General features: G+C 50.0%; 2 protein-coding genes across 3 annotated transcripts in view; both read left to right on the forward strand.

The window, feature by feature from the left end:
• Nucleotides 1–18,657: 18,657 nt before the first annotated feature.
• MYH9 (myosin heavy chain 9) lies at nt 18,658–109,099 on the forward strand. Its single transcript, XM_046646246.1, has 41 exons — nt 18,658–18,835; nt 48,372–48,723; nt 53,738–53,894; nt 67,459–67,486; nt 68,276–68,369; nt 72,470–72,562; nt 73,100–73,163; nt 73,711–73,809; nt 74,234–74,377; nt 75,250–75,345; nt 76,236–76,354; nt 77,780–77,932; nt 78,914–79,087; nt 80,436–80,609; nt 82,168–82,282; nt 84,431–84,624; nt 84,988–85,109; nt 85,896–85,965; nt 87,832–87,992; nt 88,929–89,037; nt 89,758–89,889; nt 90,568–90,774; nt 91,261–91,398; nt 92,393–92,516; nt 94,483–94,654; nt 95,459–95,671; nt 96,042–96,186; nt 97,485–97,691; nt 97,900–98,004; nt 98,253–98,405; nt 99,619–99,867; nt 101,013–101,225; nt 101,366–101,578; nt 101,916–102,077; nt 103,130–103,258; nt 104,233–104,321; nt 104,421–104,544; nt 104,874–105,082; nt 105,674–105,782; nt 105,871–106,043; nt 107,547–109,099. The coding sequence occupies exons 2-41, from the start codon at nt 48,391–48,393 to the stop codon at nt 107,662–107,664; spliced, it is 5,883 nt and encodes a 1,960-aa protein (XP_046502202.1). The 5' UTR covers nt 18,658–18,835; nt 48,372–48,390; the 3' UTR covers nt 107,665–109,099.
• Nucleotides 109,100–140,889: 31,790 nt separating this feature from the next.
• LOC124230596 (apolipoprotein L3-like) overlaps nt 140,890–140,907 on the forward strand; it is a 21,088-nt gene continuing 21,070 nt past the window's right edge. The window contains exon 1 of one of the 2 annotated variants that reach the window (XM_046646779.1): nt 140,890–140,907. This exon is cut by the window's right edge and continues 121 nt beyond it. The gene's annotated coding sequence lies outside the window, so the exon portion shown is untranslated. The other variant, XM_046646783.1, reaches the window with a different exon arrangement.

Here is a 140,907-nt window from a genome sequence, read left to right on the forward strand (position 1 = left end):
TGGAGCGTTCCAGGCTGAGAGAGAGGGGCTAGCCGTGTGTCCAGTCAGGGCCAAGCAAATGGACACTGAATTAAACTGGACAATGGAGATGGGGAGAGAAGATGGTCACCGGTCCAGGAGAGAGTGGGGGCAGCTTCTCACATTCTCCAGGAGCGGCGAACCTGGTCTCTATGCAGGTGACTGAGCTGGCACCAGTAGTAAAACCTTTGGAAGCCACACCCAGCAGGTTAGGCTTCTGTGGAAGAACACGGAATTGCGGGAAAGAGAACCTGATTCTGGGTTCAGTCCTGGTTTTGGCCCTTGTGTGGGTGACCTTAGGAGCCGCTTCATCTCCTCGAGCCTCAGTTTCTACCCTATCAGTAGGGTAATGCTCCCCTTGCTGGCATATTGTAGGGACCATAATATTAAGCCACTGTTTCTTATCTCGAACTGTGAACAAGATCCTGTGTTAAACTTTTCACATACTTTATCTTACTCACTACACGAAACAACATGTTGAGGTACCCCTGATGGTTTCTAGAGGTTCAGTAACTTGCTAAAAGCTGTAGAGACAATAGAATTCCATCAATGTGCCATGAAGTCAATATCATGACCAGTTTTTAAAAAAATGAAATACATTAGAAGATATCAGGGGCTGGCCTGGTGGCCAAGTGGTTAAGTTCGTGTGCTCTGCTTTAGCGGCCCGGGGTTCGCTAGTTCAGATCCTGGGCGCAGACCCAGCACTGCTCATCAAGCCATGCTGTGGGAGCGTTCCACTTGGAAGAACTAGAAGGACTTACAACTAGAATATACAACTATATCCTGGGGCTTTGGGAAGGGAAAAAAAAAAGAGAGAGAAAGAGTGGCAACAAATGTCAGCTCAAGGCCAATCTTCCTCACCAAAAAAAAATAGCTTAAAAAAAAAGATTATGTCAGAGTATTTGGGGGAAATCTGTTTCATTTAGGTGAGAGTGTTTGTATTATAAAATACATTTCTTACAGTGGGTTGGAGGTAAGAAACAAAAACTCTAAAAACACCGCTTTGGACACTGCCGTGGCTAAAGCACGTCTGGCATGCAGCAGTTTGCGTTGAAGGTTGCTTTTGGAAGGTAATTAATCAGGGAACACCTCTGGAATTGCTCAGCGACCCTGGGCCCTCAGACCTCCATGCTGGATGGATGCTATCAGCAAGGACTGCTGGATTGGTGGTTCTTATTACTGTGATGTTGATGATGATGATTTAAGACCACGTGGGGCCCTGGTCCCTCTGCTACGTGGCTCTCAGGCCACCCTCCAACCAACCATCTCCATCTCCCATAGAAGTGAAAATTTATGTCTGTACAAAAACCTACACACAAATGTTTACAGCAGCTTTGTTCATGATTGCCAAAACATGGAAGCAACCAAGATATCCTTCAGCAGGTGAATGGATAGATTGTGGTATATCCAGACAACGGAATATTATTCAGCGCTAAAAAGTATTGAGCCATCAAGCCATGACAAGATGTAGAGGAAGCTTAAATGCTTATTAGTACGTGAAAGAAGCCCGTCTGAAAAGGCTGCATTCTGTTTATTTCCAACAGTATGACATTCTGGAAAAGGCAAAACTATGGAGACAGTAAAAAGTTCAGTGGTTGGCAGGGGTTGGGGTCAGGAGAGGGATGAACAGATGGAGCACAGAGGATTTTTAGGGCAATGAAACTACTCTCTATGATACTATAGTGATGGATACACGTCATTATACATTTGCCCAAACCCATAGAATGAATGCACGCCACCAACAGTGAAGCCCGAATCACGCAGTCACTTTGGGTGACTATGGTGTGTCAAGTAGATCCCTCAATTGTAACATACGTACCGCTCAGGTGAGGATGTTGATAATGGCGGTGTGGGGGCAAGGGGTATATGAGAAATCTCTGTACTTTCTCCTCACTTTTTCTGTGAACCCAAAACTGCTCTAAAAAATTAAAGTCGTAATGGAAGAAAAAAAAACCCAAAGCAGTAGAGAGTTGCTAAGAAAGGGGCCCTGGAGTAAGATGTCCTGGGCTTGAAGCCTGGCTCTGCCACTTGTTAGCTCTGTGATACTGAGCAAGTCACCCAAGCCCTCTGTGCTTCAGTGGCCTCGTTTGTAATAGGGGAGATTAAAGAGACCCGCCTCATAGGGCTGCCGTGAGCAATACAGGAGGGAACAGATGGCCATGTCCTCAGAAAATGCCTGGCACGTCCTAAGAGCTACGGAAACCTCCGCTGCCACTTTCCTCCTGAAGGCCGTGGGAAGCCGCGATGGAGGGCCGGTAAGCAGAGGACACATTTCCAGCCCCGTCAACACCGCCTTAAATCCAGACATGGGCGTTTCCAGGAGGGCCACCTGTGTGCCCTGCATTCCTGCTTCCAGCATCTCCATACCTTCGCCCTCTGCTTCCGAGGAGGTGCCCAGCTGTCGCCCTCCGCCTCGCGTTTGCTGTCACCTCCCTTTCTTGCCCAATGGCGCTTGTGGTTTTGTCTCCACTCCGAGGTGGTCAGGCTTCTCTTGGGCAAGAGCAGAGCTTCCTCAGTCGCTCTTCTCTGCTTGCCGGGGGCTCTGCCCCTCCGTCGGATGCCTCAGCCTATGACGAACCTTCTCTTATCTCCAGAATCTCACAAGTCACTCTTTCTCCACACTGGCTGAGATAACCACGTACACACAGGCACCTCTGAGTTTGGAAAGCGCTTCCCCACACACTTTATCAGATGAGCCTCATCAAAACAATCTTGTTAGACGGACGGGGCATGGAAACACCGAGGCCCAGCATGGGCAAGTGACTAACTTAAACTAACTTAAACACAGGGACTGGCCCGGTGGCGCAGTGGTTAAGCTCGAACGTTCTGCTTCTCCGCTGCCCGGGGTTCGCCGGTTCAGATCCCGGGTGCGGATGTGGCACCGCTTGGCAAAAGCCATGCTGTGGCAGGCGTCCCGCTTGTAAAGCAGAGGAAGATGGGCATGGATGTTAGCTCAGGGCCAGTCTTCCTCAAAAAAAAAAAAGTTAAGCTCACACAACGAGGAAGTGGCAGAGTTAGGACCCCAGAGCAGCCCTCTTTCTATTTAATAATAAAACACCCTAACATCCATGTGTGTGGTACCTATTGTGTGCCAGGTTTTCACCTACATAATCTCAGTTAATTCTCACCAGTGCTTCCCAAACTTTACTGTGTACGTGAATCCCCGGGCCATGACGTTCAAATGCAGATTCTGATTTGGCAGGCCGGGGTGGGGCCTGAGATTGGGCATTTCTGACAAGCTTCCAGGGGATGCTGAAGCTGCTGAGTTCCATGGACTACAGTTGGAGTAGCCAGGATTCTCTCAGTGTCCTCCAAGGAAGGAACCATCCCCCTCATTTTTGCAGGTGAGCAAATGGAGGCTCCAGGGGGTTAAGACACTGCTTGAAGCAGCCATCTAGTAGGTGCTAGAGCTGAGATTCCAACCAGGGTGTCTGGGAGCCAGATCTGGGGTGCTTGCCTTTATAACTCAGCTGCTTTGCGCTGGGGGGTCAAGTTGCATTTGCTCCAAATCGCTGAAATCCTGTGATGTCACCCTGACTCCATCACCACCCAGCTGGGCAGGGCTGGGCTGCTAAGACGGCTTCCCCACGTTGGAATGGACTTCAAACCATGTGGCCTGACCTCCCGGCAAAGGATACCTTGTGACCATAACGTCCTTTGCCACACAGAAGTAATAGGAGGCCAAACGTTAAAAATGCGCCCATGAAGGAGGAGAGGCGGAGGGCCACCCTCAGACCAAGTCGACCACGCCAGGCGCGGCTGCGGGTACCATGCTGGGCACACTGGGAGGGGGCCGTGCTCTTTCGCACAGCATGGGCGGGGGATGAATGCCCTGGCCAGTGGTTCTTACCTTCAAACACCTGCTTCCATGGAGCTGGAAAAGGCAAAGTTCAAGCCATTTTTATTCTTTTTATAACAGCTTTATGGATATACAATTCAAACACTATAAAATTTAGCCTTTTAAAGGGTACAACTCAGTGGTTTTTCTCACAGTCACAGAGTTGTGCAACTGTCACCACTAATTCCAGAACATTTTCGTCATCCCCGAAAGAAACCCCATGCCCATTAGCAGTCACTCCCCATCCCTTCTCCTCTCAGCCCCTGGCAACCACTCATCTGCTTTCTGTCTCCAGAGATTTGCCTATTCTGGACATTTCATATAAATGGAATCATACAGCATGTAGCCTTTTGTCGCTGGCCTCTTTCACTTAGCATGATGTTTTCAAGGTTCATGGTGTTGTAACAGCCATCAGAACTCCCTTCCCTTTTATTGTCACATAACGTCCCATCGTATGGATATGCCACATTTTGTTCACCCACTTGTTGGGTCACGGACATGGGAGTTGTTCTCCTTTTTTGGCCATTGTCAACAGTGCTGCATGAACATGCATCTACATGCATGTATAAGTTTTCATGCGGACATATGTTTTCCTTTCCCTTGCATATACACCCAGGAGTGGAATTTCTGGGTCAGATGGTAACTCTATGTTTAGTACCTTGAGGAACTGCCACATTGTTTTCCAAAGTGGCTGCACCTTTTTACAATCCCATGAGCAGTGTAGGAGGGCTCCAATTTCTCCACTATTTGCACTTATTCATTTCCTTTTAAGGAAACTTCTCAGTGGAAACCGAGACTTCCACTCGAGCTAGGCAAGGTGGAACAAATACACAGCGACCATGATGTACTGAAGCCAGTCTGCCCTTGCAAACGAGCAGGCCTGCCCTTGAGCTGGTCCTCCCACTGAGCTGTGCCTTTTTGGTAGTCACTTAACCTCTCTGAGCTAGTTTTCTCTCTTGAGACCTGAAATGCGATCTAATAACAGAGATCCTAGGCGAGTAGAGTTTGAGAAGCTTTGGTCAACCTTGTTTTTTTTTTTTAAAGGCTCTGTGGCTATAGTAAATGCTTTTTTTTTTTTTGATGGGAAAGAGTCACCCTGAGCTAACATCTCTTGCCAATCTTCCTCTCTTTTTTTTCCCCTCCCCAAAGCCCCAGTACACAGTTGTACATCCCAGTTGTAAGTCCTTCTAATTCTTCTGTGTGAGCCACCACCAAGCATAGCTATTGACAGAGGAGCGTTGTAGGCCTGTGGCTGGGAACGGCCACCGAAGCAGAGAGCACCAAGCTTTAACCCCTAGGCCATCAGAGACGGCTCTTGCCTTTTTGCTTTATTTGAGTCATCCACTTTCAAATGTTTGATTCTAAATTCACACTTCCCCTAAGAGGGGCCCACTGGTGGTAAAGAGCATCATATTGGGAGACGATTTGGGCTAGATTCAAGTCCCGGCTCTGTCTCTTACTGTCTATGAGGACTTGGCTTGCAAACTTTACTTTTCTGAGCCTCCAGCTCTTCTTCTGTAAAAAGGGGATGAAACCCCACATCACAGGGTTGTTGTCAGGATACAATGTCCTGTGGTAAGTATGCAATCGGTGGTAGGCACTACTATTAGAACGCGAGATGATCCATTCCTCCCACCAATACTAGCTGAGTTCCTATTAAGTGTCAGGTCCTATGATACAAAGACAATTAAGACCCTTCACATGCATGGCTCTCAGGTTTGCTGGAGCAGACATGTAGAGAAATAATTGTGTCCCTGTGTGACAAGTGTGACAAGAAGTGTGTTTAAAGCTCTCTGTGGTTGGAGAGGAAGGGGTGTGGTAAGCAGAAGGAAGTGGGCACAGGAAGGTCTGGGTGGCCCTGGGGCAGGTGGCAGAGGCCCCTTTTCTGCAGGGTCGATAGCAAGGTGAAGGACCCCTTGAGCACCGTCTCCTTTCAGCGACACCCTCACCCACTCACATCCGGGATGCAGAAATGGCCTGTCTACACTGAGGCTGGACGGAGGGGAGAACTTTGGCTTATAAATCCAGATCCGTTAAAGGCTTAACACCGTCCCTGAGCATACACCCAAAGCTCTGCGTATGCAAGGCCGGCCTCACGGGGGATGCCACGGGGAGTGAGTTTACGAGGGGAAAAGAGTCACATGACATGAACTGGATTGGGGAGGGAGGCAGAATGGCTCAGAGGAAAGGGCTTCGAGCTAAGACTCTGCCGTTTAATAGCCTGTGATCTCTAGCAAGTCACAACTGCTCCTTCTAGCCTCAGTTTACTCATCTGCCACGTAGGGATAAACACAGCACTCCTCAAACGGTGAACATCAAGATGAAGTGAGGTGGCATGAAAAATGCCGTGACAAAAGCTAAATGCTATGCACCTGCTTGAAGGTTGGTTATTGTCATCCGATGAACGGGTGAACAAAATGTGGCATATCCATACAATGAAATATTACTCAGCAACAGAAAGGAATGACGTATGATACAGGCTACAACATAGATGAATGTTGAAAACTCATGCTAAGTGGAACAAGCCAGATACGAAAGGCCACATATTGTATGATTCCTTTTATATGATAATCCAGAATAGGCAAATCTGTGGAGACAGACAATCGGTTAGTGGTTACCTGGGGCTGGAGGAGGAGGCTGGGGGCAATGGCGAGTGATTGCTGATAGATACGGGGTTTCCTTGGAGTGATGAAAATGGTCTGGAATTAAATAGCGGTGATGGTTGCACAACTCTGTGAATATACTAGAAACCACTGAATTGTACAATTTAAATGAGCGAACTGTGAATTATATCTCAATAAAGCTTTTAAAAAAAACAGAAGAAAGTTATTTATTCCCCAGCCATCTGTGGTTAGACACCATGAGGCAGACACAAATAAATATTGTATTATCTAGCATTGGTGCAGTGCTTTCACATATATTCTTACTGTGATTTTTATTTACTTATTTATTTGTTCACTCACTCTATAAACAGTGAACCATGCCAGGTCCTGGGGTTTTCGAGTGCTAACAAGGCACCCATCTGCCCTTAGGAAGCTCCTGGCTCCTCATCTGCAGCCAGACGAGCTGAGGGCATGAGGGTGCTGTGGGAGTGGAGGAGGGCATCCGGACCAGGTGGGAGGATCTGACAGCCTCCTGAAGGAGCTACCACACTCAAAGGCTCGAGAAGCGATGGCACAGAGAGCAGGGTGGGCCCTAGACAGAAAATGTTGTAAGTTGGGCATGGGAGCCATTGCACTAGATGCATGGAGCAATGTTGGAGTGCGTGCTGATGGGAGAGGGGCCCTGAGTGCCATTCCAGGGAAGGAGAAGCCATGGTCATGGGCTCAGTAATCCTTTGCTGAATGAATAACAAATTTATAAAATCTGGGTGCTCGGGACCCACGGCCTGAGATACTGATGCAGCTCTCCCTAGGGATTCTAATGTCCAGTGGAGTGGAAACTCCTCAGCGGGAGGACGGGACACCTCCTGATCAAGCCCAGTGTTTGTCACACTTTAAGATGATGTGAACCGCCTAGGTGGGGGGGCTTGTTAACATGCAGACTTGGCCCCAGTGGTCTGGGCTGGGTCCTGAGACCCTGCAGTTCTAACGAGCTCCCAGGTGAGGCTGCTGGTCCCAGGACCCCCTTGCCCCTTCCAACCCCTCCTTGACACTCCCCCACACCCACACTGAGCTGCTCAGAGTCCTGCACCGTCTGCGTCTTCTCCCCGCTGGCCTTGCGCCCAGTTTTTCCTGCCTGGAATGAGCTTCTCCTCCCCCTTCACCTAGACGCGCCCCTCCTGCGCCTACAGCATGCTGTGTTGCTTACGACTTTGCAGCACTTACCAGGCTCTCCTGTTCATACCTGTGTGAACGTCGTCAGAGCAGAAACTGCAGATTGTCAATCACGGAATCCCAGCACCTGGCAAAGTCCTCAGGAAATATTGGGAGAATGAAGACGGAACCTTCTAGAGGAGGTAAGATAGGAGGATGCATAATCACCATGATAATAGCAAACACTTCTGGCACTCACTCTGTGCTGATTGTTGTCGATGCTTGGTGGATATTAAGTCACTTCATTCTTACAACAACCCAATTTTGCAAGGACTATCATCATCCCCATTTTACAAATGAGGACACTCAGGCACAGACAGGGTCAGTAGGCGGCAGACTCTGGATTGTGACCCAGGCAGCACATGATAGACTCACACCGGAAGGAGGGATGTGCTGTCAGAGAGATGCACACATGTCACAGTCAACCACAGGGACAAGTCACTTTTGAGTGGGCATCTGGGTTTTGAAGGATGGGTAGGAGTCCAGGGTGCAGGATGGTCAGAAAAGGTATGAAAGCAATGGTGTGACAGTGGCAAATTGGTAGAATGGGCAGGTTCAGAGCACTGTGAGCTGCTGCTGCTTGGGGAAAGGGCCCTGCAGAGGACCAGGGAGAGACAGGGCTTACCACGAGGTTGGAGGCCATTGCGTGGGGCCCAGGATGCCAGGCTAGGAGTTGGGCTTTACACAGAAAGCACTGGAAGGGTTCTTGGGCCAGAGAAAGGCAAGATGTACTCCAGGCTCTTTGAGGGCTGGGGCCAAGTCTACTGAGAGAGTGCGGCGGTTTGGGATTTTTGAATCCAACGTATCTGGGTTCAAATGCCCACCTCACCTCCTGTTAGCCCAATGACCGGGATCAAGTTACTTAACGATCTGTGCTTCAGTTTGCTCCTCTGTAAGTGAGGAGAAAAGAGTCATGATAAAAATTGGGTTGTCGAGAGTCATGAAGCAATCATAATCCTAATGTTGTTAGAACCTGAGAGCTCTAGTACAGTCTCGGGCAAACTACTTAACTCCTCTGAGCCTCTGTTTCCTCTTCTGTGAAATGGGGGAGAATAATCGTACCCACATCAAAGGACTGAGATGAGCAGGTCATAAGGCAAAGTGTGTGCAAAGTGTGTGCTTAGGACCATGCCCGGCACGTGACAAGAGCTCAGTAAGTCTGTGCTGAGCTGATTGATGCTGATAGCTGGGCTTCAGAAAGATCCATCTTGGGATGTGGAAAATAGGGTTGGAAGTGGGAAGAGGCAGTTGGGGAGGGCTCTGTGGGAGGCCAAGGTCGTGGACTGGAGGGGAGGAGGGGAGGGTAGGTGCGAGAGTGTGAGGAGGGCCAGAAAAAGGAAAGGAAGACTGGCTGAGATGGTGGTAAGAGGAGAGAAGGCTCCCAGAGCCAGGGAAGAGGGCGGACAAGGGAGGCCTCTGGGTTTGAGCCTGGTTGGCCTGGAGAGGCTGGAAATGTGAGCAGAGCTGCAAGTCAGGCGTGCAGACAGGTTTGGCAAGAACCAGGACGGTGGGAGTTCATCATTAGACACTGAACAATAGGCAACTCACAGAGAATCCTAGGTAATAAAACTCTCGGTGATTTAGATTTTTGTTTATGCTTTTTAAATATTTTATAACAAAAAAATGAGTGTGTATTATTTTATATCTATATTTTAATTGGTAGCATGTTTTCATATTTAAATTTGATTTATTTAAATACCTAAGACATTCACATGAATCTAAATTTAAGAGGCATAGAAGGTTTTTTCAGTGAAAATTCTCCTGCACCTGTTTCTCAGCCACCCCGTTCTTCTAAGAACGCCCGGTGTTACTCACTCGGTGTACATCCTTCCAAAGATATTCCACGTCTAGTCTGGAATGTGTTGTTTTAGAATTTAAAAAATTATGTGGATTAAAAAAAGACTGAAAGGCACATGCAGTAAAAGAAAAAATAGGCAAATTGGACTTCATGAAAATTTAAAGCTCTGTGCATCAGAATACGCTATACACAGAGTAGAAAGGCAACCCACAGGATGGGAGAAAATACTTGTAAGTCATTCATCTGATAAGATTAACATCCAGAAAGTATAGAGAATTCCTAAAACTCAACAACAAAAAAACCCAAACAAACCAATTCAAAAATGGACAAAGGACTTGAATAGACATTTCTCCAAAGAAGAAATACAAATGGCCAATAAGCACATGAAAAGATATTTTGTTTTGTTTTGTTTTAAAGACTGGCGCCTGAGCTAATATCTGTTGCCAATCTTTTTTCTTCTTTTTCTTCTCCCCAAAGCCCCCCAGTACATGGTTGTATATTCTAGTTGTGAGTGCCTCTGGTTGTGCTGTGTGGGACGCTACCTCAGCATGGCCTGGCAAGCAAATTCCATGTCCGCACCCAGGATCTGAACCAGCGAAACCCTGGGCAGCCGAAGTGGAGCGCGCAAACTTAACCACTCGGCTATGGGGCTGGCCCCATGAGGAGATGCTTAACACTACTAATTATTAGGGAAATGCAAATCAAAACCACAATAAGATATTACCTCATGCCCATTAGGATGGCTACTATCAAAAAAACAGAAAATTTTCACCTATTTTCTTGTTGTACATATCTCCTTTGTTGACAATAGTTTTTTTTAAGAAAAAAAAGAAAGTAAGTGTCAGTGAAGGAGAAATTGGAACCCTTGTGTACTGTCGATGGGAATATAAAATGGTATAGCTGCTGGGAAAACAGTATGGAAATTCCCCCAAAAATTAAAAATAGAATTAACACGTGACCCAACAATTCCACTTCTGAACTATACCCAAAAGAATCAAAAACAGAAGAGATATTTGTACACCCATGTTCCTAGCAATATTAGTCACAATAGCTAAAATGTGAAAAAAAAAACAGTGTCCCTCAGCAGATGAATGGATAAGCAAAATGTGGTACATACACACCACAGAATATCAATCAGCCTGGAAAAGAAGGAAATTCTGACACATGCTACAACATGGATGAAACTTGAGGACATCATGCTAAGCGAAATCAACCAGTCACAAAAAGACAAATACTGTGTGATTCTCCTTATACAAGTGAGGGACCTGGAGTTGTCAAACTCACAGAGACAGAAAGTGGAACGGTGGTTTTCCACCAGCTGGGGTTAGGTGAGAGAAGAGGATGAAGAGTTATTACTTAATGGGTATAGAGTTTCAGTTTTGCAAGATGAAAAGAATTTTGGAGATCGATGGTGCTAATGGTTGCACAACAATAGGAGTGTTATTAATACCACGAAACTGTACACTTAAAAATAGTTAAGGTGGTAAATTTTGTGTTACGTATGTGTTTTATCACAAGAAAAACAAACTGAAAAAAAAGAGACGATGTCAGGATGAGGCTGGGGTTGGAGATAGGAATTTTGAATTCACTCACAGGGATACATAGTTGAAAGTGGGGGAGTGGTTTAGAAGCCCAAGAAAGAGGGTACAGACCCAGAAGGGAGAAGCAGAGAAGAGAGATGAAAATAGTGGGCTCCGTCCGAGATGCAGTATTGGCCACACGCCCTGAAGTTCCACAGACATGGGCCTTGCTCTGCCTTCACCACTTAGCAGAAGCGCAAACTTGTCGAGTTGTTTAACTTCTCTGAACCTCAGCTTCCACCTCTGTAAAATGGGGATAATATTCATGTCTAACCTTGCGGTGTCCTTGTGAGGGTGAAATGAGATAAAGCTTACACAAAGCCCGGAGCACAGTGCCCGCCACATGGTCAATCACTCAATAAATGTGAGCCTCTGGTAGACATGCTATTAAAAATCTTTAACAACGGATGTAACACAAGCACCAACCAATTAGAAGAAACACCACCTTTAACAAACAGATGCAGCCCAAACCTGTGCGTTCCAGCTCCATGTTCACGCTGGGTGTGGGGCTAGGGAGCAATCATCAAAGGGAGGTGACCAGTCTCTCTGGGAAATTTCTAGAAAGCCTGTGTTGGGCGGAGGGGATGTTGAGCCATTTTAAATGCTGTCTAGGAAGGCAAGACCTGAGTGAGGCATTCAGCTTGCTGACTCCTGAGGAACAGTTTCAGAGAGAGGTAAGGGCCAAAGGTGAGGGTGTGATGCAGACCCGTGACCCTGGAGAAATGTGGTGATGAGAGGGAGGGGAGAATGTGCGCCATCATGGTATCCTACGGAGTAGTTCCACTGCCCTAAAAATCCTCTAGATTTGCCTTCTCAGCGTTCCCTTCCCCACAACCCCTGGCAACCACTGATCTTTTTATTGTCTCCATAGTGTTACCTTTTCCAGAATGTCATATAGCTGGAATCACAATATGCAGCCTTTTCAGATTGGCATCTATCACTTAGTAATATGCACTTAAGCTTCCACCACGTTTTTCCATGGCTTGATAGCTCATTTCTTTTGTGAAAGATGCCATGAGTGGACCCATATTAAAACAGAGCCGGAGTAGCCAGTTCAGAGGAATTGCCCTTGCACGTCTTGTTTTCTTTATCTTCCAAATTGGAGTAAACCACCAACATTCCAAGAAGTCAGTAAGCACAAGAATAGCCTGTTTGTAAGGACTGATGAAACTGGACTTTGCTGATGACCGAATCGCTAACCAATCAATGAAGCACGATGACTGGATCTCAAGGCAGTGTAACAAAGTACAAGCCTAGCCTTACCTCATCTTGCATGAGTGAATTCTTCTTTAGTACAACTCACCCCTTCCTCCCCTTTTCCCATAAAAACCCTAAGCCCCTGTCCTGTAATGGGAAAATGATTTAGGTTTCTACCTGAATTGGGCCTCCCAAATTGCAATTCTAACTGCCCAAATAAATACCTGCTATATAAATTGTAGTGATTTTTTCCTCAGTTGATGCTGTTTAGTGCTAATATTTCATTGTCTGGCTAGGATAGTTTACTTATCCATTCACTCACTGAAGGACATGTTGGTGGCTTCCAAGTTTGGGCAGCTATGAATAAAGCTGCTATAAACATCCGTGTGGAGGTTTTTGTGTAGACATAAGTTTTCAACTCGTTTGGGCAAATACCAAGGAGCGCCATTGCTGGGTCCTATGGTAAAAGTATGTTTAGTCTTGTAAGAAGCGGCCAAGCTGTCTTCTAAAGTGGCTTTGCATTCCTACCAGCAATCGGCAAGAGTTCCTGTTGCTCCCACATCCTCCTCAGCATTTGGTGTTGTCAGTGTTCTGGATTTTGGCCATTCTAATAGGTGTGTAGTGGTGTCTCATTGTTGTTTTAATTTGCATTTCTCTAATAACATATGATGTGTAGCATCTTTTCATGTGCTTATTTGCCCTCTGTATATCTTCTTTGGTGAGGTGTCTTTTAAGGTCTTTGGCCCGTTTTTGAACCATGTTGTTTGTTTTCTTATTGTAGAGTTTTAAAAGTCCTTTGTATATTTTGGATAACCGTCCTTTTTCTGGTTTGTTTTTCTTCTCTTTTCTTTTTTTAAAGATTGGCCCCTGAGCTAACATCTGTTGCCAATCTTTTTTTTTCTTCTTCTTCTTCTCCCCAAAGCTCCCCAGTCCATAGTTGTCTATTCCAGTCGTAGGTCCCTCTGGTTGTGCTGTGTGGGATGCTGCCTCATCATGGCCTGATGAGCGGTACCATGTCTGCACCCAGGATCCAAACCAGTGAAACCCTGGGCTGCCGAAGCGGAGTGTGCAAACTTAACCACTCGGCCACAGGGCCGGCCTCCCTGGTTTGTTTTTAAGACAAGGAAATCTAAAGTATATGTTTATAGGCAGATGAGCTGCCAAGATGTTGAAGAGAAAAATAATAAGCAGGCATAACAAAACCGTATATCCAGTATGATTTGAATTTTCCTTCTTTCCTTGTAACTTTTAATTTTACGTAATGACAAACTAATAGAAAATTGCAAGAATGGTAGAAAGGACTCTCATACCCTTCATCCATCTTCACCAATTGTTTACATTTTGCACGAATTTTATTATTTTCCTTTTCTATTCAAGTATAATTTACAGCACACAGCCCAGTACAGCACACAAATCTCAAGTGGACAAGTCACTGAATTTTACATGTATAGACCCAGTGTAACCACCAACCAGATCAACATATAGCATATTCCAGTACTCCAGAACATTCGCTTGGGCCCCCTCCCATTCACTGACTCTCCTCAAAGGGAACCTCCACTCTGGCTCTGTCAGTAGAGATTGATTTTGCCTGTTTTAGAACTTCATATAAAAGGAATCATACAGTACCTACTTTTTTTTTTGTATCTAAACTCTTTCACTCAACAATATGTCTGTGAGATCCATTCATTAAAAACAAAAAATAACAGCTTAATTGAAATATAAGTCACAGGCAATAAAGTTCATCCTTTTAAAGTATATGACTGAGTGTTTCTTTTGGTATATTCACAGAGTCGTGCAACCATCCGCAGTAGGTAATTTCAGAACATTTTCGTTGCCTCAAAAAAACCCCTTATACCCATTACCAGTAACTTCTTAGTCTTTCCCCTCACCAGCCCCTGGCAACCACTAGTCTATTCTCTGTCTCTATTGATTTGCCTATTGTGGACATTTCACATACACAAAATTATACGATACGTGACCTTTTGTGACTGGCTCCTTTTCGTTAGCATAATGTTTTTAAGGGTCATCCATGTTGTAGTGTGTATTATGTAGCACGTATGTTGCAGCATTCCTTTTTGTTGCTGAATAATATGCCATGGTAGAAATATGCCACATTTCATTTATCCGTTAATCAGTTCACAGACATTTGAGTCATCGTGTTTTTCGCATGTAACACTTATTTGTTCCTTTTTATTTCTGTATAGTAGTCCATTATGTGAACACACTCAATTAATCTATGTTACCATTGCTAAACTTTTCTCCTCTCAGTTTTTGGCTATGTTAAGCTGCTATGAACATTTCTGTACATGCCTTTCTTGGGCCTAAGCACTCATTTCTGTTGGGTACATCCTTAAGAGTGGAATTGCTGGATCGTAGGGTCTACACATGTATTCAACTTTAGTAGATACAGCCAAACGCTTTCCCAAAGTGGTTGTAGAAACTTACACTCCCACAAGCAATTTATGAGAGGTGCAGTCGCTCCCCACCCTTGCCAACACTTGGTGTCTTAATTTCAGTCATTCTGGTTGGGGATAGTGCTGTCTCGTGGTTTTAATTTGCATTCTGCAATAACTAATGATGTTTAGCACTTTGTCATTTTCTTACTGGCTAATTAGATACCCTCTTTTATGTAGGGCCCATTCAAATCTTTGCCTGTTAAAAAAATTGGGTTGTCAGTTTTTTCTTGACACAGATATTCTCTCTTTTTTTTTTAAGATTTTATTTTTTCCTTTTTCTCCCCAAAGCCCCCCAGTACATAGTTGTACATTCTTTGTTGTGGGTCCTTCTAGTTGTGTCATGTGGGACGCTGCCTCAGCGTGGTTTGATGAGCAGTGCCATGTCCGCGCCCAGGATTCGAACCAACGAAACACTGGGACGCCTGCAGTGGAGCGCGCAAACTTAACCACTCAGCCACGGGGCCAGCCCCAACACAGATATTCTTGATAAATTCTGGCTACACGTCCTTTGTTATATACATGCATTGTAAATATTTTTTCCCAGTCTGTGGTTTGATTTTTCACTCTCTTAAACACGTCTTTTGATGAACAGAAGTTCTCAATTTTAATGAAGTTCAATTTAACAATCTTTTCCTACGGTTTATACTTTTTGTGTCTTTAAGAAATTTTGCCTGCTTCAAGGTCATGAAGATATTCTCCTATGCTTCCTTCGAGAAGTTTTACTGTTTACTTTTCACATTTAGGTCTCTGATCCATCCCAAACTATTTCTGCCAATGCTGTGAGGGTAGAAGTCAAGATTCACGTTTCCACGTGTGGATATGCAATTGACCTAGCACCATTTATTAAAATGGCCATCTTTTCCCACTTATCTGTAGTGGTACCTTTGTAATAAATCAGGTGACCATATAATGTGGACCTCTCAATTTTATTTTAAATATGTGTGTGTGTATATAGAGATTTGAAGGAAGTAACAAGGTTTGTTAATAGTTGCTATATTGTGGTAGCAAGGTTGTGAGTGATTTTTATTTTCTTTCTTTTTAGTATTTTCTACACCAACCATGATACTATTTCAATACTCAAACAAAAGAGATGAAACTCTTTCTAAACTATTACAAGAGTCGACACTGTCAATGGTGTAGGTCCTTGGGACCTAGAGGAGGGGTTAGGTTGGACAGCAAGTGGGAGGGCTTCCTTAGTTGGGGAAGCATCTAGGCTGGTGGGTCCGGAGGAGAGAATTCAGAGTCTGGTGGAATGAGGCCTTCCAATTTCTTAGTGACCTCCATTTCCTGGAGAGGGTGGTGCTAGGAATCCACGGGTGTGAGGAAAATGGAAACGATCATTATCAATAGTGCTCTTCTGTAAGTGCACACTGCTTTGTAGTTTTCAGGTCCACATCTCAAGTGTTCTTCTCAACAGTCCTGTGGGTTGGGCAAGGCCCAGTGATTATAAACATTTTACAGATAAGGAAATAGATGCTCTCAGAGTCCTGCTCAAGCATTCACTCAGGACCATTTTAAGCCAAGCCTTGTGTTAATTCTGGGTCCACAAAGACAAAGAAGGCACAGCTGCTATCTGCTCCTAGGCAGCTTCTAGCCTCAGCAGAAGAAATAGCAAGTAAATGGACAATTAAAATCTAAGGTGTAAGTGCTATGAGAGAGACAAACATAAGACGATGTGGGAGCACAGAGGAGGGCCACCTAACTGGCCTGGAGTGTCAGGGAAGATTTTGGAAGAGGTGACCTTGAAGTGAGTCTTTTTCTTCTATTTTTGAAAAAATTATGCAAGTGATATATGTGTTAGAAATACAGATCAGCAAAAGAAAAAATCAATCACAATGCTTCTACCAAGCTATAACCTCTATTTACACTTTGATATGATGCCTTTTAAACCTCATTTTCTCTCTCTCTGAAACACACATGTACACACACACCCACACACACATCAGGCACCCCCACACACAAACATTGCACAAAAAGAAATGAAATCCTGCCGTAACAGCATTCAATAATTTGCTCTTCCTCCGTATGTTTTAAATCAGTAAATACAAATTTACATAAAAATTTCAGTGACTTTCTGGGTATTTTTCAGCATATGGATGTATCAAAATTTATTCAATCAATCTCTTTCATTGTACATTTATTTCTAATATTTAATGACTATAAACAATGTTGCAAAGAAGTTTTTAACCCATATCTGTGCACGTTTCCAATTTTTTTTTATGATGAATTCTTAGGGAGGATTGATCAATTTACTTTTCTATCTGTATGTTTAAACCTAGCCAACAGTGGGCATTTTTATTCTTTTTTTCTTGAGGAAGATTGGCCCTGAGCAAACACTTGTTGCCAATCTTCCTCTTTTTGCTTGAGGAAGATTGTCCCTGAGCTAATATCTTTGCCAATCTTCCTCTACTTTGTATGTGGGACACGGCCACAGCCTGGCTTGGTGAGCTGTGCATAGGTCCACAGCTGGGTCCAAACCCTCGAACCCCAGGTGCCCCACACATGAACTTGACTTCTAGGCCATGAGGTAGGCCCCTCTTTTTTTAATCTGATAGGTGAAAAATGGTGTCCTATGTTGTTTTGTTTGCATTTCTGATTGCTTCTTTCATAATTATTGGCCATTTATATTTCTTTTTTAATTGCCTGTTTCTTTTTTTGGTCATTTTTATTTTGGAGTATTTGGGGTTTTTCTTATGGGCCGAAAAGAGCCTTTTATATACTGTTGATAGTAATTCTTTGTCACAGAGTTGAAAAATCTTTTTTCCAGTGTTCTTTTGATCATAAACTTTTTCTGAAGTTCATTTGGAAGAATAGTCATGATAGGAAGCACATTCCAAAAGGAAAGAGTAATGAGAAATTTGCCCTCTTGGATAGAAAATGTATTATAAAGCTATCAGCATGAAAGTATTGTGGAACTGGCACAGGAACACACAGAAAGATCAACGGATACAGCTCAGAAACAGATCTAAGCACATATACGAGTTCAAAAGGTGATGACGGTGGTACCTGAAATCAGTGGAGAAAATGGTGTGTGGACACACCTGGCTACTACAAAAATTATATTAGATTTCTTCCTCACTCCAAAATAAAAATAAATTCCAGATGGATTAAAAGATAAGTGTAAAAAATCTTTAAAAAAATGTTTTATCCTCTTGTAGCGGCCAGCAATCAAACAACAAAAAAAAACCAAGAAAACATTTTGTAACAAATCTCTGAAAGGAAGCGTGCGAGTCAACCACGTGGAGGTAGCGGCTCGGAAGGGCGCTCCAGGCAGAGGGAACCCATCCGAGCAAAGGTCCGGAGGCCGAAGGACGGCAGCATGCCCACTCTGAGAACAGCGTCAGAAATCGAACTCAGGGCGCGCACAACGGCTCCGGGGCTGAGTTCATGTCCGCCCCCACAGGCCATCATAATTATGTAAAATAGCACTTTTCCCATATATGGTACTTAATATCTGTTCTTCTGGGATGACTTGGGTGGGACAGGAAAACAGCTCCCGGGGCGGGGTGTCGATCCCGGACCTTCCCAGTCTGCTCCCGCCCGGCCTCGCCCCGGCCCAGGCGGTGCACCAAAAGCCCGGCCCGGAGCCCTTCGCGAGAACCTCCTCCTCCTGATTGGACTCTCTCCATGTCAATCCTCCTCCTGAAACCTGGCTGTTCGTTGGGCCCGCCCTGGGGGGCGGGGCTCCCGCCTAGGAAGCGCGGGGGAAGGTGGAGAGGGCGGAGGTGGGGGCGGATGGGGAGGGTAAATCCCCACCCCTCTGGCCCCCAGAGGCTCCGCCCACCCACTTCCCACAGGCCAAGGGATCTGTCCATCAAGACGAGGCGCGGGCCGGAGTGGATGAGACAGCTGGGGGCGGGGTCATCTCTCCTGGCTCCTCCCCGGAGCCGGCGCCGGGCTGGGAATGGGCGCGCGGCTTCGAGGGCGGGGCGGGAAGGCGGCGAGGAGCGGAGCTGGGTGCGGTGAGGCGCACAGATCACCGCGGTTCCTGGGCAGGACACGGAAGCCTGAGCGAGGCTGACCTGCTGCAGCTCCTGCCTCGCGCGCTCGCCCCACTCCGCCGTCGCTCGAGCGCTCGAGCAAGCCCTCTCGGGAGAAGCAGCGCCTGTTCGCCGGGGCAGATCCAGGTTCAGGTGAGCTAGCCCCACCGGCCGGTCCCGCCCCGAGCAGGCGGGCGCGCGGGCGGGCGTGGCGGCGGCGGCGACGGGACGCGCGGCGTCTGGGGCGAGAAGGCCAGCGTGTGGTTCTTGGCCTCCGCACGGCCGGCGAGCAGCGTGGGCGGGCGCGAACGCGGCGGGCCCGGGCCGGGGCACCGCATCTTTCCCTCGGCGCCCCGGGACCCCCGCGCGGACGCTCGGGGACGGCGCCGCGGGAAGCAGGGCCTCGGGGAGCGGAGGAAGGCTTCGGGGCCGGGCGCTCCCCGGAAACCCTCCATCCCCCCGCCCTCGGCCGGCGCGCTCCCCGCGGGGCACCCGGAGCCTCGACCTCCCCCTGCTGCCGGGCGCGCGCCCCGCCCTCGCCTCGCCCAGTGCCCAAGTTGGGCAAACTTTTTAACCCCTTCCGGGGAGCCTCTGTCCCGTGGACGCCGCCGAACGGGTGAGGGTAAGGTGGGGGGCTCGGTGCAGCGGCTCCTTTGGAAGTTTCCGGGCGTCTCTGAAACGGAGGTAACGGGCAGGCGGGGACCGTTTGGCAGCTGTCAGGGCGTCCTGACTCAGAGTCGGACGGTCCTGCAGCAGACATTGCGCTCGGCTCGGTTTCCGCCCTGCGCTCCCGACTTCCTCATTCACCCGGCTGCGAGCGGTGGGCGGCGGAGGGGACGCGGAGAGGCGCGGCCGGTGCACGGGGAAGGGGGACCCGGCGGGGCCCGGGCCGCGAGGCCGGCAAGACGACCCCCTCCCCCGCAGCCCCTCAACCTTTGTCTTTTGACTTCTGCTTCCCGGGAGAGCGAGGCCCGGGAATGTCCGCGGACGTCTGCGCGGCCCGCGCGCGCACCTGATTCCGCCGCACCTGCGGGCCACCCAGCGGGCCGGGGCCGGGGAGCTGGGCTCCGCTCCTTTAGGACCGGGACTGGGCTGTTGCATCGTTCCTGTCTGGGCCACATCCCCGGTTTTCTATCCCCCCCACCCCCACTTCCTGTGCAGGGGTCCTCTCCCCATGCTGTCCTGGGGCCACGCCCAGGGCAAGACTGCACCCCGCTGCCGTCCCTCCAGAGACCCCTGTTGTCTCCAACAGAAACGGAGTACCCTCCAGGACTAGGTTCAGAAATGGAGTATCCTCCAGGACTAGGTTCCTGGCTGTCTTGAGGTGGGGGCAGGGTGGCTGCTGTCTGCGGCTCCACCCAGCCGGTGTGGGGAAAAGGTTCCTGGGAAGTCCCAGGTCCTGGAGACAAGCTGCCCTCTCGGCTGGACAGTTGAGAGGCCCAGCCACTTCTTGGTTCACTGCATCCTTTCCTGCGTTTAACAGGATTCCAAAGTAACTGTTGAGTAACGTTGAAGGGGGAAGAGAGGCTTAGCTCCTTTCTGCAACACTGTGGCCATTTGTGACTCCACCGTCGGAGCCTGGCCTGATAAACTCGCTGGGTGGTTTATTCCCTTTTTGGTAAGGAGGAAGGCTGCTTTAAGGCCTGTTTAGACAAACACTCGATTAATATTAGTCAATTTATGTACAAGGCTGCTAGGGGTGGGGGGAGGGGACACAGATGTGTAATCGAGCAAATATTTAACTGGCTTCTCTTTGCCAGGGACTCTGCCAGGTGGTGGTGGAGTGGGGGGGGGGGGGGGTGTCAGGTTGAGTAAGTCCTGGCCCTGCCCTCTGGCACCTAGGGCAGAGCTGAGACAAATCTGTAGATGACTCTAATGTGAGGCAAAGATGACAGAGACCCCAGAAAGGTACTGTGAGTCATGGGGATTGGGAGCAGGGAGCCAGCCCATTTTTGGGAGATCCCAGAGGCCTCGTCCAGGAGGGGAGTTCACAGTCCTCAAGGGGAAATTAGTGGCCGAATGACTGAAATACAATGGCAGCCTGTGATGAGTGTCCCAAGCATGCCACAGACAAAGGACTCGAGGAATTCCGAGAGGGGCCCCTTGTGTCTGGGGCGAGGAGGGAAGCTGCCTCCAGGAAGGAGCACAGTGCAGGTTTGGCAAACTGAGGCAAGCATTCAGTGTCGGAAAGTGAGGACTCATTTAGTGGTTAACTGAAGGGTAATTAAAAGCATCAAGAGATTGCTCAGTGTAATTTGAGAGCCACTGTGCCCCCCAGGTGGCTGCGGAGTGACGCCGGAAAGCTCTTCGCCACATTCAGCAAGTCCTGGCAGTGCCTGTGGGCAGGTCCAGGTGCCCGGATTGGCAGGCTCTGTTTGGGGAAGGGCAGCCGGAGAGGTGCATTCTGGGGGGCTGCTTGTCCAAAGTGCACATAAGGGGAGAGGAAAGAGAGGGTCAGGGCCCTGGTTTTCTGTTTTTTATTTTTAAACTTTTTAACCTAAGGGTTGAAGATGGGACAACTTCCGTCTGGCAGGCTGAAGGACGCATGTTAATCACAGCCTGCCTTTTGCCTGTTCTTGCTCCAGAGAAAAACAAAACAAGGATCTGTCAGCTTTTAAAAGGAGAAAAGCACACTAAAAAAATGCAGCATTGTTACGTAGCCTGGTAGGTTATTGCTAGAAGCCCTGCGAGCTGGGCTTTCTTCACTTCCTCTTCTAGCTAATCCTTCAATAAAGTACTTAAGACAGCCCTTACCAGCTTGACATCTTTATTTCAAAAGGAGAGGAGGAGTTGGCTGTTGTTTTCCTCTGAGCCTGGCCTTACCCTTCTCTTGGAGGGGGAGAAAGAGATACCCGAAGCAAAGGAAAGATAAAATCCATGCCTTGACAGCTTCCTCCCAAGCATCATGTTCCAAAAATATTTAGAATAACAAAAATCTGTGTGTCGTCTTAATTAAACAAACGTCCTAATTTGCTGAGCATAAAACAGCATCTCTGCCCGCAGGGGCAGGAAGTGCATTTTCCCTTTGTGCAGCCCGAGAGAGTCCCTGCCTCTCGGCCTTAACCCTTGGTGTGCTGAGCCCCTGAGCTCGAGTCCTGTGGTGACAACAGAGTGGAGCCCTGGCTGCTCCCTGGGAAGCGGTGCTCTGTGATCTACAGAATCTCATTCTTAGAGATGGGAATAATGGGGTGTGAGCTTAGGAGCTAGGCAGAGTTCAAAGCCTGACTATGCCACTTACTAAGCTTTATGACCTTAGGAAAGTCACGTAACCTCCCAGCCTCAGTGTGCTCATCTGTAATATGGGAATCAGGGTACCTACCCTGCAAGGTTAGATGTGAGAACTAAAAGAAAGGAGGTCTGGGAAGGGCCTGCTGGATGGTGGCTATGTAAGTTTTAAGAAGATTATATAGGGCCTGGTGGTGCAGCGATTAAGTGCACGCGTTCTGCTTTGGCGGCTCGAGGTTCGCCGCTTCAGATCCCGGGTGTGGACATGGCACCGCTTGGCAAGCCATGCTGTGGCAGGCGTCCCACATATAAAGTAGAGGAAGATGGGCACGGATGTTAGCTCAGGGCCAGGCTTCTTCAGCAAAAAGAGGAGGATTGGCAGCAGATGTTAGCTCAGCGCTAATCTTCCTCAAAAAAAAAAAATTATATAAACTATCAGCGTTAACTCCCTGAGTTGTCAGGTGGGGAAGCAGTGGGGGGGTAGACGGTTTTCCCAGCTCCTGGCTCAGTGCTCTTTCTACTTCTAAAAAGGGGTGTTTGTGGGTGTGCAGTGCTCGTGGGCTGTGAAGCCCAAGTGGTAACAACACAGTAGTTCTGGGGCCCGTCTGCTGATGCTTTGGATGCTCTTAGCGGTGAGCTTGTGCTGAGAAGGCTCGTTTGAGGGCCCTGGCCCGGGCAGAAGGTGCACAAACTAACTGCAATTTTAGTTCCAAAACGTGGTTTCCTGTGATCTAGGAGATGGCCAAGGGGTGACGTGGAAGGAACGCTGGACTTGAGTGGCTGGAGCCATGGCTTCCAGCTCTGGCTCTGGCTGGGGAATGTTTGATTTTGGTAGATGCCCCAGTTTCTTAGGCACTCTCAGATCCTACTGATGGGAGTATCAGTTGTAACAAGTCTCTTTTTAGAAGGCAGTTTGGTGGTGCCTGTCAAAGCAGAGTCCTTCTGACTGATTTCTAGGAATTCACCCCGCAGATAAACTCAGATGTGCAGAAGGAAATGTCCGAGGATATTCTTGGCAGCATTGTCATGGAGAAAGACAGGAAACAAGATAACCATCCATCAAAGGGGTCAGATCAATCATGGCACAGTGGTACATTGGGAATCTTTGTAGCCCTTACAAAAATGAGGCTGATCTATATGTCCTGATAGGGCATGCTCTCCAAGATATATTGTAAGGGAAAAAACCAGCTGCCAAGTAGTATATGTGGTGCTCCCTTTTGTATGAATGCTGGTATGTCAGCTTGGCTCTGTGTGTGGAAAGATGCTGAGACCCTGGGAATGGGGGTTGCCTCTAGAAAGAGCCCAGGAAGCAGGAGTGGGGGCTGAGCGTTACTTTTCGCTAAATGCTTTTTTGCCCTTAAATAATAAAAAAATTTTAAATTTTCTTAGTTTTATTATCTATAAAAATAAGTCATCTGGCCAGTCTTGTAGGTCTCAATTGTAGAATGCATTGCTCCAGGTTCCAGATTTCGTATTGAGTGCTTACTGTGTGCAAGGAAGGAGGCAGGAGCGTAAAATGGACTGACTTGCTCTTGTGGTTGGAACATTTTGGGTTGGTTTCTTCTCCATGACATCATATTATCACCAGAGTAACCCCTTAAACAAATGTCTGCTCTGGTCTACTCCCTTGTATTCTGGAAAATGGTAGATGATTGCTTTTTCTTTGCTGTATGAGAAAAGGAAGCCGCAGGATGTGTCTGGAAAGTATTTTGGGATTCCCTTTTGCCAGGTTTCCCACAATCCCCCTGGCTCCAAATCATACGATGGCGTTTCCTGGGGAGCCCCTCCTGACCAGAAGGCTAAACCAGGCCTTTCTTCTCTTGGGTCCTCTTTTTTAAACTTGGGGTCATTGAACCACTAGTGTGCCCCCCTTCCTGCTCCATCCCCAGCTGTCCCTCAGGCATCTGGCCTGTGGTTTTTATGTATTAATATTAGTGGAAAAGCCGAAATTCTTGAGAAAATGTAATCAGAAGGGTGTTTTGAATTGGAGGGCCCTGATCCCCTCCCCAGGGAGGACCATCATAGCCTTGCACAATCTGGTGCTGGAGAAGCCGCCAGCTCTGCTCCCCGCTGAGGTGGCTCTTCTCTGTGGTTAAGCTGGTGGGAGACCCCTTCACTTCAGGCTCTCAGGCAGGCCCGAGTCCCTGCCAGGCAGCCTCCGGGCCTCCTGAAGGAATGGCATGAGTCACACCAGAGCACACAAAATGAGCCTGGGTCTAAAATGGGCCTGCTACCACATGGGGATGGTTTGAGGGCTGGATGCCAGCCTGTGTCTGCCCCCTCTACCCCACCTACCCCTTGTGCTTTGATGGCACCGAATATTTGGGAAGCAGGAGGGAGCTGTCCTCTTGCATCTGATGTGTGTCTCTTTAAAAAGTAACTTAGGCAGGCTCCTGGTGGAATTTCTCAGGCCCCCATTGTGCTGACTCGCTCCTCAAGCCTGAGGTGATTCAGCACCCAGGATGGGACACAGCACAGCTGGGCCTGGGCAGGTGGGCCCAGAAAAGGCTCGTAGCTGGCCTTTGGCTGAGGGCGAGGCCATCTTGGGAGTTTCCCCCCAGCCTGTGCCTTCAGCACCTCTCTTCATCTCCAGCCCTTCTGGCTCCTCACCAGGAGCCCTCCCACTGGGTCTGGGGGGAGCTTTGTGGGGCCTTCTGGAAGTTGCCAGTGAAGGGTGTGGCTTCCTGCCAGCGCAGGTGGGGCAGGTTGGGTTGCGGCCTGTAGGGAAGTTGAAGGTGTGGCTGCCCCTCCCCCACCTTAAGGTGGCTTCCCTGGTGCCTCTCAGACAGAGGTGTCTGGTCTCTGTGGCCCTTGTACCACCCAGAGGAACAAGGGACCCCTGGGGGAGGTTCCTCTCTCTCCTCCATGACATTTACATTTTGGGAACCTTCATCTTAGGTTTTCTTTTCCTTTCATTTTAACTCTAAATGATGCCCTGCTTAAAAGAAAAATCAGCAACAGTACAATCGTGTCTACTGAATTCGCTTAGTAGTATAGAATGCCTGCGCTGCAAAGCCTCTCAGGGACAATTTGATTGCTCCCCCCTAGTTAGAAAAGGGGTGATTTGCCCAAGCTCATTCTGTGGGTTGATGGCAGAAGGCTTTGCCCCCGGTCTCACTCAACCCCAGTGCCTCTCTCAAAGTCACATGGCCTCATTTAAGTGTTTGTGAACTGATATCGGCCCCTTCCTCGCTTTCTGCACTGTTGAGCCAAGCAACACGTACTCAGCTCCTTTCATCTTTCCTCAAGAGCCTATTCTCCCACACCCTGAATCTTGCTCTTTTTTGGTGGGGGAGGAGCACCAGGGTTAAGAAATGGGGTGGGAAGTGTTTGGGGTTTCTCTGAACTTCTTCCAGTTGGACAGGGCCGCTTGGGCCGAAAGTTCCCACAGCTCAAAAATCAATATTTCACATGGGGTGGTGCCAGGCAGCAGGGGCCCCGTTCAGAGAGCCACACTGGCTTTCCTCTGTCCTGTGGCCAGTCCTGATTTCTAGTAATTTTAAGTCCTTTAATGTCTTGGGTGATTGATTTGTTGTATTTTCAATGTGAAACTGACGGTGGAGGGAACAAAACAAGGGCTTTGGGGTCAGGCGAAGCTGGGACCAGATCCTCGCTTTCGCTCCTACTGACCGGAGCCTCGGTTTCCCCATCTGCAATCTGGACTTGCCTGCTTCTTAGGCTTGTTGTGAGGATCATAAATATTCGTAGAGTGGTCCAGTCCTCCTCTGCTTCCTCTTTGTCCTTTTTTCACGTTAGCATCAACATCCTCTGTCCTCAGGTGGTGGGAAGTACATGTTCAGGATTTTAAATTTGTCCCACAAACCTGCTCCTTGATAACAAGGGGTGGTGGCTGCGATGAGTGAGGAACCTGCCAGATTTCCTGGGCTTGGATGCTGAGGTTGTCAAGGCCTGGAACCTTTGCATCCTTCCCACCACACAGTACAGTTCGGCTTGTTGTGCTGTTCTGAGCTGGTGTAAGTGTTTAAGCAAAGGCTGTTCCAGAGCAGTAGGGGCACCTCTGTTTAGAGTGGTATGTGTTCAGAGCCGCCGTGTTTCCTGTGTTTGCGTTAAGTCAGTGGGCTGGAGAAGGCAGCTTCCTGTCTGATAAACAGAAAGATGAGGCGTTTGGAACCTTTTGGGTGCCTTACTCTAACTGGGCTGGAATGACGGGGGATGATTTTCGACCCCACTGCACTGTGAGGACCCGGAGGTCAGAGGCAGGAGTCCCTCTCTCGATCCCAGCTTCTTACCCGGTGCCTGGTGCAGAATCCGCTCCTCGTCCTTGTTGCCCCAGTGGCTTTAGGTGTCACTGTAAGCCTGGGGACGTGGAGGCCCAGGCAGCCAGGGCTTCAGAATGCCCCTTAGTGATCTCTCCATTTTACAAAACACAGATCCTAGGTACTTGTCTGGAACTCTCTGGGGTGAGAAAGGTGGGGCAGGAAGCCACGTTAAGGTTTTTGTCTATTTTTTAATATTTAAGAGCCAACTATTGGGCGTAAGGGTATTGACGAGTCAATCATCGAAGACTCCTTGGGCTCCTGCTGCATGGCCTGCACGGTGCAGGGCTTGCTGGGGCTTCAGTGGGGATGGAGGACAGAGAGCCCGTCCCTGTCCTCGGGAGCCCTACCCTTGAATAGCGAGCTGGGACACTGAGAGAGAGACTTGCCACATAGGCAGGCCCATGCCACCCTGAGCACCTGGGGATTCTGAGCATCTTGAGCCAGCTTCCTGCAGGCTAGAGTCACCTGGGAGGAGGAAGGAAGATGGGGAAGGTGGGCAAGGAAGGAAGAGGCTTGGGGCCAGGCCATTGGCCTCGAATCAGGGTGTCTGGGTTGAAGTCCCAGCTCTGCTAATAATAGTAAGATTTTGTTGAGCACTTGCCATGAGCCAGGCACTGTGCCTTTCCATGAATTGTCTCATTTGAGTCTTACTCATTCCTGTGAGCTAGAAAATCAGCTTCGTTTTACAGATGAGACTGAGCAGGGACTCAAACTTGGGCGCTGTGACACTAGCCCCCTGTGTGACCTTGTCAGTGCCCTTCACTCCTCGGCTTGCCTTTCCTCAGTTGACGGTGAGGGCTTGGACTGGTCCCCGAGGCCTCCTCCCTCACCAGCGGCCGAGAGTTACCAACAGGAGCCGAGCTCTGGGCTGGCCAGAGTGGGGCCTCCGTTCCATGGTGCGGCTGGCTGCTCAGAGTGAGGTTGCCAGTTCGATGGTGTTGGCTTGGCTACTGACTTCACCTTTAAACCTCAACTGGCCATTTTTCAGATGTGTGTGGTTGGTCCTGAGGGAGGGCAGGTGAAAAGCCTGTGGCGGGGCAGCGTAAATCTGAGCTGCTGTTTCTAACTGCTGTTGGCTGGGCCCTGGCTGGGCGTCACTGGGGAGCCAGCCACAGGACCCACTGCCATCTTGACCAGTGTGCTCTTCTTGAGGTCAGCCCACCTGCAAACTTGCTTTCCTTCCTTCCTTTGTTTGTCCATCTGTCCATCGTCATTCAGTAACCACTCCTGAGAGCTTACTCTATGTGCTGGGCACTGGGCTGGGTGCTGGGAATATGGAGGTGAAGGAAGCGGGGCCCCTGTTTCTAGAACTGATGGTTTCTTGCCAGATACAGAGTGCTGGGGATACAGGGGGCTCTGAGAAGGCTTCCTGGAGGGGGCGGCGTCCGAGCTGACTGCAAGGCAGGGATATGGCATGGCATGTCCAGGGAGCAGGGCTGGGACCTTGTTCAGTTGCTCAGGCTTGGGTGGAGCTCTGTTCATGGGTAATTCAGGGAGCCAAGGCCCTGTGAGTCAGCCCAAGCTGGTAAAAGGTTGCCTCTCCTTCTTCGTAGCTGCAGCCCCTCTCGAAGCCCCTTACATAGCCCAAGTGGTCCATTAAGGTCCACTTCCCTGGGCCATTTCCTGGGAAATGTGGGAGTGCAGGATTCCACCCAGGTCCTTAACCCCTGGCTGGCTGCTGGGAATTCTGCCTGGGCCGCTGGTTCTGTGCTCAGCATGCCGTTCCCAGCTGAAGGCCTGGGGATGAGACTTTTCATGGAGTGTTGAGAGAGACATAATTGTCTAGAATAGATTCCATTTTTAAAGTGGAAAAAAAAAGAGAGAGGGGTTGTTTATATCACAAGCAATGTAATAACAAAGCTCACAAGAAGCAGATTTGCCCCTCCCCCTTCCCCGTTTGCATCTTTCTGGGTTTTGTGTTCATATTCACACGTTATTTTACAAAATTGTATGCAGAGCAGACACTGTTGTGTGTTCTGCCTTACTCAGTCCTATAATATAAAATTTCCTCTGTTGCAACAGTCTTCACATTTATTATTTTAATGGCTGTGTTATGGTCCATGGAGAGGAAGAACTATTATTTCTATTGCCAGAAAGTTCCATGGGTTTTATTGACTCCTTTGGAAATTTGTTCATTCAGCAAGAATATGCTGTGTATCTGCTCTAGGGCAGAAACTGCTAGGTGCTTAGGGTGTAGATGAGTGAGATGTCACAGGCCCTGCCCTCCAGGGGCTCGCAGTCCAGACCCAGAGAAAAATCCCTTCACGTTGGAGTTGTGAGAGAGGTCAGCCCAGGAGAAAGTGGCAGCTCAGACACCCAATTTGAGTAGATGGAAAACAGGTAAAAACCACTTTGTCATCAGTGGTGAGAAAGCTTAGGAACATGGACCTGGGAGATCTTTCTGGGTTCATTGGAGGAAGACCTCCCTTACCTCCCCACCCCAGTGGTTTTTGCAGTTTTGAGGCCTGGGCCAGAAAATATGCTGGAAGTGAGGGGTCAAGGCTCCGAGGGACCTTGTCCACAGGGAGGCTGGGGAAATAGCCCCCGGCCCTACTGAGAGAGACCCCTCTGTGAGCGAGCATGGAGGCAGCTAGCGGGGGGTGGGCAGCAGGGGTGGGGTAGTCTCTGAAACGTCCCAAGTCCTTGGCAAAGGCTTGTTCTGCTGTGGCTCCTGCCTCTGGGGCAAGGTACTAAATTGTAGCAACAAGTTGCAACAGTTTAGTTTGGTTGTAAAGAGGAAGTTTCAGAATCCTAGGGGCTGAGTCCTTTTGAGCAGATGGACGTTTACAACATTAGTAAGGGAGTTATTTGGGGGTGAGCTGGGCTGGGCATGAGGGGAGAAGAGGGGCGATCAAGGATCCAGCAACTGGAATGCAATATCTTTGTTCTGGAGTTTTCTTTCATTCCGGATCCATGGCTCCCTTGCTCGTGTTCTTTCCTCTTTCCAGCCCGCCACTGTCCCTGTCCCCCCAGCCTCAGCTCCGGCCTTAAGGGAGCCTGACCTGAATCCCACTGTCTTCCTAGAGAGCAGGAGAGAAGTCGCTTGTTCTCACCCACCGAGGGAATGAGAGGGCTGGGGGGTGGGCCCTAGACCTGGTCACTGGGACGCTTCCACGGAAGGTCCTGCCCGGGTTTCAGGTTTATTGACCTCCTCGAGTCCCCTCTCCAGCCTGCAGTGGGGATTGGGGTGAGTACCAGGCTGCTCAGGGCTGAGGTGTGGCTAGGAGAGCTCTGTCGTGCTCCTCAGTGCCCCATTGAACACATGCTCAAAAAACCAAAAGCCAACTCTAAACCTTAACCTAGCTGTGTTCTTTCCAAATTGACTTAAAATTGGTAATAAGGCTAAACACGGGGATTTCAGCGCTTAGTAGATTTTAATAGAATGTTCCTTGTGGTTGAGGCAGGGACCTATGTGTTTGTTTTCTGTGTATCTCCTGTCACCTTGTTTACACTACTGTTTGGTGGTGATTATAGGCTGGGGATTATCTTTGAATTTATTTTGAATTATGTACCATTTCTTACACTGGAGGAGGGAGAGGTGGGTGCAGAAGAGGGAATTAGATAAAGCAGAAGGAGGCCGTGGCGTGGGTGCCTCTGGAAGCAGCCGCTGGGTTTCCATCCCATTTTCACTGAGTTTGTGTGTTCATGAAATAGGTATCAACTGTTGGCTCTGCGCTGGGGACCCGGAGGTGCTGGGGTTACGTGATTGCATAAAGCAGACACAGTCCTTGCAGTGCACGTTCTGGTGGGAGACCCAGACGGCAGGCGGGCAGACAAGCTCACGGGTGGGGCTGGTGGTCCGTGCTGTGGACAGCGACGGCCAGGTGAGGCCTGTATCGGGTCCTGCAGCCTGGGGGGCCTAAACCACAGAAATTTACTTCTCACGGTTCTGGAGGCTGCAAGTCCAAGATCAAGGTGCGGGCAGGGTCTCTCTCCTGGGCTTGCAGATGGCCGCCCTCCTGCTCCCTCTGCGCTGCGCTGGTTCGTCCTCTGTACATGGGCATCCCTGCCATCTAATCTTCCTCCCCCATGAGGACACCAGTCTTACTGGATTGGGGCCCACCCTAATGTGTCGTTTTAAGTTATTTACCTCTTTAAAGGCCCTGTCTCCAAATATAGTGACATCTGAGGTCCTGAGGGTTAAGGCTTCAATGTGTGAATTTTGGGGACACAGTTCGGCCCATAACAGGGGAGAAGGGAGCAGAGTGTGTGCGTCAGCAGAGGCCCGTCCACTCCAGGGACTGGCTACGGGTTCCTCCAGGTGTGAGGGACAAGCCCTCCCGGGCTTTTCTCTACTTTCTCGGTTTTCCTTTAACAGCTTTGAGCCCATTTCCTTGTCTGTAAAATAACGGCTAATAGAACCCATCTCCTGGTGTCCTTTGGGTAGCTGAAGCTTGGAAGGCACTCAGCACAGTGTCTGGTTCATGGTGGATCCCCACGAAATGTCCGTTCCATGCCCTCTCCTGCCCCCCGCCTGCTCTTGCTTCATCGGAGCGCCTTTCCCTTCCGTCCCGCCTTCATCCTCTCTGCTCCCCAGGTCCCCTTCTGATCCAGGCACTTTAGTCACTTTAGTTTCGAGTCCCTCTGTCTTCCTCACAGGGGCGATCGCACCCCCCGCCCAGTCCTGTGGACCGAGTGTTCTTGGAGGTGGCTTTTCCCCTCTGATGAGCCGTAAACACTGTTTTTACACAAGCAAGCAGTAACACTTGTAGAAGACTGGTGCTGGGCTGTCAACTTAAACTCCCATTGCGGGGGGATGTCTCGGCGCTTCTCTGCACTGGCCTGCTTGCTGGCCCCACCGTCCCTGTTGGAGGTGCTGCCTCTGGAACCTTGCCCATGGTAGGCACTTAGTGAAGCTTCGGAAACGGGTCATAGTGTCGCTCCTGAGTGTCGGTCAGGCAGACCCTGGTTCAGCAGGCACCGTCCCATAGCTCTGTGTGACCTGGGTAGGATGCTTTATTTCTTTGGGTTCTGAGGCTTAACCACTGTGCTGTGTGTGTCTGGTTCTTATGTAAATGGCAGGGGCTCTGGAGGCAGCCCTGTCCTAATCCTGGTTCTGCCACGGGCTGGCTCTTTGACCTTGGGTGAGTTACGCAACCTTTCTGTGCCTGTTTTCCTTGTTTGTGGAATGAGGAAAATGAGAACTACCCCAGAGGATTTGGGTGCTCCATCAAGTTTAGCTTTATGGTTTATCGGTTTTATTTATACACAGTTTGTTCAGCACAGTGCCGGGCTCCCTATTCCAGTCCTGTGTCGTTTTACGACGAGGGCAGGTTCTGAAAAATGCATCGTTAGGCGATGGTGTTGCTGGGGGAGCATCACCGAGTGCACTCACACACACCCAGATGGAATGGCCTACTCTGCATCCAGGCTGCGTGGTGCTGATCTTATGACACCACCGTTGTCTGTGCGGTCCGTCGTTGACCAAAATGTCGTTATGTGGCACATGACTGTATAAATACGTCTATTTTAATAATCTATTTTATAGTAGATTATCTATTTTTAAAAACCTATTTTAATCTATTTTTTCTATTACTGTAAAATTTGAAGTCACACTCAGGTTTTTGCAGTCAAAGTGTCTCAATCCCAGGAGGGTGGCAGTGCTGATGTCCCCATCTTATAGCTGGGAAGATCGAGACTCAGAACCTGCGTGACCAGCCCCAGGTAGTGAGCGAGAGATCTCAGCTCCTCTCTCCGCTTCTCTAATTTTCAGGCCGATTATTTTTCGTATCTGCTTCCGTTGCCTCTCTGTCTCATCCCGCTTAACCCATCCTGGGGATAATGTCTGAGAAGTTGGGGGTGTGTAGACTTGCGTGCTTTTGCATGCAGCCTTAAAGCAGTGATGGTTGAGGTCCAGTGCCCTGCTGGCTTATGGGGCCAGGCGTAAGATGCAGCCCTCCCGTTCCATCCCTGGACTGTGGGTGGGGGTGGGTGACCGGGACTGTGAGTTCTGGGCTGCCTGGTTCCTGCAGGAATCGTTCACTCTTCTCCCTCAGCCTTCCAGAGCCGCCTCCTCCTGGCCACCTCCTCGCCCACCGGCGTGCTGTTCTCAGCCTGCCTTCTGCCCAGCTCCGCCCACCAACTGTTCCTGCCTTTGCCAGGGTGAGGAGGAGGTGGCTGTGTCTCGCCAAGTGCTCATGAAAAATGCCTTATTATGGGATTAATTACTCGCCACTGAGCACTGTGGAGTTCACAAGTCCCCATCAGTACTGTGACTTCTCGTCTCCGACTGTCTGCACGCCTTCTTCCAAGCCTACCTGCAGTTAGCGCTGCTGACTCTCTGACTAGCACTTTAAACCTCGGGTCTGACAGGAAGGAACAGACAGTGGCCTCTGAGGCAGAGGCTGAAGATCTGGCAGCGGCCGTCCCTGCCAATTACTAGCTTTAGTCCTTGGAGTCTTGGTGTCTTCAAAGTGGGGACATTGGGCCAGGGCTGTTGCGGTTGTAAAAGCCTTTGTGTGTTCAGAGCTCCCCAGTATCACACACCTGGGGCAGACCAGCGTATTAAAGAGAGCCTGCAAAAGGATGGCTCTCTTCCCCTTTAAAACAAGTCCCAGGCTTTAATGATCCTTAGGTTGAAATAGTGGACTCTCGCCCTCCCCGCTTCTGGCTTTCAGACAAGAATCTGAGGAATGTGATACTCCATTGTGGACCTGAGCTAAGATCAGGGGCTGGGGCAGGACTCAAGGCTCTTCTGGGGCTTTGTGCCCTGGACCTGGGACATTCCAAATTGGTTGTGGTCAAGAGTCACCACGACTACAGGCGCATTAATTCCTGCCTCATCGGCGGGATTGCTGGGGACAGCTGGGAGGGGTGGGGAGATAAATGCCCCCACCCTTCCCAATGCTCTTATCTAAGAGAACTCGGGTTAGAAGGAGTTTGGAAGAGAAATCCCGAGTCAGCTGGTTCTGGGTAATAGGGAAGACCATGGGTCAGTCTCATCTTTCTTCTTCCTGACCATCTCTCCCTGCTGTTGACCAGGTCCTCCTACGAACCTTGCTGGATGCTCTGTGCATTTGCTGCCTCACGGCATGCTCAGAGGCCGCAGCTGGTTAGAGTGAGACGTCTAGAGTACAAGACACCAACGGCTGCTGCCCGTGTGCTCTTGGGCAAGTGGCGTAAGCATTCTGCACTTCAGTTTCCTCATCTGCAGAACAGGCCACCAATGGAGCCTCCCCACAGGGTTGAGTGGGCTAGCGAGGCCTCCTGTGAAAAGCACCCAGAACTAAGTGTTAGTGGTTATCATCTAATTGTCTGCACTGTTCTCTGAGGTGGGCTTTGCGATTCCTGTTATGCTCATGAGGAGGGAGGTTCAGAAAGCTTAGGGATGTTCCCAGGTTCCCTCACGCAGGGAGTGGAGACTCCAGCGCTCATAGCCAGGGTGGCCTGACTCTGGAGTATCCTCTGGGGAGTGTGTGTGCCCATGTCTGTTCATGTGCCCATCCATGTGTGCATGTGTTCATGTGTGTACAAGCCTGTGTGTGCACGTCTGTGTATACATGTCCATGCCTGCACGGCTGTATATACGTGTCTGTGTATGCACATACCTGTATGTGCACGTCTGTATACATGCCAGTGTGCACATGTCCGTCTACATGCCAGTGTGTGCACGTGTCCATGCGTGTGCACACATGTCTCTGGGGTTGGAGCGGGGCTCGGCCCCAGGTAGGGTGGTGTGGCCGGAACCTGGCAGCTCTCTGGGGCCGGGCCGCTCCCTTCTCTCATGTGCAGCTTCAGCCTTGGCCTCCGTGGAACCAGACCAGCTCTGGCAAAGGAGCGATGCCTGGCGGGGGGTAAAATAAGCCGCAGCCAGGTTTCTGGTGAAAGACGTGGTGAGGTCATCCCTGTGGCCAGGCTCCCTGCTCAAGGACAGTGGGCTGGCCAGCCTTGCAGACGAGGGTGCTGCCACAACCTGCTCTAGGAAAAATTTAATTTTTCTATAAAGCGTGGAATAAGTGGGTTTTATCCTCACTCTGTGCCTCGTATTTGGGTCATTTTCTCCAGGGAGGCCAAAGGTGCTGGGATGCTGCTTGTCCACGCTGGCTTCTCTGGAGAGCTCGGTTCTGCCCTGCTGCAGCCCATGTGCCCAGGGCTGGCTCAGTGGAGAACAGGCCTGAGAGGTGAAAAGGTAGGAGAGGCAGTTGGCTGTTCAGTTTTGGATTTCTCGTTCCCACAGTCCAGGGTGATCCAGAGCAGCGGCCTCCTGCCCTCGCCATCCCGAATCCTCCCCTTCCCGCGCAGCCTCTTGCTGCTGGGCCTGCTGCCTGCAGCCGTGCTCCTAGACCTCTGCAGGGTGAGGGAGGAAGAGCATCCTCTCACGTTGCCCCCGTGGGGAAGGAGCCGCTCCAGGCCCCCTTTGCCTTTGAGCTTGTGAAAGTCCATGGGCTGCACTTGAGGGTCTCTGTGAGCCCCCTGAGATGGTGTGCCAGGGCTCACAGTCTTCAGCCGATTCTCGCAGGGTCCTTAATGGCTGGAAGTGTTAACCACTGGTCAGAGAGATGGGAACTTCGGGTTTCCTGTTTATAGAGCGTGTGTGTGCACACGTGCTTGTGTACGTGTGTGTATGTGCAGTCAGGCTATTACCAGGCAGGAGGGTCTGTTCATTGTAGGGTTGGGTTATGCCGCCCCGGGATACACATATGTGTGTGGAGCGCCGCTTCCCTGATCTCATCTCGCAGGACAGTGGCCTTCCTCTCTCATGCGGTCTTTCTTATAGGAAGCCTTTGGTATCACATCGCTTCCGGGCGTCTCTTCAGTGTGGGGCTGGGCTGCAGCTTTGTGTGGTGATGTTTGGTTTTAGCGGGTTCGATCTGTTATTCTGGATCCTGCAGAAACTGGGCTCTTCCGTCTGTCCTTTGGTCTTCTACTTGGACACTGGCCCTCAAAGGATCCTTCTGAAGCCCCCGTATCCAGACAGGTTGCCTCACCTCCCAGAGCCTCTGGGTCTCTCTTTTATGGGGGAGGGTGGGGAGCAGGGGAGTAGGTGACTGGCTTGCTACCCAGGTCTTACCTACCTGGGGTTTGATCCCCCATAGAGCCTTGCTTTGGTTTTGGACTTGAGCTTCTGCTTGGCCTAACTCGCTGTGTGATCTTGGGCAAGTTGCTGGAGTGCTCTGAGCCTTGCTTACCCAGTGACGGTTGAGTCAAATGGGTGTTTCTCATACTGTCAGTTCAGACTTATTGGTGGGTTGTGAAATGACTGTAGTAGGTGGCAACCAGAATTTTTAGAAATGAAATAAAATGGATTCAAATGGAAAATATCAGAGTGCATAGCATGCATGTATATGTCATTTCATGAAGATTTTGTTTGATGTTTGAGTGTATTTGTGTTAAAAGTTTTTAATTTTCTTTTTTCTTTTACTGTGGCTTGAGATAAAAAAGAATGTTGGCACCCTCGGAATGGGCTGCTCTGGGGGGCCTCTTTCAGCCTGATTGTGTGGTTCCCCCTACGCATCTGAGCTGAGCTGGGTCTCCCCCACCACTCCCGCTGAGCCTGTAAACGGAGCCCCTTGCAAGATCAAACTCTTTAAAGTTCTTTACAAAATTCTGGGAAATGAGCTGCATTCCTGGGGTGGAATAAATCATGTTAAGTTAGGCTGGGCAGGATGTGACTTCAAACCCCTGAAGTGGGTTGTGTGAGGGCAGCGCTTGTGACTGACTCATTATGAGCTCAGTGGCGACACAGACTTCTTGAGAGAAGAGGCAAAGATGGTGGGGGAGGGGAGCTGACTGGCCCGGGGTACCACCAAGCACGGTTCTGCCCCTGTTAGCTCATTTTGATCCTCACAATAGTTCTGTGAGTTGAGCAGTGCTCTGACTACATTGTAGACACGGGCCATCAGCTAGACTGCTGGGGGCTGCGCTGCTCGCCCAGCTGTCCTGGGGGTTAGCTGGTGGTACCTCCATTTTACAAATGGAGAAACTGAGGCCCAGGGGCCAAGTCAGCCTGGCACAGTTTGTTCTGTTCATTAGTGATGGGTCTGGAATTCCACGGCCAGTCTGGCTGCCTCCTGAGTCTGGGTCTTTCTAATCTGCCTTCTGTAAAGGTCATGAATAAGTTATCACCATTTGGAAGGTCTCTCTCCTTTCAGGGATGAAGCTTATTATCAGAGTTGACTCAAATGACCTTTTGATCAATCCAGGAAGATTGTTGTTGACCGCTGGCCGGTCACGTGTCTCTTCGAAACACTAATGAAGATTAGTGGACGTCAGACTTGGCTGGAAGGGTGGGTGAGAGGATCCTGGATGGCCACAGAGAAGCCTTGGCCCATTCGGAGGCCTTTGCTGCCTTGCCTCCGAAAGGGGAAATGAGCCACATGAGAGTCGCTTATGTTTGGAAAATAAAATGGAAGATTATTGGGCTTAACGTTTGGCGCTTTAAGAATGAGTGGTCAAGAGTCCATTGGACTCGATCCCTGGAGTTTGGACCCTTTGGGAGACTGGAACCTTCGCCATTACTTGAGTTCATCAGGTTTTATTCAGCACCTGCATATGCTGGGTGACGGGGACCCAGCAGTGACTGGGACCCATCAAGGCCTGAACAAGCTCTCAGCTCAGCCAGAATGGGGTCAGGATGGCTGTCCGTGGAAGTGGTTCCGCTATTGAGGCTTTTGTTTTTTGTTTTATTTAAACATCACTCAGGGAACAACAAGCTGCTGAAGACCTGGTGGCTTCTGGGCTGAGTGGTCTTCAAAAATCGTCTTTCGTTTCTGATCCCGAGTTGGGTTTCTCAGCTGTCGTGATGTGGACTCAGGAAACCAGCATGCTGTACTCAGTGTACCCATCGATACAGTGGCTGTATAATTAGATCTCTTCAGTACGGTTGTTTTTCTGTGTTGGATTTCAGCAAACTGCGCTTGCATGCTTGGGGAGAGGAAACCCCTCCTATCAAGAGAACTGAAGGGAAGGAACGGCTTCGCTGCAGGAATCCGAGGGTTCAGGTTGCCCCTGGTGCGTGGGAAGCTGGGGAGATGCTGTCTGCGAGAGGGCAGGGTCGGCGTGTTCAGTGCACAGTTCCCATCGGGAGGGCAGCCAAATAGTTCTGTCACCCTCGTCAGACCTGGGGGCGCTTCTGCGGGGATAATCAGCGCCTCGCAGTTTGGGAGGGGGTGACGCCCCCAGATCTGAGAAGACTTGCTCCTCTTTGCAGTTTCTCCCGGGCGGCCGAGTGCAAGCTTATTACCAAGTAGGTGAGGCACATGTGTGATCTCACTGTGCAAATATTGAAGCAATTAAAGCAAAGTCGAGGGTCCAGTGTGCATGACTGAGTGCAGATCCAGCGGTGGCCTCTTACCATTGAGTGGCAGCTGCTTAACCTATTGCTCATGTGCCTCCGTCACTCCTCCTCTGGACATTAGACCTGGGTGGCGAGGAGGGTTACCTTTGGAAGGCTATTCTCTTGGACAGCCAGGTTCCCAGGAGGCACGATGTGAGTGGTAAACCTGAGCATTTGAACACTTCACTTCAACAAGCGTTGGTTGAGGACCCTCTCTAGGCAGACCCTGGGCTTGGGCAGCACCTGAGTAAGGAATGAGGGGACAGTCCCTGGCTTCAAGGAGTTCTAGGCACCACGGTGAGACAGGCAGAGAAGCAGTGGTTCTGGTTTCTGTCCCCTGTGTCTCAGAGGACAAGAGAGATGGGGCTGGAAGGAGAGTTGGGAGACGGTGGTGGAAGGAGTTGGTTGGGGTCTGAAGGCCATGGGGATCTTGCTCTCCAGGTGCCATGGGCTGTCATTCTGCATGGCGGAGTTCTTGAATCGCAGGATTGTCTTCAAGTTCTAACTGCTTTCTGCCCTGATTGACCAGTTGATTGATTCATTCATCAAGAAGTAGTTTCTATGCCCAAAGCCATGTATCTGTGGCCCTGAGGACAAGGGTGGTACTTCGTGGAGGAGACCCAGTTGGGCACTTGGGTCTGCGTGACACATGGTACATGAGATCTATGCCCAAGACCCTTTGGACACTGACCAGAGAGTTCCTGAGATGTTGGCTGGCTTCTCACTTAGGAGGAAACGACCGCGGTGGGGCATTGGTTCCCAGGATTCTCCCTGAGCCTGGCTGTTTGGGGTAGTAGATCAGAGGATGAAATCTTGCCTCATTTGTCCCTCTCTTGTGGCAGTTAATCACTTTCTCCCTAGTCTCCTCATGGAACTCTTTTCCCCTCTCTCTGATTGGAAGCCCCTCCTGGCTAGTCCATGGTACTTTCTAACTGCTGACCTCACCACCTTAAACTGAGGTCAGGGAGGATGATCTCTTTAAAATACAAATCCGATGATGTCACCCTCCCCCCCACCTCCTACCTCTTGTGGTGGCCTCCTCTTGTCCCTAGAATAAAGTCCACATAGCTCACTATGGCTGATAAGATCCTGGCTGAGCTGCTGGGCGAGTTACTGGGCTTATTTATTCCTCCAGCCTCATCTCCAGCTTCTGCGTCTCATATGCCATACACACATAGAAAGAGGGGATCTATGCACAAAATTCTGGTGTCGTTTTTGATGGTCTGGGTTTCCTGGGTGCAAGGGAAAGTCAAAATTACCCCAGGCCCCGCCTCCTGCAGTCAGGCAAACGTGAGCATTTCTCAGTGTTCCCTGGGACTCTCAGGAGTCCTGGGAAGTCCCTCCATGGCCTCTGAGGAGGGATGGGCAAAGGGGGTGGGTTCTGGCTCTCTGGTGCTAAATTCCTCACTGGCCTGTCTCTGGTCTGGTTTTCTTATCTGCTTAAGCATCAGCAGAGGCTTGGGTTGGAATTCTGCTAATGGAAACAAGCCCCAGCTTCTTCTGTAAGCAAACAGCATTCCTGAGGTGGGGAGGCAAGGGGCCCCTCCTCCCAGTCCTCAGCAGCTTCTGGTCTCTGGGCCTGGGGAGAGTGAGCACCTTAGGGTGGGGGGCTGCTGTGAGGTGGGCCCTGGTGGCAGAGTGGCTGACTGCTCCCTGTAGATCAGTGCTCTAATAGTCCTGGTGTTTATACAGGGAGGCTCCTGGAGGCCATTATCTTGTTTGAGCCTGATAGCAGCGTCAACTGAGCAGGTGACATCCATCTGCAGGGTCATTCAGCTGGTCACGATAAGCCAGACTCCAATCTGGCTCTTCTGCCACAGGCCCTGTGCACATCCCACCAGACAAGCATTTCCCAGGCCAGCATCCAGAGATGCTTTTCCTGTAGGGTGTTCCCGGGCCCTAAGCCTGATTGGACGAAGTGAAACAGGTTTCCTTACTTATGGCTTCTCAGAACCTTCCGTGTGTGTCCTGACTGCGGGTTTCTAGCCTTCCTCGGCCACGAAACCGCTTCCCTCCTGCAAATTCCTGTGGTTGGGAGTCTCCTGCTGTGCCGCATCCTCTGTGGACTGGTGTAACCTGCAGAGAGAGTCACCAGTCTTCTGGAAGCTTTTCACAGCCCCAGGTATCATTCTAGGAGGGATTAGGATTAATTAGGTCAGAAGGACAAGATAGAGGGATTGGGAGGGGAGTTCCTATTAAGCGGCGGATTCTTTGCTGGGAACTTGAGTTGCAACTGCTCCCATAGTGTTTTTTTTCTTATTCTAAAGTTAAGTTAGGAAATTGAGGTGTTAGCCTCAAGATCACAGGAATCTGGGGAGTGGGGGATTCAAAGCTGGGTCTCTCTGACTCCAAATTTGCACTCGTTCCACTCCATCCCATCACAATGTTTGCATTACAAACATTTATCTTGGGATTTGCAGAATCGGTGGTGCTCCACATGGTGGAGGGGGGGTTGGGGGGTGGGGGTGGAGGGGAACGGGGGTGGGGGGGTTTGTCCAAGTTCATCTCTGTTCTGTGCTGGTTCCAAAGATGGGTGTCGGCAGCACTTGCTTAGCACATACAGACCGAGTGCTCCAGGAGAGGCAGGCAGGGCCGCCTTTTTCTGGATCTCAGTGAGCAGAGCCCACGCCAGCCAAGGTCATTTCTGGTGTGTCTGGTGGTAAATGTTAGCTGCCTCCACCTTGGTTAATCAAGGGGTGCTAGAAGGTTCCAGAAAACTGAGATGGTTTCAGAAAACTGAGATGGTTTATTCAACCTTGTGCAGAGCTTCCTGGGGACCAATAAATTATCTTTACTTCTATCCCTCTTTGTAGTTTGAAAGCCCCAATATGCCTTCTTTCCCTTCTTGTTTTGGGGATATAAAAATTAGTCCATAAATGGTCTGGATTGTGTAGCACATTAGGTGGTGTGACCCTTGTGTGTGCTTTCAGCTTGGGTCTCCTTGTTCATTGCGGCTCTTTAACTCTGTCCCTCTGTGCGCAGCTCACGGGGGTTTCCAGGCTCTTAGGAATCTTCCCCTTACTCCTCCTTCCTCAGCCTTGCCCTGTGCCTCCTTCCTTCATTCAGGACACTTCAGCTGAGCACTTGCTCTGGGTCAGGCTTTGGGCTAGACATTTGAAGTCGAGATGAATGAGACCCAGTCCCTGTCCTCACATAAAACTGCAAATCGTGACCGTTCAGCTGTTTGTCACTGAGACACCACAGAGCACAGAGGGGAGGGAGGCATGGGGAGTCTTTTTGCAGCAATCAGGGAGAACCTTACAGAGGAGGGAGTGTTTGCGCTGAGATTTGAGAGAGGGTTTCCTGGTGCAGAGGACACTCACTGGCTTCTTCGAAGGCCTGGAGCGTGAGCAGAGTGGGACATGCACAGGAATTGATTATGAGGAGTTGGGGGTGACTGTCACTGGGGCAGCGAGGAAGGACGGGGGAGAGGAAGGCCAGGAGCACTAGGGGAGGTTCATGGGTGGGGTCACAAAGGGCCTCCTCACCTGCAGAGATGATTTGATTTTCTTCTGGAGGTGGCGTGGCGCATTGAGCTGTTTTGAGCTGGCGAGTGATTTCAATAAAATAGGAAGTAGCATGAATAGAAATGGAGCTGCTGAGTCATCCTGAAGGCAGCTAGGGTGATGGGTTTGAAGGTGGTAGGAGGCTTAGGAGAAGGTTAGTAAGGAGGCAGCTGTGCAGCCTGGAAAGGAGGAGACGCAGGCCTGGACTGAAGTGGGGCGCCGGCGGTGGGGTTGGCACAGCGCTTGCTAATGGCCCAGGGAGGAGTTTCCGGTGATCATCTTGGGTGACCAGGTGGATTGTGTCTTTCTCAGAGATGGAGACCCAGTAGAGAGTGCAGATTTGGGGAGAGGAGCGCGGAGGGAGCTCAAGAGTGGTGGTGCTTGTGGGTCCCTCAGGTGGAGACATCCATCTGGTGGGCACTCGGGCATATATGAAGGGGCATGGGGGAGGGCTCTGGGTGGAAAATTCATCTGGGTATCATCCTTGGGTCTAATCGTGGTTTGCCAAAACTGTTCAATAAATAGCATTTGCTGGAATTTCCTGCGCGGTGGGTGAGCTGAGACAGCCACGGGAGCGCTCCCTTCCCTCCCCTCCCCCAGCATGGCTGCTGCTTGTTCTCCATTAACCACCTGGAACTCTCCATGCTGGTGGACTTGGCTTATGAATCTCTGGCTGAGCTGTGTGTTGGAGGCTCAGGAGGTTCATGCCCTGCCTGCAGAGGCAAGGCAGCCTCCTTTGCCTGATTTTTCTTTTTTATTGGGCATTTAGGAATCTTTACAGTCCAGTCCAGTAAGTGAGTTCTGGTAAGATCCCTTAAAATACGGTGTATTATAAGGGACAGTCACTCCTTGGTGACAGCATCATCCATGATGATCCTTGTTTGGGCCCTGGGAATCGTTTTGCTCTGAGGACTTCTGTTTTAAGGAGACCGGGCTTCTGCACTTCAGAGTTGAGAGAGTTCTTGCCAAGAAGGGGTCTGGCATCTGTGCCACATCTGCTCCTACTAACCCTTTAAATCAGTGGTTCTCACCTGGGAGCGAGTTTGCCCCCCAACCCCCACCTTTGGCAGTGTCCGGAGACATTTTTGGCTGTCACAACTGGGGACCGAGTGCAACTGTCATCTAATGAGTGGGTGGAGGTCAGAGATGCTAAATATCCTGCAATGCACAGGACAGCCGCCCACAACATAGACTTCTCTGGTCCCAGTGTTCCTGGAGCTCAGGTTGAGAAACCCTGTCTCAACTGATCGTGGTATTTTATGGTTCACGAGAGACTGTACCCTCTGCTCCCTTGGCTTGGGATCCTTTTCTACCATCTCTTCTCTCCCCCATTAATATTCTACCCAGCTTACTGTCATCTCCATGAAACTCTGCCCTGAGCTTCCAAGTTTTCCATTGAATTACCCCTTTCTCTCTGTGGCTACAGCAAGTCGCTTGTTCCTCTGTCTTCCTTCACTGAGCCTTGTGTTAGAGCTGGTTGTTGACACGGTCTTCCCCTCTGCAGTGAAGGTTCCACAGCGACAGCTGTCCTGTCTCCTTGTTACGTACATTTAATGAGTCTATGTTGAATTAAACAGCCTTGCGAGATAGAGAAGGTGGCATGAAATATTATCTGCATTTACACTTGAGCTAGAGAGGTGGCGCGTGCCCAAGGTCACACGGCAAGTGCTCCTTCTTCACCCATGTGGCAAATCTATCTGTTGGGCAGCTGCCGTGTTTGGTGTTGGGTGCAGTCGTGAACGGGACAGAAGAAAACCAAGGAGCTTGCTTTTTGACCACTCTATGCTCTGTACAATCCCAGACTGGCCCTTGAACTAGGGTATCATGTCATCCCACACATTATAAACTCCTTGGGTCCTTTACACCTTTGTCATGATATTTTTGCACATAGATCCTCAGTACGTATTAGTTGACTGAATAAGTAAATCTAATGGGTTTGAAAGTTTCTGTATCATTTCAGCAACTGCTTTCACAGAACCTTCCTTGACAGTGGAATTCAGGCACCTTGATAGTGTCATTTAACTCAAGAGCAGTGGCTGTAAGGACAAAGAGAAGGGACATGTTCATCTGTGTTCCCTGGGATAGAATTGGGGATGAAAACGCAGTCAGAGGAGGTTGCCTGTGTACATCAATGATTAAGCTGGAACGGGGCTCTGGTGTCTGGGTCGAGGCCACCTAGGTCTCTGAACCGGAACCTCGGCTCAGAGAATTTAAAAGCTTTGCCCGAGGTCACACCTCTCTCCTTCTGATCTTTAGCTAGTGACTTGCGTTGGGAGTGTGGAGTCCCTTGTACAAACCAGCACAAGGAGATGGGGTTTGCGGCTTCGAGTTGGCATTATTTGTGTCTGTCTTACTGGTTTGCTTAACCGGGGTCGGGGGAGGTTCTCAGTTATTTTCTCCGCACGGCTCCCGGCTCCCGAGAGCTCAGGGTACGGCAGTTCAAGTGGACCCTGAGCAGGGCGCTGAGGCCGAGTGGGTCTGAGTTTGAACCTGGGTTTTGTGACCCGTCTGAGCCTCATTTCCCTCACCTGTAAAATGATGATATATATACCTTATGAAATTGAGTGAGAAAATGGAGCGTATTAGCAGGCCCTCGGTACGTGGGAGCTTTAAGATGAGTTGGGATGACTTCAAAGTTCCAAGCCTAGGACTTGGCCCAGGGAAGACTTTATATAAATCCTAGTTGTCTAGGAATGGAAAAGCTCAGTGTTTGCACTGGTGATTTTTCCTAGTAGAATAAGTTCTGTCTTTAAGGGGCTAGCAGTTTCTTTTCCAAACAAGTACATAAGTAAGTAAAAAGAGAACCAACTGGAGGGAGGGAAGGAGAGAGGGAGGGAGAGGATTCCTTGGGAAGACAGGAAGGAGTAAAAAGTCCAAATGGATGTTCGAGGGAAAGGGGAGAAGGTAGATAATCGAGGAATTACATTTTGGGTTGAAAGCAGAGGTTTTTGGTCAAGCTCTTTACTTTCAGTTTCATCATTTCCTGAGAGTCCTAATTTAGCCTCTGGTTGCATCCTCTCGATTATGGCCTAAAAAGGCAACTACTTGGGTTTCTTGGAGTTGGACTGGCAGCCGCAGGAAGCCGGCATGGGAAGGGCTGGCCTCGGGATATGATCTCCAATGGGGGGAGAGCTGCCTTCTTCCTCTTTAACTCCTTGCTGGCCTGCTGACTCCTGCAGATTCCCAGGGCCTCCTGAGGTTCCCTAATCTGAGCCACCGAGCTCCTTTCTGCAGACAGTGTTCTCAGTGCTGGCATGGGTACCCTGCTCAAGGGCCGTGCACACCGGCCAGCCCTTTGGGAAAACATTTTCCTAATACATCTCAGGGCCATAAAAATTTCTGGATGACCCTTTGCTCCAGTAACTCCACTTCTGGGAATTGATCTCAAGGTGGTCCACTAAATAAGAGGAAAAAACCTAGTAAGTGGCCATTTTAAAAAAAGAAAATCCCACAACTCTTTGGAATATTATGCAGCCATTAAAAGCGACCAACAACGAGACCTTGGAGTGAGGAGTCCTGGGTTCGTTCGAGTCCTCACTCGCCCAGCTTTGCGACTGAGTGGAGTTACGTCCCTCTCAGAGCCTCTGCATCATTACCTGTAAAGTGAAGCATTTGGATAAAAATGATCAACAAGCAAGCTATGGTCCTGTGGGGAAATGGTCATAATAAGTAGGGAAAATGCAAAATGTGAAACTCCATGATCTCCCTGTAATAGTTAAAAATCAAGTGTTTCTATGAATCAGAAGTAGAAGGGACCATTAAAAAAAAGAGGAAACTGATTTCTGCGGGGAGAGTGTCAAGAATTTAGGGGGGTGTTTTTGTTTCATTTTGAAAACCTTTATATTACGTACAGTTTAACAAGAAGTTTCAAAGAGGCTGTTTCAAAAAAGATGTGGTCCCAGGACAGGGCTGGGAGAAGTGGCTGCCGTGTTTAGTAGACTGCCCCCTTAGTGTCTGTTCTCTAGAGCCTCTCATTTCATTCCTAACAGCCCTTGACAGCGGCGGCTCACTCCGCCTGCGTCCCCAGAGGTGAGCGGTCACCTGTTAACCTGTCTGCGTAGCCGCCTTCCCTACCGGGCATACATGAGTCAGCAGCTGCCTTGCATGAGTCAGCAGCCGCTGGGCGCAGGAGCCGCCTCCTGACGCAGGTGGAGACGGGAGCTCAGCTGCAGCCCTGTGGCCCCCCAGTCGTGGAACGGATGTTCCTGTCGTGGCCAGGTGGGAGGCCTTCATAGAAAGCCCATTGTTCATGGTGACCTCGGCGGCCCTCCCCACCAGCTTAGCCCCTGTATTGATCTTGGCACTGCTGCTCACCCACAGCGTTCCAGCAGAGCTGCTGAAACCAAATAGCTCTGTCCTTGGCCTGGCCCAGCAGGGCCCAGCTGTGTCTAATGAAAAAGTCTGCTTGGAGCGAGACTCTTAAGCCCACCGTTCATGGGGGCCTAGGCATGCCTGGAGGCAGCGGGTGCAGCCCTCTGTGTCAGTCCAGCTCTGAGGGGACGCACTGTGCCCCTCTGTCTTACAGAAGTATGGCTTGGCCTCCAGGCCTCTGCCAGCCATCAGGGGTAGACAGCGCTGGCCTGTAACTGCCTCCCCCCGCAAACCCCAAGTGAGGAGCCGAGGGTGGTGGGTCTGGTGGAGTTTTCCCCCTCCAGCGCAGACCCACTGAGGAAAGGGCTGAGCGGTGTATGGGGTTCCCAGGGTAGGCTGAGTGCCGAGGGCCTGAGCCTGCAGGGAGCCCATGTGTTGCCATGAGGCCAGGCTGCCATGTCCTTTGCGGCTGGTCCCACCAGGGTTGGAGTTGCTGGGATGAAGTGGAGTTTGTTGAGGGCCAGGTCTTCTGCCATCACTCATGGGCTACTTGGTGTTGACAGCAGCCAAGGGAGTGAGAATGTAGACTTTTACCGTGCTCTGCTTTATGACGGGCTACGTGGTCCACCCCAGGAAGGCTCACTCTCAGCCTCCCCACCTGCCTGCTAACGCTCAGTAAATGTTTGTTGAATGCCATGGAATGCACTCCCCCGTACTCCCCACGTCAACTCAGCCCAGCTCTGGTGCTAGCCTGACTCCTGCCAGACCCCAGGCACAAGTGTGCTGGGAAGAGCCCAGGCCCGGGGGCCAGGAGGATCTGGGTTAGAACCTAGTGCCATGACTGGGCTGGGCGACCCTGGGCAAGTGACCTGCCCTCTCTGAGCCTGTTTCCTCATTTATACATGGGAATGATAAAAGCTCTTTTTTAGGGTGATTGCTGGTTAAGTGAGGTTATAAATAAACTGAGTGTGATGATGGCAGTAGTACTTAATGAGTGCCCCCTTCCCTCCTCCTCTGGGGCTGACCTTGTGAAGGTCATGCAACATCTTCGAGTGTCTTCCCTGGGCTGGGCCACTGGAACTCCTAATCAGCAGCAGACTTAGGATTTTGGGGGACAGGGTTCAAGGGAACTCCTTTTTGTGTATTGATGGGTTTGGAGTCTGCAGAAAGACAGAACCAGCAGCCCGTGAGGCCCCGTGCCCTGTGATCACTGCACATTCTTGAGCAGGGCAGTGCCACGATGGGGAGACTGGTTTCTGGAACCTGGGTGGCGGGACTCGGGGGAGGCCCACTGGCCAGTGGTCAGATGTATGGCAGAGCGACAGAGGACAGCTGGTACTTACGCTGGCAGAGGGAAGCCTTTGATTTGCTTGAATGGACTGGCCAGTGCAGAAGTGAGGACAGCCGGAAGTAAGCTGGCGGTGCCCAGGGCCCTGCCACCTGCCTGGCCCCCAGACCCACACGGAAGACGAGGGCCAGCCAGGTGCTCTGCCACCGTCCCATTCCTGCCCTGTCTGCTGCTGCCTGACTCTTGGGCCCTGCCTTCTCTCAAGGGGTGGACCTTGCAGGTGGATGGTGGCCCTGTCCCCCGAGAGGGTCTGCCAGGGTTTGCTTGTGCTGGGAATGTAAACAAAGCCACCGGCTGAGGGAGATGGGGAGGCTGCCAGGCTCTGCTCCTTGGACTTGCCTTTGCCCTGTTGTGGGGGCAGGGAGCAGATTTCCTGGAAAACAGCCTCTCCTGGAGTGAGTCCAGGGGAGCCCCTCAGCCTTGATCTGGAAACCATTTAACGAGCCCAGATAAGAAGGCCTGGGCAGCCCAGACTTTGCCTTTTGTTGCTCCTACCCAAGCCTCCAGCCTCCTTGGCATCCAAGTCGTTGTTGGAATCTGGAAGCATGAAGGCCCTTGTGACTCCGGATTTGGGGTCCTCTTGGCTTCCCTGAGGAGGGGCCCTTGCTCTCACAAAGGAAAAGCCTTCCTGTATCGTGAGCTAGGCAGTGAGCTTCTGGGTTGTTCCGCTGGTGGCCGTGGGCTGGCTATGTTTGGGTTTCTAAGCCCTGATTCCTGTTCACTCAAGGCAGCTGTCGTCTCAGCTGACCCCAGCCTGAGCCTTGGAGCAGGATTAAGCACTGTGGTGATGCTGCAGGAAGGCCAGGGGACCAGGAGTTTGGAGTCCTTCCCTGGCGACTCTGGACTTACCTCCAGGGAGCTTCTGTTTCCTCATCTGTGAAACGGGATAATAACACGTGCCATTACCCACCTTACAGAGTTGTGATGAAGATCTTTCGAGATAGCGAAACCTGTGTGAAAGCCTTTCATAAACTATAAAACCACACAGATGTAAGGGATTATTATTTCATCATCTTTGTTTCGCAGATGAGTTTTAAAAAAAGCAAACATTCATATACTCAGGTTCTCCTGGCCCATCATTTATGAGGCTGGCCCTTTGACATCCGTGCCCCAGAAGGGAAGCCTGGCCTCCCTCTCCATGAGGTTGCCTGGAGCCTGACTTCTTTTCTTCGCGCCCTATGTCTTTCGGCTGTATTATCAAGATGGAATTAAAATCTGCTGGAAACATGGTGTTTTATTTTCTTTTCTTGGTTGACTCTGTGAAATAAAAAAAGTTTCTGCAACTGGAAACTTCCACCATGTGCCGTTGTAGTCAGTTGCCTTTTGGGCTAATTGGAAACCTGTTTTTGTTGGAAGTCCCCTTAAATTGTGTGGTCGCTTTCCTGCCTTAGCAGCTGTAGCTTAGTGACTATAATTGCATCTGTCTTTGAGGTTCTTACACTCATCATTTGGCACAATAGTTGTTTATAGATTTGTTGGATTGTGTATTGCTCCTGAGATATGCCTTACCCATACACCTTATGTCTTCCAGAATTCCTGATAACAGCTTGTTTTTTCCAGCCATGTGCATCTTTCTTTCTAAAAGTGGAGAACGGGAAAATTCCGGCAAATTGTGCAGCCTGGTTCTCTAGAGTTGTACTGTACCGTGATGCTATACACTTGGCAAAGAGAAGAGGTGGATGTTTGCGATGCTCGTGTGGCTGATGTAGTGCTATCTGATGTTTTGTCCTTTTTTCTCCCTTAGGTCCTGGCTGTAAGTCACCATGGCGCAGCAAGCTGCTGATAAGTATCTCTATGTGGACAAAAACTTCATCAATAACCCACTGGCCCAGGCCGACTGGGCTGCCAAGAAGCTGGTATGGGTGCCTTCCGAGAAGAGTGGCTTTGAGCCCGCCAGCCTCAAGGAAGAGGTGGGCGAGGAGGCCATCGTGGAGCTGGTGGAGAATGGGAAGAAGGTGAAAGTGAACAAGGATGACATCCAGAAGATGAACCCGCCCAAGTTCTCCAAGGTGGAGGACATGGCGGAGCTCACGTGCCTCAACGAAGCCTCGGTCTTGCACAACCTCAAGGAGCGCTACTACTCAGGGCTCATCTACGTAAGTGGGGCGCGAGGGCTCTGAGGCGGGAGGTTCCAGGTCTGTCCCGTCCCGTCCCCCTCCCATGCCCATGCCCTGGCTCTCTGAGGCAGAAGAGGACTTTAAGGAATGCTGGGGTGACATCCTTCAAGTTTGGCATCTGAACGTCCTAATGGACTGTTCTCATAGCGTTGGTTTTGTCTCTTCTCTGTGTAGCCAAAACACAGTAAGGAAGCCTGTTTGACACCAACAGCAGTGAGAAGACCATGACATGTCTAGGGTGTGCCCACCTGCTGGCATTGGTCCTCAGTCTTGGTGGAGAAGGGAGGGATCAGCCCAGCGTGGTCAGTTCCTTCTCAAAGATAGGAACACTGTGTTCTGGTTTCCCACCTTGTTCCCCCTGCACCACCTGGTCCCCTCCGCTCTCACCCCTTTGCCCACTCTCTTTTTTGGTATCTCCGCCATCCTGTTCTTTATAGAGGCCTGTTGGTGTCGCTTACTTCCCTGGGGAGTGTGCTTGGAGCAGAGATGAACCTTCAAGAGTAGGACTTGAATCACTAGTCCATCCAACACGTTAGACTGGTTCCATGCCAGGCTTAGAGTCCAGAGAACAGCATGTTCAAAGGCCCAGAGCAAGCAAAGGATAAGGAGCAGACTTTTCTCTTTCCTCTTTCTAGCAGCGCTACATTTGCGCAAAGATGGCTCCTCACTGCTTTAGAACACATGGAGAGGCGATCACTTACCCATCCTCTTGGTCATGGGCTCCAAGCTCTTACGGCCCTGGGGTCACAAAGCTTTCTAATGTCGATCCCAATTTCTTCTATTCAGTTAATTTCCTCTGGTTTCGACCTCAGTTGGGAAGAAATATCTGGTTCTTCCTAGTCCTAAAATAGCTCTGGCTTTAAGTGTGCTGTTATATTCGCCTCGGCCTTTGTGGTCTTGGAACTGAATAAAACAGTTCTCAAAATCTGTTTGCACTGGAGGAGGAACACATCTCGAGATTATCACAACCCTCATTCTAGAGGTGGGAAGACCAAGTCTTGGACCGAGGGGTTTGCCCTGGTCATGTGTAATAGAAGGAGGGGCCGGGCTCATCCTGTTACAGGGATGGTGAGCGGCTCCCTCAGGGCCAGCCACTTTCTTTTCTATAGAGTTTTAGGGTGACGTCAGCACACATTTCCATAGGATCCTTCCCTCACCCCCTGGTCTGGCACTTCTGAGTGCTCTGCAATGTGCTGCATCCCTCTGTTGAGCCACGGGCCGTTCTGGATTATCCAGAAGTCTTGACTGGGCCAGAGTATCTGCCAGGACTGCATTAGCTTGCTGATTACTAAATCTGTCCCTGATAACAAGGTCCTCGTTTCCTGCCATTGATGACCACCCTTTGAGGATCAGCCTGATTAGTCAATAAGGAGATACACAGAACTGTCTACCTGGAAAAGTCCTTCTGTATAGACCAGCTTAGCCCAAGCTTCTAACAGGACAAGTGGGAAGAATTGAGGCCCAGAGAGGGCAAGAGACTTATGCAAGGTCACACAGCTAGGTGTTGGCAGAGCTGAGACTGGAACTTGGGTTTCCTGACTGTCAGCCCAGTTCTCTCTCTGTTTCTTGGCGAGAATGTTGTGTGGACCAAATTAAAAGCCCCTGTCCTTAGGGGTGTTGACCACTGAAATGCAGAATTAGTGACCTGCAGAAAAACAAAGGGCCTTTAAGGAAGTATTGCCTGTCCGCAGGAAGCCACTGTCCAATTGTCCGGCAGCGGGACCCTCCCTTTGGCAGCTCGATAGCTTATGTTACACCCACTCTGCTGTGCCACCAAGAAATGGCCTCTGCTCAGTAAAGCAGAGCGATAAGGGCCTGGGAGTTGGAGCCTCCAGGACCCGGTTCGAATCCCAGCACTTGCCCCTTCCTGACCATGCGGCACGGCTGCATGGGGCCTCGCTTCCTCGTCTGCGAGGGAGGATCCGTGAGGACTGCATGAAGCACCTGGCTCACGGCCAGGCCCGGACTCTCCTGCTGCCATTTGCTACCGGTGAAGGTAGCCTGGCCCTCTGCTGGTGTCGCTGTTCCACCTGGGTCCTGTTAGAGACTTAACAGCCTGGAGCGAGTCTGGCGGCCTGCCTGTGCCTCTATCAGCTGGCTGCAGACGGTCTTACCTCCTGCAAAGGGGAATACTGGTCATCACAGTGCCTTCCACGTTAGTTGCTTCATCTTTTCTCGGAAGCTTTGGTTTTGCTCTATAGGTGGGCTTGGTGGGTAGGCCCTGAGCTTTTTCTCTAGAACGCTCGGGCTGGAGGCGTCAGTCCCGTTATGTCACCTCCTGTGTGCAGTGCAGTTCCTCCTGCCTCAGACCAGCTTCCTCCTGAGCGTCGTCACCAGAAGGGAAACTGATTGTCTCTGCAATTGCCCAAGTGGAGACCCCAGCAGGTGCTGAGCTGCGGGGAGATCAAAGCCACTCGGTGGGGCTGCCGGGGCAGGGGCGGCCTCACTCGCAGTCCACCTCTGCGCACGCCGTTCCAGATTGCGACCCGGGAGGCTTTGCTCAGCCTGTGTGCGCAGCGTTGTGGGCGGCGTGGCTGATCCTGTGCCACAGCTGCTCTGTCTCTTTCTGCGGGGGGTGAGGCCCTGGGATGCAGGGCGGTTGGACACAAAGAGCCTCTGTGGCCCGAGAATGGAGCAGCTCCCTGGTGTGGCCGTGTGGGAGCAAAGCCACTTGCTCAGCGTCTGCGCCTCCACGAGTGTCCAATGAGAGTGGCTCACGGTCGAGTCCCATCCCTCCCACCTGAGCTGCGGCACCGGTTCCGCGGGCGTAGTCTGGTCACATCCACTGATTTGATGGTATTAGCCCAGCGCACTTGGAGGCCCCCTGGAACCCTCCACAGGACCATCTGCCCACCCAGCTGTCAGAAAGACTCATACCCCCTAGTCCCCTTCTGCTCTCACCACTAGCTGTTTCTAAACACCTGGCTGTGTGGCACACCCTAAACGTGGGGCCATGTGGCCTTTGCTTTGATCAGCCTGGATTTCCTAGAGTGTAGGTTTTCTTAGATGCCGGGAACAAAGCTGGATTGTTTCTGTGCTCCTGGGGTAACCTTGCTGCTCCCTGGCTTTCTGTCTTGTCCCCACCCAACAGTCACATGGAGGGAAGACCAGGAGTCTTCCTGTAATCCCCGGGCCCCAGGTTGTCAACACCATGTGTGGACGCCTTTGCTTTAGAGCTTCCCTGGTGTCTTGTGAAGGGAGTAGTTGGAGGGCAGACAAATGACTGATTATCCCGGGAAGAAAGGAAAGCAAGGGCCCTGCGTCCCCTCCTCCCAACAGAAGAGGCAGCCAAACACGCCTGTTCATTTCCAGACTCAGCTGCTCCTTTGCATGCAGGCCAGCGTTTGGTTGGTGTGTCCCTCCCGGGTTCTGCTTTCAGTCTAACTTGTGTTTGGAAACTCCAAGTGCTGTAGCCCTTGGCCAGTGCTGGGAAGACCTTTGCCTCACAGCTGGTTCCTCTGTGGACCCTGTCTTTGGGTTCAGCCACAAGAGCCATCCTTGTTTTTTGGCGCGGTGGAAGGGGTTGGGTTGACACCTAGCACAGCCCCTCAGGTGTTGGATGCTGTTGGATCGAGGGGCGAAACCACGGACAGTGAGGTGAAGGCTGTTTGTAACAAGGAAAAGAAAAAGATTTGAGGAGCTCAGAGAACTGGCCTCTACCACCAGGGAGGTCTGTGCTGGGTGGTGTGACACTTGGGTCTGTTCCCAGCTCTGTCATTAGCCTCATGACCTTCAGCTGTCACTCAACAGTCAGGGCTGCAGGTGTGTGTGCATCCTGCCGTGCTGGTCTCTCTTCGCCAACCTTCTTCTGGGTCTGCGGCGCAATTTCCTAGGAAGAGGCTGCTTGGGTTGCTCCAGCTGCTAAAAGAGAGCTGCGTCCCCCTAGCTGATGAGCTCCGGTCACCTGGGTGGTCTTGGGAGTCTCACTCAGCTACCAGGAGTGTATTTTTGTTTTTGGTGGAGAGAGGGATCGTGGAAGAAAAGATAGCAGGAAAATTGTTAGAAAAAGAATTAGTAGTCACAAGTTAATGTGGATTTACCTTAAGACACTGAGGAGAGGCAGGTCTGTGTGGGCCTGCCACTGGGAACCGCTCTCCTGACCTCCTGGGAGTCCTCTCCACAGCTGGGTGCCGTGCCATCCTCATAACCTCTTAATGAGGCGTGGATGTCTGCCTGGCCCTGTTTTATAGGCTGGGAGATGGAGGGAGAGAGAGGTTAAGAAACCTGTCCTTGATGGGGTTGGAACTCAGCACATCTGCCTCTAGGATCTGGTTTGAACCTGGTCAGATCAGACTTGGAACATTGGGTGTACTTTTGGATGCCTCGTATGAAGAGTGTGGACTAATTGGGCCCCCTTCAGAGAAGACCTGAGTCTTGGAGAAGGCTCACAGGGGACGTGCAAGTTGTCTTTAAGTTTTTTAGAGATTTTCATGTGACTCTCTCTAGAGAATTCCAGGGAGAGAGGTATCGGTGAGTGATCTACTAGCCCACAAAAGATCTGAATGTTTGAGGAGTGCAGTGAGTTTTTCCCAGTGCGGGAAACGTTTCGGCTTGAGCAGCTCTGCGAGTCCTTCGGGTAGAGTAATTTGTGTTTCCACAGTTTGCTTGTGCAGCTGAATCCTTTTCTCTGTGTGTCTCTCGTGGACAAACACATCTCTTATTGTCCTTGGATCCGAGTTTTGTTCCTGGACTTCTGCTGTCCGTGAACTTGCCGTGGATCTCGCCTGATGCACACACTGGTTGGCATGCAAAACTGGCAGCAGTTGTGCAGTCAAGCGAGGACCCTCGCTAAAAGAGCAGAGATGGTGCCTGTGCCCCCACCCCTGTGGCAGGTCTGCCAGAGTGGGGCACAGAGAGTGGGGGGCTCCAGGGGGTGCTTTCACATCCCGCTGACTCGGGGGCCTTGGAGGCAGCAGATACTTTGCCACAAGGTTTACATGCCGTTGAGAGTCAGACTTCCTAACCCATTCCTGTTTGTCACTCTTTTCTTTAGACCTATTCAGGGCTGTTCTGTGTGGTCATCAATCCTTATAAGAACCTGCCCATCTACTCCGAAGAGATTGTGGAAATGTACAAGGGCAAGAAGAGGCACGAGATGCCCCCCCACATCTATGCCATCACAGACACCGCCTACAGGAGTATGATGCAAGGTGGGTGCTGTGGCCTCCTCGGGGCTGGGTCTGCTTGCAGCCTCGTTGACACCTTTGCAGGTGCTCCTTCATGGTCAGTGCCAAAGGGATCGAGTGGCTGGGTCGGTGTTGATGGCACTGGTGATGGGGCATCGTGGAGCTCTGTAAGCCGATGTGTGAGAGCCAAGACCAGTGACTATCAAAGGAGATGTTTATATGTTGATAGAATGTTCTAGAAGCTTTAAAAAATACGTTTCCTAATTATTTTCCCAATTTCTGATTCTTGTCAAGAGCTCCCATGCCAGTCTTCTGCTCTCTTCCAGACCCCTTCTTCTACCGCTTACTCTCTTTCCTCCTTGTTTTTCACCTCTGTCTCGCTTCCCCCCAGTCTAGGAACGTGCTTGAGTTCTGACCGTCTTTTACATAACAGACACAAAGTCTGTCCTGGATTCTGCACCCCTCTCCAGCTTCTCTCTGTCCCATCACAGCAGAGCTGTTTAGCGGAAGTATCCCTGCTCACCGCTTCCATTCTTCACTTCCTGGTCACGCTTCTGGCCCTGCTCGACTGGCCCCACCACTTCTGCAGACTGTCTGACAAAGGTCACCCTCCCTGCTGTGTTGCTAAATCTGTAGTAGCGTGAGTTGTTCTCTTACTTAACCTCTCTTGGGGTTGGACACTCTTGACCACTCCCTTTTGAAACCCCTTCCTTCCCACGACTATTTCTCTGGTTCCCTGGTCTCTGCCGTTCCCATCTACGTGGTTCTCTCCTGGGACTTCCCCTGTCCCTGCATGTCGGTGCTCCTCAAGGTCTTGTCTGCTCCCTCGGAGTATTCCTCGGGACGATGGCCTCATCCACTTGAGTAGCTTTGTTCTCACTTTCTGGCTGACGGCTGCCACTGTCGCCTGATTGCTGCCAGCCAGTTGCTCCCAGCTGCCATTTCGCCATCCACCCAGTCACCCAGGCCTGGAACCTGGCTTATCTTGCACTCTCCTCTGTCCCTCACCCCTCTTTCCCAGTCAGTCAGTGCTTTCTGTAGGTTTTATCTCTGTTAATATTTCTGATCCTCTTCCCCGTCCTGTCCTGTGGCCCTGGCCTTAGTTCAGGCCTCCACAATTTTTTGCCTTTACTATTTCTGGGACCTCTTGACCTTTGCTCTCAATAGAGCCCTCCCTCTGTGCTTTCAGAGGGTCATCTTTCTAGAATGCAAATCTGATCAATCCCCCTGATGTGAAATCTTGAAAAGGCTCCTCATTGCCCCAAAGATAACACTTAACCCCTCTGGAGGCATACAGTGTCCTTTGTAGTTGGCCTCCTGCCTCCCGCTCCAACTTCCCTGCCACATGGAAATCCTGACATTTCTCTGATAGATCTTTTCTGTTTCAAACCGCCACACCTGCTCCATCTGCCTGCCGTACCTGGCAAGTCCCTCTCCTGTTGTTAAAGACACAGCTGAAGCGTTACTGCCATCCAGGCAGGAGATCTGGGCTACACTTGCATTGGTTTATTTGACTTAGGGGTTTTACACATTTGTTTTTCTCTCCTAGATGTGGACAGGGCCCACGTCGCCTTTATAGTCTCAGAGCTGAGCCAGGTGCCTGGCATATGGTGCGTTTCATGTCATTCTGAGTCACGCCCAGTTGGCTTTCAGGCAGGGCTGTATTCTCCTATCTTGTGTTGATAGTGGTTTTTCGTGTCCTATTGCACATGCATCCTTTTTTTCTTTAAACTTTGTAGTTAATCTAGGCAGCGATGGTAATGAATCTGCTATATTTACAACTTTATCCTTAGTTGAGAGGTTTAAAATGGCAACATGTGGGACTGTCTTGTGCCCTGCACACTGTACTGTGAGCAAGGTGTTTCGGTTCCAAGCTTGAGGAATTATGTAGAATGTGCAAGTTTGGCCTAGGTTCATGTCTTTCAAAATCCCTTGAGGAAGCCAGTCCTTTAGTTTTAAAGCAGGATGCCTGTTTCAAAGTGCTAACTTGAACAGTCTGCTGGAAGAACGTTCTGTGAGATTACAGAAGAGCCTGAGTCTGTGTCTCTAGGGGTTATGGGTCAGTTTTCTCCTGGCTGTCTTCATCAGCCTCATGCAAGTGCAAGAAGTGCGCCCTGGAGTCTTCTTGAGCTCTGCACTGCTGAATTAGGGCATGTTCCCACACTGGGATCCTGGATCTGAGCCGTTTTCTAGGAAGTGGGCTTTTTCACTTGTGGGCAAACCATTCTGACAAGAATGATGTAATGATGCAAAGCATGGTGCCAAGAGTTGGAGTCCTTGGAACTGGTCTTCTATCCTTTCCAGACAACTTGTGGGGCTCCTTCCCAAAGAGATTCATCCAATTTTTATTTGTTCAACAATAAAAAAATTTGAGGGGCAGAAGTCAGCAATTATAGGTTTGGAGATAATTGGAAAAAAAAAGGGAATCTGCAGAGAGCTGGAGCTTCCCCTTTGTGTTGACCGAGAAGTCTTGTCTGTAACGGAATGGCCGTGATGGGAACCGAGGAGCCGCCCCGAATTATGAGTGCAAATGGGTGGGTGTTTTCATCTTTTGGATCTTTTGGAGACCAGGGGTAGGAAATATGTTTGTGGGCACAGGGAACCTGAGGTGTTGGTGCTTGCTTTTAACGGTCTGTGCAGGTGCTGGGTCCACATACTTCTAACTCTCAATCTGGAGGTTTTCATTCGCTTCTGCTTTGTGTTGGACTTGCTGTGGCTGTTCAGGCCCCATGGTGACCGACTGAGGACATTTTCAAGTTCCCTCTCCTCATACACAGTTGACCTGCAAAACAGTTAGCAATAGGTTTCTTGTTCTTGGGGTAGGGAAGAAGTTAATTAACAGAAGTTGCTCCTGTTACGACAAGATGGTTCACCAGGAAAGAAAGTTCCTGAGAGGAGCCTCTGGTTCTTGCCCTAAGTCAGGAATTGACAGGGGAAACTTGGGTAAAATTGGCTCCTCTCTTTTGGAGAACATGTCTTAGCACATGCTGCCCCCTTGGCTTTGGGGCAAAACAGGTTTGTTCTCTGTCACTCACATCTTAAAAGAGGTAGCCACATAGTTCCTTTTCTGCCTTTTCTTTAAACAAGAACTAGAAAAAGACTTCCTCTCTGAGCTGGCTGTGGCTTATGACATGCTATCATTTATTCTTCCAAATAGGGTAGTTGCTGGCTTTGTCTGGGGACTTCCATGAGATGAGCTCTTGGACCCTTCCTTGGGGCCTCCCTCCGTCTTTCATCTCTCAGTGCTCTGGTTTGCCTGTAAGTCCTGGTTTCTGCCTGCTGCCTGCAGTTAGTGTTCGTCGTGTCCTCTTTCACTTTTAGAAGCATCCCAGTGTGGATGATAAATTGTATGGTTCCTCTACCTATTTGTCAGGCTAAGCCAGGGTTTCTCAAACTTGGCACGATTGACATTTGGGGCCAGGTAATTCTCTGTTTTTGGGGGTGGAGGCAGGGCTTGTCCTGTGCATTGTAAGATATTTAGCAGCATCCTGACCTCTACCCACTAGATGCCAGTGACACCATCCCTCTCTGGTTGTGACCATCGAAAATGTCCCCAGACGTTGCTACCAAATGTTTCCTGTGGGGCAAAGTCGCCCCCACTTGAGAACCACTGGACTAAGTGTTGCAGATTGGTTTCCTCTGAGATTGACTCCCATTGATCAGTAGTGGCTTGCCCAGCCCTGTACTGGCAGGGATCTGGGACTCAATGCCAAGGAATGCTGGGATAGGTTAGTGCTGTCTGCCATGGGCTCAGGATGGGGCACGGCAGCATATGGCGCCCTGGATGAGGCCATGGAGAAGGGAGTGGAAAGTGCTGGAATACCGTGTGGTTTAGTATGTTATCTGGCACTGGAGGCGCTGACAGCCCAGGTGGAGAGACCAGACGTGTCTGTACACAGATCTGTACTTGCAGCCATATAATAAGACAAGTTGCCACCCACCCCTGGTGCCGGCACCACTGCAGCAGGTGGCAGGTGTCTTGGAAGTTTGGAGGAAGGTGTGGCTGCTGAGGCCTGGGGTGGTCGGAATCCTGTGGAGTTCGGATCCTGTGGAAAGACTGGCAGGGATGTGTCAATAAGTGGTTACAGCGCAGCCCAGACGCGCCCGGCACTGTTCTGTTTGTTTTAATCCTCAGCCTTCAGTTTAATTAAAGTTGCGGTGACGTGGTTGGTTCACCCTCCTAACCCTGGCTTTCCCATTTGGTTGATTTGTTGTCACAGCCATTAATGGGTCTTCCTGCCTTGGGTTGAACCATTCCTCAGAAGAGTGCTGAAGGCTTGGAAGTGTCTGAGGCCGGGAGGATGAGAGAGCGTAACTCCTGTTGTTGCCCCTCACTAGGCAGACGTGGGCCCCGATGGGGAAGAGGGCCGTCTCCCAAGGCAGGTACAAGGGGCTGCCTGTGGAATTGGACAGAAGCAGCACAGCGTCAAGGCGCCACTGGGTTGGGAAATGGCGCTCCTGGCTTCCTTTGGGGCCAGGCCTTCCGGGGTCTCTCTCAGTGGGTAACAGCGTGGATTCTTACAGGAGAACTGGCCAGTGGAAGAATTTGACTGGAGCCCAGGAATCTCCCCAGTAAGAGTAGGAAAAAAACCCTCTTCTATGTTAATTAGTTGGAATGCCAGGTTTGGTTCACTTTCAGTGACTTTATGGTATTTTAATGAGCTCCCAGCATTTCTGGGGGAGTGGCAGCAGGGTCTGCTTTCATTCCAGGCCTACCCTAATCCGAGAACTATTTAACCCTCTGCTCCGTGCTAATCCCACCTCTGCTTCTCAGCAGAGGCTGCAGCAGAAGCGGTCGGTCACTGAGTGGTTGCTCAGAGTGCCCAGTGAGTGTCCACATTCCTCTCAGGGGTTGGTTAACCCTTTTGGGTGAACAGTGAGGGGTAGAAATTTTGTGCTCGCTTCCCGTCTGAGTATGACCCTTCTAACTCAGGTGCAGGGCAGGCCCAGGAGTGTTAACTGACTCGTCCAAAGGCCCGCAGAGAGTCCGCCCCAGAAACCAGATTCCCGATTCCCGTCCTGGGGCCCACCCCAGGGGCACCGTGGCCCCTCACTCTCTGGCTGGTGTTTGGAGGAATTCTCCTCTCTAGCTTGCTGGTTTCGGGCAACAGGCCCTCCTCTCCTCTCTCACGTTCTTCCTGCCCCAGTGGTGGTTGCTCCTTTGGAGCTGTCTGCTTTCCAGGGTCTTTCCGAGGAGAAGCACTGTTAGGGAAGTGCTTTGAGGGTATGGGAAAGTGTGACTTTGAACAGACTCACCAGGACGGCGGCTGAGGAAGCCACAGATGTGATGACTCCGCTTAAGCAGGAATGTGCAGGCCAGGAGGTGCAGGCTCTGCCAGCATCTGCGCATGGGGGCCCCGCTGTCTGCAGGGAGGTCTGAGCCGGGCCCGTGTGTCCTGTGTGGGTCACCCCGCGGAGGCATGCTCTGTGCCCACGCATCATTACCCTCTGTGCCAGCCAAGTGCCTACTGTGTGCTAGAGTAGAAAGACAAGCCATGGTCCTGCCTGGAGGAGGTCGTGAGAGGCAGGTAAGTCAACTTCAGGAGGAGAGTGAGAGTCCAGCTCATAGCGGGAGGCCACCTCATTTAGCTTTGAGGGTGCTGGGGTAGAGAGGGGGGCTTTGATAAATGACAGAGCACTTCTGTAGGAGTCACCACGAAGAGTCTGCTGGGCCTCTCTTGGCCTTAGCTTTAGGGAGAAACTTGCCTTGTGAACAAGAAACTTGGTGTGGAGAAGAAGCCTGGGTTTTGGACTAGGTTTCAGTGGGAGTCTGGCTCTGTCACTTCCTGACAGTGACCATGGTCCAGCAAGTCTACTTACTCGACCTGGGCCTTCGTTTTCTCATCTGCCTCTTGGCAGGGTTATTGTAAGAATTAAACAGGGTGCAGTATGTACGATGCCTGCTCTGTGATGAGTGCCCTTTATAATTATTTATTTATTTTTTTGCCGAGGAAGATTGGCCCTAAGCTAACATCTGTTGCCAATCCTCCTCTGTATGTTTGAGGAAGATTCACCCTGAGCTGACATCTGTGCCAGTCTTCCTCTATTTTGTATGTGGGACGCCTCCACAGCCTGGCTGCTGACAGATGTTGTAGCTGTGCACCCGGGAACTGAACCCAGGCTGCCAAAGTGTAGTGCACTGAACTTAACCACTAGGCCACGGGGCCAGCCGCAAGTGCCCTCTAGAAGGTAGTATTAGGAGTCTGGAAATTCACTTTCTTGACTGAACTGTCCCTGCCTTCAGTGTAAACCTGCACATCGCACATTCCTTCCATCCGTGATCCCACTGGCTTAAGGAAGGTGATAACTAGAGGCTTCCTCCAGGCGGGTTTCTTAATCTCAAAGAGCATCCTCCGAGAGTTCAGGCTCTCGGCAGAAGCACACACAGGAAGTGACTTGTCAAAGCTGCCTTCCCTGCAGTGACCACATAACACACAGGCGTGCGCTGGCAGATGCCGTCTCCAACTTGCCCGGTCTAGTCCACGGACCCGGAGCAGGCAGCACGAGGCCTCTGGTTGACGTGGCCTCGGTAGAGCTCCAGGAGAACGTCGTGCGTGCGGCACTGGGGCGGTCCTCTCTTGATGTACTGGTGGGAAGCAGAGAGGTGCTGTGACAAGCAGCCCTGGGCCCACCACCCAAACACCGAGCCCGGATCAGGGGGTGCTTTCCTGTGGCTGATCCCAGGAGGCTGCTTTGTGATGCCCCCAGAAGGAAAGCCCAGCCCCTGGAATGAGGCTGCCTAATTACAGTGTGGTCATGCCTGTCAGTCTCATTTCTGTAAAATGTTCCTTCTAGAAGAGGAATCTGTGGTTAACAGTCCTTTCCAAGGATTCAGCTCTAAGCTTGCTGTTTTGTTTTGTTTTTAATCCAAGCCAACAGGCCCACTGTGCTTTGCTCCGGGCTGGCTGAAGTGGGAGATAAGAAAGGAGTGCCCTCTTGGAACCGGAAACCTTGGGGGTGTTTGAAAACCTGGCCCAGTTTCTCTGTCACAGCCCCCCCAAAGCAAACACAAGAACTTACCTGCAGAGTCTCTAATGACCCAGCTGCTTTGTGCTTTTAACCTCCCTGGACACGTTCTTCTCTCCTGCCTGGTGATCGCTGCTTACCAGCCCGTTTTTCCTGTTTTCTCCAGTTCTGACTCTGAGACTCCAGTAGAGCTGTGTTTCAGGATGTCAGGGCTGAACGTTGGTGCATTTGGAGAAGAAGGTTGCTTTCTTTCCCCTGCCTGGTTTCTGGAATTAAACTATCAGAGGAGAACAAAACTAATTCCCTAAAGAGAGATAACACAGCTGAAAGTCTCTAGGCATAAAAGTCAGGATTCCACAAGTGGCTTCTGTAAAATTCCTTTAGTCTTGACCAAGGCTGTTGGCCCAGTGTTGACCTTTGTAATAAACTCTGAGGACCCATGGTGTTCTGGCAAATGGACAGTGTTGATTTGGGTTCAGGATGTCATTCCCACCAGGCTTTGTGACTCTGGAGGAAGAGCTTGTCTCTTCCACATGAGCCAGTCCACAAATACAAGAGGGCAGAGGTCTAAGCTGAAAGCCAAGGGTGGAAGCCATGCTCCAGGAGAGAAATTCTGGCCTAAAAGTTGCCAGCACACCATTCCTTTCATTTGATTGCCCCTTCTCCAAGGCGGCAGAGCCTCCAGCTTCTTCAGGAAGCATCTTCATGTGCCATGACTGTTCACTTCCTAGCACTGATGCTCCTGGTGCTCTCCAGGTTGGGCTGAATGCATCACTGTGTTGTTTCACAAAGCCCGTTGTCCTCTTTGCAGGACTGTTTGTGCTCCTTCTTGGAGCCAAGTTTGTCCTGAGCTTTGCCTCGCGGTGTCCATCTCATTCCCTGTTTGTGTCCTCTTGTCCTTCCCTCCGTCCTCCCCTTTCTCCCTCCCTGAGAGCCCAGCTGTCTCCAGAGCTGTGATCCATGCCTCATCCTCTCTGTACGGGACTCAGCCACGGCACCCCCTACCTATCTTTCCTTTTCCCCAAGGAAAATATTGTTTAAGAGCAAGGAAGAACTGACTTGGGAGTGTCGGGTCCCTCCCAGTGTCCTGGTGGCATTTGCTGTGGGCCATCAGTATCACATGTGGCTTTTGAATTTCCCTCTACCCTGACAAACTTGGGAGCTGCCTCAGCAGCAGCCCTGCGTGGGGAACATTCCTGCTCCCAGCCCCGCCCATGGGAAAGGTGGATGAACGACTAGCAGTGGCTTCTGGCAGGTTTGCCTGTGTGCTAGGAGCTCACCTGTGTGAGCTACCGGATGCATTTTGGCCAAGAGAGGGCTTGTTTGGGGCCTGGCTTGTCCTCTCACATGATGAAAGTTAAGAGCAGTCCCTTGGGCTTCTTTCTGACTATCAAGGGTGCCTGGTTTTGGAGGGCTGCCCGTTCTCTGCCTCCTGTAACTGGGGACTTGGGCCTCCTCAGCAGGGTTCAGACCACAGCCCTACCTGAGGGAGTGTGTGGGTGGAGGCACTGGGTCAAGTCCAACAGACTTCTGGCTTGGGTTGCTGCTGAGCAAGCATCTCCTTGGTCTGGTCCTACCTCCGTGCCTTGGAAAAACATTGCTGATGACCACATTGTGTGCTTGGGAGCCACTGCCGGGGCCTTCCTTCTTGTTGGCTGACTGCCAGGCAGGCTGCCAGAGGCTTGGTGACACAAGGGCCCCAAGGCTCGGCATCAGTCTGCAGCCTCAGCTAATGTGAAGCATTATTTTGCACCTGCTTTTTCTCACCTCTGCTTCCCAAGCACTTGTAACCCAAGCTCGTGAATTGGGCTGGCTTTGGAGAAAGTAACAGGCTGCTCGCAGGACCCCATGTGGCACTTTATTATGAGTGTGGATGGCCCTTTCTTTGCAGTGCTGAGGCAGGACTGCTGGTGGCGCAAAGTGATCCCCTTCTAGGAGCTCTCCATGGGGAAGAACTAGCGTCCAGAGGCCTGGGTTCTTGGCTCAGCTTGTGTGACTTTGATGAAGTCATTGGGCTTCTCAGGACTTGGTGTCCTGACCTCTAGACAGAGACGATTGAACCAGATGCTCTCTAGGGCCTTCCCAGCCCCCAAGTTCTGAGCATGAGCCCACAGGTCTCTCCGCATCTTATACTTGGTGAAATGCTTTGCATTTTGGCCCATTGAGACCCTGATGCTGTTCACCAGAAGGTCTTGGGAGAACTAACTCTGATGTCCAAGAGTTTGCCCTGGACAGCCCGAGACTTTCCCTCCCAGGCGGCACAGAGCCAGGCTTCACACAGTGAGCGTCCCAGGGGTCTGCTCTGCAGTTTTCATGAAAGGCAGACCCCTTGGTGGTGGAAAGTTTCAGGCCCATTTGTCATGACATCCATCACGTCTCCCCCATGCAGGCATGTCGCCCAACCTGGACTGCCCTTTGCTTTCATTTTTCTTGGCCCGTATCCATATCTTAGTTCTCAAGAAACCTGCTTGACCTGAAGCCTGGTCCTGTGGGCAGGGCACTCTTCCAGGTGTACCCCAGAGAGCGTAGCTCTGCCGACCTCGGGGAGACGTTATCTTGGTGAGCAGGCGATGAGTCAGGCCCAGGCAGCGGCTGTTGGTGAACCAAGTCCGTTCTCTTCCTCCTCTACTTCCTGTCGAGGCTGATGTCACTGCTGTGTGAGCCTTTGGCCTTTTATGGACAAGAATCGACAACTCCTCTCATAGAGGAAGTGAGCGATAAGGCCCCCGGCAGAAGTCTGTACCCGGGGTGAATACCTGCAGTCAGGTTTCCCTTCCGCCCACTGGAGTCTGGACCATCTGAGCAGGCTGGAGACACCTGTCCAGTTGGAAACCTGCATCAGCTCCTAAAGGCCTTGGGGCATTTGGGTTTGAATAAAATCAGGAGAGTGAATGGCCTCATCACTGAATATGTAACTTAAAACCTTTCTTCTTGTTATTCCGAGGAGGGCATGCAGTGGAGAGCTTGGAGTTGGGGGGGGCGTGCAGAGGCTCGGGGTTATGAAGGACGGTGTCTCTGAGCGCCTGTGCCGGACCACGGGCTGTAGGTACCCGCTTCGTTCAGTCCTTGGAGCAGCCCTGCTGGCCAGGCCCTGCCCTCTGTTGCCCGGGAGGTCACGGGACCCGGCATCCCGAGGGGAAGTGCAGCGTGGAGCCTGGAGCCCAGGCTCGAGCACACGCAGCCTTTGCCGCCGCTGCTCCAGACGCCTGCCGGTTGTGGTTAAAGTGTGCTCGGAGGAACCCCACCTCCGCTGCCCACGCAGCTCAGCTTTTCGTCTCCTGTTCTTCATACGGGCATTCGGGAAGATTTTATCTGAGGGAAGGCTGCTACTGCTTGTAAGATTCGAAAACCACTGCAGAGAGGTTCCTAATCCTGTCTCTGCCCCCCCGCCCCCACCCCCGAGTTAGGGGCGGGGCAGGAGGAGTTTAGGGGCCTGTGTCAGGCTAGCCTTCATCCCAGAGCTGGGCCCATTTCCCACAACGGGGCCTGTTTCCCAGAACAGAACTGTCTCTGGTGGGTGCACTCCACTGGTACTGGGCCATAGGATTCCTATCTGTCTGTCTGTCTGTCTCCTCTGGTGTGGAGGAAGGAAGGGCGTTTTCAAATAAGCCTTCAGTCCATATAGGCCCGAATAAGGACTCGAGCCAAAACAAACGGGGTGGGCTGGACTGCTCTGGAGCATCCATGGAGATGACCGTGTGGGAGGGGCTTATGGAGTGAGTGTTAAGGAGGGTCCCCACCAGGATGCACTGGGGGTCTGGCGGAGTAAACTGAGGCAGGCGGAGGGCCAACTGGTTGCTGAGAATTCTAACCATCCCACTGCCCAGAAGAGCTGCTTCTGAGCTCAGGAACAAACCAGAACTGCTGTGAGGAGCTTGTGCAAAACAGGGACAGTGCCTGCCTTATCTACCACCTGAGGTTACTGTGAGGCCACAAGATGACAGCCCCAGACCTGGTGCAGGAATTGAAGAGACCTTTTCCGATGTGAGGGGCCATGGTGTCACTCACTGCAGGCAGGCGGATGTGGGGCGCCAGGTGGTGGGGACAAGAGTTGAGGAAATGAGAAAGGCCTCCCATCGTTTTCCTCTGCAAAAGAGTTTGCCCAAATGAATGTTCTGGCACAGTGAGTGTCAAAGTGTTTCCTTTTGGGCTTGTTGACAGTGGTAACTGGGCTTCAGGAACTGGAGGTGAAAGGTCAGAGGAGGGGGGAGCTGGGGACGGTGGGGTGATGGAGGTTACAGTGACTCTGGGTGTGGAATTTTGCAATTTGGAGTGTGTGCAATCCTCTATGTGTGCATGTGTGTGTCTGTGTACAATGTGCCTGTAGGTAACTGTGTGCATGCCTGTGTGTCTCTGTGTGCACGTACCTGTGTGCACCCGTCCACTTGCAGCTGGGTCCACGTCCCTGTATGTACGTGTGTCTCTGCCTGCATGTGTGTGTGTTTGGGGGCCTCTGCTTCCTGTTGTTCAGCAGCTCAGCATCTGACTCCTCCTCACACAATTAGAGGAATTCCAGCCATCCCGGGGACCGGGCCTGGACAGCTCTGGGAAAACGGTTCCTTCTGGAAGGGATGGGAATGTTTCCTTTTATGGTAACGTTGGCCCGCTGCTGCCTCATGACCTGCCAACACGCGCAGGTACCATCTTGCCTGCTTGTGGAGCGTTGACTAAACATGCTGTGGCTGGGCCGCCCGGGAGGGGCAGTGGGGGAGGCCGGGGCCTGGATCACAGCTGGGTTTGTTCCAGACCCTTAGCGGTCCCCACACCGTTCTTAGGGGCGGGCGATGGAAACTGCTGTGTCTTCCCAGCCTTTAGTCCCCACTGCCTACTTCCCTCTGCCTTCCCGGCTGTCTCATAGAGGCTCTGCTGTCAGCCGCACAGCCTCTAAGGACCCTCTTTGGGGCAAATCAAGACAAGGGAGCCAGGCTGGCCTCGGGGGCCGCTGTGGGTGGTTCCGTGGTACTGAGAAGGCTGTGAGTGGCCCAGTTCCTCCCAGCTCCACACTGCGGGCGCTTCTGAGGGGCCTGAAGGGGAAGGTGCAGAGTGGCAGGGGCGGCTCCCTTTGTGATGGGCATGAGGGTTAATTTTGCTTCTTTCCGCCTGGACGCCCTCTTTCCCTTCCGAGTGACCTGCAGACAGGAGAAGAGCTGCTCATCATGCCCAGCCCGCGTGCCGCTGAGGTCAGGCGCGCTGGCTCACCCTGCGAGGAGGCTGCTGCTTAGCAGTGCAGGGTGTGCTAGTAATGAAGGGCCAGGTCCGCCTCCTCGCCATGCACACGGGGAGCCGTGGTCGCTCTCCCGGGGCCCCGTCCTGCAGGGCCCTGGCTGGGCAGTGGGAGCCCTCAGTGTGTCCTTCTAGATCACCAACGTCGGTCTCTGTCCTGTGCCAGTACTACTAACTACTACCCTCTACTACTCCTCAACTAGTACTCCCGCTGCCCTGACAGTGCCACTACCAACCTGTCACCTGACTTCGTCATGGTGAAATAAACAGACAGCAGCCTTTTGTGGAGTTCATTCTCTTCAGAGTACCACACCATTCCATTCGTGTGTTGTTTCTGTTTTTCAAACTAATCCCACTTACTTTATGGATAAGGAAACTGAGACTTGGTCCTGTGTTCAGGCTGATTTGACTTCAAGGGGGTGGGGGTGTTACATGAAGGGGGGTGAAAAGGAAACAAATTAGTTTGTTAGTGTCAGCTTTTGCTGAAAATTGGACAGCCAGCCCTGAACCGGGTCAGCCCCGAATGTCTTAGCGCATTTCCGTCAAACTTAGCTTTCAAAGTGCGGGCGTTGCTGCTCCTCCCGCACCCAAAGGCAGGGCGTTGTTTATGTCCTTATGTGCTGAGCAGTTCTCAGGGCTCAGGATAGTTGGAATGTTCCTGACACCTAGGTCTGGAGACCCAAGATGTCACAGAAACTAGTCAGAAGCTGTCATTCCAGTGAGTTTCTGTTCTTTCTGAGCTGCCTCTAAACTGACATTAGTGAGCATTTTCCCTGTGCCAGACACCACACTATTGGCTTTCATGCATGTTATTTACACATATACAGTTATCCCGCATCACAGGAGGAGGCCGGGGCTCCAGGCACATGGCCAGGGTCTCACGCACCTCGTGCCTGAGGCAGCATCTTCCCCAGGGTGGTCCCATCGCAATGCCAGCCTTGTCTACCCCACCCCTCACCCAGCCTCTTAACCCGTGCTCCTTACTTAAACGGGAACAGTGTTTAAAAAACCTGCCACGGACCTTACTTCTAACAGCCTCCACCCCTAGTTACCAACATATGGGGCAGGCCCCGCCCTAGTGCTCAGCAGGGTAGCTCTTGGGAGCCTTCTCAGAGGTGGGAGAGACCGAAGTGTTTCTAGTGTCTGGAGGCGGGTATTGCGGGTGGGCCGGTCTGTGCTCCTGGAGGTGGTAGCTGCTGCCCTGTGGCACGGCCACCTGAGAATGTCCCTCCTCCGAGGGAGGCATGGGGTCTGCGTGTGGGCCGGCGTGCAGGGCCCCCCACAACGGCAGTGCTGCGTTAGAGGCTCTGGGCTCCCAGGAAGTGGGCAGCTCTTCGGAAGCCAGCAGGGGAGCTTTTTGTATCTGATTCGAGTTAACCCGATGTCTCATTCGTTTCAGATCGAGAGGACCAGTCCATTTTGTGCACGTAAGTGTCTCTGTGTGGGTGGTGGGGCCTGTGTCACCCCTGACCTGTTCTTCTCTTGGGGACTCCTGCCAAAACCGCGGTTTATGAGTGCCATTCCCAGTTCAAGCCCCGCCCCTTCCCCAGGGCATGGGCCTTACAGTGATATCTTGGCTGCTCAGTGGTCCCACAGCACGATGAGCTTTATTTCCTGCCAAAGATTTAAGCGCCTTCCTCAGGGGAACGGGTGGGCAGTGGGTGGGGTTTATAGCAGAGAGGAAGAGCTAGCTTCTTCTCAACACAGCTCAGTTGGGAACTCACCCCTCTGGAACATTCCTTCTGGCTCTGAGCAGTGGCTTTCTTTACCTGAGTTGAAGTAAACACTGAGGCTTCTCCCCTCATCCTTTGAACTTAACGTGGAGATAAATAAACCCGGTTGCCGAGGGAGTTAATGGGACAGAACATTCCTTCAAGGCAAGTTTCGAAGGAGCGTGTTTAAGTGCCTTTGACCCCTGAGTGAACAGCTGCCTAAAACTGGTTCCTAAGACATTTGGATGCGAAGGCTGCCAAGTGACCAGGGCAGGCAGTGGATATAAGTTTACTTTTGTCAGGCCTCTGGAGGGCCATGGGAAATGGCCTGAGCGAGGATTCCAGAACGTAGCATTCATTTGCCTGTCCCCTTTTCTGCCACCAGCTGTTGGGTCCCTCATTGGCGCCCAACAGCGTGGTAGGCTGTAGAGTGTCCAGTGGGAGGGGACAGACTTCAAGGATTTGGCCACCTCTCCCCTGAGAACGTCCTTGGTCTCTTGGTAGGGGTGAGTCTGGAGCTGGCAAGACAGAGAACACCAAGAAAGTCATTCAGTATCTGGCTCACGTGGCCTCCTCACACAAGAGCAAGAAAGACCAGGTGAGTGCGGGCCTCCCCTCCACGACCTGCCTCGTCTTCCAGAGGAAGAGTGTTTAATGATTCGTGGTTCGGCTTAAAATGAGAGTGTTTTGGGGAACAGAGCAGAGGCTGGACCCACTTGTCTTGAGGCTGCAGCTTGGCCGTCTTGGGAGTGGGTCTGGTGGTAGCCAGCCCATTTCTCCCTTTGCCTCCTGCCCTTCTGATTTGCTCTGGAAGCTGGAGACCACCCAGGGTCCAGTGTAGAGTACTCCTGGCATTTGGCAGCTAATTGCTGCGTGGTGTCCTCCTCTGAGGACGGAAGAGAGATTCCAAAACTTGGTTCTCAAGATAATGGAGACTTGAAGGGTCTCGAGCAGGCCGTTGAGTCCCTGCTGCTTTTCCCTGCTGTTGAAATGCCTCTGGGTGGACAGCGCCCAGCGAAGAGAGAAAGGGCAGCTGGAAAGTCGTCTCACTTCCCTTTTTCTCCCCTCTCCCTCTTGATGGATTATGGTCGAGCGCAGCAGCGTCCTCGCTAGGTGAGCTGCACGTTTACTGCACGTTCTGCACCAGGAATGCGTGTTCTGCCCATCGTGTGCCCTTGAATTACGTATTTTTTTCTAAGCAGCTTTTCACTCCACACCGTTGTCACTTTCTGCAGCTAGAACTGTTCTCGTAGCCTCGGCTCACTGACTGTCTCTGGAGGAGGGGCGGGCTGGGTGTGATACACAGTGACCTCTCGTGCACTCTGAAATGACAGCTCCTGCAGAATGGGTCCGGCCTCATCACCTAGCTGTTCTCAGAAAATCCGGTCATGCCCAGAATCCCCCATGAGCATGACGGCTCTAATGCCCTGTGCGGAACCCTGAGTGAGGTGCAGTGGAACGGGACTCTGTTCTCCCGGAGCCGCACATGCTCAGTGTTCCAGACCAGATGGAGATGGCCAGCCCCATCGCCTGCCACCACTGTGCCAGTCAGAAGCAGTTCCTGGAAGGCCCCACATTGGCCTTTCCCAGAGTCGGGGGTGACCGGTCTTAAGCATGCCCGTGTGGTACTCTCTCTCTTTCTCTCAAGCACACACTGTTAAACTTCTCTGTGAAATCTAAGTGTCCGTGGTGTCCCCTCAAGCCACCAGGGGAACTGCGCCGTCTGGTGGCTCCCCTTTGCTGGGGAGCTGTGTGCAGCGTATATAAGTAAGTAGTAGTGTGTCTCTTTGCATGCAGACCTGGGGTGTGTCCTGCAGAATCTGCTAATGAGCACAGTCTTCTGGAATCGAACCAAAAGTAACTTTTCATGTGCCAGACTTCTCAAGACACTCTGAATCTTTTTCCACAGGGTGTCAGGAGTTATATTTAGCATAAAGTTTCTTTTGCTCCCTCTCTCCACCCCCCATTTTCCATTCTTTTTAGGATGCCTATTTTAAAAACAGGGCTGTGAGGTTAGGAGTTCTCTGGCTGTGGTTTTCCATCTCTGGATTTGCACTAAGATCCATTTCCCAACTATTTATTGAATGCCTAGTATGCGCCTGGGTCTCTTGAGGGTGACCTTGGAGTCTGCCCTGAGGACGGGAGACAGGGCCACAGCTACAGAGCAGGAATGTAGACCGATGTGCCTTACGTCTGGGGCTCCAGCTGCAGAGGGGCAGGCAGCCCCGGGCGCTTGGAGAAGACGGCCTGCGGGGGAGTGATAAGTGGGAGCTTGCTTGTCACATCCTCTTTCTCAGGCTGCGTGTGAGATGGGCAACCTGTCTCTGACTCCGTCCAACCAGAGTGATTGATGAGGTTGCCTTCGGCTTCCAGTTACTGCTCAGGCCCTCAGTTGTCAAGGCCGTTGACCAGGTTGATGGATTTCCTTGCCTGAAACCTGTACAGTGACTTTGCGCACGTATCTGGGGCTTGAGACGCTCTTGAACTTGGTTTGCGGCTCTCATACTCTGAGGCCTGTTGAGGCATACTCCGGGAGAGAGTGAGCTGGCAGTGACCCCACTGCTCATCCCGAGACTGCCCACTGGGACGTCCCGGACCTCACTTTGCTGGGGGAGGCCAGGCTTTGGCCAGGCCTGGATGTCAGTAAAGCAGAGCCTGGGTGAGGGACCGTCCCAAATGGACTTCATAGTCTGAGCAGTGACCTTTGACCCCTCCTCCTCTTCCTCCCTCTGTTTTTTATGCACTAGTTGGAGCCCACTGGCAGGAACACCACCCCGTGAAGCCCTTCAGAAACCGGATGGGTAATTCCAAACTTTTATGAGCATGCGCTGCCTACAAGAGCCTCATAATTTCATAGAATGCAAATTTCATTGAAAAATAAAAGTCTCTTGGCCCAATTAGACATCAATAAAGAAAAACCCATAGGTTGGCCGTCGCCGTTGTCAGCAGGGAGCTCCCGAGTTGGCCCAGCGGTCCCACGTTCCACAGCAACAGCGTGTGGATCCTAAACAGAGGCCTGGCTTTGCCTCTGAGCCGGGGCAGGCTCTGGCGGGGGCCACGCTCCCATCCGTCTGCAGGAACGGAACGGGAGTGGCTCGGCCAGCCTGGCAGCCTGGCCTGTGCTTTGAGAGGAACGTTCTAGTGGGTGGGGAGCAGCGCCATCCAAGTCTGCCTCCGCGGGCTGCCTTGGCTGACTTCCCAGGCCCTGCCCGAGCCCGGGGGATGGCAGCCCTGGTCTGTGACCGCTGGTGCCAAGCACACATGCAATGAGTGCTCTAGGGGTTTGACCTCTGCCCCCTGACCTGGCTCCGCTGACCCTCCTTCACTTATATGTATGGTCTGAGAACAAAACGCTCCCCAGCCCTGGAGGAACCCTGGCCAAGGATGGCCGGCAGAGGAGGAGGGTCTGCCGGGCCCCTTCCCGTCTCGGGTAGGCTTCCAGCCCTGGCTTGGCCAGACTCCAGAGCATCCTCGGTGCCCTGCAGACAGGCTCGCCCTATGGCAGGTGTGCCTGGAAGGCTGTGGTTCACGACTCTCCTGGGGGCGCCTGCTGCCACCAGTTTTCCTTTTCATCACTCACAGGCAGCCTTCATTCCTGTAAAATCCTGGCCCGACTCCAGCCTTGCTAATAAATACAAACCCTGCCTGGCCCTTGTGTGATGTTCTTTCCCCCGAGAGGGTATCTGGGTATTAAGGTGAATGAGATCCATGTTTCCCTCAGTGTCAGTTATTATCTGGCCGGCTGGGAGGGCGATGGCTGCTTCCACCATTGCTCTCGCCCGACAGGGTGGAGCCCCCAGGTGGGGCAGGGCGGGAGATGGAGCTGTGACTGACAGCTCGTAGGTGGAACTAGAGTTCGAATACCCGATTTGCTGGCTGGGAGCTGGATGACCTCAGGCACAGCGTTCCCCATCCCTCAACCTCAGTTTTTTCTTCTGTGAAATGGGGCTACTCGGTTTTGCCCACCCTGGGGATCATGAGGATCCAGGGGAAGGCATAAGGGTGTGTTTTGTCAACCACAAAGCGTCATGAGACCACAGTAGGATTTGTTGGTGTTATCAGTAAACAGTTAGAACCCACAATGGGCATTGTTGATCCCATGCTCAGATACCTAATGTGCTGGGAGCAAGGTTGGGGGGGGGGCAGTGCACAGGTCAGGGGACCAGCAAGGAAAGTGAACGTAGTGTTGACTTGGACACGGAGCAGATGAGCTGGTGTCTTTTGTGGATCTGGGTCCCTCTCTGCTTGTCCTATGAAAAGGGAAAAAAAAAATGGTGTTGGGTGGGGATTGGAGACAAGGAGGGGAGAGGGAGGCCGGTGCCCCTGGGCTGGGACCGTGTGGCTCTGCGTCTCTTGGTTCCTGTGCTGCTTTCCAACCCCGCATCCTCCAGGGTTGACCTGGGCAGTTGTGCCAGGTTCCCAGAGCTGGGGGAGCCTCCCGCTTTCCCTTTCTAGGGACGCTGGTTGGTCAGTCTGTGAAAGTAAGTTCAAACCAGTCAAGGTTTCCAGAGACCTGGTGGGAAGGTCACTTTTAAGTGACACAGTGACTGAGGCTGGTGTGGCCGGAGCCCATCCAGAAGCCTCTGCTCTGACGTGTTGGCTGTGTAGACATGGCTCTGCCACCATCCCGTCCACCTGGCGGCGTAGGTTCGGCAGCCCGCTGCCTGGCCTTCACTGCACCCCCGGGTTCCTTTCCAGGGCGAGCTGGAGCGGCAGCTGCTGCAGGCCAACCCCATCCTGGAGGCCTTCGGGAATGCCAAGACCGTGAAAAACGACAACTCCTCACGATTTGTGAGTAGCAGCCGTCACGACCCAGCTCGGGGGTCAGGGTCTCCTCCCCGCAGCTCCAGCTCCTGTCGCTGTCCACCTGGGTGCTCTCACCCCAGAAGTGGGGAAGCCTCAGACTTGCTGCTTCCTGGGCCTCTTGCGTGGAGTCGCTGGGTCGCATTCCGGTTGATGTGCACCTGCAGAAGTGGCTTCCTTAGCCCCGGAGGCAAAAAGCCAGCGAGGGAGTGGGGGGTGCCCGCGGGTCGCCCTCATTGTCCCATTGTTAGAACGCAGGCCAGATCCAGCCATGAGGAACACTTGTAGATCCCTGCTTCCCTCCTTTCCTTCTGTGGAGGAACTTGGCCACCACTGGAGCGGGTCCTGGCTCCAGGCTTTTAGTGGTGTGGCGCTTCTGAGTCCTGAGTGCCCGTGCAGTGTGGAGTGCGGGGCCCCTGATCACCACCACGGGCAGGCTTTTGGTTTTCTCCCTCTAAGCTGTGCCAGCTGGAGGTGGGGGCTAGAGGATATGGGGCCTCTAATCTCTTCCTTGTCTTCCTTTAGGGCAAATTCATTCGCATCAACTTTGATGTCAATGGCTACATCGTTGGAGCCAATATTGAGACTTGTATCCTTGTGCTTAATTGTAGTGAGAATCTGGGACTAGAGGGGAGGGAAGTGACCTTGATGGAGAAGAGGCTGCTCCCTGATTCCTGCAGTTTCCCCTTTATGGGCCTGTTAGGACACCACATCTGTGGCACCCGGAAGAGTCCCAGGACAAGCTCATGGAAAACCCGGGCAGAGCTAGGTTACTGGCAGGATAAAGTTCTGCTTGGAATGGGATGGAACGCCTGAAGGTGGGCCAGTGTGGTTCCCACAGGGCCGGAGTTGGGGTGGCTGCTGCCCCATTTCTCCCCCACACCCGTGTTACAGCCTGTGCTAGGGAGACATGCTCATGTCCATTCTCATGAGAAGGGGGCCCCCTTTAAATAGACGAGGCCCTTGGGAGTGGGAGCTGGTTGGACAAGCTGCACACCTTGAAAGATGGAGCCAGGAGAGTGTTGCCGTTTTGAGCTGTTCTTCCTGCCTGGCGGAGTTCAGTTCCCTTTGATGGGGATGGGGAGCGTGGAGGGTTGCCTCCGTCCAGCTTGCACAGTTCCTCAATGTTTGCAAAGATCTTCTGGAGAAGTCCCGGGCCATCCGCCAGGCCAAGGAGGAACGCACCTTCCACATCTTCTACTATCTCCTGTCCGGGGCTGGGGAGCACCTGAAGAGTGAGTGATGGGCCCCCAGCCTGACGTGGGGCTGCGCACCACCGGGGCTCCCGTGCCATCGGGCCACACACTCCACTTGGGAAATGAAAACTCCAGCCTTGGGTTGGGGAGGAGAAGTGAAAATGACTTCTGTTGTCCAGCCATCCTGAGGACTCAGCCCCCTGTTTCTGGCTGCGCCAGGGAAAAGTCAGGGCGGGTTGCGTGTGCAGCTGTGGGTCATGAGGCCCTGAGGCTCTCATGGGCCCTGTGCGTGTCACTCTTGCGTGCTGAGGAGAGTCAGCATTCCTGGCTACTTCACTGTTTCTGGGGTATCGCAGGGCTTAGGGGTGCTTCCCAGTCTCCCAGACCTTTGAGGCCACAGCGTTGACTGGAGTGTCTGGTTTCAACACCTCACTGACCCGCCCTTGCTCTCCACCCCTTGCAGCTGACCTGCTGTTGGAGCCGTACAACAAATACCGCTTCCTGTCCAATGGGCACGTCACCATCCCTGGGCAGCAGGACAAAGACATGTTCCAGGAGACCATGGAGGCCATGAGGATTATGGGCATCCCAGAAGAGGAGCAAATGGGTACAGAGCTGGCCCTCCTGTGGGTGAGGGAGGAGAGGCGGGAGACTGGTCACCACGCCCTTGGGGCATCGGGGCAGCTGCTGGGCCTGGGCAGAGCTTCCTGTGGCTCTGACTCTTAGGGAGTCCGGCAGAGGCGGGGGGAAGCCGTGAGTCTGTGGGAAATGCTACCTCAGGTTTGAGTTCAGGGTTATTCATTCCCGGTGGTACCACAGGCATTTTCGCAGAGGGGAACAAAGGACAGGTGCTTCACTGCCCAGGGTCTGAGTCCACGGCTACAGTCCTTGCCATTTGCTGAAAGTGGAATATTCCACTTTGTCTTGGCAGAGTGGGAAGGGGCTGGGGCTGTGTTCCTTGCATTGGGGAAGCCCAGAATGAATAGCAGTGTGGAACATGCCCGTGTCTTCTCGTTTCCCAGAAGGAGGGGGAAGAGGGCTTTGAGGCTTCATTTTAGAAAGATTGGGGGCTGAGGAGAGTGCGTTAAGGGTTGGAGCCCCCTTTACTCGGCCACAGACAATATGTAAATGGATGAGCCATGGCTGTCTTCCAATAAAACTTTATTTATAAAAACAGACAGTGGGCCCCTAGGCTGGAGGCATGTCCTTGGTCCAGATTTAGAAGTGCTGGGGGGAGTGTTACATAGCTCGTACCCAAGCATAGGGCTGGCCAAGCCGAGGTCGGCCAGAGGCCCTGGAGACAGAACCTCGCCCGCAGGGAGGGAGTGAGCCCTGTGGGGCGGCTGGGCCTGCCACGTGGGTTAGACCAAGGCCTGGTACCCTAGTGTCCCTGCTTGGCCCTTGAGGGAGTGACCACCGCACTCAGGGACTTCCTCCAGCCCCTGCCTGGTTCTGAGCTGCCTTTGATCGCACCCTAAGGCTTGCTGCGGGTCATCTCGGGGGTTCTTCAGCTCGGCAACATCGTCTTCAAGAAGGAGCGCAACACCGACCAGGCGTCGATGCCCGACAACACAGGTAACACTCGTGGTCCTCTCCCCTGAAGCACGGGGCAAGTGCCTGTGCTTGGACTGGCTCAGGAGAGGGGGTCTTGTACAAATTCCAGATACTCCTCTCTTTGTCATTTTATGTCTGTTTATAGCTGGCTATTGCTCTCTATTTTTTTTTTTTTTATAAAACACACACAAACCTGACTCTCCTTCTGCTTCACAGAGTGAGCATCAGAATGAGTTAGAAAATCCCGTGATCTTATGGACCAGGGTTTTCCTCATTTTTTCCTGAGACCAAACCAGTTGTCTCAGTTAGTAAAACAGTGATTTCTGCTGTTGCTCCAACTCCATGGGTACTTTGCCCATGAATGCATTAGGACCGTGAAACACTGCGTCTCCCTCGACCACTGTTATTTCCTTGGCTCGTGTAAACGACCACTTTTAATAGCCTCCACATGCCTTTCTTAGGGCCTTTTGAAAAAATTTAACTGGGGGATGTGTAGATCGTAGGAGATGTTCTTGTGGGATCTGTGCTGTTCTGTCCCCTAGCACTGGGGTGGGGCTGTCTCCTCTCAGTCCTGTTTGTGGCCTGGACCTATTTTCACACTCAGGATGTGGCCAGGTCTGTGCAGAGGAACTGATACCAGGCCCCTAGTCAGGACTCGTGCCTCCCTGCTTCTTGTGGCCGGAGGGTGTGAAGGCTGCCGTTCCCACTGGCCTGCACACAGCCACTGGGTCTAAGGGGAGCTCAGTGTTCTGTGCCCTGCTGGAGAAGGGCCCGAGCTGGTCGTCCTGGCAGTGATGCTCAGTTACTACAACTTTCTTCCTCTGCTGCCAGGTTGAGCAGAGGGACTGGCTCTCTTGGGTTTAATTACAACTTTTTTACCTCTCCTCTCCTTACTCTTTGAAAAATGTTAGCTGCCCAAAAAGTGTCCCACCTCCTGGGGATCAACGTGACTGATTTCACCAGAGGAATCCTCACCCCGCGCATCAAGGTGGGACGGGATTACGTCCAGAAGGCGCAGACTAAGGAACAGGTATGCCAGCGGGCCGGGGGAGTGGGGCCGCCTCCTCCTCGAGGGTCAGTGTGAGGCCTGCTCTGGGCCGTCGGCTGTGTTGGGCACTCTGAGTGGGTTCAGTCCTTGCAGCAGCTTGAAGAGCAGAGCGGTGCTCATCCCCACTGAGAGCACGAGAAGCTGGCCGCAGAGAATTTTGGTGGCCTGGCCAAGGCCACTCACCTAGGAAGGGCCATCTGGAGGTAGAGCCTCTTTAGGCTGCGTTGTGCATCTTTGCATTGAGTTGATATTTAGACTGATTGGTTGACAAGGACACGGGCAGGTCCTGTTCTGGTATAAACTGAAGCGAGAACTCAAGGTCTCTATAGCATGACTCATTCTGGTGCCACGGTGGCGGTGGCATCCCCCGTCTTTGGAGCCCATGCCAAGCGGCTGTCTCTTCGCCACCTGCTGTCTTGCTGCCTGTGGTGACAGATGAGCAGGAGTCTTTCCCTCAGCTGTGCCCCACGAATGTGCCCGCCTCCCCTGGGAGCAGACATCTCTCCCGGCCAGGACCGCCTCTCCCCTCTGTTGGCAGTTCCTCATTTCTGTCGTGACAATGGGCATTTTTAAGGTGCTACTGCCATCTCTCAAAAATAGTTTGAAGTTTGCATTGGTGAGTCCTTTTTCTAGAGGGTTCCGTCCACAGTACCTCACGCTGGTGGCTGACAGCCCACGGGTCATTCTGTGAGACCCATCCCAGCAAGCCAAGCACTTCATTTTCAGCAGACAGTGTGCATAGTTGTTACCAATTGTTCATTTCCCTCATAATTAAAGAACCTTTATTTTTTTGTTAGGAGAACACTCCCGGAACACTTTAAGATTCAGAAAATACAGAGAAGTCTAGAGGAGGAAAAAATGGCCACAGTGCTGCCCAGAGACAATTGTTGGGCAGCTCTTCATTTCCTGCAAGGCTTTTTCTTGTTTTTTTTAAACTTAGTTGTCACCCTGGCTTTTTATTAATGCAACTTTTCAAATAGTCACAGAATAGACTAGTGTCATGAGCCCCGTGTGCCCGTCACACAGGCAGCTGCAGGAGTTGCTAATACATGGCCAGTCTCAGCTCGTGGTTAATCTTATCTACCCCCAGCCCTGCTGCGTTATCTGAAGTGAATCTCAGACATCTTGTCATTTCTTTGGATACTTCAGTATGTCCCCATTTAGTGTAGAAGGATCTTTGCAAATGTCTAAGTTTCCTATTCCTGTATTGTTGGATATGTAGGTTGTTTCAACTTGTCATCATTTTAAATGACATTGCAATGAACGTATTTGTGCACAACGGTTTTTTCTCACCTTTACGGCTGTTTCTCTGGGGGAGGGCCCTGCAGGTGAAATGACTGGGGCAAAGGGTACAAGATTTGAAGGCTACTTGGATCTGACACTCTGTCTCCTGGGTGTCGCCCCCAGGCTGACTTTGCCATTGAGGCCCTGGCCAAGGCCACCTACGAACGCATGTTCCGCTGGCTGGTGCTGCGCATCAACAAGGCTCTGGACAAGACCAAGAGGCAGGGCGCCTCCTTCATCGGGATCCTGGACATTGCCGGCTTCGAGATCTTCGATGTGAGCTTCTGCCTCATGCCCTCTTCTCCACCTCCTTAGCCTCTTGGCCACCTTCTTCTTGGGCTAGGAATCTTCTTTCCCGTGGTCCCATGGCAATCCGAGTTGGCTATCTCCTTCCTTGCATGGTGACAGGAGATGTCACTTGGGTGTATTTTAAGCTTAACCAGGCATGCCCATTCCCAGTGAGAGACGCTGGAGAGAATGGGGCCTTTGAGATGGTGTTCTGGAGGCTTCCTGGGCACATGCTTTCTGTTGATTTATTCTTCCAGCAAATGTTTATTGAGCGTTGTGACAAGACATTGTCCTCGCCCATAAAGACTTTGAGGTCTGGTAGGAAAAACCGATGATTACAGTAGATTGGGGGTTCCTAACCTGGGGTCTGTGGCAGATTTCAGAGGAACCGTCAACTTCGTGGGGGGTCGGGGGGGGAAATTACCTCTTTATTTTCCACTAGCCTCTCATTGAAATGACGCGTTTTTTTCCAGTTGTGAGTTGAGCACACTGCAGAAGCCACATAGCATTAGAAGTGCTTGTGACGTCACCAGTGGAAATCAGCTGTTTTCATTTCACAGCAGTTGGTGCAGAGATGTTGCAATGTCATTTACACTCATCTCTGCTTCAAAACTTGGAAGTTATTAATCCTAGGACTTGAACTTGTTAATAAAGAGGCACAATGTCATACTATTTTGATAATTCTATTTCAATGTAACTTCTTTCCTTTGTAATCTATTTTATGCATTTTAAAATGTTATTCTGAGAGGGGCTTTACCAAACTGTTAAAGAGGTCCATGGACCCCCAAAAGTGAGGCCTCCTGCTTCTGGGGGTGATGAAGCCTCTAACTGTGCAGGCTCCCCAGGAGGCAGCAGCGAGGTGCCCAGGGAGGTCCCTCTCAAATATCCATCCTGTTCCTTCCTGAGGGGCCGGTGGGCCTCGTGTCGGGAGGGTGGGCATCTCTCTGACGCTGTTTTCCCCCCTCGCAGCTCAACTCCTTCGAGCAGCTCTGCATCAACTACACCAACGAGAAGCTGCAGCAGCTCTTCAACCACACCATGTTCATCCTGGAGCAGGAGGAGTACCAGCGCGAGGGCATCGAGTGGAACTTCATCGACTTTGGCCTCGACCTGCAGCCCTGCATCGACCTCATCGAGAAGCCAGTAAGCCGCCCCCGCTCAGCCCTCAGACTTGGATTCTCGCTCGTTGCTCGTCTCCTCCGGGGACCCACCCCTCCCCTGCCACTGCCTGTTGGTTGTGGGGGTGTCCAGTTCCTCTCCCTGATGGTGTCACCTAGAGGAATAAGCCCGGGGGACTTAGATCTGGTGCCTGGGAGCGTCACCAGCCTCCGACCAGGTGGGGATGTGGCTGGTGCCCCAGTCAGTCCCAGAAGACCACCCAGCGTCTACCTGAGGGGCGGCCTCGACAAGCCCTTCTTCCACTTAAAGAAACAGGCCTCCCTTTATGAGTCAGATCCTCTCCCCAGACGCTTTCTCTGTACGTAGAAGTGTGCAGACCCTCATGCTGAGTGTTGACCTTGGCGCATGTCTGTCCTCTCTTAGGGCTAACATGGCACTGGGGCATCTGTCCCGCAGCCTCGGCTGTCGGTGGATGGCGAGCCCTCCCCCTTTTCCATGAGTTCACACTGAAAGCTCTTGCCGGGTGATGGGCGCGGTTTGGGTCGCCGTTTGTGCTTCAGGTTTGGGGGGTGTGCTCTTTCATGGAGCCTGAGCCGTTTCTATTTCCCGGTTATCTCTTCATTAGAGTTAGATGCACTGAGCACAGGTCTTCCCAGAATCCTGACCTCCTTGAGAAAATGTCCATCAGAGTCACATTGAAATGCTAATTAATCAGAAGGCCTAGGAAGAACTCGGTGCATTTTGAAAGTATTGCTCAAGGGGCCTAGAGCTGAAACGATCCTTAATCCTGAGGTGAAACAGTTTACTTTTGTGATGAGGTTTTGTTAAGCAGTTGAGTTTTCCAATGAACAAGAACCCATCTGGCTGCAAGTCTTGTCAGCCAGTCTCCACCATGTCTCAGTCTGCTTTCTTATAAACTCAGTGTACAGAAGACCCTTGGGACTCTGGGGCGCTTTCTCTTCCTCCAGGGGCTTGTCCTAAGTGTCACATGGCACTACAGAGTTGTGCAGACACAGAGTGTGAGGGGCATCTGTTGAGGGCAGCCTCGTGGCACATGGGTCAGAGGGCCTGCGTGGTCCATGGAGCCCATCAGATGAATTCCAGTGCACTGAAGTTGGAGAACCCCTGTGCTGGATCCTCGGGTTAAGGTGTGGGCTGTAGCCTAGACCCCAGAAGTTTCTTTTTAATCTAGAACTCATAAATGGAGCGCTTTTGGTAATGCTGCTGTTTTTCCCTTCTATGGGGGGAAATGCTGCCCATGTTCTCATGAGATTCTGGGGCTCTGAAAAGCAGGCTTTGGCTTCTTGTGAGGGCGGGGCTGATGGTGGGTTCCTGTGTCACGCTCACCCGTGTGATGCTGTGCCTCCTCCAGGCAGGCCCCCCTGGCATCCTGGCTCTGCTGGACGAGGAGTGCTGGTTCCCCAAAGCCACTGACAAGAGCTTCGTGGAGAAGGTGATGCAGGAGCAGGGCACCCACCCCAAGTTCCAGAAGCCCAAGCAGCTGAAGGACAAAGCTGATTTCTGCATCATCCACTATGCTGGCAAGGTGAGGAGAGCACACACGCAGGGAGATGCCGGCTGGCCGGACCTTCTCGAGAGAGGGGGAGACAATTCTAAGACCATGACGGGGGTCAGGAGCACAGCATTCTCATCCTGTCACTCATCCAGTTAGGAGCCTGGTGGCAGTAATCAGCATTCACACAACTCTCCCACCTTGCAAAAGACAGTCGCGTGTGACATTTCCTTAGCAGCCTGCAGCATTCCTGTGAGGTGCTCAGGCTGCTGTGATGTTGTATATTATTATTAGGTGCATTTTCCAGGCGTGGAAGTGGGATTGGTGCTAAAGGTCTGGGCTCTAGAATTTGAATTAGAACTTTGCCACTGTGTGACTTTTGGTCAGTTACTTAACCTCTCTGAGGCTTGATTGCCTCATCTGGAAAATGGAGGTGGCCACCACCACACAGGGTTATGTGTTTTAAATGAGCTTGCGAAACCCAGCACTTGCACAGCTCAGAAATGTCTTTGCACGTCTCCAAACGTCTCCTATTTGAGGGGCACAGTTGCCCTGGTTGAAAGCCACCACTGTAGGTGACAGCTTCGTCATGCCAAGGCTACCAGCCAGTCAAGGCAGAACTACCCTCATACTTGAACCAGCAAAACACTGGCCCGCCGAAGCGCAGCAGCCCAGGAGGTAACTCTGCTCCTAGGGAAACAGGAGCCAATGTCACACGTGTCATCATCAACAGCCGTGCACGTGAGGACCACTGGCCTGAGGTCAGAGGTCACCTCTGGGCAGTGACGTGGGTTAGGAAGCGGCAGGCAGGGTGGCCTGCTGCTCTGTTTGTATTGTTCTGGGTCCTTTGTACTGGAGATGTAACACGTGACTTGTGTTAGTTGAAACGTATTTCAAAAAAGATAAGAATAATACAGCCTCAGAGAAAAGTTGGGCATCCTGAAAAGACAAAGAAAAAGCAAAAATTACTTACTTGTTCTATTACTAAAAAGAAATATCACATTTTGGTGTATGTCCTTCCAGGGTTTTTTCTTTGTGTTCATATTACCTAAAAAAACCCTAGAAATAAAATACTCTATTGTGTAGCCACAACATAATTTTCGTGGCCCATCCCCTGTTGCTGGTTGTTTTCATGGTTTTTTTGAATTTTTTGTTCTTCTGCATGACGCTGCAGAGAACATCTTGTTGATGCCCCGTTGCCCTTGTCACTCATCATTTGATTCTTAGGGATGGAAAAACCGAGTCAAGGGGTGTTCATGATTTTTTTTTAAAGATTTTATTATTCCTTTTTCTCCCCAAAGGCCCCAGTACATAGTTGTATATTTTAGTTGTGGGTCCTTCTAGTTGTGGCACGTGGGACGCCTCCTCAGCATGGCCTCATGAGCGGTGCCATGTCCGCACCCAGGATTTGAACCAGCAAAACACTGGCCCGCCGAAGCGCAGCGCGTGAACTTAACCACTCGGCCACAGGGCCGGCCCCTGTTCATGATTTTTGAATTCTCCACATGTGTGGTAAGGTTGTCCTCAGAGAGGTTGTGACAGCTTGCATCCCCAGAGCAGCCTGTGATTCGGGACTCTCTGCCTCCTCCAGGTGGATTACAAAGCTGATGAGTGGCTGATGAAGAACATGGACCCCCTGAACGACAACATCGCCACGCTTCTGCACCAGTCCTCCGACAAGTTCGTCTCGGAGCTGTGGAAGGATGGTACGCTCTTTGCCCTCTGCCCCTTGCCTCCAGTGGCTGCGGCCGGGCTCTTCCCACCTTTGCAGTGGCTCAGCTGCAGAATAGAGGCATGTCCCCACCTGACACAGGCCAGGTGGTTTCCATCTGCGGTAGCTCCCTTGAGAGTGGTCTCCTCGAGCCACGAGGCTGAGGCCGCCCTTGAGCGTCCTTGAGGATGCTCTTGGGCAGAGCGCCGCTCTGGGCTTTGTGGGTCGCAGACGGCCCTGGTGCTTCCCACACGTGGGAATTACACGGCTGCTGGCCCAAAGCCTTGCCACCCAGGTGTCCCGTCCCCGCGCCCTCCTGCACTTCTGTCCTCTCCGTGGGAGGCCGGCAGCTCCAGTTGTTCCCTCTCCCTGTTTCTGTCGTTTCTCTTTTCCCTCTGCCTGGGTTTTGCTTTAACCTCTCTGTTGCAGAGATGCAGAGCACTCAGAGAGCCTATTTCTATCAACGCTTTCCTATTCTCCACCTAGAACCAGGTGACTGGCCGCTGGAGTGCCGTCCTCGTGTGTGGTGCATCCAGGGCTGTGCGCCAAACGCTTCTGCTTGGTTTTCCTTGCCCGTTGGCTCTTCCTGCCTGCCTGTGCCCCTTTCCCTGTCTGGCCCTGGGCTTGTGGGCGGGCTCCTCCCCCCATACCCATCACAGGCCTCCGGTAGAAAAACGGGCAAATGGGAGGCTGTGTTTGGATATTTGGGGATTTCAAGTTGTAGATGTTAAAAGGAAGGATTGTTTAAAACTCCAGTACGTCTTCAGAGCTCCACCTCATAAAGGTGGCGTCTTACTGCTCGAGTGGCTGCCGCTGTCTCAGCATGTGGTTTAGGTGTGTGCACGCAGCCGTGTGTATGTGCACCTGAAAGCTAAAATGGCATTTGTGCATTCATTCACCAGTCGCTCAACAAACGCCTGCTCCCTCTGGGCTGCACCTCCAGGGGGCGGGACACGCTCACATGAAACGACTAGTTATTACAGGACATGTTTGACCTTCCTCTGGGCAAACTGAGTGGCCTGCCCAAGCCACCCACTCCCAGGAAACCTTTGGTGGCCAGTAAGATGGGCCCTGTGGTGGCTGCATGAGGTCAAAGATGCCTGTCACTTATTGTTGACTGGTTCATCAGGTCCATCCTCACTGCTGGCTTCTGTCTTGAGCAACTGTCCTTTTTGCTGTCTTCAAATAAATAGTAGAAATCTGGCCACAAAGGAATAGGAAACAGACTTTGTCACAGAATTCTTAACTTCTGCATCCAGCCGTGGAAGCCTTCAAATTTAATAATATTGGCCCTCACTTAAAACTGACCTCAATTGCTGGCCGCTTGGTTGGGTGGGTTGGCTCTTGTGTTCTCGCATTGGAGAAAGTAGTTCATCTCATTGCCTTGCGCACGAGCCCGTGACAGGGCTGCTTCCTCGGAGGGCTGCTTTAGATGGTAAAGACCCGTGAGTAGGAGACAAGGCGAGACGCGGGAGCGTGGAGGGGTCCCCAGACTTTGGAATAATCATTGTCGCTGTGAATCTTCGGAACTCTCTACTTCTCACACCACCAGGCGATGCCTGGGTCCCTGATTTAGAGAGTTCTGTGCGGGAGGGTTCCAGATAGGGAGTCACCCAGAGTCTTGTGGGCGATGCAGAGTAGCTTTAGAGCCCCCACCCTCTGACTCCTAACCCTGGGCTCTTAGGTCAAGGTCAGTGTGAATTCAGGACACTGTTTTTTTTTCCATCTGGGACCACAGGACTACGGGATCCTGTGAGTCGTTTAGTTCCTCCTCAGAGCCAGGCTAGTGGATAGTGAGGCTCACTATTCCAGAATACGTTATCAGCTTTATGGTGTCTCTTGGCAGTAGGAGGTTCCAGAGAGGGCTGAAGAAAGGTGACGTGGACAGAGTTACTGAAGGACCGCTCCCCAAGAGAGACAAGGCTTCGTGGCTCTGCAGTTTCCCCCTTTCTGCTTCCTACTCACAAGGGCCAGTGTGCTCAGCATTTGGAGAGAATCTTAGCCCTGTGTGTGGACTCCAAGCAGAAGGGGTCCCGCTGTTCTGTAGTCTCACCTCTTTCTGTCCACATGTCTGTCTCCTTCCTGCCTCTCCACCCCCGCTGGGACTGCTGGGTATTGATGTGCTCCTGTGTGGTCTCTGCAGTGGACCGCATCATCGGCCTGGACCAGGTGGCCGGCATGTCAGAGACGGCGCTGCCCGGGGCCTTCAAGACACGGAAGGGCATGTTCCGCACCGTGGGGCAGCTCTACAAGGAGCAGCTGGCCAAGCTGATGGCCACGCTGAGGAACACCAACCCCAACTTCGTCCGCTGTATCATCCCCAACCATGAGAAGAAGGTGAGGCTTCTTGGCGGCGTGGCGTGGCGTGGCCTGGCCAGGGCACACGTGCAGGACATTGAGCCCTTGTCTGCCTACCCGAGCAGAAACGGTTCCTCCCTGCACGGCACACACAGAACCTGTGGTGAAGCCCCTGTGCGGGCTCACAGTGCTGTTAGGAGAAAGGCTAGTTTGCAGCCGGCTCTCCCACTTGGTGACGTCATCTCTGCCAGACCTGGATCCTGTAACTTAGCTGTCAGAACCCGTGGGCTGCAGTGACTTCTGGGTCTTTTGCCTTGTTGAGTCTGGAGGGGCCCGTCCGACCTTTCTCCGTCAGTACCTCGGCACAGAACCAAGGCCACATACGTGTGCTTTCTTCCCTAGGCTGGCAAACTGGACCCCCATCTGGTGCTTGACCAGCTGCGCTGCAATGGGGTCCTTGAGGGCATCCGGATCTGCCGCCAAGGCTTCCCCAACCGAGTGGTCTTCCAGGAGTTTCGGCAGAGGTGAGTCAGGGCCTGCAGCCCGCCTCTCCCGGCCTGGGGGCCTGCTGCTCCGCAGAGGGGCCTTCAGTGAGGTAGAGCCGAGGTCTGGCCAGCTCCTTACACGGTCCTTCTCCGTGCTACCCTCTACGTGAGAAGGGATATCCCTATTTTGTTACTGAAACGAAAGTTGTCTTGTTGGCTTTCACTCCTAGTGATTGTGGGGGCCTGGGGCTGTTTGCTGCAGGCTGAGGAGCTATGAAAAGAAATTAAAAACGGATCAGCCAGAGACTTGGGTGTTAAAGGAGCTTTATGGAGACGGAAGTCACAGAACACTGCAGCTTCTTGCTGTGTGTGCACGGAGGGTCATTAGTGACACTGTCCTCTTTGCCTAATGACTGTGCTTAATGCCAGTTGCTATCATGAAGCTGCCTCCACTTAGACCATCCTGTTTATTAGCAGTTCCCTGCAGCAGCTCGAGAAGAGATGAGCATGGCCTTCTGGGGTTACAGATGCAGATACTGGGCAATTAGCAATTAGTAAGCCCAACTAAAGCTCCCGCTTGAGTGATGAAACAGTCCAATGTGAGTTTCCATTCGCTTTATGGAAAACTCTGAGCCTTTCTGTGTCGTTCAGCCTAGGGAAAGAGCAGGGCGGGATTTGCTGAGTGCATTCCTTCCTTAGGACGCTTTGTGGGAAGAATTTTACGTCTGCTACATTGTCAGGATGATCCTCATCTCTCAGTATGTTCTAAGCCCCGAAGAATTGAGACAAGGGGTAAATTGACCTGGCTTCTCTTTTCTTCCTCAGATACGAGATCCTGACACCAAATTCCATTCCCAAGGGCTTCATGGACGGCAAGCAGGCCTGTGTGCTCATGGTGAGTGGAGCTGCCGTCTCCGCCTCCCTCTGGTTGGCTGGACTTTTGGCTGGTGTGCACCCACCTGGCCGGTGCCTGTGTGGCTGGATGGTGCCCTTTAGATCAGTTCACGCCTGAGCCCTGTTGTCCCTCTGGTGTGCCAGTTCTGCTTCTGCCGGGCACCCTGAGTGGCAGCCTTCCCAGCCCTCGGATGTTCAGGGATGGCGTGTGGGACCAGGTGGTGGGGAGACTAGAGCTGCCACATGGCAGGGCTCTGAGGTGAGACAGTCTCTCTCCTTTGGGGCACATTTTTTGCTCACGTCTCCTTCGATCTTCTTGCCCAGTGTGGTCGGCAGGGCAGTGCTCCACGAGGGCAGCAGTCCCAGCACACTGTGGCTGGCCCAAAGCCCCAGAGTCCATGCTTCTGGAACTTTCCCCTCTTCCCCCAGCTCTCGAGCAGTGCTTGGCGTGCAGGGGGTGCTCCGAACTCTGCTTGAATGAATGAAGGCCCTGCGGTGCCTCAGTGGCCGAGCTAGGGCTGTATCCCACCCTGGTCACTTTTCTGCTCTGCAGGCATCGTCTTGTTTCTGATGGGTCCAAGAGAAGCAGCCACTGCCCCTGGTTTTCTTTACTTTGCATTCTTTCCAAAGAGTCAGGAGAGAGGCTGGGCTGGTGGGAGGAAAGAGAAGAGGGAAGAAAAAAATTCAGCACTGAGTATGTGCAGAGCACTGCGTTAAGTGATAGGAGATTGAGGCTGGGAAAGAGGAGGGAGAAGATGCAGTTCCCCACTTGCCGATGCTTATCAGCTGGTGGGAGAGGAAGTGATGGGAGAGGAGGCATGGAGGACAGAGGTGTGCCTCCAGCTGCTGTCTAGGCCACACTTTCTCCAGGCTGGTTGCTGGCCAGGTGAGGGGTGTCCCTCCTTCAGACACAGGCAGATCCCCCACCCGGCTCTGCTCTGCAGGGAGGGGAGATGCTCATGTTGGCTCCACCTCCCTCCCCTCTCCTCCTGGGGCCTCTTCCAGGTCTGCCAAGGCCATTTGTGGGCGCCGGGGGTCCCCCAGATCCCACCTACCTATTCAAGCCTCTGCCTTTTGGGAGCTTGTTCTAAATCCCTTCTCTCCCAGGCTGGCAGACAGACAGACAGACAGACAGCCAGCCAGACAGCCAGCCATGCATGCCCTTGTCCTTGGGCTTCACAAGGGAAGACTGATGCTGCTCAGTAATAATGATGACGGCTTAGATATACTCAGCGCTCATCACCTGCTTGACCCTGCGCTGAGCACTTTCCGTGCGTCCCCTTGTTCAATTCCCACGGCTCCACTATGGAAGAGGCACTATTATTTGCTTTGTTTAACTTTTTTTAATTAAAGAAAACATGATTCCCATTTTACAGCTGAGGCAATGTGGGCTCCTAGAGGTTAAGGCCCGGGGTCCCCTAGTTAGTGTTCGATTCTGGGCCTGTCCTGATCTGGAGTGTGTGCTGATGTTAGCGAAGATGATGATGACGACGCTCAGCAACCTCTGGTCAGAAGGTGGCCCAACTGGGCGTTGAGAACGTGATTCCAGTATTCAGAGGTGGGAGGTGGAAGGAAGAGAGGACACTTAAAGTCCCTTGAATGCCAAGGTTCTGTGTTTCTCTGCAAGTCTGACTTGTCACCCTGCCCCATGCTGGCACCCACTTGTCCCTCTTCCCAGCATCCCCCTGAGCCCCACTCTCTCTGGCACCGGGTAAAAGGCAGCCCGCCGAGAAGCAGCAGCTGGCTGACAGCCTCTCCAGGACTGAACCGCGTCTCCAGGCCCTTCACCCGGCTGAGGCAGGTTCCAGGCATGGCTGCGAGAGCCACGTGGTGGCACGCAGTAAATGGCCTGCTTTCCACTGTCTAGATCAAAGCCTTGGAGCTGGACAGCAACCTGTACCGCATCGGCCAGAGCAAGGTCTTCTTCCGGGCTGGGGTGCTGGCCCATCTGGAGGAGGAGCGGGACCTGAAGATCACTGACGTCATCATCGGCTTCCAGGCCTGCTGCAGGGGCTACCTGGCCAGAAAGTGAGTCCCCGGAGACACCGTCCCCACCCAGCCTGCCCCACGCTCAGGCCCTCTGAGCTCTCCCATTGCATAAGAACACTTAGGAAGCTGTGGGCTGGGGCACTAATGCTGGTCAGGTGTCTGCCCGAGGGAGGCCCATGTCGCTCTCCCTGCTCCTCTGTTTCCTGGATGTCTGCCTGAGGTTTACAGTGACCGGGTAGGAAGGGGGTGACTGTGCTTAAATTTGCCTGCCCTCAAAGCTCCTGCTCACCAGTGTTCCTCACTGTGTCCCTTGTGTGGGGGTGACAACCAGAGCCTGGCTATCTCCACAGTTCCCCATGCTCCCAGAGGAGGAGGCTTTGCGTCCAGAGCAGCCCCTTCGAGAGTCAGGGGCGCACCTGCTGCAGGACAGTGCATGTGGCAGCTGCACGTTAGTCCCCTGAGGCCCTGTATCTGTGCTCGGGGATGTGTGTTCCAGCACAAGCAAGCTATGAACGCTGCGGGGTGGAGCTTGGGTCCATGGTTGTGGGACAAACGGAGCCTGCCTTTATTCAGAAGCCCTCCTGCCGACACCTTATAGCCCACCTTTTGCAGGACGTCAGTTGCTGACATTCTCCCACCAGACAAAGCCCTCAGTGGGTGGCATGAGGGTGGGAAGCTGAAGTCAACAGGTGGACTTATGACCAGCGATCAGGTTTCGTTGGTTCTATATAGTTCACAACTAAACCACGAACTCGCTCGCCCCTCAGTGAAGGAGGGGGTGGTCTGGTGACCTGGGCCCTCGTCACCCTCTGCAAGGTCACCCACGGGACTCACCCCTAGGCCAGCCTCCTTCCCTACGCTTCTGTCCAGCGGGGCCCCAGGCAGGGTGGGTTCCCCCCGGAAGAGCGCCCGGGGCACGCTCGGGGCCGTGCGCTCGGGGGTCTGCCCTGGCCTTAACTTCCCCTCGCCCCACAGGGCCTTCGCCAAGCGGCAGCAGCAGCTGACGGCCATGAAGGTCCTGCAGCGGAACTGCGCCGCCTACCTCAAGCTGCGCAACTGGCAGTGGTGGAGGCTCTTCACCAAGGTGGGTCCCGCGGGTGGGCGGGCCCGGGAAGACGCGGGGCGGTCGGTCGGAGTCTGCGCACCGCTGGACGGGCCCGCCCATCCTTTAAAAAACCCCGCAGTTATCAGAGTGGTTCAACCTGCTTTCGTTTGTAATAAATAATTTGTGGCAGTTGTAAAAAGTTAAGACTCACAAAAAACCATAAAAAAGAAAATAAAAATTCGCCCGTGATTCCTTCAACCGCGAGCCAGCATCAAGTAGATGTTTCAATACTTATCCCTATTCTCTTTTTTTCACTCCCTTTAAATCTCCACTGTGTAAGCCATATACATTCTTACATAGCGGAGCTCCGACTTGTATAAACAGTCTTACATTTTGCATTTTCCATTTAAAATGCCTTCATAAGCATCATTTTTTTAAAAAGTCAGCATGCTGTTCCCTGGAGATATTTCATAATTTATCTGGCTACTTTTCCAGCGATGGATCTTTATCTCATTCTTAATTTTTCACTATTAAAGAAATGCTCTTGTGAACATCTTCATGTACGTAGGGATGTTTTCCCTGAGATGGAATTGTGGCACGCACTACATTGATTTCTGGAAAGCTTGTACCGTTAGCACCTCCTCCGCACAGCGTGCCTATTTGCCCCTGGCTCTCGTGAGCTGCGTTTCCACAGGTGGAGGGAAGGCCTCGTGGCTGTTGGCCGGGACAGGCGTCTTCAGCCTCCATCTCCTCTGCTAGGTCAAGCCGCTGCTGCAGGTGAGCCGACAGGAGGAGGAGATGATCGCCAAGGAGGAGGAGCTGGTGAAGGTCCGAGAGAAGCAGCTGGCTGCTGAGAACAGGCTCACGGAGATGGAGACGCTGCAGTCCCAGGTGGGCGTCTGAGCCGGCCCCGCTCCCCCAGCTAGCGCAGCTGCTCCCAGTGCTGCCGCCTGCTGGCCATCAGTAGGCAAGGCGTGTGTGGAGTTTGAGGAGATGTTTTTACCTTTAACTGCAGGAACAGTGTTAGTCTCTGTAGGCCCCATTTGGTGTTATCACATAGGGATGTGATGTAAGGAGGCTGCCTGATGGGATAGGAAGCTCATGAGTGTTGGGTTCAGGCCCAGCTCCAGTATTTAATCTCTCTGAGCCTGTTTCCTGGGGATCAGTGTATGCAGCTCCTGGAGTAGCAGTGAAGGACAGAGGGACATAATGTTCAGAAAGTGCCTGAGGGGGCCAGCCCGGTGGCCTTGTGATTAAGTTTGGTGTGCTCCTTTTTGGCACGCTGGGTTCAGTTCCCCGGTGTGGACCTATACCACTCGTAGGTGGCCATGCTGTGGTGGTGACCCACATTCAAAACAGAGGAAGAGTGGTACAGGTATTAGCACAGGGTGAATCTTCCTCAGCAAAAAAAAAAAAAAAAAAATGCCTGGGAGCTTGAGCATTCTCAAGATGGAAACTGGTCGTATCAGCCTGGGCCTCTCCCTCTGGAAGCCTGAACTGGAGAGCATCTGTCCTGGAGTGGCTCGAGGAGGTTGCGCAGAGCTTGCATTTTCTGCGTTTTCCTTGCAGCTCATGGCGGAGAAGCTGCAGCTGCAGGAGCAGCTCCAGGCAGAAACAGAACTGTGTGCCGAGGCCGAGGAGCTCCGGGCTCGCCTGACGGCCAAGAAGCAGGAGCTGGAGGAGATTTGCCACGACCTGGAGGCCAGGGTGGAGGAGGAGGAGGAGCGCTGCCAGCATCTGCAGGCAGAGAAGAAGAAAATGCAACAGAACATCCAGGTGCCCCGCTTCCCCGTGGTGGGGGTGGGGGGGCGGGGCTGGACTCCAGACCTGGGGTCGGGGGGCTGGGCGCGGGGAGGGGCACTGACAAAACCTGGAGGGAACGCAGAGCTCAGAAGCCACTGCAGGCCAGCTCCTTGCCCTCTTGTCCCCCGGGGGCAGCCTTTGAGAGGCTTTCTCCTGTGTGACTCCATCTCTGAGTGCTGCCCAGTTGAGCATCGAAGCCAATTTCATTTCCCTCCCTCTGTCCTCGCTCGGGCTGGTCTGAGGAGCGTGGGCCGTCAGCTCTGCTTTCTGCCCTTGTCAGCAGCGGGAAGCTTGCTAAGGAAACCCCTCAGAACAGGCGACCACATAGCTAGAGTGGCGTTCTTGTTCCTGTATCCCAGTTTTCAATATGTTGTCTCAGGTGGGGGTCAGGCCGCGTCTCAGCCCTGCCCCGGGCTCGGGGGCCCCGCAACCCTCACGCTCTCCCTGGCTCCGTGGTAGGAACTGGAGGAGCAGCTGGAGGAGGAGGAGAGTGCCCGCCAGAAACTGCAGCTGGAGAAGGTGACCACCGAGGCCAAGCTGAAGAAGCTGGAGGAGGACCAGATCATCTTGGAAGACCAGAACTGCAAACTGGCCAAGGTGACGCCCGGGGCCTGCCGAGGGAGGGCAGAGCTGGGCCGTGGCCACGGGGGGGCGTGTGGCTCAGTGCAGGGCCGCGGCTGCCCGCCTCTCCGACGGCAGCGCTGTGGCTTCTGCTCAGTAGCGGGTCTTCCTCATGGGTCTCTCCTGGCCTCTGGGGCCAGGGTTGTGTTTGAAGGGATGTTTCTCATGACTGAGTGGGGCCCGAGGGAAGGGTTTGATGTTTCTCCTCAGTAGAGCTCTTCACAAGCTTTGAGACCCAAGCGTCTGTAGCATGGAGCCCCGTGTGGCGTTGCACATCAGTCACTGGGGGGTGTGGGCACCGTGGTGGCTCGGTGGCTCTGTGCAGGTGCCCCTCCAGCTGTCTCTGAGGTGGCCGCTGTTTCTTCTGAGAACCGAGCTGGAGCTCTGTCAGCATCTGCCAGCAAGCAGATAAAACCTGGGACTCGTGCTAGAGGAGAAGGAAGGACAGGGTCAGAACACTGTCCTCGGTCCCCAGAGGGTGGGGTGGGGCCTGAAACAGCAGGATGCTTGCCTGGGACTCTAATGAAAGGAGCAAGATGCTCATGCTGAGTGATGGACCTGTTTATTATGGTGGCTGTAGGGGGACCATACTGATTGGGACACCAGTGGTAGCCACACAACGCAGAAAATGAGGAGAGCAGGGGTTCAGAGCCCACTTGGTGAACAAGGGCACTGCATGGAGAAGGTGGCACCCTCATGCCTGTGTTCCCTCACTGACACTAGCTGCCACCTGGAAGCCCAAATGGGGGACACAGGTCCAGGGAGGAAGATCAGGAAGCTGATCCAGCGGTTTCAGGGGAGCTAGTGACCTGTCAGAGGTGCCCCTTTGATCTTGAGAATCCTAATGAATCAAGCATTTAAGGGCCTGTCCCTCCATTCAGCCTTAGTCTCTGGGCAAGTCAGGCTTTGAAGGGAGCTAAAGCGTTCTGTGCTCAACTAACACTGAGTCTGACCCACCCTCCACCCCCAGGAGAAGAAGTTGCTGGAAGACAGAATAGCCGAGTTCACCACCAACCTCACAGAAGAGGAGGAAAAATCGAAGAGCCTGGCCAAGCTCAAGAACAAGCACGAGGCCATGATCACTGACCTGGAGGGTGAGAGGGGGTGGACGGGCACCGTCTGACACGGGAACCCCAGGGGACCACAGCTCCGGGGCTAGCCTGGGCCTCACTGCCAGCAGCAGGCGTGCCTGGTGGGTCTCACGCTCGCTCTGACAGGCGAGGCTCAGAGCGTCCAGCACCCAGCCACTGCCCTTAAGGCCTGGGGCACAGAGGCCAGTCCCTAAGGGACTCTGGGCCGCCAAGCACTGGCACTTACATTTGGGGGAGTGACGTTGCTCCAAGTGAAGCATGTTCAGAGGACAGCTTGGCATTTCTCTCTTTGCACCATGTGTTTCACAAGCTCTGGGACTTCCTAAGAGGCTGTGGGTGTGACCCTCAGTCTGCCACTTACTGGCTGTGTCATGTTGCACCTGTTACTTAATCTCTGTGAGCTCCAGTTTCTCTCACCTCTAAGACGTGGTGAAAGGGTGTTTGTAAGGACTAAACTAAATAACGTGTGCGGACACACCACGGGTACTATAAAATGCTAGACAGATACTGTGAGAGGCCATTGCTTAACTTGGGGCAGGGTGACAGTCCCCCTGTGCCCCGGGGATCTGTGGCAGTGAGGAGGATGGGGTAGGAGCACAGGTCTATGGCTGCCTGACGACCCCTCCCCGCTGGGCCTTGAGAGGAGTGGACTCTGGGGGAGGAGGAGAAGGGCCAGAACTCAGTGGGTGCTCAGAGCTTGTGCCAGAAACCACTGCTCCTCCTGCAGAGACGTGGGGCAGCCCAGTGTGTCCAGGGCAGTTGTCTATGCCCACCGAACGCAGGGCCACAACCATCCAGGCTGATGAAAATCCACTGGGTGGATTTTCCCAGCTTGGTTTCACAGCGCCCCCTACCCCCTCACATGTGGACAGGATGAGGTGAGTCAGGTCGTCAAGGGTAGGGACATCCTGACACAGAGATCTCTTCCCACAGGCTCCCTCCCTCCCTTGGGAATAGTCTGAAAGACTCAATCGTTCAGGAGTTCTAGGAGTGACACCCCCTGAAGGGGCAAACGTAAATGTTGATGCTAACAAGTGTCAAAAAAGATGGAGAACAGTCAGAATACACACACACTCGGTAGAAGGCTTTGGAGAACAATCTGGCGTTGCCTCCTGAGGTTGAAGCTCTGTGTATCTGTGACCCAGTGCTCTCATCCCCGTGCACTGGGAGTCATGGGCAAGATGCTCACCGCAGCGTTGTTCACGAGCGCACACAGCGAACACAACCCAAGTGCCTGCAGCTGTAGAACAGATAGATAAGTTGTGGTGTATTCACATCATGGAATAAGAAACGGAAGTCCTAGTGGATCAGTTCCAATGACGTTTAACTTGCTAAATCTCGAGATCATTAATATCGAGCGACAAGGGCCGGTCAAGGAATAAAAGTCGCTACCCCTTACTGAGCACACACTGGGCCAGGCACCTTTCTCAGTGCTCTCAGATATTAACGCATTTGAGCCTCACAACAACCTAACGGAGTAGGTTGTCCTTTGTCCATGTTATTCAGATGAGGCGCAGGAATGTTCAGGAGCTTACCTAAGTGATGTCATAGCAGAATTGTAAAGCCAGATCCTGGACCCTGACCCTGTTCTGCTGTCTCTGTAGAATTCATACAAGACTGGTCCCTTATATAAGTTGAGATTCACGCAAAGCTAAACATTGCATTTTTTAGGGAGACACACATGGTGCAGCCTTAAAGGAAAGCAAGGGAATTATGAACACAAACTTTAGGAAAGTAGGTCCCCTGGCACAGAAGGTCAGCGGGCAGGGTTGGAGAGACACAGGACGTGGCTGCTCATGGTGATGTCCTTCTTCATCATCTAGAGTTGGGTATGAAAGTCTGTATCATGATCCTTTAAATCTGACATGATTTATAACAAACGTTTGATATTTTATGTAAGAATTAAAAACAAAGAAAAGTCTGTGGCCACTGAGGGCTCTTTTGGCATCTCCTCGTCCTCCTTTCTCAGAGCGCCTCCGAAGAGAGGAGAAGCAGCGTCAGGAGCTGGAAAAGACCCGCCGGAAGCTGGAGGGAGACTCCACAGACCTCAACGACCAGATCGCTGAGCTCCAGGCTCAGATTGCCGAGCTCAAGATGCAACTGGCTAAGAAAGAGGAGGAGCTCCAGGCTGCCTTGGCCAGGTGAGAGTCAGAGCATCAGCCCGTGGCCAGTGCCAGCCTGATGCCAGCTTCCTCCTGTGCTTCTTGGTACATTAGTGAGCTGTGAGCATTCGCTCTGCTGTTGTCTTGGAAGCCATTTCACTGCAAAACATTTCCTGTTTGGTAAAGGCACAGTCTAAGGCTTCTTTGTCATTTGTCAAAAAAAGACACCCACCACTCTGTCACCCAACCACAACAATCCTCTCCTTTCCTTTTCCTTTTTTAATTTCATAGCTACAGCCATGCTTTTTGGGAAAAAAACCAGACTATCTTTTAGCAGTTTCAGATTCACAGCAAAATTGAGCAGACAGTGTAGAGAATTCCCATAAATCCTCTGTCCCCACACTCACAGCCTCCCCTGCTGTCAACATCTTCCACCCGAGTGGCACCTGTTACAACTGATGAACCTGCACTGACACATCATTATCACTAAGTCCACAGCACGTTTGTATTTTTACTTAGTTGCAGTCATTATGGGTTGTAGCGTTTTATTTCCCTTTTTTTAAAACTTAACATTTGAATTATTTTTTATGTTTAAAGCACTGAATCTTAATTTGGAAAATGAAGTGATTCTTCTCTGATGTTTTCCAATTCTCAAAGTGGTGTTACCCTTAAATCTTCTGGATGCCTCAAATAGATATTGTTTTTGCTGAGGGGAGCTCCTAAGGGCAATGATTATGACTGCCAGAAGTGGCTTTGGCTGCACTTCTTCAAAGCCTCTTCTGCAAATTCTGTTCTCTGAAGGTGAAAACGGTCTTATCCTGACGTTGTTGGTCTCTTTGGTAGAGTGGAGGAAGAAGCCGCCCAGAAGAACATGGCCCTAAAGAAGATCCGGGAGCTGGAATCTCAGATTTCTGAACTCCAGGAAGATCTGGAATCTGAGCGTGCTTCTAGGAATAAAGCTGAGAAGCAGAAACGGGACCTCGGGGAAGAGCTGGAGGCTCTGAAAACAGAGTTGGAGGACACTCTGGATTCCACCGCTGCCCAGCAGGAGCTCAGGTGTGCCATGGGACCAACAGCCGAGTCACTGAGGATTCTGGTGGGGATGCAGGGAAAGGGAGACAGTGGCCTGGGAGGGGTGGACCCCAGGCCTCTGCACACAAGCCGATGGCCTTATCGTGTACCAGACAGCTTGGAGTTTGGGTGAGGCAAGGGTGGGCTTTAAGGCCGAAAGGGTACAGAAGCTTCTACAAAGTGTGTCTTTTGAGCCTGGGCTATCGAATGCACAGCTGAGGAGGGAGGCCAGTGGTCAGAAAGGCTGCCAGGCGGCCACTGCCCTTGCTGGCCCCTCTTTGCAGCCAGGGAAGAGCCCCGGGGGCCGCATCGCTCCAAGGTCCCCAGCCTCCATTCTGAGGACGTTTCTCTCCAGGTCCAAACGTGAACAGGAAGTGAACATCCTGAAGAAGACCCTTGAGGAGGAGGCCAAGACCCACGAGGCCCAGATCCAGGAGATGAGGCAGAAGCACTCGCAGGCCGTGGAGGAGCTGGCGGAGCAGCTGGAGCAGACGAAGCGGGTGCGTGAGCTGGGGACTGGCTCTGTGACACTCCACCATTGTGAGTGGGGGCAGCTCTCAGGGCAGGGGCCCTCCTGGAGAACGTCTGCCTCTCTGGGCCAGCCGTGCAGAGCTGAGCGGCTCCAGCGCCAGACTGCCTGTGTCAGAGTCCAGGCTCCAGCCCTTAGCAGCTGTGTGACTTGGGAAGATGGGTACCTCTGTGCCTCAGTTTCCCCATCTGTAAAGGAGGCTGATGATAGGTCTGTCTCATATGCTAATATGAGAGAGCTGAGAACGTGTAAACACTGTGATAGAAAGGGCTCAAGAATTGTTCAAGAATTGTTATCATTTGTACTAGTCAATACCCTGCCAGACCAGAAAGCTCTAAGGAATTGGCGTGACCCTGAAACTGCCTTTCAGAGGCCTTATGGTCCCTTTTCTGAAGCTGGGTCCTCTCTAGAACACCCCCAACAAGTGGTCAACTGGAGTCTTCGTGTGAAAACCCTTGGGATGGTAATCCCAGCTGGTTTCTTGGCTGGGCAGCTGGTGGCTGGTCAGTTCCTTAGCAGGACAGGTCTTGCCTCCTGTGGCGTCCAGCTCGTAGCCACTCTTGGTGGCAGCCCGAGAAGTCAGGCTCTTCCTCATGGCAGCCTATACAATATTCTTAGGAACGTGCCTTGTCCATCCGTCTCCCTTCAGCTTCCACCCGGTTCTGCGCAGGTTGAACCCTTTCCTTGTCCTGTGGCTGTTTTTACCCGGCACCCCTTCACATTCATACAGGGTCCAGTTCACCCTTGACCTTGCCCATGACCCTGTGGCCGGCTCGGTGTGGACTAGAATAGGATGGTCACTTTTATTCTGTAAACACCGCTTTATAGGTTTTGGAAGAACTTTACAGTATTTCTGTGAACATCAAATTTCAAAGAGGCTTTACTGGAAGTCTAACTATGAACAGTTGATTTCCCTCATTCTATAATATTAGCGCTAAAATCATAATATCAGCACTGATAACACCTTAGACTTGAGCGATCACTACCCAGCGAGCGATGCTGGGCGGGGCTTGGTTTAGATGTGGGGAAGCCGAGGTCCTTTGAGGAGAGGACATGTGCTAGGTGCCACACACAGGTAAGCAGTGAGCACGGGTCAGCCGGGGCTTCGGGGTGCAAGCCTCTTGCTAACATGCTGTCCCCTCAACTTGCCCCACCTCCTCCTTGCTGCAGAGGCAGTGGATTCTGGATCCGCCATCTCTCCCAACGATGTTGGAAAGACCAGCGTCTTGTCAGGGATGCCCCTTCATGTCTGGCTTTCTTCCCTACCAGGTGAAGGCCAACCTCGAGAAGGCCAAGCAGACCCTGGAGAACGAGCGGGGGGAGCTGGCCAACGAGGTGAAGGCCCTGCTGCAGGGCAAGGGAGACTCAGAGCACAAGCGCAAGCGGGTGGAGGCGCAGCTGCAGGAGCTGCAGGTGAAGTTCAACGAGGGAGAGCGAGTGCGCACGGAGCTGGCCGACAAGATCTCCAAGCTGCAGGTAAGGCCCCTGCTGGGACCCGGGCCTGGGCGGTGGTCCCTTCAGCAGCTCCTCGGCCACGTTTTCTCTCTCGCCTCACACTGGCTCCTCAGTGAGGCCTTCAGGGTTCAGCCTGTGACTCAGGCCCAGCTTTGCCTGGAAGAGCCGAGGTGGGGCCAGAGCAGCCATGGTCGAGCTCATCATCCTCTTCTCTCCTGTCCCTGTGCAGGTTGAGCTGGACAACGTGACAGGTCTTCTCACCCAATCTGACAGCAAGTCCAGCAAGCTCACCAAGGATTTCTCTGCTCTGGAGTCCCAGCTGCAGGACACGCAGGTAAGTGTGGCAATGGGTCCCTGCAGGTGGACCTTTCCTGGGAGGACCCTGTGCCCACACAGCTTTAGCTGCCAGGCCTCTGCTTCCACCACAGAGCTCATCTGATTACCCATCCTCCCCTGCTTCCACGGGGTCTCTGGGTCCTTCCAGCTCCCCACCAGGTCTTTACTGGCTGTCCCCTGAATCAGAGGGACTGGTCCTGATGCTGCGCCTTCTGAGCCCCTGCATCCCTCTTGTCCTCGGAGTAGGAGCTGCTGCAGGAGGAGAACCGGCAGAAGCTAAGCCTGAGCACCAAGCTGAAGCAGATGGAGGACGAGAAGAACTCGTTCAAGGAGCAGCTGGAGGAGGAGGAGGAGGCCAAGCGGAACCTCGAGAAGCAGATTGCCACCCTCCATGCCCAGGTTCGATGTGGGCTCCCCCACGAGATGCCCCAGGCCGCCCAGGCGGCTCAGGGAAACTGTAGTTGGATTCTGCAGGCTGAGAAGCTTCCAGCAGGGTGCCCTCCTGGATGCTGGAGGCACACCCCTGCCCCGAGCTGGGCGCCCTTTCTCGGGAAGCTCCTGCCCTCTCTCTCCAGACCAGGGCTCAAGCCTGGGGCCCCCAGATAGAATCCAGGGGTCCGTGAACTTGGGTGGAGGAGATAGAACATGTTTCTTTCACTGACCTCTAGCCGACATTGAGCATTTCTGTCCTTTGTGAACGCAGGCCACGTGGCAGCTGCAGTGCCCGTGGCCTTGGTCTTTAGAAACACCACGTCCGAGGTGTGGCGGGGCCGTGGGGATGTCATCACTCCTCACCACTTAGGAGCCTGCCGTTCGATGTGCTGATAAGGAAGCACATGGGCTGCTGGACCAGAGCTTAAAACATACCTGGCAGCTGCTGTTGCCTATGTTAGTTTACTGTACATCTGACTTCATTAATATTGTTAATACTAAGTTATCAATATTAATGTGTTAATGTTAAAATTAATATAAATATTAAAAATATTAATGTTAGTAATGATAAAATGTTATTATGAGGAGGAGTCGCTAGTCTTCTCTAGACTATCAGAGGGCCCACGGCCAGAAATAGGCCAAGAGCCCTGTTCTAGTTCTTGTCTTGGGACTTCGCTGTTCCAGGCCAGAAGATCCGCAGCAGCTCGGGGTGGGTGCGCAGGGTGTTCCCCAGTCTGGGTGGGGGAGCCAGCACGTGCACGTGGTGGCAGCTCTATGTCCAGGTGCAGGGAGGGGCTGCAGGATGGGTGCCTGTGGTCCTCCTGCCTCCAGCAGACAAACCTCCTGACAGGGCCCCAGCCCTGCTGCCTGGGGAGGGGAATGGAGGAGGCTCCCCTCTCTGGGCCCCAGTCTTTGTGAAACAAGAGGCTTCGCAAGTCACTACTGAGAGACCTTCCAAAGCTGACCTGTGGGGGTTAGCTTCCAGGGTCGGCCTTCCCCTGGGTTCCACACGCTAGGCTAGGCGGGTGCCCTCTGCCGAAACGCCATTTCTCTCGCCCCAGTGGAAGAGGGAGGTCTCCATAACTGGGTGGGCTCCCTGGCCCTCCGTTCACGGGGTAGTAGGCCCGTTACCTGGACAGCTGCCATCCTGCGTGTCTCTTCACTCCTTGCTCCTGTCCAGGTGAGCGACATGAAGAAGAAGGTGGAGGACGGTGTCGGGTGCCTGGAGACTGCAGAAGAAGCCAAGAGGAAGCTCCAGAAGGACCTGGAGGGGCTGACCCAGCGCTACGAAGAGAAGGTGGCCGCCTACGACAAGCTGGAGAAGACCAAGACCCGGCTGCAGCAGGAGCTGGATGACCTGCTCGTGGACTTGGACCACCAGCGGCAGAGTGTCTCCAACCTGGAGAAGAAGCAGAAGAAGTTCGACCAGGTGTGTGTCGGCCTGGACCTCGTTTCCTCTGTTCCACAGATGCCACGGCCTCAGGCAAAGGCCACTCCTGGCACCACCTCCTCACCCAGCTGGGGAGGAGGCCTCGAGGGGCCAGCCGCTCAGAAGTGCCTCTCAGTTTCCTGCTCGTTGAGGGGCCTGGAAAGAAAGTGCTTGGAACAGGGCATCTTCATATGTTAGGTATACAAGCGAGCTTCCCCCTTTCTGGATTCTTATATTTTTCAAATTTTTTGTCACAAACCTATTTTATTATCATTTCGATTTTTATTTACGTGTTCATATCTCTTCTTCATTCTAAAAGATCTGAGGCAGCTTATAGAGACACAGGAGTGGGGTAGAAAGATAGAATAAATCAAGGGTCAGCACACTGGCCATGTGCAGCCCACTGCCGGGTGTAGACACAGGAGTGCAGGACTCAGCTCCATTCCTTCATTAGCTGTCGGCTCTGGCTGGCTGTGCCGTCGTAGCAGACTTGAGTCCTTGCTACAGAGACCGTGGCCTGCAGAGTCTAAAGCATTTAATGTCTGGTCCTTTCGGAAATAGGTCTGTGGAATAAATGAGGTATTGGTGCAAAGGGAGTGGAAAGTGGGAAAGTAAGATCCAGCTGAAGGTGGGCTGCTCAGAGGATGGATGCCAGGGGCATTTAAGCTGACTTTAGAGGAGGGCCACAAATGGGCTTTGGGCTTCTAAGCAGCCAGATTCACATTCTTTTCAAGGCAAGTACCAGCCAGTCATTTAGGAAAACCAAAGCCTTTCCAGATTCTGATGGTGACGTCTCCTGTGGGTTCTCACAGAAGGGGCACTGTATCATAAAGGATCATTATTATTAAGTGATAAAGACAAAGACTATAAAGTGTGGTGAAAGAGGTGACCTCTGCCTTCATCTGGTTATGAAGGATGTGCTGGATAGCACTTGTCAGCCTGGACACCCTCTGGGCCCCCCCTCAGCCACCTTGTGCTTGCTCCTCTTGGTGTCCGTCCCCCCCCCCCCCCCCCCCATACCCAGCACCTGGGACCCTTATTCCTCAGGGAGTTTGGTCCGGATGCTCTGCCTGCCTGAGGTCAGCAGGCTCTGAGTGCTTTCTAAGAGCCCGTTGCTTGAGCCTCATGGTGCCCACCTATCCCAGCTCCTGGCCGAGGAGAAGACCATCTCCGCCAAGTATGCCGAGGAGCGTGACCGGGCCGAGGCGGAGGCACGTGAGAAGGAGACCAAGGCGCTGTCGCTGGCCCGGGCCCTGGAGGAAGCCATGGAGCAGAAGGCGGAGCTGGAGCGGCTCAACAAGCAGTTCCGCACGGAGATGGAGGATCTCATGAGCTCCAAGGACGACGTCGGCAAGAGTGTGAGTGTGGAGCCCGGCTGGTGCTCGGGAGGGAGCCCGGTGGGGACATCATGGAGGATCAGGGAGTGAGTGGGCACGGAGGCCTGGACCTTGGGACCCCTCATCTCTCTGCTCCTGACTCGGGTTCCCTCGGGTGGCAGGTCCATGAGCTGGAGAAGTCCAAGCGGGCCCTGGAGCAGCAGGTGGAGGAGATGAAGACCCAGCTGGAGGAGCTGGAGGATGAGCTGCAGGCCACCGAGGACGCCAAGCTGCGGCTGGAGGTGAACCTGCAGGCCATGAAGGCCCAGTTCGAGCGGGACCTGCAGGGCCGCGACGAGCAGAGTGAGGAGAAGAAGAAGCAGCTGGTCAGACAGGTGCGGACAGCCCTCCCTGCCCCGGACAGGGCCACCTCCATCTGCGGGCAGAGGCGGGCAGGGACCACCCTGGTTTCTGGCAGGCTTCCTTGCTCTCCTTCCTCTACCTGGGTGTGGCAGGCTTCTTGACCATTTCTTCCATGTCCTTACGTTCCAGTCTTCTGTCCAGGGGGGCAGTCAGTGACTCACTCTATCAGGGTTTTTACTGTCAGTAATCCTCATTAGTCCCTGGAGGCCTCATGGATCCCACTGGAGTGGACCAAGCCTGCCTGAGCTCAGAGCTGGAGCAGGGTCTGTGTGTGGGTCCAGCCTCCCAAGCTGTTGGCACCTTCCCCAGGTGCGGGAGATGGAGGCAGAGCTGGAGGATGAGAAGAAGCAGCGCTCGCTGGCTGTGGCCGCTCGGAAGAAGCTGGAGATGGACCTGAAGGACCTGGAGGCCCACATCGACACTGCCAACAAGAACCGAGACGAAGCCATCAAACAGCTGCGGAAGCTGCAGGTGAGGCAGGCCGGACCAAACCGGATCTGGCTGCAGACGGCAGTGCTGGGCTCAGCACAGGGCTGGGACGCCAGTGGGGTGGCCGGTGGATGCTGGGAACTGCCGCCTTCCCGTCTCCAAGGAGGGTCTTGGGTGCCTTAGCCCCATCTCACAGATGGAGACTCAGGTCCCGAAGTTGAGTGGAAGAAAGTAGTCTGAAAGCAAACTTAGAATAAGGTCAGTGACTGAGTCCATTGAAACAAAGAAATGACCATAAACCGCGATGTCCAGTGGAGTTAGGGAAGACAGTCACTGTTGGCACATTTCCTGAATAAACCAGATGTGACCCGGGTCTGACCCAGTCCCGCCTTGCTGGGTGATGCTGGAAGGTTCTGAGCTGATGGTTCAGAGAAGCAGCCCAGAGCGCGGGACACGTACTTGGGAAATTTTCGCTTTGCCAATAATTGGAGAACACAAATTAAAAACAGCTCTGAGATGCTGCATCATACCCAGGACACCAGCAACAATGAGAATGAATGGAAACATCTGTGGTTGGCGAGGTCACAGGGCAGAGATGCCCTGGTGGCTGGTGGCCGTTCCACCTGGTACCATCTGGTCGTGTCCCAGCAAGAGACGTACCCTTTGACATGGGGACTCCCAATGTGGGCTTTGTCTGCAAAAGAAAAAAACACTATTTGACAAGGATCTTTAGGGTTAAAACATATTCCAGGAAAATTCCAAAGGGAACGTGTTCCTGCCATATAGTCAGGAACTAACCTGGCAGAGGAGTGGGTGTGCGCTGGGAATGATTCAAGTCAACAGGAAGTTGTAGAAAGTCAGAAACGAAAGGAAACTTGGCTGATGTGTACACAGTCACGAGCCCTGCTGGAAGCATGCTCTGTAAATCCTAACCATCAAGAGTGTAAAAATGGTGTAGGATAAAGAAACATTTGTCTTTCGTTATGATTTTGCCCTCTTACAGCTAAGTTCAGTTGGCGGGTGTCCCTCTGAGGGGTGGAGGGCAGACACGGGTGGTGGCTGGGGTGGTGGCACCACGCCTCTCCTCCCCCCAGGCCCAGATGAAGGACTACATGCGCGAGCTGGAGGACACGCGTGCCTCCCGCGAGGAGATCCTGGCGCAGGCCAAGGAGAACGAGAAGAAGCTGAAGAGCATGGAGGCCGAGATGATGCAGCTGCAGGAGGTGGGCCAGGGCTGTGGGGTGCTCGGGGGCGCTGCCCTCTGGCCAGCAGGGGCAGCCCAGGGCTTCCCCCTGGCCGGCTCGAGCTCCCAGGCAGGGCTGGAAACAAACTAGCCAGAATCCCGGTGTGAGTTGGGGGTGGTTCTTGCTTTGTAACAGTTCCCTGCAGGGTTTCACGAGGTTTTAGGGTTCCCTGGTGCGTTTAAATGTGTGTGTGAATTAAATCGTCACCATTGGCAGCCAGCTCCCTTACATGAAACGAGGCTTTGTGGTGTCCCCACCTCCTGCTGTGAAGTAGACCTGGTGAGGGGCGTCCATCCCTGATGCTCGTGCACCCAGCATCCCCTTGTCCCCCACACGAGGCATGTCATGGAAGCGTGCCCTAGGGTCTCCAAGCGGTCTCCTACAGAGAGAGGTGACTGGTCCGCGGGTTCTGTTCCTGTCTGAGCCAGACATCCAGGCACGGCCTCCCCCGCTCCTGCCTGCCTGCCTGTGCTCTGCTGCCTGGGTCTGGGGTGATTCCTCCCTCCACGGTCACATGTGGGTCTCTGTCGAGGCTGCCTCACCCTCCGCCTGGCTCTCAGATCCCTCATGCTCTGGCCTGAACTCACATCTCTGTCTCGTCTCTCCCAGCTTCTGGTCTACCCAGAATGCAGAGGGACCAGCATCCTCTGTCAGGCCAGGATGGTTTCTTTATCTCTAATATCCCGGCACCTAGCTCGGTTCCTAGCACATAGACACGGGGTGTTTGTAAACATGTGGTGCTTAAGCTTTGACCTCAGAGAGGGGAATTAGCCCTGTGAGCCAGAGGGGCTCATCAGAAAGGCCTTCATGGAGGAGGAGGCCTGAGAAGGGGTTTGAGCGGAGAGGGCCAGGGGCTCGGGGAGGACAGCACTGCAGAGGACCCGGAATGGAAGAAGTGGGCTTCCAGGGTTGTGGGCTGCCCCCGCGGGTCACATTCTGGGTTCTCATGGCAGGAACTGGCAGCTGCTGAGCGTGCCAAGCGCCAGGCCCAGCAGGAGCGGGACGAGCTGGCCGACGAGATTGCCAACAGCAGTGGCAAAGGGTGAGCCTCGGGGCAGCAGTTCATCTGGCGAGGAGGTGGGCCGGGGCGGGCCCCCCCTCTGGGACTGGCCCCTTCTCACATCTCCCTGCCCCCACCCAGAGCCCTGGCACTGGAGGAGAAGCGGCGTCTGGAGGCCCGCATCGCCCAGCTGGAGGAGGAGCTGGAGGAGGAGCAGGGCAACACGGAGCTCGTGAATGACCGGCTGAAGAAGGCCAACCTGCAGGTGGGCGGCCAGGGCTGCCTGCGCATTCCTTCTGCCCTGTAGCTCCTGGCTGCAGTCCTGAGCTCCCCCCAGTGAAGCAGGCCCCACAGACAGCAGCTGGCGGAAGCCACCCGCTCCCTGAGTGCTTAGGGGAGAATGTTCTGGCCCCTGTAAAGGTCTCCCAGTGGTTTCTCTCAGATGTTAAGAAGTTTCTGGACTCATGCTATTGGGTAGCTCCCTTTCTGGGGGGCCTGGAGTTAGCATGGGCTCTGCAGGACCCAGCTTCCCCGCTCTGCCCTTAGCCAGGGCCCCTGGCTTTCCTTGAGGTCACCCAGCCCTTCTTCCCACAGATCGACCAGATCAACACCGACCTGAACCTCGAGCGCAGCCATGCCCAGAAGAACGAGAACGCACGGCAGCAGCTGGAGCGCCAGAACAAGGAGCTCAAGGTCAAGCTGCAGGAGATGGAGGGCACCGTCAAGTCCAAGTACAAGGCCTCCATCACCGCCCTGGAGGCCAAGATCGCACAGCTGGAGGAGCAGCTGGACAACGAGACCAAGTAGGTGCCCCTTGCCCGTCACCTGCAGCAGTCTGCAGATCCCTCTGCCGTCCTGTCCCTGGGTCCCGGTCAGGATCCAGCTTTCTGTCCTTGAGTCCCAGAAGCTGTTTTCCTCCAGCCTCATTCGCTTTGCTGGGGCCCCGTGGAGTGTGAATCGGAGCCCATGGCCCACCTCTAAAGTTGAGGGTTTTGATGACTGTCTCTGAGGCCTCAATCAGAGAGGCGGGGGTTCCCACCCAGCTGGATAGCTGATCTGTGGGCTCAGGAAGACCTAGACTTCTTTGGAGATAATGGGGGTCCCACAGGGCCCCAAATCTCAATTTTCCCTTTTCCTACCTACTTGTATGCTCTTTGACATGTACCCCTTCCCTTTGCCCCAGTTTCCTCATCTGTGAACTGGGGTGATCACAGCGCCCCTCTAAGAGACAGAGCACACAGCGGGTGTTCAGTAAAGATGGTCCTCCTTAGCCTCAAGGCCTCCCTATGGGGCAAATACCATGAGGCCCCCGGAATGGGAGGTCCAGGTTGCGGTCTGCTGGCCAGACCCTCTGAAGGAAGGTGTCTCCCTGAGCCGCTGTGTCTGCCTCGCAGGGAGCGCCAGGCAGCCTGCAAGCAGGTGCGTCGGGCCGAGAAGAAGCTGAAGGACGTGCTGCTGCAGGTGGATGATGAGCGGAGGAACGCGGAGCAGTACAAGGACCAGGTGTGTTCGAGGGCAGGGCAGCACGGGCCGGGTGGGCCCCATGCGTCCAGAGCTCCTAACTGGGGCCATTGGTCCCACGTCTCCGCAGGCCGACAAGGCGTCCACCCGCCTGAAGCAGCTCAAGCGGCAGCTGGAGGAGGCTGAGGAGGAGGCCCAGCGGGCCAACGCCTCCCGCCGGAAACTGCAGCGCGAGCTGGAGGACGCCACCGAGACCGCCGACGCCATGAACCGCGAGGTCAGCTCGCTCAAGAACAAGCTCAGGTGAGCCTGTGGCCCCGCTCACTGTCTCCCCCGGCTCCTTCACGTGATTCTCCTTTGAAAAGGTAGTTTGTTCTGAAAAGCACAGTGCAGAACATTACGCTCCTGTAGACTGGGTTTGGTTATCGACTAGATGTCAACGAGCAAGGAGCTTGATGATGAGAAAGTGCTGGTCAGAGGGTGACCTGCCGCTTCCTGGGTTCTTCTTGCCTCCCGGGCTGTGGGCCAGCCTTCTGAACAGACAGTAAACCGTGGGTAATTTACTCCCGTCCTATCTGAAAGGTCCGTCCCTGTGGCTGCTCTCAACCTGATGAGAACATTTCTGTGCTGGGTTTTTTGTACTAGAAGTGGCTTGAGGCAACCCGGCAAGTCCCTGGCACGTATTTGGTGCCTCGTAAACATCAGTGATGGATCCTGGCGTCATCTCACCGTGCCTGTACCAACGAAAGGCCTTCTTGCATTTCTCAAGGGAGTGTTACCATTCAGGAAATGTTAAATGGTTGAGGCAGAGGGTCCTTTTCTCCAAGATTCTCATTTCTTACCTCCTTTTCACAGCAGTCTTTTTTTTTTTTTTCTGTAAGGAAGATTGGCCCTGAGCTAACATTTGTGCCAATCTTTCTCTGTTTAGTACATAGGATGCTGCCACAGCATGGCTTGATGAGCATTGTGTAGGTCCGTGCCCAGGATCTGAACCCGTGAACCACAGGCTGCCAAAGCAGAGCATGCAAACTTAACTGCTTTGCCACCAGGCTGGCCCTACCTAGTGGTCCTTTTTTTTTTTTGTTAATCGAGGTCATAATAGTTTACAGCAATCCGTTTTATTTTTTTAAAGATTGGCACCTGAGCTAACAACTGTTGCCAATCTTTTTTTTTTTCTGCTTTATCTCCCGAAATTCCCTCAGTACACAGTTGTATATTTTTAGTTGTGGGTCCATCTAGCTGTGGCATGCAGGACGCCGCCTCCATGTGGCCTGATGAGCGGTGCCATGTCCGCACCCAGGATCTGAACCGGCGAAACCCTGGGCCGCTGCAGCAGAGCATGTGAACCCAACCACTTGGCCACGGGGCCGGCCCCAGCAATCCTTTTTTTTTTTAAGCATAAAAGCAACGATGCAGACATTCTATCGGTGTTTAGTATCAGTTTTCTTACGTGTGATTGGCACAAGATGCCCGTCTTTGTCCACCTGGTTTCACCTGTTTTGTACTAAGTTTCAGCAGAGGGTGGCTTTTTGTGGAAGGCGACTCCATCTCCTCTTGTGCCTTTTCCCCTTTGAATCAGCCCAGGTTCCCTGATGGATTTTGCTGCTGTTTGGGTAAAGCAGGCAGCTTTAATCACCTGCTCCCTGAGAGCGTCTGGTCCCACCTGGAGCCTGGGGCTCCCAGGGCCCGCACCACTTCTCCCCATGGGGATGAGGTGCCAGGTTTCCCTCTCAGGATCCTTCGAGATGTGTGAGCTGACTGCGGCCACGCTGGCCTGCCCTGCTGACCCTCTGCCTCTGCCCCCAGGCGTGGGGACCTGCCGTTTGTCGTGCCCCGCCGGATGGCCCGGAAAGGTACAGGCGACGGCTCCGACGAGGAGATGGACGGCAAGGCCGACGGGGCTGAGGCCAAAGCTGCCGAGTAACCTCTTGCCTGCTGCCTGAGACGGATGGACCGACCGACCGACGGACGACTCCGCCTCCCCTTCCTAGCCCTGCAGCACCCCCTCCACCCTCTTGGGACTGCTGTGACCGTGACCCCCACCCCATCCCCGTAGGCCAGGGGACCTCAGGCCTGCACGTCCCTGCACGCCCCCCAGGCCTTGTTGAGGGCGTTTGGCTTCCCCTGCTGCAGCCCCTACTGCTCCCCTCCCACCCCCAGAATCTGATACCAAAGAGTCAGGGTCCTGGGCTCCTGCCCAGGAACAGAGTGACCAGCAGGATCTTCGGCCCTCTCTTGCCAAAAAGCACAAGATGGTGAGGCAAGGAGGGCAGGCCACCGGGGATGGGCAAGAGAGTTTTCTACGAATCTATTTTTCTTGAGACTAAGGAGTTTTCCATAGCCCGACACCCCAGAAGAGTCGTCACCTTCTCCTGCCTCCGCCACCAGCTCCCCCTCCCCCTTCTTTGCTGTTGGCAATCACACGCGGTGACCTCACACCCTCTGCCCCTTCGGCCCTCCACTCCTGTGGGCTCTGGGTGGTCTGGAAAGAGCAGGCCCAGGGATCCCACCTCTGTGCAGGGCACAGAATCCTGGGGCAGGGAGGGAGGGGAATTCCTCCCCGCCCCTGTGGGCAGTGCCACGGTCCCCTTCCTGCTTCTCAGCCGTCTCAAGTGCAATGATGGCCCCGTCCCTCCTTTGCTGAGGGCAGCCCACGCTGCACCGCGAGGCCTTTGGGCCGAGCAGACAGGGCCTGGGGCCAAGCTGGAAAGGCCAGCAGTGGCTTCTCCCAACACTCTTGGGGACCAAATATATTTAATGGTTAAGGGACTTGTCCCAAGTCTGACAGCCAGAGCATCAGAAAGGGCCAGTGGCCCTCCCACATGACCTTGAACCTACTCTAGGACTGGGGCCCGAGGGTAGTTGATCTGCACCGTTGACTCTGTAGTTTAAAAATCCGCCATCTGCGCAGGTGTTTTTGAAAGGAAAAAAGTTTTCTTTTTTTCTCCCCTTCTTGTAATAAATGATAAAATTCCAGGTCTTTATCACTGCCTTTCCTTTGGAACCGTGTTTAGAAGAGAGTAGCTTGTCCTACACTGGTCTACACTGGTTGCTGAATTTACCTGCATTCCTGTTTTGTATATGCTGCATTTAGACTTACTTATGGCAAAGAAAGCATTTTTTTTTTTAAAAAAGAAACTCTCAACAAATCATGAAGATATATAAAAGCTACATATGCCTAAAAAGCTCTGAATTCAGGTCCCAGTTGCTGTCACAAAGGAGTGAATGGAGCTCCCACCCCATCCCTTTTTTTATATAATGAAAGTGCCTTAGCATGTGTCGCAGCTGTCACCACTACAGTAAGCTGGTTTACAGATGTTTCCACTGAGCGTCACAATAAAGAGTGCCATGTGCTACGAGCCGTGCCTGTGGTGGTGTCTGTCTGCTGGAGACGGTGGCCTGGGGAGGGGCTGTGTTTGCTTCTGTAGCAGGCACCTACTTTGTGCATCTTCTGGAAGCTTCCAATAGTGCTGCACAGCTGAGGCACAGGCCTTGGTGGAGGATGGTAGTCACACAGAAAAGGTGAGAAAGGCAGGCTGGGCCAGATTCAAGGATGCCAAGAGTGTCTATATAAACCTTGGATCGTTTCGGTTATTGAGCACCTGCTCTGTGGGGCTAGACACGTGGCCCAGGTGCTGACTTCCTTCATCGGCAAACAACGCAAGGCCTGCCCTGCAGAGGTTTGTCCCAAGTGCTGTGTCAGTGGGGAAGAGGGAGGCAGTGCCCAGGCCTGTGGGTATCAGACAGGAGGCTCTCCCTGGAAAGGCCAGAGCTTTGTTCGTTCTGTTAACAAAGGCTGAGCATGAACCAGGCCCCTTGCGAGGCCCTGGGCAATGAAGACAGATGTCTCTGCAGCTGCAGGATGTGGGCGAGGGGGAGAAGCTTTCCTTAGGGAAGGGATGTGGCACCCACTTGATAGATGGCGTGGACTCAAGCAGCAGGCCTGCGTGCCAGCACGGTTGCTGAGGAAAGCTGCGGGCTTCTAAACAGAGCACTCCCTGGGCCTCCCTCAGCCGACCCCTCCAGCTCTGAGCAGGTGCACTTCTGGCCCCGGGAAAAGGAGCAGCGGGTGATGACGTGAGAGGTAGGTGGGGGCCAGGCCCTGGAGGGCTCTGGGTGCTTCTGCCTTTCAGTGTCATTGGAGTTTTCGGGCTACAAAATTGGTCCACGTTTGTTGTCACATCGGATGCTCCTGGGTTGGGTTCCAGCTCCACCACTTTCTTGTGACTTTGAACAAGGGATGTTGCTTCTCTGGGCTTATTCCTCACTATGGTTCACCTTTAAGGGCTGGGCTCAGGTGGCCTCAAGTTTGAGTGCCAGCTCTGCTCCCTCCTGGTGACCCGGGCCTGAGACTCGCAGTGTAAATGGGAGTAACAGTCACTGCCACATGTGGTGTCAGGAGGATTAGGTGACGAGTGTGGAGCTCCCTCCCCAAGGTTTCTGAGCATCCTCAGGTGGTCTTCCAGCCTCCTGGCACTGCCAGCTGGCTCCGAGCTCCCGCTTCTGCTCAGTCAGCACCGGGTTTGGATGCTCTTGCTTCCACATATGCTCCGTGCTTGGGTGTGCATTTCAGCCGCTTCCCATCAATCCCACCCTAGCAGACACAGGATTTCCCAGGCAGTGCAGGTACCCAGAAGACTTGGGTGGAGGGGGATTTATCTCCTCACACAAACCACATGGATCTGGGTGTTAGACATCCCCGCGGCTCTTGGTCAGTCCTGATGTCCACAGGGCCCTGTGGCGCCTCTGTCTCTCCACCTCCCATCTCCCTTCCTTGTTCGTCTCTGACCCCCAGAGGCTCCTGAGAACCCTAAATTCCCTTCACTCTACCCAGTAACCCACACCGCATGCTCTGCCTCAGGCTCACCTCGCCTTCAAACCCAAGAAGAGTCTGGCAGCACAGAAAGATCCATCCTCCTGGGAAGGTGAGGCAGGCTAGGAGAGACCTGTGATTTGGAAAGAAGCTTTGGCTGCAAGGAGCAGAAACCCAGCCAAGCCAGTGGAGGGAAATGGGAGTGCATTTTTAGGACACAGGGCCTCTCAGGGAGCCAGGCGACAGCCACAGCATTTGCTGCTGTTTCCTCCCAAAACTGGGATCTAGAGAGTGGGCAGCCTGAGGTTGAGAGCTGTTCTCTGATTTGCTCAGATGCTACAGACTCTATGTCTCTTTCATCCTGCATCTCTGCTTCTCTTGTTACTGGACCGATGGGAGTCCTCCTCTTGGCAAGCTAATCGAACTGCACCAGAAGTGGTCACACAAAGCAGAAATTTTATTTGCAGCATGCAATGAAGGCAATGGAGATCACGGAATAATTTCACAAAGCTATGGCTCCCCAAACATGGGAGGCGGGTACCTTTATTTGGGGGAGGGAATGAATCTTCAAAGGGGAAGTTTCATGATTGCATGTAGAGGTAGGCATAAGCTCACACATGCATGGTTTGAAAACATGCTGTTACATACATCACATAATCTAAAAATGGTTGCTTTGCCTTTCCCAGAGGAGGAGAATTTACAATGTTAATGAGGACAGGTTTCTTTAGTACAACTCTCTGTCTGTGCAGGTGTCATTCTTGTGTTTGTGGTCTGGATCCGTCTGGGCTGGTTCAGAGTGGTTGGTCCAGGGTGGTTGTCATTTAGAGTTTCTTCCTGGAACACAGCTGAAACGGCATAAGCTCAAGACCCCCAAGTTGTCAGAGAAAGGAACATTTGCACCTTTTAACCAGACAAGAGAATTAGGTCAAACAGACAAGAAAAAAATGGTTGGAGCTTAGGCAAGAGAAGAAAAGCAGGTTAGGGTTTATGGCTGGTGAGAGAACCCTCCTCTAGTTTTATCCTGCTCGTCATTCTTGAGTGGCGTGGGGCGAAGGTCCACCTTCCGTGACTACTTCCCTCTGAGTCCGGGCATTGACATAGGGGCCGGTAGAGGAGTGGAGTTTTTCCCTCATTAGCCTAAGGTAAGTCTGTGGGTCACCAGGCATGGCTCCAAGGTGTTCATATTCTTGATTAATAGGCAGGTGGCAGCTACAGCCCCCAACTATGGGGACCATCTTTTCGCCGTGATGTCTAGCTGCTTTGAGAAATAGGCTGCCACTCTTTTTCAAGGCTCCCAACATTTGGGTTAATACTCCTAGAGCTAATCCTTTTTTTTCAAGATTTTATTTTTTTCCTTTTTCTCCCCAAAGCCCCCTGGTACGTAGTTGTATATTTTTACTTGTGGATCCTTCTAGTTGTGGCATGTGGGATGCTGCCTCAGTGTGGCTTGATGAGTGGCGCCATGTCCACACCCAGGATTGGAACTGGAGAAATCCTGGGCTGCCGCAGCAGAGCCCGTGAACTTAACCACTTGGCCACGGGGCCGGCCCAAGAGCTCATCCTTGTCTTTCATGAATGTATAGGTCAAATGGTTTGCTCAGATCTGGTAAGACCAGTGCAGGTGTTTCCATTAGTAAGTTTTTAAGCTTATCAAAATCTTGGTCATACAGCTTATCCCACTCAAAGAGATTCGTTTCTGGCCCCTGTAATTTGTCATAGAGAAGCTTAGCAATCAACCCAAAATTAGGGATCCACATGTGGCAGAAGCCAGCCATCCCCAAGAATCCTCGTAGCTGCCTATGTGCTCTTGGTGGAGCAAGTCCATATATCACTATTTTCTCTCTCGAGGAAGGCTGCGCTGTCCGTTTTGAAATAATAAACCCCTAATACTTTACCGTCTCTAGATATCTGCACTTCTCCCTTAGACACGTTAATATCCCTTACTGACAAAAAAGTTTACTAGGGTTCTCATTAGTGATTTCTTTAGAAGGACTGGCCATTAGGATGTCAAACACATACTGTAACACAGTGTTTTAATTAAGTGCCTTAAATCTTGGCCCAAGATTTCCCCCAAAATTGTCAAGGAGTTTTACAATTCTTCAGGTAAGACAGTCCAGAAGTACTGTTGTTTCTGGTGGGAGTCTGGGTCCTCTCATTTAAAGGCAAAAGTCTCCTGGGATTTGGGGTCCAGTGGCATGCCAAAGAGAGCATCTTTTAAATCTAGCATTGTATAAAACAGGCTATCCCCAGGGAGATGAGCCAGCTGGGTGTAAGGGTTACAAGATGTGTGTATGTCTCAGACTTTTTCATTGACAGCCCTAAGGTCTTGAACAAATCTATTTCCCTGTTCCCGGCTTTTTAAGGGGTAAAATGGGAGTGTTGTATGGGGGTCTGCATGGCCTGATTAATCCTTGTTTTAAAAGTTTGTCAATCACAGGAAGGATTCCTCTCATGGCTTCTTTTTTTAGGGGATATTATTTTTACCGGAGGCCAGTGGTCTCTCTACTTGAATTCCATTCTTACAGGTATGGCGCTGGCCGCTCATCCCACCTGTCCTTGCATCCATACCTGTGAGTTAACTAAGTTTAAAATGTTTTGGGGGAATTTTTTCCTTTTCAGGTGCTGGCATGTCTTGTAATAAGGCCATGAGCTCGGCTCCCCGATCTATGGGAACTTAGATTTCTATTTTATCTCGTTCCAAGTTTATCGAGGCCCCCAATTTTGACAGTGTCTCCCTCCCAGGAAGGGGAACAGGACATTCTGGCACATGTGGAAATGAACATCTTCACATTTTTGACCCTATTTCGTAGGTTAAGGGCTCCAGAAACCTTTTGGCCTATCCTTTCCCTGATACCCCTCTTACGTCACATTTTCTTTTAGAAAGGTCTCTCTTTTGGGTTTTCAACCCTGAGAATGTGGGTCCAGTCTTGAGCAAAAATTCAACATGCTCTCTTCCCACTGCTAAGGTCACCCAGGGCTCGTCAGGGGAGATAAGGATTTGGTTGCCTGGAGCCAACCGGGGAGCCCCACGGCCCCGTCCCATCTCATCTGTAGTCATGGGAAGTAGCCATGGCTTGGTCTTGTCCGATCCCTTCCCTCCCTGGGGTTGGTCTAGATGGGTCCATTTCTAATGTCCTTCCTGTCTGCAGTATGCACATTGATTAGGCCCCAACTTCAGTGGTGGCCTTCTGGTCCCATGCTGGGGGCCAGGGTCACTCACCCGTGACATTTTCTTCTCCCTCAGGTTAACTGGAGCAGACTGGAGGGCCACTGTGAGAAGAGTAGCTTGCCTCTGCCCCTTTGGTCGTCTTTCATTTCTTCTGTCATATCTCGGGTGTTGAACACCCTGAAGGGTGCCTCCACTAACTGTGCAGAACTGGCAGCAGGCCCTATTGTCAATTTTGGGAGTCTCCTACAGATATCTGGAGCACTCTGAGATAGGAAGCAGGTATCAAGAACCACTTATATTAATATTTACCCACATAATATAACCTAGGAAGGTTTATTATCATTTATCTGATAAGTTTTAAATGTAACAACACACCAAATAAGCCTAACTAATTTAATATCTCCCTCTTTATAGAAAGAAAGAACAAATTCTTTGAGAAGTCCCCAGGACCTTACTGGAAACCCTGAAAAAGAAAGACTTTACTTAGGATATGAACCTTGGGGAAATTTATCAAAAAATATCAAAAGGTTTTAAAACACTTGGTCCAATAGAAAATAATGTTTGGTTATCCGTTCAATCCAGGTGACAACAGGACATGTCAAACAGAGAGTGAAACAGCCTAAAAAAAGAAAACCACGATAGACTTCTCAGTCTCTTTAAGCGTAGGAAAATTATTTTAACAAAACATAGATTTTCTGTCTTTTAAGTAGACTCACTCAAAAGTAAAGAAAAAAATAGGCTTTTGTAATCTGTGTAAACCGAAAGTTCAAGAAGATTATCCTTTTAGGGGCTGGCCCCATGGCCGAGTGGTTGGGTTCGCGCGCTCTGCTGCAGGCGGCCCAGTGTTTCATTGGCTCCAGTCCTGGGCGCGGACATGGCACGGCTCATCGAACCACGCTGAGGCGGCGTCCCACGTGCCCCAGCTAGAGGGACCCACAATGAGGAGTATGCGACTATGCACTGGGGGACTTTGGGGAGAAAAAGGAAAAAACTAAAATCTTTAAAAAAAAAATGAACATTATCCTTTTAGCAGAGAGCAAGCCAAATTTTAAAGTTTTTAACTTACTTTTGATATCAACTCATTTATTTAATTGAATTTATTTTAATCTTAGACAGCTTGACCATACATAAAACTCTTTTTTCAGAGTTTTTACTTCTACAAACTTTCTGTAGATGTACTTACTTTTTACATTTAGAATTTGTCCCATGCCTTCCTTTATTTTTTCCTTTCCTAGTAGTTTAGGAGAAATTTATCTTTTTTTTTTTTTTTTTTAGTTCCTAATAGTTTACATCATTGTGAAATTTCAGTTGTACATTATTTCTTGTCTGTCACCGCATAGGTGCTCCCCTTCACCCCCTGTGTCCACCCTCCACCCCCCTTCCCTTGGTAACCACTTAACTGTTTTCTTTGTCCATGTCTTTGTTCATATTCCACATATGAGTGAAATCATCTGATGTTTGTCTTTCTCAGTCTGATTTATTTCACTTCGTTTATTTCCCTCCAGGTCTTTCCGTGTTGTTGCAAATGGGGTGAATTTGTCTTTTTTATGGCTGAGTAGTATTCCATTGTATATATATACCACATCTTCTTTATCCATTCATCAGTTGATGGGCACTTGGGTTGCTTCCATGTCTTGGCTATTGTGAATAGTGCTGCAATGAACATAGGCGTGCATATGTCATTTTGGATTGCTGATTTCAAGTCATTTGGGTAGATACCCAGTAGTGGGAGAGCTGGGTCATAGGGTAGTTCTGTTTTTAGTTTTTTGAGGAATCTCCATGCTGTTTTCCATAGTGGCTGCACCAGTTTGCATTCCCACCAGCAGTGTATGAGGGTTCCCTTCTCTCCATATCCTCTCCAACATGTTATTTTTAGTCTTAGTGATTATAGCCATTTTAACAGGTGTAAGGTGGTATCTTAGTGTAGTTTTGATTTGCATTTCCCTGATGATTAGTGATATTGAACATCTTTTCATATGTTTCTTGGCCATCTGTGTATCTTCTTTGGAAAAATGTCTGTTCATGTCCTCTGCCCATTTTTTGATTGGGCTGTTTGTTTTTTTCTTGTTCAAAACAAAACAGTTCCTTATGTATTATGAGTTACTTATATATTATGGAGATTAACCCCTTATCAGACATATGATTTGCAAAAATTTTCTCCCAATTGGTGGGTTGTATTTTGGTTTTGATCTTCATTTCTTTTGCCTTGCAGAAGCGCTTTAGTCTGATGAACTCACACTTGGTTATTTTTTCTTTTGTTTCCCTTGTCTGAGAAGATATGGTATTCGAAAAGATCCCTTTAAGTTCAATGTCAAAGAGTGTACTATTTATATTATCTTCCAGAAGTTTTATGGTTTCAGGACTTATCTTCAAGTCTTTGATCGATTTTGAGTTTATTTTTGTGTATGGCGTGAGATAACGGTCTACTTTCATTCCTTTTTTTTTTGAGGAAGATTAACCCTGAGCTAACTGCTGCCAATTCTCCTCTTTTTGCTGTGGAAGACTGGCCCTGAGCTAACATCCGTACCCATCTTCCTCTACTTTATATGTTGGACGCCTACCACAGCATGGCTTGCCAAGCGGTGCCATGTCCACACCCGGGATCCAAACTGGCAACCCCAGGCAGCCGAAGCTGAACATGCGAACTTAACCGCTGAGCCACTGAGCCAGCCCCTACTTTCATTCTTTTGCATGTGGTTGTCCAGTTTTCCCAACACCATTTATTGAAGAGACTGTCTTTTCTCCATTGTATGTTCTTGGCACCTTTGTCGAAGATTAGCTGTCCGTAGATGTACAGTTTTATTTCTAGGCTTTCAGTTCTGTTCCGTTGATCTGTGTGCCTGTTTTTGTCCCAGTACCATGCTGTTTTGATCACTATGGCTTTGTAACACATTATGAAGTCAGGGATTGTGATGCCTCCAGCTTTGTTCTTTTTTGTCAGGATTGCATTAGCAATTCGGGGTCTTTGGTTGCCCCACATGAATTTTAGGATTCTTTGTTCTATTTCCATGAAGAATGTCATTGGGATTCTGATTGCGATTGCACTGAACCTGTGGATTGCTTTGGGCAGTATGAACATTTTAACTATGTTTATTCTTCCAGTCCACGTGCATGGAATCTCTTTCCATCTCTTTACGTCATTGTTTATATCTTTCAATAATGTCTTACAGTTTTCATTGTATAAGTCCTTTGCCTCCTTAGTCAAATTTATTCCTAGGTATTTTATTCTTTTTGTTGTGATTGTAAAATGAATGTATTCTTGAGTTCTCTTTCTGTAAGTTCGTTATTAAAGTATAGAAAAGCAACTGATTTTTGTAAATTGATTTTGTACCCTGCAACTTTACTGTAGTTGCTAATTATTTCTAATAGTTTTCCAATGGATTCTTTAGAGATTTCTATATATAAGATCATGTCGTCTGCAAACAATGAGAGTTTCACTTCTTCACTCCCTATTTGGATTTCTTTTATTCCTTTCTCTTGCCTAATTGCTCTGGCCAAAACCTCCATAAGAGTGGTGATAGAGGGCATCCTTGTCCTGTTCCTGTTCTCAGGGGGATGGTGTTCAGTTTTTCCCCATTGAGTATAATGTGGGCTGTGGGTTTCTCATAAATGGCCTCTATTATGTTGAGATAGATTCCTTCTATCTACATTTTCTTAAGGGTTTTTATCATAAATGGCTATTGGATCTTGTCAAATGCTTTCTCTGCATCTATTGAGATGATCATGTGGTTTTTATTCCTCATTTTGTTAATATGGTGTATCACATTGATTGATTTGCGGATGTTGAACCATCCCTGTGTCCCTGGTATGAATCCCACTTGATCATGATCCTTTTGATATATTCCTGTATTCGGATTGCCAACATTTTGTTGAGGATTTTTGCATTTATGTTTATCAGCGATATTGGCCTGTAGTTTTCCTTTTTGTGTTGTCCTTGTCAGGCTTTGGTATCAGAGTGATGTTGACCTTGTAGAATGTGTTAGAAAGTGTTCCATCTTCCCTAACTTTTTGGAATAGCTTGAGAAGGATAGGTATTAAATCCTCTGTGAAAGTTTGGTAGAATTCCCCAGGGAAGCCATCTGGTCCTGGGCTTTTCTTCTCTGGGATGCTTTTGATTACTGTTTCAATCTCTTTCCTTGTGATTGGTCTATTCAGATTATCTATTTCTTCTTGATTCAGCTTTGGGAGGTTGTAAGAGTCTAAGAATTTATCCGTTTCCTCTAGATTATCCATTTTGTTGGCATATAGTTTTTCATAGTATTCTCTTATAATCTGTTGTATTTCTGTGGTATCCATTGTTATTTCTCCTCTTTCATTTCTAATTTTATTTATCTGAGCTTTCTCTCTTTTTTCTTTGTAAGTCTGGCTAGGGATTTGTCAATTTTATTTATCTTCTCAAAGAACCAGCTCTTTGTTTCATTGATCCTTTCTATTGCCTTTTTTTGTTTCAATAGCATTAATTTCTGCTCTGATTTTTATTATTTCTCTCCTTCTGCTGACTTTGGGCTTTGTTTGTTCTTCTTTTTCTAATTCAGTTAGGTGTAGTTTGAGATTGCTTATTTGGGTTTTTTCTTGTTTGTTAAGGTGAGCCTGTATTGTCATTAATTTCCCTCTTAATAAGGCTTTTGCTGCATCCCATATGAGTTGGTATGGTATGTTTTCATTTTCATTTGTCTCCAGATATTTTTGTATTTCTCCTTTAATAGTGAGTATTTAATGTCTTCAATGATCCATTGCTCATTCAATAGCATGTTGTTTAGTCTCCAAATCTTTGTCCTTTTCTCAGCTCTTTTCTTGTAATTAATTTCTGGCTTTATAGCATTGTGATCAGGAAAGATGCTCGTTATTATTTCAATCTTCTTAAATTTATTGAGGCCTGCCTTGTTTCCCAACATATGGTCTGTTCTTGAGAACGTTCCATGAGTACTTGAGAAGAATGTGTATTCTGCTGTTTTTGGATGGAGTGTTCTATATATGTCTGTTAAGCCCATCTGGTCTAGGTTTTCATTTAATTCCACTGTTTCCTTGTTGATTTTCTGTTTGGATGATCTATCCATTGATGTAAATGAAGTGTTGAGGTCCCCTACTATTATTGTGTTATTATTAATGTCTCCTTTTAGGCTTGTTAATAGTTGCTTTATGTACTTTGGTGCTCCTGTGTTGGGTGCATAGATACTTATAAGTGTTACTTCTTCTTGTTGGACTGTCCCTTTGATCATTATATACTGCTCCTGTTTGTCTCTCTTTACCTGTCTTATCTTGAAGTCTACTTTGTCTGATATAAGTATTGCAACACCTGCTTTCTTTTGTCTGCCATTAGCTTGCAGTATCATCTTCCATCCCTTCACTCTCAGCCTGTGTTTATCATTGGCGCTGAGATGTGTTTCCTGGAGGCAGCATGTTGTTGGGTCTTGTTCTTCAATCCATCTCACCACTCTGTCTTTTTATTGGAGAATTCAATCCATTTACGTTTAGTGTGATTATCGATATATGAGGGCTTAATGCTGCCCTTTTATCACTCGTTTTCCAGTTCTCTTGCATTTCCTTTGTTTCTCGTCCTGTGTATTTTGGTCTACCAATCGAGTTGTGTAGTTTTTAACATGTTTATTTGTTTTCTTCTTATTTATTATTCGTGTTTCTGTTCTGCTTTTTTTGTTTAGTGGTTACCCTGAGGTTTGTATTCAAGATCTCGCGGATAAGAAAGTCCCTTTTCTGATGGTCTCTAATTTCCTTAGACTAAACTGATTCAGTCCCTTTCCTCTTCTGCTCCTAAGTTGTTTTTCTCACATATTATTCCATCTTGTGTTATGAGTTTGTGGTTAAAATGACGAGATTATCTTTGTTTTTGATTTTTTCCTTCCCTTTGTCTTTAATGCTATACATGAGTATTTGCTATCCTGCTCTGATTCTGTCTGTCTGTTTAACTCCTAACTCCACACTTTGTAACTCTTTTCTCCCTTTTTTTTTTCTGGTATGACGTCCTTCTTGAGGATTTCTCGTAGTGGGGGTCTTGTGGCAACAAACTAACTCCCTTAACTTATGCTTGTCTGGGAAAGTTTTTATTTCTCCATCATACCTGAAGGATATTTTAACTGGATAGAGGATTCTGGGCTGAAAGTTTTTGTCCTTCAATGATTTGAATATGTCATTCCAGCCTCTCCCAGCCTGTAAGCTTTCTGCAGAGAAATCTGTTGAAAGCCTGATGGCAGTTCCTTTGTAGGTTATTTTCTTCTGCCTTGCTGCCCTGCATATTCTTCCTTTGTCATTCAGTTTTGCCAGTTTTACTACTGTATGCCTTGCAGTAGGTCTTTTTATATTGACATATTTAGGAGATCTGGCAGTCTCTTCCATATGGATTTCCCTAGGTTTGGGAAGTTCTCTGCTATTATTTCTTTGAACAACCTTTCTACTCCCTTCTCCTTCTCTTCTCCTTCTTGAATACCTATAATTCTTATGTTGCATTTCCTGTTGGGTCAGATATTTCTCAGAGACTTTCTTCATTTCTTTTTAGTCCTAGTTTTCTCTCCTCCTCTGTCTGGAGCATTTCAACATGTCTGGCTTCCATTATGCTGATACGCTCCTCTACGGTGTCTGCTTGAGCATTCAGGGAATCCACATTTTGTTTTATTTCTTCCCTGTGTCTTTCATCTCTAATATTTCTGCTTGATTCTTCTTTGTAGTTTCAATCTCTTTTGTGAAGTAGCTCCTGAACTCATTGAACCGTTTCTCTACACTCTCTTTTACCTCATTAAGTTTTTTGATGATAGCTGTTTTGAATTCTTTGTCATTTAGATTACATACTTCTGCGTCCTCAGGACTGATTTCTGGGTACTTGTCATTTTCTTTCTGGTCTGGAGATCTAATATAGTGTTTGATGTTGCTAGAGGCTCTGTTTTTCTCACATCTTGTGTTATTAGGTTGCAGTTACCATTTATCACCACTGGGTGGGGGTCAAGAGCCCATATTCTGAGCCCTCTGACTTCGGCTGAAATCCTAGGGGCTGGAGCCCTGCTGGGCGGGTGGGGGAAGGGTGCTTTCTTCTGCGTGTTCTCGGGGCTTTCTCCCGCTGCTCTCCTGGGGTGTTGGCTTGAAGAGGTCATCCGCTGTGAAAGCTTTCAGCTCAATAGAGGGCTTCCCTCTAGGCTGCGAGGGCCCTAGGCAGTCCTTTAAGTTCCCCTGAATGACCATCCCCTCCCCCATTCCTTCCCTCTCGGAGGATTTCTGGGGTCCCCATTGCAGTCTTTAGGGGAGGGAGCAAAGATTTCTCTTACCCGGTTCCAGCTCCTCTGAGGGGGGCTGCAGCCTCTCTACTCTCCATCATATGGCTGCGTGGATCTCTCTGACATTTATTGTGTTGAGTTTGGATGTCCTCTCTTGGAGTACGGGATTTTTTTCGTTGTATATGGGAGGAAGAAGATTTCTCAGTGACCTTCACTGCCGTGATGCTGACGTCACTCCCAAACATTCCAGTTTTTAATTTCTTTTTTTCTGTAGCTTTTTAAATGTTATCAATTTTTTTCCAGTTATTTTATGGAGATCATATTGATTTATAACATTGCATAATTTCAGGCATACATTATTATATATATTAGTTTCTGTATAGACAGCACCATGCTTGCCACCAATATTCTAGTTTTTATCCATCATTATATATATGTGCCCATTTACCCCTTTGGCAACACCCCCACCTTCTTCCCCTCTGGTCACCACTAATCTGTTCTCTATATTCGTGTGTTTGTTTATCTTCCACATATGAGTGAAGGCATATGGTGTTCATCTTTCTCTGTCTGGCTTATGTCACTTAACATAATGCCCTCAAAGTCCATCCATGTTGTTGCAAATGGGACGATTTTGTCTTTTTTATAGAGCTGAGTACTATTCCATTGTATATACCATGTCTTCTTTATCCATTTGTCACTTGATGGGCACTTGGATTGCTTCCATATCTTGATTATTATGAATAACACTGCAATGAAGAAAGGGGTGCATAAATCTCCTTGGGTTGTTTTTTTCAGGTTCTTTGCATAAAGACCCAGTACTGGATGGCTGGGTCGTATGGTGTTTCTACTTTTAATTCTTTGAGAAATCTCCATACTGTTCTCCATCGGGGCATTCCCGTAGTGTGTGGGTTCCCCTCTCCCCACACCCTCCTCAACATTTTCTATTTTTTGTCTTGGTAATTATAGGCATTCTGATAGGTGTTTGGTGATATCTCATTGTAGTTTTATTTTGCATTTCCCTAATAATTAGTGATGTTAAACATCTTTCATGTGCCTGTTGGCCATCTGTATAATTTCTTTGGAAAAATGTCTGTTCATGTCCTCTGGCCCATTTTTTGATCAGGTTGTTTGATTTTTTGTCATTGAGTTGTATGAGTTATTTGTATATTTTGGAAATTAACCCCTTGTCAGATATATGATTTGCAAATATTTTCTCCCAGTTGGTGTGTTGTCTTTTCCTTTTGTTCATAGTTTCCTTTCACTTGCAGAAGATTTTTACTCTGATGTAGTCTCATTTGTTTATTTTTTCTTTGTTTTCCTTGCATGAGTAGACATGGTATTTGAAAAGATGCTGCTAAGACAGATGTCAAAGAATGTACTACCTATAGTTTCTTCTGGGAGTTTCATGGTTTCAAGTCTTACATTTAAGTCTTTAACCCACTTTGAATTAATTTTTGTGTATGCTGTAAGATCATAGTCTACTTTCATTCTTTTGCAAGTGGCTGTCCAGTTGTCCAACATGATTTATTGAAGAGACTTTCCTTTCTCCATTGTGTGTTCTCGGTTCCTTTGAAGATTAACTGACAATAGATGTGTGGTTTTATTTCTGGGCTTTTGATTTTATTCTATTGAACTGTGTGTCTGTTTTTGTACCAGGATCATGCTGTTTTAATTACTATAGCTCTGTAGTATATTTTTAAGTCAAGGATTGTGATGCCTCCAGGTTTGTTATTTTTCCTCAGGCTTGCTTTGGCTATTCGGGGTCTTTTGTTGTTCCATACAAATTTTAGGATTCTTTGTTCTATTTCTGTGAACAATGTCATTGGGATTGGGATTGCATTGAATCTGTAGATTGCTTTAGGAAGTAAGGACATTTTAACTACGTTTATGCTTCCAACCCATGAGCATGGAATGTCTTTCCATTCCTTTATATCTTTTTTGATTTCTTTCAATAATGTCTTTAGTTTTCAATGTATAGGTCTTTCACCTCTTTGGTTAGATTTATTCCTAGATATTTTATTCTTTTTGTTACAATTCTAAATGGGATTATATTCTTGATTTCTCTTTCTGCTACTGCATTATTAGTGTATAGAAATGCAGCTGATTTTTGTAACTTGATTTTGTACCCTCCAACTTTGCTGTAGTTGTTGATTGTTTCCAATAGTTTTCTGATGGATTCTTTAGATGTTATATATATAGAATAATGTTGTCTACAAACAGGATTCCTTTTATTTCTTTTTCTTGCCTAATGGCTCTGACCAAATATCTAGTAGTATGATGAATAGGAGTGGTGAGAGTGGGCACCCTTGTCTTGTTTCTGTTCTCAGGGTCATGGCTTTTGGTGTTTCACCATTAAGTATGATGTTGGCTGTGGGCTTGTCATATATGGCTCTTATTATGTTGAGGTATTTTCCTTCTATACCCATTTTATTGAGAGTTCTTTCCATAAATGGATGTTGGATCTTATCAAATGCTTTCTCTGCATCTATTGAGATGATCATGTGATTTTTATTCCTCCTTTTTTTTAATGTGGAGTATCACATTGATTCATGGATGTTGAATCATCCCTGCCTCCCTGGAATATATCCAACTTGATCATGGTGTATGATCCTTTTAATGTATTGATATTTTCAGTTTGCCAATAGTTTGTTGAGGATTTTTGCATCTATGTTCATCAGTGATATTGGCCTGTAATTTTCCTTTTTTGTGCTATCCTTGCCTGATTTTGGTATCAGAGTGACGTTGGCCTCATAGAATGCGTTAGGAAGTGTTCCATGTTCTTCAATTTTTTGGATAGTTAGAGAAGGATAGGTGTTAGATCTTCTTTGAATCTTTCGTGGAATTCTCCAGAGAAGCCATCTGGTCCTGGGCTTTTGTATTTTGGGAGATTTTTGATTACTGTTTCAATCTATTGACTTGTCATTGGTCTATTCAGATTCTTTATTTCTTCTTGATTCAGTTTTGGTAGGTTATATGAGTCTAAAAATTTATCCATTTCTTCTAGGTTCTCCAATTTGTTGGCATATAGTTTTTCATAGTATTCTCTTATAGTCTCTTGTACTTCTGCAAAATTCACTTTAATCTCTCTGTTCATTTCTAATTTTATTTATTTGAGCCTTCTCTCTTTTTTCTTAGCGAGTCTTGCTAAGGGTTTGTCAATTTTGTTTATCTCCTCAAAGATCCAGTTCTTAGTTTTGTTGATCTTTTCTACTGTTTTTTAGTCTCTATTTCATTTGTTTCTGCTCTAAATGTTATTATTTACCTCCTTCTACTGACTTCGTGCTTTCTTCTTCTTCTAGTTCTGTTAGTTGTAGTTTAACATTACTTATATGAGATTTTTCTTGTTTCTTGAGGTGGGCCTGTACTGCTCTAAACTTCCTTCTTAGAACCACTTTTCCTACATCTCATAAGAGTTGGTATGTTATGTTCATTTTCATGTGTCTCCAAGTATTTTTAAATTTCTCCTTTGATTTCTTCCTTGATCCAATAGTTGTTCAGTAGCATGTTGTCTGGTCCCCACGTATTTGTGGGTTTCCCAGTTTTTCTTGTAGTCAATTTCTGGTTTCATAGCATTGTGGTTGGAAAAGATGCTTGACATGATTTTAATCTTCTTAAATTTATTGAGGCTTGCCATGGTTCCCAACACATGGTCTATCTTTGAGAGTGTTCCATGTGTACTTGAGAAGAATGTGTATTCTGCTGTTTCAAGATGGAATGTTCTGTATAGATCTATTGAATCCATCTGGTCTAGTCTTTCATATAATTATGGCCACTGTTTCCTTGTTGATATTCTGTCTGGATGATCTATTCATTGCTGTAAGTTTGTTGTTAAGGTCCCCTACTATTATCATGTTGCTGTTAATCTCTCCCTTTAGGTCTGTTAATAGTTGCTCTATAAAATTTGGTTCTCCTGTGTTAGGTGCATATAAGTTCATAAGTGTTATTTCCTCTTGATGGAATGTGTCTTTTATGATTATGTACTGCCCCTCTTTGTCTCTCATTGTCTTTTTTACCTTGAAGTCTACTTTGTCTGATATAAGTATCATGACACCTCCATTTATTTGTTGTTGTTGTTTGTCATTAGCTTGGAGTATTGTCTTCCATCCCTTCACTCTGAGCCTGTGTTTGTCTTTAGAACTGAGATCTGTTTCCTGGAGGCAGCATATTGTTGGGTCTTGTTTTTTAATCCATCCAGCCACTCTGTGTCTTTTGATTGGAGAGTTAAATCCATCTACATTTATAGTAATTATTGATATATGAGGGCTTAGTACTGCCATTTAATCTCTTGTTTCCAGTTGTTCCATATTTCCCTTGTTTCTCTTCCTTTATATTTCTGACTGTCGTTTAGTTGGTGGTTTTCTATTATTGTTTTCTCTTTATTTATGATTTGTGGCTCTATTCTGTTTCTTTGTTTAGTGGTTACCGTGAGGTTTGTATAAAGGATCTGATAGATGAGATAGTCCATTTTCTGACAGCCTCTTAGCTTCCTCAGCCTAATCATGTTCCACTCCTTTCCTTTTCCCCTTCTGAGTAATTGTTGTCACAAATTGTTCTTTTCTGTGTTGTGAGTTTGTGACTAAATAGAAGTGTTTATAGTTACTTTTGATGCTTTCCTTCTTTCTCTTTTTTTTAAAGATTGGCACCTGATCTAACAACTGTTCTCAATCTTCCTTTTTTCCCCCGTCTTCTCCTCCCCAGAGCCCCCCAGTACATAGTTGTATATTCTAGTTGTGAGTACCTCCGGTTGTGCTATGTGGGTTGCCACCTTAGCATGGCTTGATGAACGGTGCCATGTCCGGGCTCAGGATCAGAACCAGTGAAACCCTAGGCTGCTGAAGCAGAGCACACAAACTTAATCACTTGGCCACAGGGCTGTCCCCTGCTTTCCTTCTGTTTATCTTATGTTATAATTAACTGTTTGATAACCTGTTCTGATAGAGAGCCGCAATTTTCTGATTTTGTCTGTCTAGTTACCTCCTTGTTCAAAGCTTTGTAAACCTTTGCTTTTTTTATTTCAGGTAGGGAGGGCTTCCTTCATCATTTCTTGTGAGGGAGGTCTAGTGGTGATGAACTGCCTCAGTTGTTTTTTTTTAATCTTGGAAATCTTTTGTTTCTCCATCATATCTGATGGATAATTTCTCTGGATAGAGTATTCTTGGCTGAAAGTTTTTGTCTTTCAGTATTTGGAATATATCATTCCATTCTCTCCTAGCCTGTAAGTTTTCTGCTGAGAAATCTGCTGAAAGCCTGACAGGGGTTCCTTTGTAGGTTATTTTCTTCTGCCTTGCTGCCCTTAATATTTTTTCTTTGTCATTGACTTTTGCCAGTTTTAATATTATATGCCTTGGAGAAGATCTTTTCACATTGATGTAATTAGAAGTTCTATTGGCTTCATGTACTTGTAAGTCCAGGTCTTTCCCCAGGTTTGTGAAATTGTCAGCTATTATTTCTTTGAACTAGGTCTCTTCTCCTTTCTCCCTCTTTTCTCTCTTTGGAATATCTATAATCCTCACATCATCTTTCCTGATTGAGTTGGATATTTCTTGAAGAATTTTTAGATTGTAAATTTTTGTGACTTCAGGATTGGCTTCTGGAGACTTGTCATTTTCCTTCTGCTCTGAAGCATTGCTGTGGTTCTTCGTGGTTTTGGTGAATTGATCCTTTGTTGGTGCATTTGTGGCAATATCAGGTCACAGATTCCACCTGCCACCACCGTGGGGGAGCAGGAGCTGTGTTTTGTGACCCTGCCCCATCTGCTGGAAATCGTGCGGGTAGGGCTGTTCTGTGTTTGCCTGGGCTGGCCACAGCTGCTATGCATGTTGATCTCATGTGGACGGGGCCTCTGCACTGGGAGGGTGGGTCGGGCACCATATATGAAGCCTCTGTGCTCAGCAGTGAACGAACTGAGTTGTGGCACTCTAGGTGGGAGGAGCAGCTATGTGGGGGCTGAACCACCACTCAGTGGATCCTACAGGTTGCTGTGCTCCACAGGCAGGGGCACTTTCTGAGTTGCAGGACACCTTCTTGCCTATGCTGTGCTGGGAGCGAGTGACCCCCTCATGGGGGCTGAGATGTCACTCAGTGGATCCTGCGGGCTGCTGTGCTCCACAGGTAAAAGTGCCTTCTGAGTGGGCGGGATGCATTCTAGCCATCACTGTGCTCAGCAGTCAAGCACCTTTGCAGGGACTAAGCCACTGCCACTCAGTGTAGAGCGTTATTACCAGCAGGCTGCTACAGCACAGTGGGGACACTTGTGGGCTGGGCTGCAACTCTGAAAGCGTTTGTGCAGGCCGAGGTCTCCCTGCCTCCTCTTACAGTCACACCAGCTGCTGTGTGAGGATCTGGGACCTGACTCACTGCTGCTGGGGCAGGGGAGAGGTGTTCTCACTAGTTCCACTGCTCCCTGGGGATCCAGTCCCCTCACCTTGAGGTCTACAGCTGCATGTATCTCTCAGACATCCTGTTGTGCTATGAAGGAATCCTCTGCTGGTTAATGAATGTCCATTTAGTTGTAACTTAAAGGAGAGAGACTAAGGGAACAACTTACTCTGCCATGACACTGACATCATTCTGATGTCCCCGGGTTTTAATTTCAGATACTCTGTATTTCAGTTCTAAAATTTTCTTTTGCTTCCTTTTTGTATTTTCTGTTCCTCTGCTGAGATTCCTTCCTCTTCATACCAGGGCATTTGTCCTTACCTCATCAAGCATAGTTATAATAACTGCCTTTAAGTTTTCCTTTGTACATTACGACATCTGCATCATTTTAGCATTGGCCTCTGTTGATGGTCTTTCCTTTTGAGGATGGGTTACATTTTCCTTGCTCTTTCTTTGTCAAGTAATTTTTTATTGTATCCTGGACATTATCAATTTACATTGAAGAGACTATGGATTCTTTTATGTTCCTCCAATGATGGTCTTTTTTTCTTTTCATTAGCAGGCAATGAACTTGGTTAAACCTAAATTGCAAATGTCTTTTGTCTGTGATGAGCGGCAGCTAACATCTCATTTCAGACTGCTTTTAGTCTGCCTAATGCATGTAGTGGTCAGGATCAGCCAGACACTGGAGTAGAGATTATGCACAGAATTTGGAGTTTTCTTTCTGTGGCTTTTCTCCTTTAACAATTTGATTGGTGGTGTTAGAGACATCCTCATCTGTAATTCTGCCTAATTGCTTGTTTTTCCAAATAATTGCAAATCTTGCACCCAGACTATGGTTGTGAAAACAAAAGTGAAAAATTTCTATCTTCGTTTTCTTGTTGTGATCTTCTTGGGATGTGAGAGGCCTTGGGTGAAACACTCAAAGAGGCCTCATCAAGGGATTTAAAAATATATATAAAAAGTAAGAGAGATCACATCTGGTGCTATGTCACAGCATCTCCCCTCTACATGCCAACATGATATTTAAAGAGAAAGAAGATGAGGCAGGGGTCTTGTCAATGAACTTTGCTCCCTGGTAAGGTGATTGTTGGGCAAATAAAAAGGTTTTAGTTTCCTGTTGAAGTTTTTAAAACTACCACAGTGGAGATAAGTCTAGAAGGATGATGACCAAATGTTACACTTATCGTATTTTTTGAAAATAGTTTTTGAATAGTGATCAGGTAATATTTTATTTTACTTTTCTTCCAAGAGACACCTTGGCTCTTCTGGATTAGTAATTATGGAAGAGACTGATGATTGTCCCCAAAGTTTCATTCCTCCCTTCTTTGTTTTTTTGTTGTTTTTTTTTTTTTTTTACTTTTTTCCTATTGTAGTAAACTATACATAAGATAAAGTTGACTGTCTTAACCATTTTTATCCTCCCTGTTTTTGATCATAGAAACTATTGAGTTTTAGCTGGGTACATGGCTCCCCAGCCTCCCTTGGAGCTCCCTGTGGCCTCATTACTACATTCTGGCTAATTGGAGGTGAGGGGAATGATATGTGCAACTTCTAGGTTGTGTCCTTAAAGGGGACATTCTTGTGCTCCACGTCCTCCTTTGTCCTTCTTTTGGGCTGGAATGTCGGGATGAGAGCCAGCTTCCACGTGGAAGAAAACAACTCCCTGGGGACGGCAGAGAAACATCAGACTGGACTTCTGGTCAACTTTTGGAAGCAAAGCCAACTACCTCCCAAACTGGCCAGCAGCTTGGACTTTAACATCTGAAATAAATGTCTTCTGTGTTGTTTGAGTCAATATATTAATGATTTGTGACTCTTTGTTACAGCAGCTCAGCATCAATATCCTAACTAATCCAGATGACTATCTCTAGGCTTCATCTCCTTCCCTTGGCTTCAAGTCTCCTCATTCTTCCTGCACTCTGCCTCTCTGTCCAGCCCCTTTGGGTTGACCATTGCTTGGATGGTCTTTGGCTTTGACATTGACTTCTCCCAGGATCCTGCCCCTGAGCGGCCACCCCTCCGGGTGATCCCTACACTGTGGCCCATGAATGAGTAACAACTTCAGGTTTCCAAACTCAGTTCCAAATAATCCCAGTCTGCTCTTTTATCAGAAGACCTAAAGGACTGCCGCCCCCATCCCTCTGCCTACCTGGTAACACTCACACCTCACAGGTGTAATAGATGGAAAGAAATGAGAATGAAGGGGTCATAGGACCAGGTCAAATGTGGAGGAGGATTGGGACTGACTGCTCATAGGTGTGAGTTTATCTTTGAGGTTGATAGAAATGTTCTGGAATCAGGTAGTGGTGATGCTTGAACAACATAATGAATATACTAAAACCACCTTAAAATGGTGAATTTCATGTTATGTGATGTATATCTCAATTTTTTAAAATGTTATTTTAAAAATAAGAAGCTGAAAGCGAGAATGGGAAAGAGGTTCAGAGAGTGTATTCTGAAAAGGGGCTGGGCGGGGGGCCCAGATGGAGGAAGGACAGAGCAGAGGGGAGGCAGCCACACCCAGGTGTCTTCCTGCAGAAAGCAAAGTGACATGTAACAGGCGTCATGCCTGGAGCTGCTGGTTCCTGGAGGGGAACAACATTCGGGGGCTCTGGAGGGCATCTTGGCACAGTCAGGAGGGGCCTCCAAACTCCTCTCTCGTTAGGAGTCTAGGATTACTCAGCCCAAAAAGGAAAACACTATTGATATACGCAGCTACCTGGATGCATCTCAAGGGCATTATGCTGAGTGAATTTTTAAAAAGGCAGTCTTAAAGTGTTACATACTGCATGATTTCAATTATAAAATATTCTCAAAATGCCAAAATTATAGAGATGGAGCCCAGATAAGTGGATACCACAGGTTAGGGAGGTCATGGGAAGGTATGACCCTAAAGGGTTAGCATGAGGGTGTTCCTCTGCGGTGACACGACAGTCTGTATGCTGATTTTCAGGATAGTTCTATGAATCTGTACATGTGATAAAATATTTTAGGACTGTCATAAAGACATAAAAATGAGTGTGTGCAAAAAACTGGTAAAATATGAGTAAGATCTGTAATGTAGTTAGTTGTGTCAATGTCAATTTCCTGGTTTTTTTAAATTTATTTTTGTATTGTGATAACATTGGTTTATAACATTATATAAATTTCGGGTGTCCTCATTATATTTTGATTTCTGCGTAGATTTTGTCATGTTCACACCCAAAGACTAATTACAGTCCATCACCACACGTGTGCCTAATCACCCTCCTCCCTCCGCTCTTCCCCTCTGGTAACCATCAATCCAATCTCTGTCTCTATGTGATTGTTTGTTGTTGTTTTTATCTTCTACTTATGAGTGAGATCATATGGTATGTGACTTTCTCCCTGTGACTTATTTCACTTAGCATAATACCCTCAAGGTCCATCCATGTTGTCACAAATGGCTGGATTTCATCATTTCTTATGGCTGAGTAGTATTCCATTGTGTGTATATACCACATCTTCTTTATCCATTTGTCTGTTGACGGGCACCTAGGTTCCTTCCAAGTCTTGGCTATTGTGAATAATGCTGCAATGAACATAGAGGTGCATGTATCTTTACACAGTCATATTATGATGTTCTTTGGATAAATACCCAGCAGTGGAATAGCTGGATCATATGGTAGATCTATTCTTAATATTTTGAGGAATCTCCATACTGTTTTCCATAGTGACTGCACCAATTTGCACTCCCACCAGCAGTGTATGAGAGTTCCCTTCTCTCCACATCTTCCCCAACACTTATTGTTTCCTATCTTGTTAATTATAGCCGTTCTGATGGGAGTGAGGTGGTCCCTCACTGTAGTTTTGATTTGCATTTCCCTGATAGTTAATGATGTTGAACGTCTTTTCATATGTCTGTTGGCTATCTGTATATCTTCTTTGAAGAAATGTCTGTTCAGATGTTTTGCCCATTTTTTAATTGGGTTGTTAGTTTTTTTGTTGTTGAGATGTATGAGTTTTTTGTATATTTCGGATATTAACCCTTATCAGATACATGGTGTGCAAATATCTTCTCCCAATTGTTGGGTGTCTTTTTGTTTTGTTGATGGTTTCCTTTGCTGCACAGAAGCTTTTCAGTTTGAAGTAGTCCCATTTGTTTATTTTTTCCATTGTTTCCCTTGCCCTGTCAGACATAGTATTTGAAAATATGCTGCTAAGACCGATGTCAAAGAACGTACTGCCTATATTTTCTTCTAGAAGTTTCATGGTTTCAGGTCTTACATTAAAATCTTTGATCCATTTTGAGTTAACTTTTGTGTATGGTGTAAGATAATGATCTACTTTCATTTTTTGCATGTAGCTGTCCAGTTTTCCCAACATCATTTATTGAAGAGACATTCCTTTCTCCATTGTATCTTCTTGGCTCCTGTGCCGAAAATTAGCTGTCCACAGATATGTGGATTTCTTTTTGGGCTCTCGACTCTGTTCCATTGATCTAAGTGTCTCTTTTTTGTGCCAGTACCATGCTGTTTTGGTTACTATAGCTTTGTAGTATATTTTGAAATCACAGAGCTTGATACCTCCAGCTTTTGTCTTTTTTCTCAGGATCCTTTTGGCTATTTGGGGTCTTTTGTTGTTTCATGTACATTTTAGGATTCTTTGTTCTATTTCTGTGAAAAATGTTGTTGGAACTTTGATAGGGATTGCGTTGAATCTGTAGATTGCTTTAGGAGGTATGGACATTTTAACAATGTTAATTCTTCCAATCCAAGAGCACAGAATATCTTTCCATTTCTTTGTATCTTCTTCAGTTTCTTTCAACAATGTTTCATAGTTTTCAGTGTAGAGGTCTTTCACCTCTTGGTTAAATTTATTCCTAGGTATTTTATTCTTTTTGTTGCAATTGTAAATGGGGTTGTATTATTAACTTCTCTTTCTGCTACTTCGTTGTTAGTGTATTGAAACACAATTGATTTTTGTATGTTGATTTTGTATCCTGCAACTTTACCATATTCATTTATTATTTCTAAAAGTTTTTTAGTAGATTCTTGATGGTTTTCTGTGTATAAAATCATGTCACCTGCAAATAGTGACAGTTTCACTTCTTCCTTTCCAATTTGGATCCCTTTTATTTATTTTTCTTGATTACTCTGGCTAAGACTTCCAATACGATGTTAAATAAGAGTGGGGAAGGGGCCTCCTGGTCTTGTTCCTATTCTTAGAGGGATGGCTTTCAGTTTTCTCCATTGAGAATGATGTTAGCTGTGGGTTTGTCATATATGGCCTTTATTATGTTGAGGTACTTTCCTTCTGTACCCATTTTATTCAGAATTTTTATCATAAATGGATGCTGTATCCTGTCAAATGTTTTCTCTGCATCTATTGAGATGATCATGTAATTTTTCTGCTTCATTTTTTTAGTGTTGTGTATCATGTTTATTGATTTGCAGATGTTGAACCATTCCTGCATCCCTGGAATAAAGTCCACTTGATCATGGTGCATGATCTTTTTAATGTATTGTTGTATTTGATTTGCTAGTATTTTGTTGAGGATTTTTGCATTGATGTTCATCAGTGTTATTGGCCTGTAATTTTCTTTTTTGTGTGATGTCCTTGTCCGGTTTTGGTATCAGGGTAATGTTGGCTTCATAGAGTGAGTTGGGAAGCTTCCCCTCCTCTTCAATTTTTTGGAAGAGTTTGAGAAGGATAGGTACTAAGTGTTCTTTGAATGTTTGGTAGAATTCACCATGGAAGCCGTCTGGTACTGAACTTTTATTTTTGGTAGGTTTTTCATTACTGTTTCAATCTCTTTACTGGTGATTGGTGTATTCAAATTCTCTATTTCTTCTTGATTCATTTTTGGAAGTTTGTATGATCCAAGAATTTATCCATTTCTTCTAGATTGTCCAATTTGTTGGCATATAGTTTTTCATAGTATTCTCTTGTAATCTTTTGTATTTCTGAGGTGTTCATTGTAATTTCTCCTCTTTCATTTCTGATATTCTTTATTTGAGCCTTCTCTCTTTTCTTCTTGGTGAGTCTAGCTAAAGGTTTGTCAATTTTATTTATCTTTTCAAAGAACAAGCTCTTGGTTTTCTTGATTGTTTCTATTGTTTTTTTTAGTCTCTATTTCATTTATTTCTGCTCTGATTTTTATTATTTTCTTCCTTCTAATGATTTTAGGCTTGCTTTGTTCTTCTTTTTCTAGTTACTTTTGGTGCACTGTTAGATTGTTTATTTGAGATTTTTCTTGTTTGTTGAGGCAGGCGTGTATTGCTATAAACTTCCCTCTTAGAACCACTTTTGTTGAATCCCATAAATTTGGCATGTCATATTTTCCTTTTCTTTTGTCTCCAGGTATTTTTTTATTTCTCCTTTGATTTCTTCATTGACCCAATCACTGTTCAGTGACATCTTGTTTAATCTCCACACACTTGTGGCCTTTCTGATTTTCTCCCTATAGCTGATTTCTAGTTTCATACCACTGTGGGCAGAAAAGATGCTTGGTATTATTTCAATCTTCTCAAATTTATTGAGACTTGTTTTGTGGCCTACCATGTGATCAATCCTAGGGAATGTTTCACGTGCATTTGAAAAGAATGTGTGTTCTGCTGTTTTTGGATGGAATGTGCTGTACACATCTACTAAGTCCATCTGGTCTAATGTGTCATTTAAGGCCAATGTTTCCTTATTGATCTTTTGTTTGGATGATCTATCCATTGATGTAAGTGGAGTTTTAAAGTCCCCTACTATTATTGTATTACTGTCTATTTCTCCTTTTATGTCTGTTAATAATTGCTTTATATATTTAGGTGCTCCTATGTTGGATGCATAGATATTTCCATGTTATATCCTCTTGTCGGATTGTTCCCTCTCATTGTGTAGTGCCCTTCTTTTGTCTGACCTGTTTTGCCTGATAGACTTTTCTCTGTTTTGTCTAACTATTGCTACCCCAACTTTCTTTTCATTGCCATTTGCATGGAGTATCTTTTTCCATCCCTTCACTTTCAGTTTGTGAGTGTCTTTAGGTCTTAAGTGTGTCTCTTGTATGTGGCATATATATGTGTCTTGGTTTTTTATACAATCGGCCAATGCCTTTTGATTGGAACATTTAGTCCATTGACATTTAAAGTAGCTATTGATAAGTACATATGTACTGCCATTTTGTTACTTTTTTCTGGGTGTTTTAGTAGTTCCTCTCTTCTCTTACTCTCTTCACTTGTGTTTTGATGGCTTTCTTTAGTATTATGTTTGGATTCCTTTCTCTTAACTTTTTGTTTATTTATTATAGGCTTCTGGTTTGTGATCACCATGAGGTTAATATCTAATAACCTACATATATAGCAATCTATATTAAGGTGATGGTCTCTTTAGTTTGACCTCTTTCTAAAAGTTCTACTCTTTTACTCCCCTCCTCCTACATTTTATGTTTTTGACATCATATCTAGCCTCTTTTTGTGTGTGTTACTGTTACCCTCTTATCTGTTACCCTCTTATCACAGAAATAGGTAGTTTTAGTATTTTTGTCTTTTGACCTTCATATTATCTTCATAAGTGGTTGATCTGCTACCTTTACTGTATTTTTGCCATTACTAGTGACTTTATTGCTTTTTTTTTTGAAAATTTTCTTAATCCTATTTATGGTATTCTCTTTCCCACTTAAATAAGTCCCTTTAACATTTCTTGTAAGACTGTTTTCCTGGTGATAAACTTTAATTTTTGCTTTTCTGGAAACCTCTTTATCTCTACTTCCATTCTGAATGATAACCTTGCTGGGTAGAGCATTCCACCTACCTATATTCTAGAGTGTTCTTCCTTTCAGCACTTTATAATGCCACTCCCTTCTAGCCTGTAAGGTTTCTGCTGAGAAGTCAGCTGATAGCCTTATGGGATTTCCTTTGTATGTTTCCTTTCCTTCCTTGTTGCCTTTCTCTTGTAACTTTTAGAATTGTCTCTTTATCTTTAATTCTTGACATTTTAATTATAATATGTCTTGGTGTGGGCCCCTTTGAGTTTATCTTGCTTGGTGTTCTCTGTGATTCCTGTACCTGGATGTCTGTTTCCTTCCTCAGGTTAGGAAAGTTTTCGGCTATTGTTTCTTCAAATAGATTCTCTGTCACTTTGTTTCTTTTTTCTCCTTGTGGGACACCTATAATACGAATGTTAGTGTGCTTTATGTTGTCCCAGAGGTCTCTTTGACTGTTCTCATTCTTTAAAAATTTTTTTTCTTTTATCTGTTCAGCTTGGGTGATTTCCTCTAGTCTTTCCTCCAGCTCACTGATCTCTTATTCTGTATCATCTACTCTGCTATTGAGTCCCTCTAGTGAATTTTTCATTTCCAGTATTGTATTCTTTCTGCATTTCTTATCGGCTCTTTTTTATATTTTCCAATTCTTTGTTGAAGTTCTCACTGAGTTCATCCACTCTTCTCTCAAGATTAGTGAGCATCTTTATGACTTTTTGTTTGAACTCTTTGTCAGGTAGATTATTTATTTCTGTTTCTTTTTTTTTTTTTTTAAGATTTTATTTTTTCCTTTTTTCTCCGCAAAGCCCCCTGGTACACAGTTGTGTATTTTTAGTTGTGGGTCCTTCTAGTTGTGGCATGTGGGACGCTGCCTCAGCATGGTTTGATGAGCAGTGCCATGTCCGTGCCCAGGATTCAAACCAACGAAACACTGGACCACCTGCAGCGGAGCGCGCGAACTTAACCACTTGGCCACGGGGCCAGCCCCTATTTCTGTTTCATTTAGTTCTTTTTCTAGAGTTTTTCCTATTCCCTTTACTTGGCGTGTATTCCTTTGCCTCCTCATTTTGCCTCTTTCTCTGTGCTTATGTCTATGTATTAAGTAGGTCAACCACATCTCTCAATCTTGGAGAGATGGCCTTATGTAATAGAAGATTTATGAGGCCCAACAGTGTGCTTCCCTCTTGTCACCAGTTCCTAATGTTGAAGGAGTTCCCCCTGTGTTGGCTGCATGTATCCTTCTATTGTGGCAGGGTTATTTTTGCTGGAGTTGCCCAGGGAGTCTAGGCTGTACACCTGGCCAGTTGGTTGTAATGCTCAGCTAGGTGTGGCTGCTATGGACCCTTCAGTCACTTTATCAAGTCTGGGGACCCCAGGACAGCTGGCTGTAATGTCTAATAGCACATTTCTGTTGTAGTTTTCCTGTTAAGTGAGTAGGCCCCAGCATGGTGGTTTGCTAGGCTCAGGGGCTTACAGTTGCTGTAGACCTCTGGCCTGGAAGGCTCTTGCCAGCTCTCTCAGGATTGCAGCTGAGTAGGGCTGGCCCCGGGCATGGGCACACCCAATTCTTTGAGGCTTTGAAAGGTGGGGCTGATCCCCTATGTGGCTGTTTGAGAAGTACAAGTCTTCTGCAGCTGATAAGCCCCAGATTCCCCCAGCTTGTGGAAGAGCGGGAGGCCTGGAGGAAGCAGAATTTCATCTGCAGCGCTCTGTGATGGAAGCATCTCAAGGCAGCTTTTCAGACCCCCTGGAGGAGGGAAGCTGTTTCAGGAGCGTGTTGACACATGGCACTGGTAGCAGGCAGTCATCATGGGTTCAGCCAGATTGGCTCCCTAAGCCACCAGGGACTCAGGTCGCCGGCTCACCTCATAGTCCAGGTGAGACTTGAGCAGCCAACTCTAGTGGTATTTGAAGTTTTGTGACCCACCTCAAGCCAAGACAGAGAATTTAGGGAAGAAAATTAGATATTTAGAATACATGAGGGTTTTAATGATTTCTCTCCCTCTGGGGAAATGGCATGATGCAGAAAACAAAACAAAACAAAAACCAGAGAGGCCAGCCCCGCTTCCCCACACTGGGGGACAAGTCATTTCACCTCATCTGAACACTAGTTTCTGATTTGTGAAGCAGGGACCATGAGTGTTTTCATCACCGGGCTATTGTAACCTATATGATTATGTGGGTGAAAATGCCTTGCAAAATATGAAGGGCTCAGGTGCTGTTTTTTCACAAAGATTGGGGTTTTTTTGTTTAATTTAATTTTTCCTTTTTCTCTCCAAAGCCTCCTGGTACATAGTTGTATATTTTTAGCTGTGGGTCCTTCTAGTTGTGGCATGTGGGACACCTCCTCAGCATGGCCTGATGAGCGGTGCCATGTCTGCGCCCAGGATCTGAACTGGCGAAACCCTGGGCTGCTGAAGCGGAGGGCATGAACTTAACCACTCGGCCATGGGGCTGGCCCAAGATTGGGCTTTTTAGAATGTATTTTTAAAGTTTGTATTGTGATAAAATATAAGTAATGTAAAATTTACCATTTTTAAGCCTACAGTCAGTGGGGTTGAATACATTTATAATGTTGCGCAGCCCTCACCACCATCCATCTCTGTAGCTCTTTTCATCTTACAAAACTGAAACTCTGCACCCAGTAAACTGACTCCCCATCCTCCTCCCCCAGCCCCTGGCGCCACCAGGCTACTCTCTGTCTCTATGATTCCAACTACTCCTGGTGCCTCATAGAAGTGGATCCTACAGTATTGGTCTTTTTGTACTGGCTTATTTCACTGAGCATAATGTCTTCAAGGTTCATCCACATTGTAACATATGTCAGGATTTCCATCCTTTTTGAGGCTGAAGAATATTCCCTTATGTGTATACTCCACGTTTTTCTTATCCATTCATCCATAGATGGATGCTTGGGTTGCTTCTACCTTTTGGCTATTGGGAATAATGCTGCTGTGAACACAGGTGAACAAACATCTCTTTGAGACCCTATTTACAATTCTTTTGAGTATATACCCCGAGGTGGAATTGTTGGATCATATGTTAATTCTATACTTAATTTTTTGGGAACTGGCACACTGTTTTCCATAGTGGCTAGATGCTGTTATTTTTAAGGCCATACTTTAGCACAACAGTGACACCATACAAGAATCTCCTTGGTGTCCTGACGGTGAGGGGGTTAAAGGTTGGTGGTGCCCCTGGCACATGCCCCAGAGACGTCTGCTGGTGTGGCTCTCACAGCCCCCTCTTCACCGCAACCTGCCACTCCTCACCCCTCCTGTTTCGGGATCTGCTGAACTTGAGGCCGCTCCCTCTCTGGGCTGGAGCTTGTTTGCAACACCCTTAGTATTTAGTAGAGCGCCTTTCAACTTAAAATCATTAATCTACATCAATTACTTAACTACCTGTTTTAAATTGGAATCCAAGCTGTGTTAATTCCGAGAATGTGTCCAATTCTCTTAAACGTTATATCTACAGCTTTCCCCCACTATCCGAAAGTAGAGCGCTCCTATGAGGTCTTTCATAAGCAGAAATGGCTCAAACAGGAGTATCCCCCACCTTCAAAAATTTCGCATTATGCCACTTCCCTGGATTTTTGCTTTTAACAAAAAAAGCAGTTACCATACTAATCTACATCTTTCATAAAAGCGAACTTTTCTGAAGGCGAGGAATACCTGTACATTTAAAATGAAAACGTTTGTCTTGATATAAAAGTATTAAGATTACAGGTTTGACTTTCTCATCTTTATACTTAGTTCTAAGCCTTCCTGAGGTTGTTACTCACTCAGGGCCCAATTTTACCACCTGAAAGGACAATAGGATTGTCCACTGGATAATGCTGGCAGACTGGCAATGAGTGGTCGACACCAGTGGCTCCCCGTCCACATCCCATGAGGTCCCCAGGTGCTGTCTGCATGGAGTGCAATTGCCCTGTGCTCGCAGTCCTAGGATGTCTGTCTCCACTAGCCACTGTGACGACTTCAGAAGTCCCCATTGTCACATGCTCAGCTTCAAGCTCCCTTCCCCCTCCCACTGTCCCTATACAAAGGGAAGACAACAAGGAGGTGGGGTCCCTAATCTGGAACACACAGCTTACAATGTCCAGCTTGTCTGAGCCATGCACACCTCCCCATGGGATGGAGAGAGACTGGGTGGGTCGGGGTGAGGTGAGGGTGGTGGCCCTGTACCTCTGGCTGCTGACTCTTCCAGCTTCACCAGGTGATGCTGGTGGCATTTGCCAGACACCTTCCTAAGCAATTTCTGGGTTACTTTCCCACTGATTGGGTATTGCCTTCAGAGTGGGCTGAAATTGCTTATTGACCAACGATTTTGGCCAAGACCCTGACTCTGGAGCTGCAGTCATACTGGGTGACCTTTCTTGTGATATTGGGGTCACTATTTTACAGTCACTAGGTCTTTAGAATCTCCAAAAGGGGTGCCAGCTCATGTCCCTGGAGACAAAAGCCACCTTATTTTCACCCCAATTTGAGCCTGCAGCCCCCATCCTGTCTCTTCCACCATGAGAGTGTGCTCAACGAGTCCTCGAATGTCCATCTGGGGTCCATTCTGCATTCTCAACAGAGGGTCCTTACGATAACAGGGCCACAGCTCATGTGCGGGTTTGAGTTCTGCATCTCCCAGTGGTTGTGTTTGGCTGTCAAGCAGTCATGAGAGTGAAAGGGAGAAGAATCAAGAAGGGAAGTTACAGAAATAACAACACGAAACAAATTTAAACAAGCAGAAGTGGACAAAAAAATACCTTTAAATAATTGTCAAAGGTCAAAGTTTGAGTCTTGGCTCCTCGCCTGAGTCGCTGGGTTTAAGCCACAGCCTCTCCCTTCACCTCGGCTTCCTCATGTGCATAATCAGGCCACATTCCTGGCCCACTTTATGGGGTGATTATCAGAACACACTGCAGTGTGTGTCCTGATACCCAGCACTCTTCTGTCCTCCCTCAAAGGCTGGCGGGGACGTGGCCATGATGCCCCATGGACATTTGCCCAGGAAGAAGCAGGCCCCAATGGGAGGGTCAGGGTGGCCTCTGTGGTCCAGGCCGCCTCCCAGCCCCTTCTGCCTGGGCCAAAGCAGGAAAGTCCAACAGCAATCCACCGCATGACTTACAGTGGGGGGACCTTTCCCTCAGTTTCTTTATCTGTAAAGTAGAGTTGATAACTCCTAGAGCTGAGGTGAGAATTAAATAGGAAAGACTGAAAGATGCCAGCACAGTGCTGGCTCACACTCCTCCCTCCGTCCATGGGGGCTGCTCTGCACAGGAACCGAGCAGGAACAGGACTCGCTTTCTGTTTTCAGACTTTCTGAGTGGCCATGACACTGGCCTTCCTACAAAAGTCTTCCATTCGGAGAGAAAATGATCTGTCACCAAGCAGAAATAGGCGGGGGCAGAAATCAGCAGCGTTCTCTCGGCTCGCTCCCAAGAACGTCTGCATCCGTCCAAAGGGCATTGATCACCAAGGATGGGCCTTCTGGGGAGGGTCACCAGGACCCAAGGGCAGTAGTGCTGTCCCTGCCATCAGGGATGAGTCTAGAGAGAGACCTGATCAAAACGGGAGTGGGAGACACGGACACAGTAGCTGAGCGGTGGGCTGAGGCCCCTCCCCTGGCACCATGGGAGTAAAGCAGGGGGCAGTGGACTCTGCCAAGGAGGAGGCAGGAGGGCTTCTCAGAGGTGGAAGCAGCCAGCCCTGGTCATCTGGTGGTTAAGATTTGGTGCCTACTACTGCAACCCAGGTTCATTTCCTGTCAGCAACCACCCCACACCTCTGTTGGTTGTTACTGTGGCAGCTGCATGTTTCCACAATGCTGAAAGCTATGCCACTGGTATTTCAAGTACCAGCAGGGTCACCCATGGTGGACAG

Source organism: Equus quagga, chromosome 19, assembly GCF_021613505.1.
Source record: "Equus quagga isolate Etosha38 chromosome 19, UCLA_HA_Equagga_1.0, whole genome shotgun sequence".
In the NCBI taxonomy this organism is placed as follows: Eukaryota; Metazoa; Chordata; class Mammalia; order Perissodactyla; family Equidae; genus Equus; species Equus quagga.

Bases quoted from the DNA above. Each gene is read 5' to 3' on its own strand.
- MYH9 (XM_046646246.1), top strand. From the start codon at position 48,391: ATGGCGCAGCAAGCTGCTGATAAGTATCTCTATGTGGACAAAAACTTC. The intron at 89,038-89,757 runs GTGGGTCCCGCG...CTCCTCTGCTAG, and splicing joins GGTGGAGGCTCTTCACCAAG to GTCAAGCCGCTGCTGCAGGT. The intron at 106,044-107,546 runs GTGAGCCTGTGG...CTCTGCCCCCAG, and splicing joins TCGCTCAAGAACAAGCTCAG to GCGTGGGGACCTGCCGTTTG.